Source organism: Vulpes vulpes, chromosome 3 (genome assembly GCF_048418805.1).
Source record: "Vulpes vulpes isolate BD-2025 chromosome 3, VulVul3, whole genome shotgun sequence".
Lineage (NCBI taxonomy): Eukaryota > Metazoa > Chordata > Mammalia > Carnivora > Canidae > Vulpes > Vulpes vulpes.
In genome coordinates, this window is record NC_132782.1 from 132,543,079 (window position 1) to 132,687,257 (window position 144,179).

General features: G+C 35.7%; 1 protein-coding gene, 1 long non-coding RNA gene and 3 pseudogenes across 20 annotated transcripts; 2 read left to right on the top strand and 3 right to left on the bottom strand.

Moving 5' to 3' along the window:
- The first annotated feature begins 13,135 nt into the window (after positions 1 to 13,135).
- On the top strand, positions 13,136 to 118,791 carry ZNF644 (zinc finger protein 644). Of its 19 annotated transcripts, XM_025996480.2 has the most exons (9): positions 13,199 to 13,330; positions 14,125 to 14,779; positions 17,402 to 17,446; positions 50,016 to 50,076; positions 97,855 to 100,892; positions 101,072 to 101,677; positions 103,567 to 103,689; positions 116,172 to 116,274; positions 117,097 to 118,791. In XM_025996480.2, exons 4-9 carry the CDS (start codon positions 50,033 to 50,035, stop codon positions 117,287 to 117,289), a joined length of 4,107 nt encoding a protein of 1,368 aa, XP_025852265.1. In that variant the 5' UTR covers positions 13,199 to 13,330; positions 14,125 to 14,779; positions 17,402 to 17,446; positions 50,016 to 50,032; the 3' UTR covers positions 117,290 to 118,791. The 19 variants fall into 19 exon arrangements, with proteins under 19 accessions (XP_072610746.1, XP_072610751.1, XP_072610745.1 ...); XM_025996479.2 differs by lacking the exon at positions 17,402 to 17,446 and having other exon boundaries at positions 13,166 to 13,330; XM_072754646.1 differs by lacking the exon at positions 103,567 to 103,689.
- LOC140598377 (eukaryotic translation initiation factor 2 subunit 3, X-linked pseudogene) lies at positions 44,796 to 48,995 on the bottom strand (annotated as a pseudogene).
- LOC112918316 (large ribosomal subunit protein eL43-like) lies at positions 54,398 to 55,149 on the bottom strand (annotated as a pseudogene).
- LOC112918412 (large ribosomal subunit protein eL43-like) lies at positions 59,935 to 60,248 on the bottom strand (annotated as a pseudogene).
- Positions 118,792 to 137,452: 18,661 nt separating the features above from the next.
- Positions 137,453 to 142,069, top strand: LOC140598378 (uncharacterized). Its single transcript, XR_012000778.1, has 2 exons — positions 137,453 to 141,291; positions 141,390 to 142,069. It is a non-coding gene; the product is annotated as an uncharacterized lncRNA (long non-coding RNA).
- The last annotated feature ends 2,110 nt before the right edge of the window (positions 142,070 to 144,179 follow it).

The following is a 144,179-nucleotide window of genomic DNA, read 5'->3' on the forward strand; positions in this document are numbered from 1 at the left end:
TGAAGAGATGATCTAAAACATTGTTTATTTATTGAGGCTTTTATATTCCATCTCCCTGAAATGTCCTCCCTCCCCTCCCTGCTTTGGAAAGATAAAAAAAAGTTTCAATGTATTACTGTTTCTTAGGACACTTTTCACATTATACTATAGTCTGTTGCTTCCATGACTATCTTTCCAATTGATCATGACCAGCACAATATCTGCTACATAGTGGGAGTTTGACAAGTGTTGAATGAATGAGTGAATTAATTGATATAAATAATAAGAAGAATATCTATCATTTATTCAATATTTCCTGTTCCTGGGCATCTATGCTAGTGCTTGATTTATAATTACTCTTTTAAGTCTTATAAAAATTCTATGATGGGGCATGATTATTCCCATCTTATAGATGAAGAAACTGAGGTTAAGAGAGAAAAGTAAGTTCTCCAGAGTTATATAGTAAGTTGCACAGCTGCAATTCACAAATAAATCTGATTCCAAAGTCCATGCTTTTAACCACCACCTCTCCCAAGAGAAGTAAACATTCAAATTTTCCAGACATCTGTGGAAGAGACATTTTTGAACTGGCAGCTTTCCCAATTCATCTCAAATCATTGCATATAAGAAACAGCCTGCTCTCACTTTAAGAATGCTTTATTCTGGGTCTGAATGAGCCTCCACTGAGTTGCCCACCATACCTGCCAAACAATAGGTTCTTCCTTCATTCTCTCCCCTGAGCCTGCCTGCCTGAACAAATCTTGGCTTCCCAGGCTGGGAGGTCTGTCTTGGGATCAACACCCTAATTTCATTTTTTCCCCTTTCCTAGCAGTTCTTAACCTGCTTTTTCATAGGATTACCTATGAATTCTTTGCTTGAAATGCCCAGAGTGATATCTTACAGATCAATTCCTAGTGTTGAGCTATAGTTAACACACTAGAATGAAAGCTTCATGAGGGCAGGGACCTTGCTGATCTTGTTTATAGAATTATGCCCAGAATCAGGAACAGGGTGATTCCCAACATCCAGTAGCACCTGATGGGTAATAGGTGACTGAATCAGCCTGATGGTGATGCAGTCTGATGGCTATCACAGCAACATAGACATGCTGTGCTCTGGCACATCACAGAGAATAAAATAATAAATACATGGGTGCCAAGAAGCTATCACATGAGTAAAACCATTTTCATGAAGGTTGCCTAAAAGCTCTGTATGCCAATCCTTTTAGACACAGATCAATAAATGAGGACAGACAGAGCAAGTTGTCTTTGGGAAAAGAGGAAATTCTTCACAAGTCACCGTAAATACTTCACAAAGTAATCTGTCTTAAGAATGATTTAGAGTTGTTTATGTAAGGATTCTCTAATTATTTATCTAAATAAAAATACTGAGAACATACTTATAACAATAAACTTCTAAGAATTCCCTATCTCAATAGTTAAGTTTCTAAAAAGCTGAAGGAAATTATGAATCCAGCACCAGTCTTGTCTTCTTCATTTGGTGTGGCGATGTGTGTGGAGGGATGATCAAATTACAGTAAACTCATCTTCTATTTTCTGTTACCATTCCAGTAATTTCTTCTGCCAAGTATATTTGCAGGCAAAATATCAATAATTTACAAGATGTGACTTTTACACTTAATTATGAACAGTGATCATCCTGGAATCTACTCAACATTCCTTATCATGGATGGTTACACGGAGAAATCTGTGGGTTGACCTGATTTAGAGAAATAAATATCTGGCACATGATGACTTTTCCTATAAAAAAAGTTCATTGATACCCATTGGGATAGAGAGATTAACTTGATCTCTTTAGGGATATTGTAGGCAAAGTCCTCTTTTTCCATTTTACTCCTTTGGAAAATTTCATTGTCACAAGAAAGCTTCCCTGAGGGGTAATTACAAGACCATTTTGTTTTCCTGTACAATTTTTTTAAGTGTTGCTTTTTGGTCTTAGTGCTTCTTTGCAACATTTTTTTCTTATTAGTCAGGTTGGCCACCACTGTTCTTTTCCAAAGCCTACTGCCAAATTCATCAATTTCTATTCCCAACCCTTAGGGATTCATTTTTCCCCTTTTCACTAAAAGAAGCATCCCTTATGCATCTGTGCATATTTTTAATTTTAAGCTTTTTTTATCACAGCAGAAGAGGAAGTAACATGCATATATCTTTTTATACCTTTTTTTCTTTTATTACTGTTTAGCTTTCTTTTCTTGATGCCTCCCAAACAAAGCACTGACAGCCAGCTAGGTGGCCACTGTACACTGGATTCTGTCCCTGAATCATAATCTCATATAAGATTTCTTGCTTTACTCAAAACAGATTTATAAACGTAGAAAGAAACTTTTACTTTCCTATTTCCCCTCAAAGCAATGTAAAAGGATTCCTAACTCAATGTTCAATATGTATAAATACACATTGAATAAAAACACACTTGCATGTATTTGACTATTATGCATCTAATGTTTCTTTTTTAAGAAGATAAAGAACTAATTTAATGTGTCGCTTTCCTGTTAGGCAGTAGAGCCACATTATATTTATGTAAAGATTTCATAATAACTTGTTATCCATAGTGAATGAAATCTTGGGTTAGCATTCATCTTTTTTTTTTAATATTTTATTTATTCATGACAGGTACAGAGAGAAAGAAGCAGAGACATAGGCAGAGGGAGAAGCAGGCTCCCTGTGGGGAGCCTGGTGTGGGACTTGATCCCAGGACCCCAAGATCATGCCCTGAGCTGAAGGCAGATGCTCAACCACTGAGCCACCCAGGCATCCCTAGCATTCATCTTTAATGGAAGGTCATTGTGAAGGTTTATTGCATTTCAAGTGAAGAAAATACCTAAAGCCTTCACTAGATAGCTGTGTATATTTCCTTCAACCCTTAGATCTCTAGTTATAGATCCTAGGAATTCAATATTGGCCACATACTTCTCCCAGCTCACAATACTCACCCTAGAAAGAAGGAACATGATTGGGTCCAGTTTGAACATGGGGACATGCAATGGAGCCACTCTGATTATAGATGGTCAAATGATCTGTAGCTGGTATGAGTCCCATGGTGACCTACACTTGGGTAGTGTCTGGTCCCCTGCAGTCTACAAGGGACTGGAGTAGAGACTGGGGAGCAACTTGCTCATTTGGACATGGAAGCCGGAATGCAGGGACCATATGTATTTAACTATGGTATCTTTAGTGCTATTAGACACCTCATACCTGAGTCAAAAGGCTCAGTATATGTTTACTGCATGAGTTAATTAATTAATAAAAGAATGCATGAATGAAAAATGTCTTGATATCCCTGGCAAAATGGTGGATCAGCTGCCATAGAAATCTGAGTGCTCAAAAGATCGAAGAAGTTTCTAAAAGATGTGCTCAGAGAAGTGAGAGAACTGTTCCTTCACTTGTACTGCTGACTTGTGCTAGAGAAAATTACATAATGATACAGAAGTGGTGTCACTACAGATTCTTGTTCTCTAATATCAATGGAAAACTCAGGGCTGTCCAAATGCTAAGGTCTGGGCTCGCCTGCTCTCCACAGCAGCTGTTTCAGCCTTGCTCCACTATCCTTAAGCTTTCTGCCTCCCTTCATCAGGTCACTTAGTACAGAAAGGCCTGCTGCCAATTTTACAGAGAAATTGGACAACATCTAGCAAAAGAAATAATCTCATCTGCCTGACACTTCATGTAGAAATGTGTCAAATGGGAGTGTTATCTCTCCCTGTCCAAGTCTAATCTTAATACCCTTCTATTCCATTCCTTCAAGGAACTCTCTCCTTCCATTATCTCTGTCTTAGAAAATTTTTAGAGTTTTATTGAAGCTCTTTATTGGAGCTCTTTTATTGAAGCAATAAACTGTACATATTTAAAATGTACGATTTGGTAAACCTTGACATAGAGCTACACCTCTGAAGCCATGGTTACAATCAATATAATGAACATATCCATCACCTCCAAATATATCCTTGTGTCCCTCTATAATCCCTTATTCCCATTCTTGTCTCTTTTTCCTCTGCTGTGACAGGCAACCACAGATCTACTTTCTGTCACTGTAGATTAGTTCACATTTTCTAGAGTTTTATAAAAAGGATCATACATCAAGTATTCTTTTTGGGGACTGGCTTTATGCATTACGTACTGATGGATATTTGGGTTGTTTCTGGTTTTGGGCTATTACAAATAAAGCTAATATGAACATTCTTGTACAAGACTTTGTGTAGATGTATATTCCTTCTATCTTGGGTAAATACCTATAGTCAAAAGGATGAATCATATTCACTAGATGGTATGCATGTTTCATTTCCCTTTTCTTTTTAAATATTTATTTATTTGTTTGAGAGAAAGAGAGAGAGCACAAGTAGGGGGAGGGAGAAAGGGAGAGAATCCTCAAGCTGACTCCCCACTCAACGCGGAGCCCTACGATGCAGGGCTCTATCTCATGATGCATGAGATCATGACCTGAGCTGAAACCAAGAGTCAGATGCTTAACTGACTGAGCCACCTAGACATCCCATATGTTTCATTTCTTAAAGAAACCACCAAGTTTTTTCCAAGGTTGCTGTACTATTTTACATTTCCACAAGCAGTACAGTGGAATTCTAGTTGCTATACATTCTGAACAACCCTTGACATGGTCAGTCTTACTAATTTTAGCCATCTCATAGGAGTATAGTGATATCTCAGTTTTGGTTTTAATTTGCATTTCCCTAATGATTAATGAACATTTTTCCTTTGCTGCTTTGGCATCAGTATATCTTTTTTGGTGAAGTAATTGTTAACTCTTTTGTATAGGTTATTTTTTTTTTATCAGGTTATTTACATACTTACTGAGTTTTGAGAATTCTTTATATATTATGAATATAAGTCCCTTATCAATTATGCAATTTACAAAAAAATTTCTCCCCATTGGTGGGCTGTTTCTTCATTTTCTTAACAGTCTTGTGAAGAGCAAAAATTCTTAATTTTTGATGAAGTTCATTTTATCATTTTTTTCTCTTATGAATAGTGCTTTTGGTGTCATATATCAAAAATCTTTGCCTAATTAGAGCTCAGAAATAATTTTTCCTAGAAGTTTTTTGGTTTAGGTTTTATATGAGGTCCATGATTTGTTTTGAATTAATTTTTATGTATGGATCAAATTTCAATTTTTTGCATATGGATATTTATGTTTTCCAGTACCATTTATTGAAAAGATTATCCTTTCTCCACTGAATTGACTTTTCTCCTTTGCTGAAAATTAATTGACCATGTATTTGCAAATCCAAATCGGACCTTCTATTCTCTTCCATTGATCTATCTGTCTATCATAATGCCACACTATCTTGATTACTATTTTTCATGCCAGTTATGTCATAGACCACTTGCCAGCCTATGACTTGGTTTTCTTTGGGTTCGGTTCCCATCCATGGTCCAGTCACTGCAGCCAAGTGTCAGAGGCTTACAAAGTATAAAGGCGAATTACTGAGGACTATCCACGTGGGCTGAGGGCAGGGCAGTTTCCTTTCACACGTGCTAAGGTAATATGTAGGCACCCGGTTCTATCCTGAAAATATCCCACTCTTTCCCTATTTCAAGTTTTATGCTCTCTTCAATAATTTTTTTACATTGTGGACCTTTCTAAAATGCAGATATGATCATATAATTTCCTTTCAAACCTTCATCAGTGGTTTTTAATTGCCTTTAGGGTAAAGTCCAAGTTTCTTGACCATTCAGACCCAGCTTCTGCTTTCCCTTCCACTTTCCATTCTCCACTTATGTGGCTATATTCTAGCCATGTGAATTACTTGCCATTGCCCAACATACCACACTCTTGCTCTTCTTAGGGTTTTTTCATGTGTTTCTTCTGCATAGAATCTTTTGCCTCTAACCCTTTTCCCCAAGCTAGCTTTTACAAGTCTTATAGGTCTCAGATTAGATATAACATCAGTTCAGTTCAGCAAATATTTTTTAAGCAACTACTGTGAGTTAAAAATATGTTCCCTGAGAATGAAAAACCATGTATAACACATCTGGCCATTAATCCTGTTCTCTGCTCAGTTCCCATTTGCAAATGAGATGGGCTAATGTTCTTAAATTAGGATGGAGAGAGGTAAGGTGAAATGGAGGAAATGGGATTCTGTATTCCCAATAGTCTCTCAACCTGACCTTCCTGGATTAGGCAAATGAAATGGGTAACTGAGAGGTTCATGGAATCAGCGTTGTGATTCTGGAATTCCCAGCTAGTCATAGGATCTAGAATCATTTCTAGTATATTTAAGTTGGAGAAGTCAAGTACCAGCAGATCCCTCCCAACTCTAGCTGAGATTAGGATGGATTTCAATCACACAGCCAGGCCTCTGGAACTCTAGCCAGCAAACTCTGTAGGCTCACTCCAGTAATTTCATTGATCTCAAAATAATATGACCTTGTAATTAATGAAATTGAATTTGGGGGCCCTATTCAATCATGGTGGAGTTTACTGTATGTGGAAGACAAATGTAACAAAGGGCAGACAAAGAGTGGTATGTAGGTGCAAGGAAAGGCAATGGAGCAAAGCCTCTCTGGGACAGGAATATTCAATTAAAACTTAAAGGATGAGTGGGAGTTAGAGCAGGTAAGGGAGTAGAAAGATGGGTCTGGGCATCAGAGCCCTCTCTGATACCTCAGATCAGCATAGGTCCTCCTCCTGTTTCAAGCCCCTGCTGGGGTCTTACTTCTATCTGACATTTGTTGCACACACCACAACAGTCTTTTTCTTATTTATCTCCCTCCTTAGACTGGAAGCTCCTTGAGGACTGAGACTAAATATTTAGGACTGAATAGCCTATCAATTCCCTTTGTGTGAAGTAGGAACGAGGACTCTCTGGGCACAGGAATGAAAAAGGTGATGGAATGTGATTTACAATTAAAAATAAGTAATGCAGGCCCACAGGTGCAAGGCACTTTTATGGGAAGAAAAATGGCATCCTTTCCTGAAGAAAGATTCAGCCCTGCACTGGCTGCACTGAACATGATTTGGTGAGTGGAGAATGGGCTGGATTTTAGCTTCCGTTCACTGCTTGTCTGAGTTCTCTGTGCAGCACACCAACTCCACAGCTATCCATAGTGGGCCTGTTGATTTTTCACTACAGTCCCTGCAGTGGCTAGTAAAGGGCCGAACACATAGTAAGTAAATATTTAAAAAACAGTCCATAGAAGTGAAATTTACATTAAGGATAACAGTGTTGCCTGAGTACCATGTATATTCCGGATTGTCAGGTATGACCATGGAGGTGCCTGGTGAAAAATGGTGGTGCCATATGGGAGGCAGTCATTTCCAGCAGAAGGCTCACTGTAGCCTCTGGAGATACCTTGTCATATCAGGGGAGTAAGGGGGTAGTGGTGGGACCTGTTCTTGACTACACATGAGAATGCTATAAGGAACTTTGCAGTGGTTTTAAGGTCTTACAGTAGAAAGTAGAAACAAAACCCTTGAAGGTTATTTCTGGTTTGCCTTAGCAGCAAAGAAAGCACTTGTATATGAACTAGCCTCCAATATTCTAAATCTCTTGGGAGCAGAGCTCATTTATAACTGCCTGGTCAAATTTGAATTGAGAAGACGAAAGCTTGACATAGTTTTTGAACTTAGGCAATAAGTAATGACATATTAGGGTAATTAAGTTTATGAAAGTCAACTTACTAAAACAAAATTGGAAGAGTTTCTAAAAATGTCAGTTATTCTAAGGCATCACTGATTGAAAGATTATACCATTATTTTATGGACCTTCAAGAAAGAAAAGAAATGGCAATTACAAACTAGAATTTGTAAAACACATCTTGATTTCAGAGATGTTACAATGTTTAAAAGAAAGCCTTACAGAACTGATGAAATTTGGGTTACAGAATACCTCATCTTTTTCTTTTTTGAAGATTTTACTTTTAAGTAATCTCTACACCCAACATGGGGCTTGACCTTACAACCCCGAGATCAAGAGTTGCATGTTCCACTGACTGAGCCAGCAAGGCACTCCTCCATCTTCCTGTTTAGTTTAGTTTTAATATATTGCTATATATCTTTAAGGAAAATAAGAGTTATTTTCCTGGTGAGAACAGACTAACAGTTTAAGTTCCCTTGACAGGTACATCTTCATGGCAGAGTGCGGTTTGCTATCAAAGTTTCATGACACCATCTGTTAAGATCATTTTCATATCATTCCATGCTCATTGAGCAAGTAATTTGGTGTTCCTGGCATCCTTCTCTACAGGGGAGGGAATGTGTTGATCAATCTGTCTGAGTATTCTATTATGGTTGGCAGTCAGAACTTTTCCTGTAAATTAATATATTAACATGTGATTTATACACTTGTCTCTTATACATTTCATGCTTCTGAGCTTGATCAATTCTGGTCTAATTGATTCTCAACCTGCAAAGCTAAGAGCCAAACCCTAGAGGAAAATGACTCCTTGGCATTATCTTTCCCACATGAGGCACTAGTTGAACAGAAAGCGGACCTCTTTCTTTGTCAACTTTAAAATGCAAACAGCACTTTGAGCATGTGGTGTTTGATCTATTTGACCATAAGACATTTGAGGGTTGAGAGTGTTCTCTTTACCTTCACATTTTCCAAGGGGCCCAGTACAATGCCTGGAACATTCTAGGCACCACATGAATATTAAAGAAGAGAGCGGCTCTATATTTTCAGTGCACCGTTCAGGTCCAGGTAGAAAAGGATTAAATTCATCAGCTATGTGGAAGCCAAAACCATTCTATGTTGAGGGTGAAGTATGACAATCAGGAATGAATCTGACAGTTGGTAAAAAAAAAAAAAAAATTTAATGTTCCGGAACAAGAAGAGAAATGGATAAGAAAAATAAAGATGATATTATTGTGTCATATATTTAGAACTGTATTTTTATTTCAGACTAAATGTTTCCTAAATCTATTTTTTTAAAGTTGTAACTACTCTTCCTTTCCTTCTTCAACATCTTTAGAAAATTTAAGTAATCTATGATAGAGATTTTCAGTTTCATTTAGAAGATGCTTAATGTCATTTACAATTAAACTAGAGATATCAAAATATAATTTCTAATTATTAGAATATAGTCAAAGGAACACATTTGTACAGTAATAGCTCCTAATTATTGATTACAAAGGAAATCAATACATTTAATGTAACCTATTGGCTTATTTTACGTTCATTTTGTATAGTAAAGCACATGGCTGGCTGAAATTGCAGATGCCCTTTTTCCTTGGATGGATCTCAACCAAATATCCCAGAACATCTGGAATCTTTCACTGCGGAAAAAATAAACAATAAAGGCATTTCTCAAATTTAATGTGTGTGGAAATTTGATGAAGGCCTAGTGAGGGCTTTCTTCTAACCAAGAGAAGGCTGGCTGGTTAGTTGCCAAGAATCCTTGAGTAGTGGCATTTACCTAGAGCCTGAGATTAGTCTCTCAGCCTTGTGAGTAGAGTGGCTCAGTTGCTATTTCCCCTTCTTCCCTTTTCATTTACTCCTGAACCCACTACAGTGGGCTGAGTCACTCCACTGACCTTGCTCTTACCAAGGTCACCAATGATCTTGTATACCCAGTGGACATCACTTATCTTTCATAACCTCTTTGCTACATTTACTCAGGATGTGCAGAGCCCCTGCTTTGTGTTCACCAGTCCCATTTCCTTTTCCTCCAGGGCACACTGCCTAACTACATTTCCTAGGCTCCGCCTGCAGTTAAGTGGGACCATGTGACTAAATTGCTGACTAGCGGAAAGTGAGAAGTGATTTGTGCCACTTCTGGGCTTGGCCACTTCAATTTACAGCATTCATTTCTCCATGTGTACTCTGTCTCTTTGCAGGATCCAGTAGAAGACTCTAAGACCTTCAGGGATGGTAAAGTCAAATAAATGGTGGAAGGACCTTTGGTACTTTAGGGTCTCCCTCTCCTTCCCATTGACTACAGTGGAGTGTGACCTGAATAAGAATGAAACTTTACTGTGTGAAGCCATCGAGATTATTTGTTATGGTAGTCAGCTGTTACCAATACTTCTTTGGTTTCTGTGGTGTTACTCTCATGCCTGAATCTCTTTTTTCTCTCTGTCCCTCCATTTCTTGTTTTCTTGGACTTCTCTACTTATTTCACAAATATTTTTTATTTAAGTTTCCATGGCCCACTATTTTCTTTTTCTACATGTGTTCTGTGAACAAACATATATTTTCATGGTCTACTTCTGATAGGCTGATAAGTTAGAGTAGTGAATATGTTCCTAAATATTAGATATAATTCTTCCCAAATATTAAAAGATATATCTTTACTAAACCTATTTTGCTACCATGTTTTACAAGGTTTTGTATTAAAAAGCTTAAAAAAATTTTTTTTTTTTTAAAGTAGGCTCCATACTCAGCATGGAGCTCAAAGCAGGGCTTGAGCTCAGGACACTTGAGATCAAAAGCCAGACACTTAACTGACTGAGCCACCCTCACCCCTTATGAAGTTTTAACTATGATTTTGAAATATTTATTATCTATTTCCTCATCTTCCCCATTCCCTGGTAAATTGAGGGTTGATTATATTTTTTGTCTAGTTCTTTTATTGGACTGTAAAAGCTCCTCGTGCATTCAACTGGTATTTATTAAATACGTCCAACAAACTTATTCTTCTTTCTGTCGTGGTACCTAGTACAGGACTTCGTATAGAGTGAGCAATTGGTGAACATTGGTTGAATTAAACTAAATTGTTTATTGGATACCTGCTATGTATAGGGCTCTGTGCTTGAGTTAATATGAGACAAGAATAAATATAAGATGGGATTTCTATTTACTTTATCTTTAGGTATGCTGAATATCCTCCTACCCCCACTACAAATGTCAAATATTACAATAGTTGCAGTTCCACAAATGAGCCTGCCTCGCAGCCTTGGTACTCAGAGGTGAGTCTAGAACTAGGGAGGCCCTAAGATAAATCCAAAACTTGTCTTTATTAGAATAGTAGATTAATCAATTTTCATTTTCTTCTTTTTGCTTGGATTTCAGAAGTATTAGAATGTGCAGAATTACCTGCTTTTTAATCCAACATCAAACTGCTTTTTCTTTTCCATTGGGTCATTTGAGACCACAGCTTACTTTGTATCTTTTATTGGGTAATTCTATTCACTAGAATAACTTTTCTTCCCTCTGTCTCTTTCTTTTAAAAGATTCTTAATCAGGGATTCCTGGGTGGTTCAGTGATTTAGCGCCTGCCTTCGGCCCAGGGCGTGGTCCTGGACATGGAGCCTGCTTCTCCCTCTGCCTGTGTCTATGCCTCTCTCTCTCTCTCTCTCTCTGTGACTATCATAAATAAATAAAAATTAAAAAAATATTTAAATACTTTTGCATTGTGCCACATAACTGGTCCTTGGATTTTTCCACTTACCTACATTTTTTTTCTTTTTGCATGACCTTATTCAAGCTTTCTACTCTTATCAGTTTTTTTGACACCTATTTTGTTTGTAGTTTCATCAACTACTACTGCTTTTACTAATCACAACTATTGCTGATACTACTGTATCTATAGTATTATATATCTTAGTTTCTGGATTCTAGTATAAACAAACAGCTTCATTAGTGAGACAAGTTCTGGATCATAGGTGAGTTCTAAGTGGTTCTATTTGCTTGTGGTAGGATACGTCTGTACATTAGTCAGTCAGTAATATAGATTCACAACAGAGGTTGGGAGATTTTTGTTTATTTTTGGTTTTTTTTGGTAACCTCTTTTTGTAGTGATAAAATATCTGGAGAATTTTCGTAGTACAAAGTATTTTTATTAATTGTAAATCCAGTAGTAAATGGAGAACGTCCAATTTTAATGATTCTGCAGGTGAAATGACCCAAAGGGATCCCCCGTCAATTGGCTGAAAAAATATACACATTTACATTTTATTATTTACTCTTTTGTGTAAATAAGGAAGGAAAAGTCACATTTTAAGGAGTTTAAGAGCTGTGTGACTTTGAGAAAATCACCTAACCTCCCGTTGCCGCATTAGGTTGTAATGAAATTCAATGAGTTAGGACAATATTTGGTACCTTGTAAGCACTCAGAAGTGTTAGTTGTGTGGTGTTTTTTTTTTTTTTTTAAGTGCTAGCTGTTATATTAATACAGCAAGTGTAAATATCTGTTGTTGGAGATCTATGTTTGCTGATGTTGAGAGTCACTATAGCACAGGATAGAGAATGTTCCTCATTTTCGTCCAATAAGCACAATTACAGTGTATTTCTCTGCATATCAACAACATCTTGAGGGCTTGGAGGATCACAGTTTATGATAGTTGCTAAACTAATGAAACTCTTTTTCCCCTTTAAACTGAAAACTGAGATTCAGAAGAGCTGAAGAATTTAAGACAGGACTTGTAGATAGATCCCTTGGGGACTTTTGGTTCATGTCAAACATATTAGCAACCTCTTGTTTGCTCAGTTCAAAGGCAAACAGAATACCCCGAAGTCAGTGTATCTCAAAGGATATATAGTATGTGAAACTCTGACCTCAGACTCTTGGGGGGGGGGGGGGGTGGACGCTTGTTAAAAAGGGAGCTTTCCAGAACTCTGTTGGGACCTCCTGATTCATCGAAGGGTTAACTGGTATCTCAAGTGCTTCTTACATCACCTTAATTTGGAGACTCGTGGCATATTGAGTGATGCAGGGAGCAAGCATCCTCCGTGCCCTTGAAATCTGCAAGAATCAAATGGGGCCAAACCCTGGGCACCTCTTAGGGTAGGCTGCTGTGCTAATGGACTCGCCACATTTGACGCTTTGCCTGGCCATGGAGCATCTCCCAACAACTGGCTCCCTTAAGATCCAAACCTTCCCCTGCCGTTAAGGTTGCGCTGGCAATCTTGAGTCCCTTAGCTGTTTTCATCAACAGTAGGAAAAGAAAAGGGGATTTCGGCACGCTAGTGGTTCTGGCATTCAAATATGGGCCTGTTCCACCTTAAAGGGCCTAGGCTCGCCGAAGTGCTCGGGTCTTTGAGAGTTTGGGCACCACCATATTTGGAGCGTGCCTACTTTGGGGCGGGAACCTCCTTGAGAGTGATTAGGTCAGCGCTGGGGGAGGTGACCTTGTTTGGTTTCTGGCACCCGAGAACAGTGCTGCACTGTTCCGGCGGCCCCCGCTGGCCTAATTGGCCCCCGCGCTCCCTCCGGGCCGGGCCGCCGCGCCGCTCCTCGCCGGCCGCCCCCGCGGCCCGCAGCGCGGCAGAGGCGGGAAAGCAGCGCGCCTGCGCCGTGGGAACCGGGGCCGGAGGCGAAAAGCGGGGAGCGGAGGGGGCCGTTGGAGCCGAGTAGCGTACAGAGCGGCGTGTGACGCGGGGACGCCGCGCGCTCCCAACGTCGCCCCGGTTTGACGCACACGGCACCAAACTGTGAGTTTCAGGGGTTATTTGGTCGGAATCTCCGGGGCTCGAGTGGGTTTCGGGCCTCTGGGCTGTGGCGGCGGCGGGATTGAGGGTGGCGGCCGGACTCGGGGGACGCGACCTCCGGCGCTCGGGCCCGGGGAGCTACGCCCTAGGCTGGGTCCCAACCATCCAAAAGGACGCGTTTTGCCGCACAGGCTAAGATGGCGGCGGCGGCCGAGGAGGCGGAGTTGGTGCTACACAAGGAGCCCGGGCCCCGGGTTCGGGGAGGCGGCGGCCGCGGCGGCCGCGGGGGGCGGCGGAGCCTGAGGTGAGCGGCGGCCGCCGCCGCGGGGCGGGACTCGGCGGAGAGTGGGGGGCGGGGGGGGGCGCTTTCCTCGGCGGCGTCGGAGGATCCGGGAGCGGACACAAAGGGGCTGAGCCGGGCACTAGACTTGGGGGTTTTGTTTAGTCACATGAAGCCGAGCAGCCAGTGAGCAGTAGGGGGAAGGGGCCGAGATGAGGCGGCTTGGGGAGCCCGGCGGTCGCCATTGCAACGCTCCGAGTAACGGGGCGGTCCGAGAGCAGCCCCCAAGCCCTCCTCGGGGCTGCTCGGCTGTGGCCAGAAGCTCCAGCTCTGGCGTGAGGGGTACACACCCCTCCCCTAACTGGGCCCGGGGCCGCAGAGCCCTCCCCTCCCCCCTTTTCCGCCAGATCCTATGCCGCTAGGTGCCTGGGAAGTAACAGCCAGAGGTAAATCGCCCCGAGTGTTTGGGTTGCCCGGGGCTTGGTGGGTGTCCAGCTAAAGCTTTTTGCTTCTCCAGGTCTGTCTGATTCCCTGGCCTTTGTGTCCCTGGGAGCTTTATCTCTGCCAGAGGAAAAGCAGGTGTGCTCCACTTCTCCCGGGAACCTGAAGATGAGTTGTCCCAGACCCTTCTCAGTGATTGGAGACTTAGGTGGTGGAGCTAAAGGTTTCTCGTTACGAGACTTCCACAGACGACTTTCGTGTTGGGATCCATCCATGGTTTAGCGACATTAGTGGAAAACTTTCCTTGAACTGCCTGAGTAATTAATACTGACATAAACTTAGTCGTCATAAAACTTTTATGTTTAGACTTTCAGATGTTTTTGTTTTTGTTTTTTTTTGTTGTTGTTGTTGTTGGGTCATTGAGAAGTATTCCACAAGGGGGTAAACGCAATGGGGGCCTAAATGATGGTCCTGTTTTGTATACAAGTCAATAATTACAACAGAAAAATACCAAAACACCATCATCATCTCTTCTGGCCGGTTCTGACTAATGCCAGGCTTGTTGCATCTGGATGATAGATTAGATTTGCCTTAATAGTATATTGCTTCTCTGCAGTAGTTTAGTCACATTTCTTTGGTCCAAGAAGAAGGAAAGCGTTTTCAAAAAAATAAGACAACTCCAGTAACTCACTCAAAGCAAGGAAACCTGCTGTTTGTCTTCAGTGTCATGTGTAAGTATCCAGGAAATGTGATGGGCAGTAGTCACGCCTTGGTAGCTTTGGTGAGGAAAAAAATTAGTTTTTATGAGGTAGTTATAATTTACTTTAGACACCCTAATAGACGAAACATGAAGGCTCGATCACTGTTGGTGCAGCGGTAGGCATATTCCTGTTAAAATCAAGGCAGCGGAAACTTTAGAATTCTAACATAACTTGAAGGGACCCTGCACTTAGGGCTGCACCATACTTTGTATATGGTATGAACTAATATTTGAAGTACAGCAACTGGAAACAACTACTGTTTTGACCAGGTCACATGAACAGAGTAAATAATGTGATTGAAGGGATAAACACATTTAGATCGTTGACTTTAGATGTCTGTCCAAATTAAAATTTGGGTTTTTTAAGATGACTTAAAGCTTTCATTTTCCTTGCTTCTTTCAGACGTATGTTTTCCCCCGCTTAGCTTTCCTTCTTCTAATAGAAGAATAGAACAGTCTTAACTGTATTAAAAGAATAGGAGATGCATTGACATGGGCAAAATGTATTACTGAGTCGTGCAGTTTTAGAGTGGAAGGAATCTCAGGGAGCAGCTAGTTATATCCACTGTTTAAGATCTATTTAGGGCCAGATATGATTTAGTTCATGGATAATGGAAAATTGTCTTTTCAATTTCTACCCCCTTGCTCCTTTCATTGGTCACATTGCTGGGATGAGAAGATGATTCTCTGTAACTAATAATGGTAAAAAAATAAAATGTGAGAGTGTTTGAAAGTATCTGTAAGAAACTATTAATGAGAAATTCTGTGACAATAAGTTAAGAACTTTCATTTAACATAATATGCTAATACAGTTTTTAAAATGACTTCCAGTGGAATAATTCCAGATCCAAAATACAGCCACTTCAGGAGCAGTGTTGCTTTTGAATTTTGAGGTTTTCAAAAAGCATTCTTGACCCAGAAATTTTAAAAAACAGGTTTGAAATAACTGTCATTACTACCAGTTATTACAAAAGAAACAAGATGCTGAAAACGATGATGGTAGTTTCGGCTTCAGTTTGGAACAACTTTTTGTTGGATAGATGGACCTGTCACTTAGATTGACCCTTGTTAAAAACAACTTGTTAATATTACTACTACCACAGTTCTTTAACTTCTTTGGATATCAAATAGAGTAAAAACTGTTAAATTGTATTGAGGTCTTAAAGCTTTTATGGGTCCCTTAAAGTGCGATTAAATTACTGATTTTTTAAGAAAGTTGATAAGCTATTTCTTAATTTTCAACACCGTGTGAGTGGATTTAATTACATTTTAGTCTTGTGATAATTAGGATTACTCTCGGGTTATTTGTAATTACAAAGTGAGTCTGTTATCTGCAAACCTTAAACATTTTGCAGTTTTAATTTGTTATTCAAGTTACAAGAGAGAGTTTTGGTGTGGTTGAATTGAGACGGTATTGGGTAGCATGAGGAGAAAAGAGACTCAAGGACCGTCATTAGAAGTGGTGGGGATACTTGCAATTTAGAGAAATTGGTTGTCAGAGGAGATCAGGTTTGTCCTAGATAACACTGTTAGTGTTAGGGTTACTTATTTAGACTCTTCTCAGGGTGTGATTCCGAAGGAAAAGAGTAGATCTTATTCTTGTAGGAATACTTTTCTCATGATTGCTTTTTAGGCAATCTTAGGGCAGCAGTTTGCCCTGAATTCAGAAATAGGTGTGTTGAGTTACCCAGTCCTAATTTTTAAAACACTAATTTTAGCAGTCCTTTTAAAAAAGTGTTTTTAATTTTTCAATCAATAATCCTGTACAATAAAACATGAGAATAAAGGATGACTACCATGATATTTTGGATAGGTATTCAAATGAGCTCTAATTTTTTACATTTATCATCATTAATCCTTATAGAGACTATTTCGTAGATAGAATCTGTAAATATTTACAGTTATGAGATGTAGCAATGACTAAAGGAGATCTAGAAGTATTGTCTTTTAATTCAGGTTTATTAGTAGGAAATTTTGCTTTTAATATTACAAACCATTTACATCTTTGAATTTTCAGAAAGTTGACAATAATCAATCTGATTCTAGCACTAGCTCACCCTGCTGGTTGGCTGAAGTATTTCTGTTCTTCTCTTAAAAACAAATACAAAGATCACCGGAGATCTAGAAGGTAGAACAACAAATTTGATTCATAGTCTTTCTTCAGGAAGGTGGAGGTCTCCATGAAAAAGGTATTTTCTCATCTTAGGGTCTTCGTTGCTCTACTGTTAAGTTTTTTTCTAAAATTTTTGACTTTACTAGGAACTCTTATGTTAATTATGAGGAGTTACAATATTAAGTTCAAGGTAGGACATTCCTTAACAGTTTAGAGATGTTAGCAAGGAAAACAAAAAAGTTCTGTGAGATAACTTTCCAGGAGGAGAAAAGCAGAGGATTTTAGGGGGAAGAAAAGAAGCATGCCAGTACAGAAGCAACAGTGCACACTTCTCCTGCATGGAGGAAACTGAAGCTGGATTAAGATTGGTGTTTCTAAAATATTTCCTTTATATCTTTATATATATATACACACACACACACACACACACACACACAGTCTCCCTCTACTAATCTTTGCTTTACCTCTTCTGTTTGCAAGCTGTAGCCTTCCCATTTCATTTGGGATTCTTGGAACTGTGATCTTGTAAGTAACTTTGTGAAAAGTATAGATGAGTAATTTGTTCCTTGCAATTCTGTTAGTCTAGACTGGTATAGTTGAAGTTGGTTAGAGTGATAAATACGATTTTTAGGTATTAAGCCTTTTAGTATGTATATCATTCATTGAATCAAATATATAGATTTTAAAAGCTTTTAAAAGACTTTTTGTACAAAGTTCAGAAATTCGAATATGTTAGGAGCCAAATGGATAATTTCAAATAAACTCCTAATAGAGTTAGGATTAAAGTATTTTACAGTTTACAAAGCATATATATCTGTATTATATCAGTTATTTATCTAACTTTTATAAAAGATTAACGTTTTTATCCTTTCTTCCATGTCATTTATCCTTTTTACTTGAAAGCTTATGCATATCTTTTTTCATCAGTTTCTTGAGGAAGATTGTAAATATAACTATTATTTTCAGAACACCATTTATTGGGGAGGGAGTGATTGCCAATTGTTGAATGGCTTGGGAAGGTGGATAAAACCTTGCCAAAGTGGGAATTAATTGCCTGTTGCTTACTATTGATTTATTGACTATTCCACACACACACACACACGCACACACACACAGGAAATCATAGTTACATTTGTAATTATATATGAATAAAGAGGCAGGATGAGATAAGATTTAAGAATGTAAGCCTTGAAGTAAAACTGATGGGGTTAAAATCTAGCTCTGTGGGGCTAACAGGCTGGCTCAGTCTGTGGAACATGTGACTCTTGATCTCAGAGGTGTGAGTTGAGACCCCGCTCTTTGTTGGGCATAGAGAGTACTTAAAACTAGCTGTGTGAGCACTAAGCAAGACGATTTAACAATAATACCATCTTCATAGAGGCTTAAAGTTTACATTGCAGAATTCACATCCTTAGCTTTCTGGTACACAGTGGGTATGCAAACGTTACCTTTTATAGTAATACTATTACCATTTGATTTTTTTTTTTAAATATATAGTAACTTGAAATTTTCACCTGCAAGTGATTTGGAATTGTATACTTTTGCTCATGTTCCTTTGTTAGACCCATGTCTACAAAGGCAAGGTTGTTACAAAGGAAGTCAGAGGCAGGCATCAAAGTCTGCCTTCTCCAGTTCTAGCAGCAAAAGCTATTAACTAGGTTCAGTATTTAGTAACACATTCCCTCTTACTACTGTCAGCTGATGAATAAACACACTTGGGAATGAGTATGTTTTAATGAAGTTATTTCCCAACCGATGTGTTGGTTTATCTTTGTTATAACATCCTGAGTTTCTTCACTCTTCTCTAAATTTTTGACCGTGAGGATGGTGGTGATCATTAGTAGAGAGAAGAATGTGAGTGGCTGTGTGTATTTGTATATAATATACATATAAACCTCAGATAGGAGAGAAGATTAGTTTCAACAGCAGCTAGATTGAGAAGAGGCACGTTATCTTTTCATTGCTTAGTCTTAAGGGGAATTTCCTCAAACAGCATTTCCTTTGCTGTTTTCCTCTTCATACTTTGTTTTGTATTTGTCTGTGCTGATACAGTCTTAAACTTGTTTATTTTTTCTTCTACCACCTACTTCTCCCACTACCAACACAAATCTTTAGGCTTTAAAAAAAAAATTGTAAAAGAAAGCTAGTAAAGGTAATTTTAAGTTCACATGCAAAGGGGTGTATGAAAAATTAGAAGTTTCATATACCATTAAAAATGTTTTCAGTGATTTAGAAAATGAAAGGAGAAAAAGTCACTCATCTTGTCACCATTGTGCAGTCATTAGTATTAAAGGAAACGGAGATGAGACTGACATTAATTAAGCATCTCCTATGTATTTCTTATAATAATGCTTGATATATATATTCCCATTTTATATTCAAGGAAACAAACTCAGACTCGGGTTACATAGATAGTAAATAGTACAGCAGCCAAGTTTGAATATAGGCATGTCTTGATTCTACAGATGAGTTTTTTATTTTCTGCGTTCCTCTCCTTTCTATCTGTCTCTGCTTTAACTTAATTATACAATTTGTAAGTTTTATTTCCTACTTATAAAACAACATTGTAAAAGCATTTTTCTGGCTACCCAGAAAAGCAATGTTCAAGCAATGTCTTATTGCCCACATTGTTTATTCATACCACCATAAAAGCTCTTTGTCTTGGCTGCTGGATGTTGGTACAATTATATTGGTCAAAGTGGAAGCTGCCTTTTTCCTTACGGAGTGACCAAGAAGAAAAATAATGTAGGTTAATCAGAACTAATACTCTCTGGTATTAGAAAAGCTACAGGTTTAATAATACTATTTGATGAGATACTTAACTCAAAATTGGATATATGTAAAATGTTGAAATTTTCAGTAGCCATCAGAAAACAACTTTTCTTATATTTTTATGCTTTGAAATGCTATAAGCTTCCTTGTTAGAAGTATTTTAAAAGGGATATTAAAATTAAATGGGCACTTAATTCTGTTTAGTTACTCTCTGTGATTCCTAATGTAATAATCTTTATAAAAGGGAAAATATACCAAATTCCTATAGTCTCATTGGGTGGATGACCTGTAGTAAAAGATAATTTATGGGGCTTCAATAAATAGATTATACAGAGCAGCACTTGCCCAATAGAAATTTGTTGAGCCATAAATGTGATCTAAAATTTTCTATAGCCATGTTACAAAATAAAAAGGCAATAATGATTTTTTTAATGTTTATTTAACTCAGTATATTCAAAACATTCTTTCAATATGTAAATACAATTGAGATACTTTACATTCTTTTTTTTTAATGCCAAGTCTTCAAAATCAAAAGTGTGTTCCACACTTAAAGCACATCTCAATTCAGATTAGCCGTATTTTAAGTGCTTATAGCGCCATAGCTTTCGTATTGGACAGTGCAGTTATAGATAATAAGACCTCTACAAGTATGTGGAAAGTTTAGATAGTAAGTTCTGTACAAGTATGAATAAAGGATAAAGTAGAAATCGAATGGAGCCTTAAAGAAAAGCTAAGAAAAGAGTATGCTAGAGAACAAATCTGTAAAGTGATGGGAATTAAAATAGGAGATAGAACTTGAAATCAGATAATAGTGTGACTTGAATCTAGGGAATTTGTTTTGCATGGGGGATGTGTATGTGTGAAATATGTTGGAGGGTGCCTGAGCCACCCACATATTGTACATGAGCATTTAATATTAATATTGAAGTGAATTAATCTGAGGCAGAACAAGAAAAATGCTGGGAGAATACTAATCTAACAAAGCCTCATAAGGTCTTCTAAGGGGAAAGAGTTGTGCTTAGGGTGTATTGGTGTTCTGTAATTTAGCAGTGTGATGGAGAATGATCAAAATGGATGAGATTTGAGAAAAGGTTTTTAGGTTTGACTATTGGTGAGTTATTTTTAGATATTTTATTTTTTTTTAGATGTATTTATTTATTTGAGAGAGAGCATGAGTGGAGGGGAGGGGCAAACAGAGAGGCTGAGAGTGTCCCTGCTGAGCGCGGAGCCAGACATAGTGCTCAGTCTCACCACCTGGAGATCATGACCTGAGCTGAAATCAAAGGTCAGATGCTTAACTGACTGAGCCACCTAGGTGCCCTTAAATGTTTTATTTAGGTATAACTTAAATTCAGTGAAGTACACAAATCTTACAAATACAGCTCAGTGAAATTTTACAATAAGAACTGATGGCTTGAATCTCTGTTTGGCATTAAGTGAATCTGGAGGTAATCAGACGATAAATAGTTGGTACCATGGCTCCTCTGTTTTGTTTTGTTTTCAGTGTGGTTTACGCCAAGATCAGAGAGGTGTTTTTTAGTTTTCATTAATATTGACCCTTTAGAAGTTTTATGACTAGAAAATTTCTTTAGAATCCAGAGATTTTGAATTGTTTCTACAGATAACATAGTTATCTGGCTTGCTTTCATTACAGTATTCTCTAGGCACATAGCCAAGAAGTAGGTAGAGGAGGTCTTGGATTGCCTCCTTATATAGCGGCCTTTTGGAATCTCTTTAATAGTAGCTTCTAAGCATTATGTGAGTTAGCTTTCAGGCATTGCAGGTTACTTAATAAGGTATTTAGTATTTCTGATTGTGATTGTAGGGATAAGAATAAAGTGGTATACTTCTGTTTACAGCTCAGTATGGATTCTCAACTTGAAAGATTTTGACATTTATGTATAAAGAACTAGAATGTCATCTTAAGGATAATTACACAAAAATTTGAATGGTTAAAATCCATTGAGGTACACTTTACAAAATGAGAACTGGAATGGAATTATTTATTCATTTATTTATTTTTTTAAGATTTATTTATTCATGAGAGACATACAGAGAGAGAGAGAGAGGCAGAGACACAGGCAGAGGGAGAAGCAGGCTTCAAGCAGGGAGCCTGACATGGGACTCGATCCGGGGTCTCCAGGATCATGCCCTGGGCCGAAGGCAGGCGCCAAACCGCTGAGCTACCCAGGGATCCCTGGAATGGAATTATTGATCATGATTTTTACTTCTAGTGCTTGAATCAGTTTTTTTTTTTCAAAATGGAATTAATGGTTATAATACTGTGTTTCATAAATATTGAGCTATGAAAGGTTTGTTTACTAGTGTAACAATTGGTGCTTTGGGGAGAAGGATTTTTGTTTCTGAAATCTGTATTTTAATAAAGTTGTGAAAAGTACATAACAGTGAAAATGTATCTTTACATTCTAGTATGCCTAGTTTTGAGAAATAGATATGTTTTGTAAATTGCAGAAGTGGACAGGAAAATACTTTCTCATTAACGTTTGGTTTACAAATGCTTTTAAACTTATAAGTGAAAATATTTATATAAAGTTTTGGTTTTTAAAGATATATAATAACTTAATATATCCTTGCTCTAAGAATTTTAATAGTTGTCTTAAAGAAATAAAACCTCAACAACTTATGTAGGTTTTGTATTTGTGAAGTATAGAAGGCTAAAGCAAAACTGGTTTAGACCTTGAAAACATATGGTTATTTTCTAAAAAATATATATATACTTCATATAATACCTTTTGGGTGAGATTTAGAAAACCGCAGACAAAATAATTAGATTGTTATTAAATAACAGCCTAAAGAGCTGACTTCTATGGGTAGGGAAAAAAACATATTTAACCGTATGTTCTATGTTTGTGTTGTTTTGACAAAAGTGAATGTTACATTTGAATTTAGTTTTGGGAGATTGGATTATTTTGTATGCAAAAAACTTTATTTGCAGGGTTGTATTTTCTCCAACCTTTGCTTGTTTTCATTGGTTTAGTTATTATATAGAATTCACTTAGTATCTCAGGAGGGATAAGAATGCTGATATTTGGGCAAAGAATATGGTTCCTCTAAAGAGCTCATGAACTCAGACACAACTTGAGGAGCACTTAATAGTGAAACATTTGAATTACTGAGTTGACACAAAATAAAATGAGTCACATCTTAATAAAGCTTCTCGGCAAAAATAATTTTCCAATGTAGGACTTGAAGAAGTGATATGAATTAGATTAGTGGGGAGGGAAGAGAATGTCAACTAGGGAAAAAAAGCATGTTAAGCACAGAGATGAGAATTGTGGAATGCAAGTATTTTCCTTACTCTGAGTAGAGTCAATTTTAAGTGAATGTAACAAAAAATGAATTTGATATGATTGTGGCCTTTGCTGGATTAATCTAAAGGAATTTGAGTTAGAAATAAGGGATTCTACGGAAGGCCACTGAACAGAAATAAATGAAGAAAAATAAAAAAAAGATTAGTAGCTAGATGTAACATGATTGGAGAAGTAATTGAAAGTGGGAAAGGCCAGTAAGAGGTGGTTATCTTGGTGGGTGGGAAGGAGGATACATTAAGAGTAAGGATGAGTACTTTTAAAATCAAGCAGGTGAAATATGTAGCTCCTAAGTTTGTTGTGCAAAGTTAAACTAAGAATGGAACAGTTTTATTATCTCCTATTGAAAATAAATTTACTTGGACGCACAATGTGCAAATAAATAACACTAATTGGGATACATCTGCCTTGTTCTATTAAAAAAAATGATGAGCTTTTAAGCTTGATTTGAAAACTGAAACCCAAGAAAGTTATACTGTAGCGGCATTTTCTGAATTGCTAGTGCTTTGAACTAAAAAAAAAAAAAAAAAAAAAAAAATGAATATTAAGATGAGCTTGTAATTGTAATGTTATATTTTGAGTCATAATAGTACATTTTAGCCCTGGTTTAAGAGACATTTTAATTGGTATAGAAGTTGGTGGAAAAACAGATAAAAAATAGTCTGGATACCAGGGTTTAAATTTGTTTTAAAATAAATACTTTAAAATTTAGGAATAGTTGAAAACATACTGCTTTTATAGGGGGGAAAATCCCTATAGTTCCCCCTGAGCAATAGTAATTTTTGATATTTAAGATGTAAGTTATTTATCTTTACTTGAGTTTGAAAGAGTTTTATTTATTTATTTATTTATTTATTTATTTATTTATTTATTTATTTATGATAGTCATACAGAGAGAGAGAGAGAGAGAGGCAGAGACACAGGCAGAGGGAGAAGCAGGCTCCATGCACCGGGAGCCTGACGTGGGATTCGATCCCGGGTCTCCAGGATCACGCCCTGGGCCAAAGGCAGGCGCTAAACCGCTGTGCCACCCAGGGATCCCCTGAAAGAGTTCTTAAATTGAATGTATACCATATCTTATAGTAAGATTAAAAGATTTATTTATTTATTTGAGAGAGAAAGAGCATGGGAGGTGGGAAGGGGCAAAGGGATAAAGTGGAGCCTAATGCAGGGCTCAATCCCATGACCCTGATATCACAACCTGTCCAAACCAAGAGTTGGATACTTAACTGACTGTACTACCGAGGCACCCCTTAAACCAGAAGAATTAGAAAAATATGAAAAAAAATATAGAAGTAATTAAAATTGATTTTTGCTCTTTCTAGAGTTTATAAATAGAGCAGAATTTGGGAGTTTACAGAGTCTAGGAGTTTAAGATAATGTGTTAGTCTTTAACAAGTTTACATTTTAACCATTCTCACAGTTAATATAGGGTTAATTTCAGTAAAGAAGTTAGTGAGGTTTCTGGCAACATCGTTAAAATGGGGAGGTACATTTGACTGTGTCCAAGTTATCTGTTGAGATATCAGTTAAAGCAAAAGAGAATAGGCTGTTCCCTGTTGTCACTGGAAATAGAGATTTCATCCATTATCTCTGAAGTTTGGCATTTGGGTTATTATAAATAGTATGGGTGAGAAGGGATAACAGCAGAACTATCTACTCTGATTATTCTGATGAACTATAGGTATGGGAATAGGAAGCTTCCCTGAAAGCCCTCCCCTGGGTTTCTTTCAGCTCTTTCCTGTTTGCCTGTAAACTTCTTGGAAATCGACCCATCCTCACCTTTGTGCGCTGCTTGGGTGCAAGGTGAAAAGCAACGAAAAATCACCATGTGTGTGAGCAGAGGCCACAGTTTGAGAGGGATGGGGACTAGGGAACAAAGTCGACTATTCCATATACATTGATCCTACTTTTGAAAAGTTCATTCAGAAAAGAAATGGAGGAGATAGAGATAATTTCCAGTGGCTGTGATGGAAGCAAAATCTTGTGCTGTGTCAGTGAATGCCTTAGTGGTGGCATTGCCATTAAGAGAGACACAAATGGCATCCTAAGTAGATGGCCTTTTAGTGTGATACTGCTTGTCTAACTTCCTCCTGGTGGTTGTTATTTTCCAAGACTTATTCACCAACTTCATGTCAAGTTCAATTACCTGATACCCTTCCAACAGCTTTTTCTTAATGTAACAGGAATTGGTTCTCCTCACTCTTTACCTTTACAGTTTGGATTAAAAATTTATGGTGTGTGGTTTTATGAGTTTTATCTGAGACATAATAATAGAAACCTTAAACATAAAGGAATGACAAAAATACGAAAACTTTCAAGTTAGTGTCAAGTAAAGGCTAAAATTTTTCTAGGGTAAGGTGGATGAAAAAAATTTTTTAAATTAATAAAAAGAACTAAACACTATCAGGCTTGAACTTTTGTGTGATAAACATCATTGAAATGTGAATTGTAGAGTTAAATAGCCTTTCTTTAGAGAAATTAACACCAACCTTTTAAATTAAGAGACTTAGATTTATCTCAGAATTTAATAGATCAAATAAAAATTAAGACTATAAAGATTTGAGTGGCAGTATGTTTTTATTTATTGTATGTCAAACTATTTCAATAGAGCATAAGCATTCTTTTCAAATTCCTGTGAATTTTTTAAAAATTGTGTCTCGGGCTTCAAAGAGAATTTGAAGTTTATTTAAAATTCAAGAATTGAATTGTATCGGCCAATATTTTTTGACTAAAGTATAATAAAACTAAATGTTAAAGCCAAATGGTTATAACTACTTGATGATGAAAACTGTGTCCTACTGGGATTTAAGCCTAAATTTCATACAAATTGGAGAATAATAACAGCAATGAGTACCTGACATGAAAAAGCAGATGAGATTAGTATTCATTTAAACATGATGGGTTTAAAAACTTTCATTTACTTTGCTATCAAATCCCTAATCGAATTAAGATAGTGGTTTCCTAAAAAAGGCATGGAGTGTCAAGGACAAGAAATGGAAAGTTGATCACAGAAGTAAAACTTTGGAAGCTGGAAAGCAGCAAATAGTAATGAATTTTGTAGATCTGAGAAAACTGAATTTTCTACTACTAGGGAGGCCTAGAATTGGACTGTGGACCCTGAGATGCTTCAGAAATTGGTGGCTTCAGGTGCTTTGAAAGAATTGTCCAAAAGTGTAAAAATAACAAGCAACACTCCTGGTACTAGGAAGGGGTTTCTTCAACTTTCTTCTCTGAAATTCAAATGGAGGATTTCTGTACTTGAGAACTCTACACACAGCTTGGGTTAAGGGTGTCATACTAAAACAAACAAAACAATTGAATAGAAATCTACATGTTGAACCAGCAATTATCCCCAACCTCTTTTTCTCTACTAGTTCTGAGAACCCTTGGTGTCAGGCTCACATACCCCAGATGTGAGACTGGAAGATTAATTCTGTTATATAGCAAACTAATGATCAGGAAAAAAAGACCAACAGATAGTAATAGATGTGAATCCACCCATGGAAATGGCTTAGATTGATCATCCTGCAATGACACTAACCCATTAACACATGATATCCAGACAGCTTTTATATGTTTCATTTTAAGATATGACATTAAGGATCATTAAATATTTGAAGATAACCCCAGTATAAAAGAGGAAGAGAAACAGTTCAAAAAGAAAAAAAAAACTTCAAAGGTTACTGAAATATGTTTGGAAGTAAGATAATTGTATCTTTTTCTTTGATAATTGTATCTTTTAAACAGGAAAAGATGCTTGCCACATAAAGGCAATCCTCAGAAAACAAAGCAAAGTTCTTAGACATTTAGAATATGAAATAACAGAGGATAGGAAATATGGAATATGAGATACTAATAGAAAAGTTATTAATTAATATTCTTGTAGAAGGTTAGAAGATGAAGTTAAGGGACTCATCCAGAAGGCAGGACAAAAAGAGATGTAAAGTAGAAAATAGAGAATGGGGCAGCTGGGTGGCCTAAGTGGGTTAAGCATCTGCCTTCAGCTGAGGTCATGATCCTGAGGTCCTGGAATTGAGTCCCATATTGGGCTCCCCACTTAGTGGGGAGCCTGCTTCTCCCTCTCCATACTCTCCTTGCTTGTGTGCGTGCGCGCTCTCTCTCAAATCTTAAAAAAAAAAAAATTAGAGGATCATACTTGGCAAGTTCAACACGTGAAAGAAAGGATGGGAGAAAATGTGTGGAGGAAAATTAATACTTGAACAAAAAACTTGTGTTTTCACATTAAAGGGCTTACAGAATAGAATGCTCAGCATAGTAATTGAAGGAAAAAATACATACCGGAGTACCTCATGGTGAGATTTCAGACACGAGAAATCTAAGGAAGACCCAACAGCTTTCCCATATGGAGCGTATAAGAGAGATTAGGAATCAGTAACAATGGAAAGTGATGGTTATTGGAATAGTGCCTTCAAAACTCTTGAAGGGAAGATACTTCCAAATTACTAATTCTGTTGCCTTGCCAAGCTGTCAAGTGTGGGAGTAGGCTAAAATTATGAAACATATGAGGTTGTTAAAATATTACCTACAACTGTACTGTATCTCAGGAAGTGACGAGAGGACATAGACTTTATCAAAATGATGAGTTAAATCAAAAAGAGGGATTGTCCAGGAAATAGGATTTAGTGCCTGATATAGCAGGTCTGAAGAATGATCAGATCGGGACAAGAGGAAAGAGGATCTAAATGGTATGTCTTTAGAAACATGTGGTGCGTGCACACATGAAATAGGATTTTTGTGATTTTGCTCAAAAGATACTTAGGGTTTTCTTTTCCTGTGTTGTCATAGCTTTGGTCATGAAGGTAATAATGACTTCATAAAGTGAATTAGGAAATGTTCCTTCCTGTTCTATTTTGGGGAAGATTTGAGAAGGATTTGTGTCAATTCTTTAAACATTTGGTTTAAAGGTAGGTTGCTTTAGAGAATCCATCTAATCCTGGTTTATTTTTGGTAAGTTTTTTAATTAATCTTTTTACTATAGGTCTATCTAGGTTTTCTATCTCTTCTTGAATCAGTTTCAGTAGTTTTTTTCCTAGAAATTTGTTCGTTTTACCTAGGCTATTTGTTGCTATACAACTGTTCCTAGTATTCCCATATAATCCTTTTTATTTCTTACTATAATGCCAGTAGTAGTGACCCTTTTGTCATTCTTGACTGTAATAATTTGTCTTTTTTTTCTTGGTCAGCCTCGCTGAAAGTTTTTAAATTTCATTGATACTTTCAAGGAACTTTTGATTTCACGTATTATTCTGTATTTTCTATTATTAGTCTTACTCATTTAAGCTGTAATCTTTATTACTTTCTTTATTTGGTTGTTTTTGCTTTAGTTTTCTCTTTTTCTGTTTTTCTTAAGGCCAAAGGTTAGGTTATTGAATTGAGATTTTTTTTTTTTTTTTTTTTTTTTATTCACGAGTGACACAGAAAGGCAGAGGGAGACGCAGGCTCCCTGTGGGGAGCCTGATGTGGGACTCAATCCCAGGACCCTGGGATCACACCCTGAGCCAAAGGCAGATGCTCAATGACTGAGCCACCCAGGTGTCCTGAGATTTTTTTTTTTAATATAGATGTATTGAGCTATAAATTTCCCTTTAAACATTGCTTTGACTTCATTTAAATTTTGGCATGTTGTGCTTTTGTTTTAATCTTAACATTTTATGATCTCCCTGTGTGATTTTTTTGATCTATTATTTAGAGGTTTGTTGCTTAATTTCCACTTATTTCCCATATTTCTTTCTGTAATTTCTGTTTTCATGTCTTGTATTTGGAGAATATACTTTGTATGATTTTATTCCTTTAAAAGTTTTGAGACTTGTATTATAGTCTAACCTACGGTCTGTATTGGAGAATTTTCCATGTACACTTGAGAAGAAAATGTTCTGTTTTGAATAGTGTATTCTGTAGATGTCTGTCAAGTCTAATTTATAGTGTTCTAGTCTTCCATTTCCTTATGGGTTTTTTTTTTTTTTTTTTTTTTTTGTCTAGTTCTATCCAGTATTGAAAGTGAGGTATATAAGTCTTCAGCTATTTTTATTTGTTTTTGTCTGTTGTCTATTTGGCCTTTCAATTTTGTATGTTTCTATTTCATATATTTTAAGTCTTTATTGTTGGGTTATATATGTTTATAGGTGATCTATAATTTTTGATGAATTGACCCTTTTATTATTATAAAATGGCCTTCTTTGTCTCTAATTTTTTCTTTCTTAATATCTGTTGTGTCTGCTAATTGTATAGCCTCTCCAGCCTTCTTTTTTTCGTTATAGATTGCTTGGTATATTTTTTCCATACTTTTACTTTCAGCTTATTTGAATCTAAAGTGTCTTTGAACCTGTGGTGTATCTCTTTTAGACAACATATAATTGGATTGTGGGTTTTTAACCCTTCTGTCAGTCACAGGTTTTTGATTGGAATGCCTGATTAATTTGCGTTTGATGTAGTTACTGATAAGAGAGAGTTTATGTCTGCTATTTTGTTGTTTTCTGTGTCTTAAGATTTTTTTTCTGTTCCTTTATTCCTCTACTGTTGCCTTCCTTTGTACCAAATGGATTGTTTTCTAGTAACATTTAAGAAGTCCCTTATTGTTTTTTTTTTTTTTTTCATTGCGGTAGTTCTGGGAATTGCAGTTAACTTATTTCAGTCTAGTTCAGGTTAATATCAACTTAATTTCAATAATATACAAAAATCTTGCTCCTGTGTAGCTCCATTCCCCCTCCTCCTTTTGTGCTATTACTGTCCTACAAATTATGCTTCTGTATGTCTTTTAAATCAGATAGAAGAAAAAAGTTATAAAATTAAAAATTATATTTACCTATCTGGCTACCTTTACTGTGCTCTTCTTCAAGTGGATTCAGATTACTGTCTGTCTATTGTCCTTTCGCTTCAGCCATTAGTATTTCTTGTATGGCAGATCTGGCAACTAGCTATGCCAGTTTTTGTTTATTTTTTGTTTAATGTCTTAACTTCACCTTCATTTTTGAAAAGTAAAGAATTCTTGGTTGACAGTATTACTTTTTCATTACTTTGAATGTCTTCCTATTGCCTTTTGGCTTTTATGGTTTCTGATAAGAAATTAACTATTAATTTTATAGAGGATCTCTGTATGTGACAAATAACTTATCTAATGGCCTTTCAGGCTTCTGGTTTTTTTTTTTTTTTTTTTAGGCTTCTCTGTTTTCTGAGTTTATTGTAGTTTTTGAGCTTCTCGAGTAATGAAAAAGTTAGTATTTTTCATTAGAGGAATTTTTAGTCATTGTTTATCCAGATACTGTTTTTGCCCTTTTCCCTCCTCTCTCTCTTTGGGGCTCCCATTATGTGTATATTGGCATGCTTAATGGTGTCCCTCAGGCATCTTAGACTCCTGTTTTTTTTCCCTTCTTCATTTGTTTTTCTGTTTTCAGAGTAGATAATCTCAATCTTCAGATCCACTGATTTCTTTCTTCTGCTTACTCAAATCTGCTGCTGAAGACTTCTGGTGAATTTTTTATTTTAGGTAAATTTTTTTACTTTTCAATTCATTTCTGTTTCACTCTTTTTTATGATTTGTCTCTTTATCTGTATTTTGTATTTGTGAGACATCCATTTCATACTTTCCTTTAGTTCATTAGACATAGATTTCCTTTAGTTCTTTGAACACGTTTAAGGTGATTTGTAAACATTGCCTATTAAGTCTGATGTCTGTTTCGTTGGATAGTTTCTACTAACTGCTTTTTGTTTGTTTTCCCATGTGTATGAGTCATTCTTTCTTATATATGTGTTTTTAAGGCTTTTTGTTGTTGAAAACTACATTTTAAATAATGTGGCAGTTCTGATAATCAGATATTCTCCCCATCCCAGTGCTTGTTGTTGTTAACCATTTGTTGTTCATTGAACTAATAAACAGTTTTTTTAAACAAATTCTGTATAATCTGTATTCTTTATCATGGGTGGCCACTGAAGTCTACTCAGTTAGCTTAGTGGTCTGATAGTTCGACAGAGATGTCCTTAAATGCCTGGAATCAGTTAAGTCTCCCAGTCTCAACATTCAGAATGGAATTTTGTAATTTTGCCTCACTCTTCACTTCCTGCTTATGCAGAGCTTCTGGTTAGCCAGAGGTGAGTGGTTAGGGCCTTCTCAGGCCTTTCTTGAGCATATGCACATCTCTGTGCTTACAACTGACCATCTATATTCTCAGGGATATATTACAGCTTTTCTTAGCATCCAGCTTTTATTTTTAAGCTCTGTGGTTAGCTTATTATTTGTCTCAGCTGTTAGCCACTCCCTTGGTCAGCTGCAATATGAAACAATTGCCTCTGATAGTTTTTTGACAAATAACCTTGGGGAAAAGTTTTGTTTTGTTTTTGCATTGGGTGAACTCTTAGGATAGCTTTGCAGGAAGGTGCCTGGGTGGCTTAGTCAGTTAAGTGTCTCACGTTGGCTCAGGTCATGATCCTCTGGTCCTGGGAGCAAGCCCCACATCAGGTTTCCTGCTCATTGGGGAGCCTACTTCTCCCTCTGCCTGACATTCCTCCTGCTTGCATGCTTTCTTGCCCTCTGTGTCAAATAAATAAATAAAATATTTTTAAAAAATAGTTTTAGGAGTAGAATCTTCGAAGAAACCACCAACATGTCAAATAATGACAGTCCTTTGGGAATGGTAATGTAGTAGAGGTGATCCCACCCTCTTGGGCACCCCACCCCCTCCAACCTGGCCTCCACCCCCATATAGCTGCTGGCTATGGTTTTCAATAGGCTTGTGGACTGTTGACTTTTTTTTTCTTTTTAATTTTATGTAGTTATTCATGAGAGACACATAGGCAGAGAGAGAAACAGACTCCCTGTGGGGACCTTGATGTGGGATTCACGACCTGAGCCAAAGGCAAATGGTCAACTGACTGAACCACCCAGGCGCCCAGACTATTGACTTCGAAAGCTACTGTAAAACTGTAGTGGGAGAATGGGAATAGGACAAAATAAAATGTCACAAAGTTTGCTAGTCTTAATCAGGATTTAGCCATCTTTCTTGAATAAATTTTCCCCAGATTGAGGCAAGACTTTGGTTAATTTCTCGTTTAGAAAATGTTGACTTTATTTTTGCCATTGTTCTTGTTAGTTTAATGGAGATGATGTTTTTCAAACGTCCTTATTTTGATATTTCTTGCTATGTCCTACTGTTTAGTTTTGAGAGTTCTATTTTAGATTAGAGACTGTTTAGGTAGTTTGCAAATATTTTCTCCAACTCACTTGTTTTTTAATCCTCTTAACAGGATCTTTCACAGTAAATAAAAGATTTTTGTTTTGATGAAGTCCACCTTATCACATTTTTTCTTTTATGGATCTTGCTTTTGGTGTTATTTCTAAGAATTCTTTCTCTAGGTCTAGATCCTGATGATTTCGTTTCTAGCTTGTATAGGATTAATATTTTTACATTTTACATTTAAATCTATAGCATTTTAGATTAACATTGCTATAGAGTGTGAGATTTGTTGATATTCTTTTTTTTTCTTTCTTTATTTTCAGTTATTCCAGCACGAGTTGTTGAGAAGACCTTTTTTTTTCCCCATTGAATTACATTTTTTACCTTTGTGAAAAGTCAGCTAGCCATTCCCATATAGGGCCTTGTGAGGAGGTTATAGAAAATATAGAAGGAACACAGGAGAGTTAATTTTCCTATGTAGGAGGCAATTAGATGCAAAATGTAAAGCCGGTATAACCAAGTTATTTAAAAATCAGATGGGGGAAGGCTGGCTAGAGGAGAGGTAGTGGGTAGTGCTGTTGTTTTCTCAACAAGCTTTATTTGATTCTTGAAATACACATTTGTATAATTTTAATTAAAAACAATACTATAGCATAATGTCAGTGCTTTGCTTCGGGGAAAAATGCAAAGCCTTAAATGTCTATATTATTAATTTTGAGATGTTTTTAGTGTGGAAAATTAAAATTAGAATAATGCATGGTAAAAAAAAATGTACAACTTCAGAATTCAAAAAGACATACCTCCTTAATGAACTCCTAGTCAATGAAAACATTGCTATAGTTCCTCTGCTCTGTTCCTTTCCAGTCAAACCTCCCCCTTTGTCCTTGGGAGACTACCATGTTGCCTTTTATGGTAGTCACCTTTTTGTTTTATATTTTTACTACTTTTTGAACTATATATTGTTTTCTTACTAATGAAATTTATATAAATGAGTCTTGGCATTCCCAGCATTGTTTGTGAGATTCATTTTTATTTTTTCATGTGACTATAGTTCATTCCATTTCATTGCCGTGCAGGCATACCTCATTTAATTGCACTTCGTTGAGCTTTGCAAATAGTGTGGGTTTTTTGTTTTTTGTTTTTGCTTTTGTGTGTGTGTGTGTGTGTGTGTGTGGTTTTTTGTTTTGTTTTGTTTTGTTTTTTACAAATTTAAGGTGTGTGGCAACCCTGTATCCAGTAAGTCTGTTGGCACCATTTTTCCAACAGCTCTTGCAGCATTGCTCACTTCATGTCTTTTTGGTAATTCTTGCAACATTTCACACTTACTAATTATATTTCTTATGGTGATCTGTGATCAGTAATTTTATAATTTTTGATGTTACTATTAAAATTATTTTGGGGTGCCACAAACCACAGCCGTATAAGATGACAAACTTAAATATTGTGCGTGTTCTGATTGCTCCACTGACTGGCTGTTCCCCCATCTCTCTCCTTTGACTTGGGCCTCCCTGTTTCGTGAGACACAACAATATTGAAAGTAGGCCTATTAATAACCCTACAGTGGCTTCTAAGTTTTTAAGTGAGAGGAAAAGTTGTATGTGTCTCTTTTTTTTTTAAGATTTTTTTTATTCATGAGAGACACATAGAGAGAGGCAGAGACATAGAGGGAGAAGCAGGCTCCCTGTGGGGAGCCCAGTGCAGGTTTCAATCCCCAGACCCCAGGATCTTGACTTGGGCCAAAGGCAGATGCTCAACCACTGAGCCACCCAGGTGCCCCGCACATCTCTCACTTTAAATCAGAAGCTTAAAAATTATTAAGCTTAGTAAGGAAAGCACATCAAAGGCTGAGATAAGGCCAAGGCTAGGCCTCTTATAACAGTCAAGGTGGTGAATGCAAAGGGAAAGTTCTTGAAGGAAATTAAAAGTGCTACACGTGAACCTATGAATTATGAGAAAGTGAAACAGCCTTATTGCTGATTTAGGGAAAGTTTCAGTGGTCTGGATAGAAGATCAAACCAGCCACAATATTCCCATAAACCATAGCTTAATCCAGAGCAAGGCCCTAACTCTTCAATTCCGTAAAGACTAACAGAGGTGAGAAGACTGCTGAAGAACTGTTTGAAGCTGGCAGAGTTTGGTTTATGAGGTTTAATGAAAGAACCTTCTTTAGAACATAAACGGGCAAGGTGAAGCAGCAAGTTATTCAGAAGGTATTTAGCTAAGATAATTAACAAAGGTGGCTACACTAAACATTTTTAATATAGACAAAGCAGCTTTCTATTGGAAGAAGATGCCATGTAGGACTTTCATAGTTAGGAAAAGCCAGTGCTTGGCTTCAAACCTTCAAAGAGCTGGCTGATGCAGCTGGTGACTTTAGGTTGAAGCCAGTGCTCATTTACCATTCCAAAAGTCTTAGGGCCCTTAAGAATTGCACTGAATCTACTCTGCCTATGCTGTATAAATGGAATAACAAAGCCTGATTGACAGCATATTTTTTAATAATATGTTTCACTGATTATTTTAAGCCTACTGTTCAGACCTACTGCTTAGAAAAAGATTCCCTTGTAAATATTACTGCTCACTGACAGTGTTCACTGACAAAGATGTACAGTGAGGTAAAAGTTGTTTTCATGCCTCTAACCCAATATCCATTCTGCAGCCCGTGGTTTCAAGGAGTAAATTCAAGTTTCACGACTTCTTATTAAGATGTACGTTTTGTAAGACTGTAGCTGCCATACATAGGGATTCCTCTGATAGATGTGGACCAAAGTAAGTTGAAAACCTGGATTCACCATTCTAGATGCCATTAACATAATTTATGAAAAGTGGTCAAGATAAAAACATGTACAGGAATTTGGAAAAAGTTGAATTCAACCCTCATAGATGACTTGGAGGGGCTCAGGACTTCAGTGGAGGCAGTAACTGCAGATGTGGTGGAAATAGCAAGAAAACCAACGGAAGATGTGACTGGATGGCTGCAGTCTCTTCATAAAGTTTGAATAGTTTGAATGGATGAAGAATTCAAGGATGAGCAAAGAAAAAAAGTGCTTTTTTCAGATGGAATCTACTCCTGGTGATGCTGTGAAGACAGCTGAAATGACAACAAAGGATATACATAATACAAACACTTAGTTGATAAAGCAACAACAGGGTTTGAGAGGATTTGGCTCCAATTTTGAAAAAAGTTCTATGGGTAAAATGTTATCAAACAACACCAGATACTACAGAGAAATAGTTCATGAAAGGAAGAGTCCATAGATGTGACAAAGTTCATTGTTGTCTTATTTTAAGAAATTGCCACAACCCCCTAATCTTTATGATTCACCACCCTGATTAGTTAGCAATCATAAGCATTGAGGCAAGGGTGCCTGGGTGGCTCAGTTGGTTAAGTGTCTGCTTTTAGCTCAGGTCACGATCCCAGGATCTTGGGATCAAGCCCCACATCGGGCTCCCTGCCAAGCAGGGAGCTTCTCTCTCTCTCTCTCTCTCTCTCTCTCTCTCTCTCTCTCTCCTACCCCCCCTGCTTGTTCTCTCTGACAAAATCTTTAAAACAAAAACATTGAGGCAAGAGCAGCAAAAAGATTATGACTTGCTGATAACCCAGAAAATGGTTAGCCGTTTTTTAGCAATAAAATCTTTTAAAATTAAGGTATGTAATTTTTAAAAGACATGATGGTATTGCATACTTAATAAACTGCAATATAGTGTAAACACAACTTTTATACGCACTGGGAAACCAGAAATTCATCTGATTGCTTTATTACAATTTTCCATTATTGTAGCAGTCTGGAACCATACCCATATCTCTCAGGTATGCCTGTACAGTATAGTACATTATATGAATAGCCCACAATTTACCCATTCTGTTACTGATAGAAATTTGGATTGTCTCTACTTGGTAGGCTTTTCTGAAAAATGCTGCTTTGTATTTCCTTGTACATGTCTCCTAGTACACACAGGCACAGATTTATATTTGGTAAATATCTGGGAGTTTAATAGCTTGGTTTTAGAGTGTATTTGTGTTTAATTTCAGAAGATTAAAAAAAATTTTTTCCCGAAAGTGTTTTGTGACAATTTACAGTCTCATCAACACTTTTGTACTGCATCTTTAACATCTTCACCAACATTTTGTACTGTTAATCTTTAATTTTAGTCATTTTAGTGGATGTGTAGTGGTTTTATTTCCCATTTCCCTGATTCCAAATGTAATGGAACCTTTTAATACATTTGCTAGGTTTTATAAATATTTGAAAAGAATGTGTTCTGTAGGTTTTTGGGTACAGTATTTATATGAGTCAAGTCAGTTTTATTAAGCATGTTTAAAACTTCTATATCCTCACCAATTTAGATGCAGCATGTTGATTCAATTAGAGATGTATTAAAATCTGTTACTATGGATTTGTCTTTCTTGTATTGCTGCCCATTTTTGCAAATTTAGAATTGTTTAATGTTTCTGATGAGTTGAACGTTTTATCATCATTATTTCTCCTTGTGTTTGGTAATGCTCTTTGCAGTCTACCTTAACTGATAGTAATATGGCTACATGGGCTTTGTAGTTAGCATTTGGGTGGTCTCCCCTCAACTGTTTTTTTTTTTTATGGTTTTTTTTTTTTTAAGATTTTATTTATTTATTCATGAGAGACAGAGAGAGAGGCAGAGACATAGGCAGAGGGAGGAGCAAGCTCCATGCAGGGAGCCTGATGACGTGGGACTCGATCCTGGGTCTCCAGGACCACACCCCGGGCCAAAGGCAGTGCTATCGCTGAGCCACCCAGGCTGCCCCTTTTTAAAGATATTATTTATTTATTTGACATAGAGAAAGAGCACAAGCAGGGGGAACGGCAGGCAGAGGGAGAGGGAGAAGCACGCTTCCGCTGAAGGGGGAGCCTGATGTGGGGCTCTATCCCAAGATCCTGGGATCATGACCTGAGCTGAAAGGTAGACACTTAACCCACTGAGCCACCCATGTGCCCCCACCCCCCAACCTTTATTTTAAAATTTTCTAAAAAAATAAAATAAAATAAAATTTTCTGTGCTTTTTTGTTCCATAACTGCTTCATGTATCCACCATATCATTGTTTTTCTTTCAATCTGATCGAACACTTCATATTTTAATTATAAAGTTTATTTAGATTTCATATAATTGTTGATGTATCGGGGCCTAAATATACAATCTAATATGCTTTCTATATATTCTTTTGTGTTCTTTTTCTCACCTTTCTTGTTGTCTTTTTGGATTAAGTAGTTTTATTCTCTCCTTCCCCTGTCATTTTTTTTAAATTTTTATTTATTTATGATAGTCACAGAGAGAGAGAGAGAGAGAGAGGCAGAGACATAGGCAGAGGGAGAAGCAGGCTCCATGCACCGGGAGCCCGATGTGGGATTCGATCCCGGGTCTCCAGGATCGCGCCCTGGGCCAAAGGCAGGTGCCAAACCGCTGCGCCACCCAGGGATCCCCCCCGTCATTTTTTAAAACTCTGTTTTGTCTGCTACCCCCAAGTCTCATTTTTATCTGAAAATACCTTTTTTTATTCACCTTCATTTTGAATGATAGTATCGCTGTATATAGAAGATGTTGCTCTAGTATGTCCCATTTTTTCTGATGATGTCAGCCATTACTTGTATTGTCATTTCCTAAATGTAGCCATTTTTCTCTGGCTGATCTCAAGGTTTTGTCTTCGGCCTTTCAAGGCTTGACAGTGATATGTAGAAATGGTTCTTTATGTTTATCCTACTTGGGTTTGTTGAGATTCTTGGATCTGTAAATTAATGTTTCCTATCATCTGAGTTATTTTGGCTATTATTTCTTCAACAAACATTATTTTTAACCTTTTTTATTCTTTCCTGTTGCTTCTTGTATGTCCATGTTCAGTTGGGTTATATTTATGTTGAATTGCCTGATGCTGGTGTGAGACTGTTAATTTTTTTCATCTATTTTACTTTCTGTTCTCTGGACAGCTTTATTGCCGTATTTCAAGCTTACTGATTGTTCTGCTACCTCTCATCACCCCCTTCTGTTGATTTTTTAAAATGATTGATTGATTGATTGATTGATTGATTCATGAGAGACACAGGCAGAGGGAGAAGCAGGCTCCACACAAGGCGCTGTGCCCAATGTGGGACTCAATCCAGGACCCTGGGATCACATCTTGAGCTGAAGACAGACGCTCAACCGCTGAGCCACCCAGGTGTCCCTGAATTTATTTCAGTTATTTTACCTTTCAGCTTTCTTTTTCATAGTCTCTATCAATTCTTTGACTTTATTTTCTTTTAATATTATAGTATAGTTAAAATAGCTGCTTTGAATCTATATGCTAACCCTTTAAAATTCAGGGTACGCAGGGTCAATATCAATTGGCCTCCCCCTTTTTCCTCAGTATGGTATAATTTTTGCTTGAAAACTGGACATTATGAATATGTTTTAGTGATGCTAGTTTCTATTAATGTTCTTCTGGGAATTGTTGGGTGAAATTTATAGTCTGATTTTGATGCTTGCCCTGTGATTTTCTAGCTTTTAGGGATTCCACTAATTTCCTGGACTTGGGTTCTGTCCTCTGGCACTTCAGCCTTCTAAGGCTTCAGCTTCCTGTTGCCCAAACTATGCACACTTGAGTAATTCACCCTTTTGAAAAAGCATCAGTAGTACAGTTCTGTTTTTCAAGTGTAAAATTACTAGCTCCTGCTAACTTTTCCCCCTTCATCCCTTCAGTTCTCTGGGCATACATAGTTTATCAGCCATCTACTGATAGGGGCAAAGTTTATTTTTATTTTCATTTTTTAAAGATTTTATTTATTCATTCGCAACAGACACAGAAAGAGGCAGAGACACAGGCAGAGGGAGAAGCAGGCTCCATGCAGGGAGCCTGACGTGGGACTTGATCTGGGGTCTCCAGGATCGCACCCCGGGCTAAAGGCAGTGCTAAACCGCTGGGCCACCGGGGCTGCCCTGGGACAAAGTTTATACTGAGAATTTTCATTTGACTGCTTCTCTGGTTCTCTCACTGCCATGTTCTCTCATTTAAATTTTCAGCTGCCTTTCCAGGCCTAAATTCTGAGTCCTATGGTGATACCTTTTTCCAGAGATGATTTTTGTTTGCTTGTACCACACCTGGGGTCTCCAGCAGCCTGGGATTACTTTAATTAAATTTTAGGGATTAAAGTTTTTTTGTTTGTTCACCTAAATAATCTTTAGGTACATGCAATGACTTGTTTACTTCTGGCTCATTAGAGTTTAGTCCTTTGGGGTCTCAGCTCAAATAATGGGCAACATTTAGTATGGTTCCCACCATTTCTGAACCTTGCATTCCACCGTTAACTCTGTAAAATGTCAGAAATCCATTTCTCACCTGCCCCATCTAGATTGGCAAAAATCCCCAAGGCAAAAGCATCCTTGGATGCTGGTTAGTTTTTGTTTTTGTTTTTTTAAGATTTTATTTGAGAAAGAGAAGAGTGAGCACAAGTTGGGGGTGGGAGAGGAATGGTGGAGAGAGAGGAAGAAGCAGACTCTCCATTGAGCAGGAAGCCTGATGAGGGGCTCAGGCTCAGTCCCAGGACCCTGGGATCATGACCTGAGCCAAAGGCAGCCACTTAACCAACCAAGGTGCCCCATGGTGCTGGGTTTGTATCTGGTAGGTTTCCATCCTTTCTTAGACCTTGACCTGGTCCTTCTTTACTGCTGTGTCAACTTTTTGGTGCCTTCAAGTGATTGTTTTTAATATTTTGTTCAGTTTCTCTAGTAGGTATCAAAGGGGATTGATAAGCATTTACTGTTCTGCTACTACTACAGTTATTTCAGGAATGTTTGGATTCATAAGTGCATATGATTCATTGTGATAATATTTATATCTCTTGGCTTGGGTTTTTTCTGTGGTGGATTCATTCCTAAATAAGTTAGGAAGTGGCAGAGATGGCCACTGGCTGCTCCAACATACATAATTCTCACAGCTGTTACTTCTAATGAAGAGTGTACCTTTCCTAATACTTGGAATATCCTGAGAAGGATTTTTATTTTGCCACTCTGGCCTACGTTCTCATCCGTGAACAAATTACTGTGGCTACCTGAGGAATTCTCGTCAGCCTGGGTATCACTTGTTCATCCCTCATTCCAGGGCCCTGTGATTGCCACCACTGTAACAGTTGAGTTAGAGTGTTTTTATTAATGGGCAATCAGAATATCATATTCTGTATATTGGCAAATTGTACACCAATAAAAAAATAAATTTATTATTAAAAACATAAATAGGAAAAAGAATATTAGAAGATAGCAGATTTTTCTGTAATAGTGTTCATAGATTTTTGGAATATCCTGAAAAATTTCATTATATAGTTGAATCTAGTAAAGCTGTCTAGCAACAGAATTTCACAAAAAATAATAGTTGGCTCGTAACATGATTTGTAAAAATGATTTTGCTCAGTTTGTATGTGTATTGAGATTGACAAACTGACAGGATGTTTTGTAGAGTCACTGCTAATAAAACAGTAAAAGAGACTTTTTTTATGTCTCTTTTTCCCTTGCCTTCATAATTGAGATCTAGACCAATTATTAATCTAAAATAACTTGTTAGCTATTACTGTGTAACAGATTACAGCTTGGTGGTTTAAAACACATTATTAAAACAAGTCTGTGAGTCAGCTCAGCATTATTTCTGGTCTTGGTTAGGCTCATTTATGAGTCTCTATTTAGCAGTGTAGGAGGATGGCTTTGCTGCTCTTGGCTGGGTTCTCTAGGATGGCCTGTGGACTATTTGGGCTCTCATTATCCTCCAGCAGATTAGACTGGACTTGTTCTTATGGTGGTGGCAGGATTCTAAGGGCAGAAGTATGCAGGGTCTCTTGAGGTGTAGCTCGGAATTTGCAAACTGACATGCGTTGCATTCTGTTGGTCTTTCTTAAAAGGAAACCTGGAGTTAAAGGGTAGGGGAAAACATTACCTCTTGATGGGAGAAACTGCAAAGCCTCATTGCCAAATGCATGGATAATGGGGTAGTTTGAAATTGGAGTTATTTTTGCAGACGTATTTTTTATTCATGCTGTAAAATTAATTTTCTATGTTCTAGATTGAGCACTATTATATATTTCAGTAGGAACTGTGTTTGAGTATAGAAGTTTAGGCAAGTATAAATTAAATACATCAATCTGTTTGGAGGCCCAGATGACTCTAGTTACACGTGTTTTGTAAGATACATCTGATGATATATTGGAAGCATTGTTCATGCATTGAATTACCAATTGTAATTGTAGTACCATTGGTAGGTGTTGAAAGATGATTCATTTCTACATCTGTTCTTTTTTGGTTATAAACGACAATGTTCTTTTTCATTATTACTGTATCTTCTTTAATTTGAGATTTCATTGTTTTCCTAAGTTTATTAATATTTGCATATTGAGATCTTAAGCAGATTTGTCAAAATATAATTGACATACAATAAATCTTGTTTTATGTGTACAATTTGAATAGTTTGATATCTATATATACCCATGAAACCATCACAATCAAGATAATAAACATATCCTTTACCCTCAAAATTTCATTGTACCCCTTTTTAATTCTTTCATATTTATTACTCCTCCCCTTATACAATATATAATCTTTTTGCCTATATTTTTTTCACTCATCATAGTTATTTTCAGATTCATCTACATTGCATATATCCTTACTTCACTCTTATTTATTCTATTATAAAGCTATAATGTAAGGGTTCACATGTTGGTGGATGTTTTCTCCTTCACCTTTTGGCTATTACAAATAAAGGTGAACATTTGTTAAGTTTTTATGCAAACATATGCTTTCATTTCTTTGGGTAAATGCCTAGGAGTGGAATGATTGGATCATACATGGAGTAGGTGTATATTTGACCCGTTAAGAAATGGGGAAACTTGGGATGCCTGGGTGGCTCAGCAGTTGAGTGTCTGCCTTTGGCTTAGGGCGTGATTCTGGGGTCCAGGATCGAGTCCCACATCAGGCTCCCTGTGAGGAGCCTTCTTCTTCTGCCTGTGTCTCTGCCTCTCTCTCTCTCTCTCTCTCTCTGCATCTCATGAATAAATAAATAAAATCTTAAAAAAAAAAAAAAGAAATGGTGAAACTTTACAAAGTAATTGTACCATTTATTTTCCTGTATGAGTCTATGAGCATTTCAGTTCCTTCACACATTTACCAACATGTGGTATGATTGGTTTTATTAATTTTAGCCATTCTTGTATAGTGATAGCTCATCATGGCTTAAGTTTGAGTCTTCTACTGACAATCGATAGTGAGTGTATTTTCATATACTTCTCATTCATATATCTTTGGTTAAAGAATTCACCAGAAGATTGTTGCTTCAGGTCTTCTGCCCATTTTGTAATTGGGTTGTTTTGTTTTAATTGAGGTTTTAAAAATGAATTTATTGAGAAATAATTGACATGAAGTACACAATTTAAGTATACAGTGTAATGTTTGAGGTATGTATACACTTAGGAAGCTATCACCATACAAACGAGATACTAAATACATTTATCACACCTGAAAGTTTCCTCATGCCACTTTGTGATTTCTTCCCTTCTGAGCCACATTCCCCTTTTGGGTCTGTCTTTCAAAAGCATTTAGGCTAGGGTTACTCTAGGCAGTGCTATCTGGATTTAGGTGTCTGAAAGAAACAGGTCTTATTTTTAGCTTTGTATGAGTATAGGGCAATAAATCTTGTCATCCTTTTTTTTAAAAAATTTTTTTTTATTATTATCATTTATTTATGATAGTCACAGAGAGAGAGAGAGGCAGAGACATAGGCAGAGGGAGAAGCAGGCTCCATGCGCCGGGAGCCCGATGTGGGATTCGATCCCAGGTCTCCAGGATCGCGCCCTGGGCCAAAGGCAGGCGCCCAACCGCTGCGCCACCCAGGGATCCCCTCTTGTCATCCTTTTGAGTGGCTCTTTCATTGGCCTTGGCTTGTTTTAATACTTAGGGATGTTCTCGCTCTGTGCAGTTGTCTTCTCTCTGGTACTCTGCAATCCCTAGCTGTCTTAGTTTTGGACTTCCAATTCAGTCTCCTCAACTCGGGGAAACCACCAGATTCTCTCCCTGGGTACTCTCCCCAGGTGAGGGTCTGTAGTAAGTTCGGAGTATTGGAGGTTTTACCTCATCTGTTTCCCTTCCCTTAGGGTTCATCCTCGGTGTTTGCCTGTCTGATATGAAAACTGTTGTTTCTTATATAGTTCTGGTTTCTTAGGCTTAACAGATGGAGGGCAGACTCAATCCCTGTTAATCTATCTTGATCTTTGTATGTACTTTTTTTCTGGGTGTTTATTTTTTAAATGGTGCTAAAAAAACGTTAAATTTACTATCTTAACCATTTTTAGTGTACAGTTCAGTAGTGTTAAAGATATTCACATTGTTATGCAGCAGATCTCTGGAACTTTTTACTTTGCAAAACTGAAACTCTGTACCCATTAAATTCTAATTTTATCACCCCTCACTTCCAAGCTTTGGTAACAACCTTTTCACTTTTTCCCCCCTCTGATTTTGACTATAAATACTTCATATGAATGGACTCATACAGTGTTTATCCTTTTGTGATTGGCTTATTTTACTTAACATAACGTTCTCAAGGTTCACCCTTAATGTAGCTTGTGGTTGGATTTCCTTATTTTTAAAGGCTGCATAGTATTCCATTCCAATGTTCCATGTATATACCACATTTTCTTTATTCCTCTGTTGATGAACTTCAGCTTGTTTCTGCCATTTGGCTATTGTGAATAATGCTGCAATGAGCATGGGTATATAAATCTGTCTTTGAGATACCACTTAGAATTCTTTTGGATATATGCCAGGACTGGGATTGCTAGATCATAGGGCAATTCTATTTATCATTTGTTTATATATTTATTTATTCATTTGAGAGAGTGCACATGAGCAAGCAGGGGGAAGGGCAGAAGAAGGGGGGAAGCAGAGTCCCCACTGAGCTTGGAGCCTCACATGGGGCTTAATCTCAGCACTCTGAAATCATGACCTAAGAGTCAGGATGTTTAATCAACTGAGTCACCCAGACATTCCTGAAAGTTAGATTTTCATAATCTTGTTTTCCATATTGGTCATTATTAGTATATAGAAATGCAACTGATCTTCACATGCTGATATCCTGAAATTTTGCTGAAATCATTTAGTTAATTTTTTTAACAGTCTTTAAGATTTTCTACATAAAAAATCATGTTATTTGCACAGATAATTTTACTTCTTCCTTTCCAATTTGGAGATCATTCATTTCCTTTTTCCTTTCTGTTTGCTCTATTACTTCAGTACCATATTGAGTAGAAATAGCAAGAGTAGGTATACTTGAGGTGCCGGGCTGGCACAGTTGGTGGAGTGTACAACTCTTTTTTTTTTTTTTTTTAAGTAATAAGGAAAACTTTATTTGAAACAGGTTGAGTGTGGTACATATTTGCCTTAGCAAAGGCTGGTTTTAACAGGTGTGTCATTTCAAACATGAAGTGATGTATAAATTTGACACCATTTAGCAATAATCAGTTTCTGCTAAAATGTTGGATTGAACCCATTAATATGCCAATTTGACAACTATTGTAGATTCTATTATTTTGAAGTTAAATCTTCATAACAAGGAGATGAGAATAACCTTACAGCTTCTACTAAGGTAATGAACTGTGAAATATATTCCCCAGTATTGCTTTGAAATTATACCCCCAGGTTGTTAACAGAAACTGTAACTTCATCCAGACATATTATGTAAATAATATTCTTCAGTCATCTTCAACTGTTGGCTTAATAGTTACTCCCTTCTTATTTGACCCCAACCAATTAAACGCCAGTGTTTCTCAACTCTTCGGCTAAGGGCAATTTTTTCTCCCACTTCTGTGCACACAGGATTAGTGAGAACTATTTTACCCAAATCAGCCTTGACTGCACTAATTCTTCCTCCTGTTGACAGGGAACCAATGTTCACCATAAGCACTTCATTTTTAGAGAGCTTTTGCACCTTTGCTGCTGTTTTGTCGCCTTCTGTGCGTACACCTAGAAGCCGTCTAAGTAGGAAATAGGATATTTCCAATTCTGTGAAGATCTCTGGTAAAGCTCCAACTGCACCAAGCACCTGTCCTACCATTCTGTCAGCCCGGCACAAGGTGGGGTCAATTTTTGTTCCAACTCCAATAAGACCCCCTGGAGCAACATACTGAAGATCATTGTGTTCTGCAAAAAGTGATACAATTTTGGAAAAGATTGGGTTACACATGAGCTTTCCATCACTATCTTTGGAAACAATACCAGGTCTGACTTCTATTTCTTGGCCCACCTTTAATACTCCCTTTAAAATACTGCCACCAGCTACACCACCTTTAAGGTCATCAACCTCACACCCAGGTTTGTTGACATCAAGTTACCTAATAACAATAAGGCGGGGTTCTGAAGTAAAGTCTCTTACAAGTACTGGAATTTTCTTTACAATATACTCACAGACAACTTCAATATTATATTTCAGCTGAGCAGAAATCGGAATAATAGGTGCTCCTTCTGCTACTGTACCTTGTACAAATGCAAGTATCTGTTCATACTGTTCTTTAGCCTGATTCTCTTTTACCAAATCAATTTTATTTTGCAGAATCAAAATATGTTTCAGTTTCATTATTTCAATGGCAGCTAGATGTTCAGAAGTCTGAGGTTGAGGACAGGATTCATTGCCAGCTATCAGTAGAAGAGCTGCATCCATTACTGCTGCACCATTCAGCATAGTAGCCATCAAAATATCATGGCCAGGACAGTCAACAAAGGAAACATGTCTGACTAGTTTGAAGTTCCCTTTAGTCCCTGGAATATCTGTAGGAAACTCATCAGGTGTACTACTTCCACAGGATCTATAGCATTCTGGCTGAGGACAACTTGCATCATCAAGTTTATAAATCTTAGCATTAGTATATCCAAGCTTAATTGTAATATTTCTTTCCAGTTCATTTTTGAATCTGACAGTGTGAACCCCAGATAGAGCTTTTACAACTGTAGATTTTCCATGAGCAACATGACCAATTGTACCTATGTTAATTGTGACTTGTCTGCTGATAACTTCCTGAGACAGTGGGGTCAAGTTGGTAACATCCAAGGTGGCGAGATCCTGGCAGGAAAGATGTGGTTGTCTGAGAGTCACTCCAACCTCACCCCCCACCATCTTGCTGCTGGAGTGTACAACTCTTAATCTTGTCGTTGTGAGTTAGAGCCCCACATTAGGTGTAGAAATTACTTAAAAATAAAAATTTTTTTTTAAAAAAAGAGCCATCCTTACTTTCTTAATCTTTGAGGAAAAGCTTTCCATCTTTCACTATTGAGTATGTTAGCTGTAAGTATTTCCCAGGCGGTTTTTCTTACATTGAGGTAGTTTTCTTCTATTCTTAGTTTGTTGAGTGTTTCTGTCATTAAAAGATATTGGATGTTGATAAATGCATTTTTTGCACCAATTGAGATGATCATGTGGTTTCTATCCCTCATTCTGTTAATATGGTATATTACATTGATTTTCATTATAAATCCACCTTGCTCAGTGTGTAGAATTCTTTTAATGTGCTATTAAGTTTGATTTTTAGTATTTTATTGAGGATTTTTGCTAAGTATTCATCAGGTATATTGATCAGTAGTTTTCTCATTGTGTCCCAGTACTCACCTAAACAGTACCCCAGTTTTTTATACTTTTCAGGTATGGATTTAAAAAGTACTTCCTATCAAACTTCATTATAAATTCTCCTTTAAAAAATATGTTTACAGTGACCTAGTTTAACTCTCTGGGGGAACAAATGCAATTAAAAGGCCTTTTATTTTGGACTTTGAAATCTAACTGAACAGAGCAAGATAAAAAAAGAATGAAAGTCAGAGTTAGTTACTGTCTTTGTGTGGTGTTAGTGTATTGTGGTAAAGTATACATATAATATTTAACATTTTAAGCATTTTAAAGTATAGGTAAGTGGCATTAAGTGCATTCACATTGTTGTGCAAACATGTATATCCTTTGTATTAGTCTGCTAGGGCTGCAATAACTTGGTGGTTTAAACAACAGAAATTTATTTTCTCACAGTTCTGGAAGCTAGAAGTTCAAGATTATGGTATGGTGTTAGGTTTTTTTGAGGCTTTTCTCCTCAAGATTTTCTTTTATTTCCTCATGCGTTTCCTCTGTGCCTGCATCCTTGGTGCCTTTTTCTTATAAGGACACTACTCATATTAAATTAGGGCCCCATCCTTATGTCCTCATTTGACCTCAGGTAACCTTTATGAAGGCCCTTTCTCCAAATAAACACCTTTTATGTAGTACTTCTAATTTATTTCTTGGAGAACCTGATGTCATCAGTATATTCATTTATTATTCCTCTGAAAATTACCACAAACTAGGTGGCTTAAAACAACAAACTTACTCCAACAGTTATAAAAACCAGAAGTCTGAAATCAGTATCACTGGACAGAAATCAAGGTGTCAGCAGGGTTATTCTCTCCAGAAATTAAGGGAGAATCCATCCCTTGCCTCTTGCAATTCTGGTGGCTACTGACATTCCTGACTATAGCTGCAATCTTCAAGGCCAGTGTTTTCAAATCTCTCTCTACTCTGTCTTCGCCTTTTCTGTGTATAGTCAAATTTCTCCATCCCCTCTGTATAAGAATACATGTGGTTGTACTTAGGGCCCACCCAGATAATCCAGGATAATCTCTCCATCTCAAAATTTTTAATGAAAACATATCTGTAAAGACTTTTCTTTTGGGGGGAGGGGTCATATAAGGTAATATTCACAGGTTCTAGGAATTAGGATGTAGATTCTCTTGCAGGGCCGCTTTTTTCATCCTTTCACACTCAGCAATTCATGGTAGATATTTGGTGCTCTCATTTTGATTTGTAGTTTAGCTTGCAGTAGGTCACAATATCCAGTTCTGGGTCTGTAAATACTCGTGGCAGTGGGTGGCCGAAGAGAATATTCTCATCTCTTCTAGACGTTATACAGAGAATTCTAGGTCTGTGGTTCTTTGTGTGTGGTCCTAGAAATAGCATCACCTTAGGAACTTAATAGAAGTGGAAATCATTGGACTCCCAATTTAGAACTACCTAATCAGGAACTCTGAGGGTGGGGACTAACAGTCTGTATATAACAAGGTGTCCAGGCGATGCTAATGTGTGCTCAAGTTTGAGAAACACTTTTCTAGGTTATTGACATTATTAGTATTAATACCATATTCACCTTTTTCTCCAACTCTTTTCTGCTTAAGTTTAATACTTCAATGAGTCTAGGATTTATAGTCCACAAACTTTATTTTCTGTAGGGATGCAAATGTGTAGTACCAAAATCTTGGTATTGGTGATCAGTGAAATTAATTCAGCTCGATAAAAGTTTGCACTGGGCTGATTTTTGTCATTTGTATTTTTACTTAGATGTAGTAATTTCATAAAGTAATGTTACTAGATTCAGAAGTGATAGGAATTTTATTTTTTAGTCCTGGAAATGTGAATTAAACTCATTAGCCTGAATTTTACTTATTTATTTTCTAAGTCTCTGTAAATTTTGGGATACAGCACAAAATTTCTAATGTTTCATTCAGCCTATATTGTTGTACTTTTACTCTGTGCCACCTACTGACAATGCTGAAATGAATTGAATGAATTCTTTTCCTCGGTGTGTCCACACTGATTGTAGTTTAGAAAACACATAAGTAAACAGTTGATAATAGAGCCATCACCAGTTGCTATAGCAATTGAGAAACACCATAGCTGAACAAATTGAAGAAGGATCTTTCAGGGTGACTAAGCTAAATATTGCAAAACTAGTAAAAAAGAAAAAGGGGGTGTTAGCAAAGTTAGAGAGAAGGTAGGTATAGTTCACCACGTGAAGCAGTGTGAAAACTGAGAGGACATAGGGGCTGTTCTGGGAGTTGAAGGGGTTTAGTATTAGAAATCTGGAGTGAATGGAAGAGTAAAGATTGGGGATAATAAGAATGAGATCATTGATTAGTACTATTGAAGGACTTGAGGCATAGATGTAACATCCTCAGGATAGCTATTGCAAAGTGATTACTTACACAATTCTGGGAAGAATAAATATAAGATGATAGTCTGGAAATAGAATAGTTATAGCAATCTAGGTGACAATGGCAAGTAGGTATGATGGTACCATTTTTTGGAAATAATTCAAAAGAGTAACAAGCCCAATTAAGGTTGGGGAAGGGGAGATGTGTAGAGTACAGGATAAGACATACTGAGAATTTGTGCAATGTAATAAAATTAAGGGTAGGTAATTTTTCAAGTAAATTTTCAATGAAATGTTGGGGTAGCTGTTATGTTATACTAGGTTGTGGATTAAATTGAGGAAGCAGGAGAGTACCAGTATGTACTATCCTCTAGATAAGGTCTCTGGCATTTAGTAAATATTTAATCATTGTTAACCATTATTATACTTAGTATATACTTTTATGCCATCTTATACTGTGTTTTTTCCTTGTACTTTTGGTATATATGTAGTAGTATTAGATAAATATCTAGATAGAAGTGTGTGTTTTATTAACATACTGGTTTTAATTATTGCTATGCTATTAAAATTAATAAAAATAAGTTATAAATTTTTTTAAAGACCTAGAAAATTTGTTTCTCATTTGATTAGGTTATTGTTCATAAAAAAATTAGATTTCCTAAAAATTTTAAATGGTCATGTTTTAGTTAAAACACTTTTTCAAGTAGCTCTTCTGTTAAAATAATTTGATTTGCAGTTTTTAATTTAAAAGAGTAAGTGTATCATAGATGTATTCGTTCACACCAGACACACAAAACTAAATGATGGTCTTTACATGTATTCTTTCAGGTTTGAGTTAATTTCGAATGAGATTGTTTTTGCAACGAGATGTTAATAAGACAAAATCTAGGTAAGTAGAAGACTACTTTGTTAAATGTTACCTATTGAAGTAGGGAATAATACAAAAGACTTAAGTTTTAAAAATGTGCCTTCAAGCTCAGAATTAATGAGTTTTTCAGTAAAATTTTGAAATATGAAGAATTGACTTTTTTATATACTTGCTCCAGTTGATTTGGTGGGAGTAACAATAGAACTATCAAACTGTGGAACTAGATTCCTAGTTTTCCTTCTTTTACGTTGAGTTTAACTTAAGTATATGGTTTCCAGTGACTATTAAACATTTTAGAAAATTAGGTTGGTGTTTGGTTTAGCTATTCAGAAACCAGTTCAGTAAGAGATTTGCTCTATCCTTCAATGTTCTCTTAGGGGATTATAGTGCTTGAGTAGTTTTTGCCTTTGTGAATTTTACTTTCTTATTTCTATTAATGAAGCCCTTTTATAAATTAAATTGGCCAAATTATAACTTCTTTATGTTAATACAAGGTTCAGAATTGTAAATAATTGTTTTACCATTTTTCTTATGAGTATCTCTGCTGAGTGACTTTCTAATTTAGCATTCTGATTTGCTTTAAATTTTTTAAGACTATTTATTGTCTTTCAGGAAATTGAATTGTGATCATGCACTTTTTTGGTCTGATATGTGAAGGACGAGTTTTTAATAATATAAACTGTTGAGTTGTTAGAAAGTTAGATTTGCTATCTTTTGGTAAGTGAACATGGTTTCAGGATATAAACAGATTAAAAGGAATACTTAGATAAATTGTAGTTAACTTGGTCCTTCTCTAATCTAACCAGACGTTTCAGCTGTCAGAAACTTGCTGCTCTCAAAGGTTTAAAAAAAAAAAAAAGGCTAGAATGAAAAGTAGTTGAGTAATATGCAGTTAGTGTATTCTCAAGAAGTGGTTTAGGCATAATTTGATGAAGGAGAGTTGTGCTTTTATTGCTATTATATAATAATATTTGTAGTGGTAGTGTGAAGAATATTTATTGTGCTCTATGTTTTGTTAACTGCTTCTCATGCCTTGATAATCTTTATAGTACTTTCTGTAAGGTAGATTCTTCTGTGTAGAAAATTGTTACTTTTTGGCTTTATAGTGAGCTATTTTCTTTAGGAAGAGTACATTATCTTCACAGAATTTAGTGTAAGGAACAGTTGTCTATATATCTTTTTGTAAGGAAGAAAGAGCTAGACTTCTGTACTTAACATCTTATGAAGATTTTGTTTGCTAGTTGAATATACAGTGTTAGAACCTTTATTTTGATTTCTTGTAAGTCAGATGTTGCTTAAGGGATGACACTGGTTTAACTTATTCTGACCTTATACCACAATTATGCAATTTTTTCTTTTTTAATAAGATAATTTACATTTTTACATAAATTAAGTTGTAATTTATGTATGGTAAAATTTAAAGTATAGAACTGAATGAGGTTTTTACATATATGTTCACACATGTAACAACCATAAAGATCAAAATGTAGGACATTTTCATTGCTCAGAAAGTTTCTTATATTCTTCCCTTTCCAGTCGAATAGCCTTTTCCCCAAGGTAAGCATCTTTCTGAATTTTATCAGCAGAGCTTAGTTTTGTCTGTTCTTGAATTTTATCTTTATAGGATGATATCATATGCACCTTTTATATGTGGCATTTTTTTTATATGTGGCATTTTTTTAGTCAACATAGTATTTTTGAGTTTCCTTCATGTTATTGTATCAGTAGTTTTTATTGCTGAGTACTATTTCATTGTACAACTGTGCTACAAATTTTTTTAATGTATTTTCTTTAATTTCCTTTATTGGATCCTCCAACTCTCTGACCTCACTTGCCAGCATTCTGCCCTGCTTTCCTTCCTCTAGTTGTCCCCTTTTTTGTTCTACCAGTACCTGCACAATAACATGTAAGCCCCATAACATGGCATACAGTGGTCTCACTGCAGATATTCCAGAATGCCTAGAATTATCTGAATAAACTATATTTGATGTTTCATATATTTAGTTTTTGCCTGAATTATATGTTGTCACTCTTCCCCAGTCCCTTACCTCCCCAACTGTCATTGTTCTTCCTCCTGGTCATCGGCTTATCTCCTGAAATAGTCCATCTCCAGCATTATCTTTTCCTTTGAGCCAGACTGGCCATACGGCAATAGAATGTTTTCTTTACTGGACAGTGAGCTCTTTGAAAAAGGTAGATATCATCAATGTCTTACTTATCTTAGTAGCACAGTGCCAGAGTACTGTGTGTACTTAGTGAATGTTTGCAAAACAGAACAATAAACAGAATTCTCTCTCAGTCAACTAGGGATTCAGAATACAGGCTAGAATGGGATGAGGACATTGGTGCTTCAGTTGCTTTTGGGCTGTGGGAAAAGCCAATGAGGACAATACAGAAGCAGCATTATAGAATTTTGAAAAGAGCAACAAAATATCCCCTAAGTCGTCTTTGAATCCATTTGAAAGAAATGGCTAGTAATGTTCCTAGTTAAGACCTTAAGGAAAACTGTGTTGATTTTGATTACTCTTTCCAAATGAAGGCATTAATCCATGTTATGGAAATTAGAATGTTTGCTACTAATGATACCCTTTTTTGTGAGTTTGTACTAGTTATTTCTTTAAAGATTTTAAAAGATGTATTAGATTAATACAAGTAGAAGATTAAGAAGATTGGTCACATCTATAAAGAAATTTTTTCTCATTTTCCTGAGGGTAAAAAAATATTGGAGTAGAGAAGGAAATTGAATCGTAGTCTGGAATTGTGATAACATTTTTGAGTTTTATAACTTAGGAAGCTTGCTGTTTGATGAAAAATATTTTAAAAATCTTGTTTTATCACTGTACATCTGTGGTATATGAATAATGTACTTAAGAAATTTTTAAAATATTTTAAAGTATTTTATACTAGTTTTTTTCTTCCATATTTAAAATTCGGCTGGTTGGATTGGCCATTGTAGTCACCTAGGGGATTTTTATGCCTTCTAGCAAGTCCAAAGCAAGAAGAAATTCTTCCCCACTGGGATCAATTTGTTGCTTTTCCTCTCTGCAGCTTCTGCCATAAAGGTTGAATACAGAGTTGGACATTGACCCCATCTCATGCTGTTTCTTCTGATCCCTACAAGAATTTTCTTAGACATAGATTCTTATCAAATGTAGAACTTCAGTTATTTGTTTTATTTCATCACGGATGTGAAGTATGTTTAGTTTTATTGTTGATAAAATTTGAGTATTCAGAGAAATATAACCTTGAGGTTGCTTGATTTAACGTGTATTTGAAGTATTTTAGGCTAGTTTCTCTTCTCAGAGGCTGGTAGGTATACCTCAGTTTCAGACTCTTCGTCTTCATTCTTCAATATTTTATAAAGTCAGAAGCTGCTTTTTTCATTTTGCAGAGTCCTTGAATCCAAGGATTTGAAGTTCTTTATGAATATTTATATTAGCTAATTTCCTTAATTTTCAAATTAAGCTCTCAGTGCTTCACTCTCTTTATGAGGAATGTAGATGTGCTGCCCTTTGTTGTAATGTGAAAAATACTTTTAAATTAATAAAAATATTTGTTCTTCATCCTAGATGAGATTGCACAATGTACATTTGACCTTTTTCAAATATATTGTCAAGTAGTATTTAGTATTTTTGAAATTATATTTTTATAAAGTCACATATGCTTATTTATGTATAAGCAAATAGTACAAAGATATTAAGAATAAGTAAAACTTTCCTCTCTCAGCACTATACTACCCATAAATTATCAGAAATAACTGATATATTTTGCATCTTTCTCTTTCCATTTGGTGGCATATCTTGGATGTTTTTCATATATGGATTACATTTAATATAATTGTTTCCTTGTTGATTAAGATATTTGGGTAAATCTCAGGGTTTTTTGTTTGTATATGCAGTGCTGCAATAAATATTCTTTACTACGTTATTGGAATTGTGTGAGAATGTCGGTAAGATAATTTGTAGCATTAGATTGCTGGGTCAGTTTATATGTGGACTTTAATTTCTGATAATGCAAAATTGCAATGAGATTATATCACTTAGTATTTTATTAGCAATGTTTTTTAGAGTATTAAATATTATATATATTTGCTATGTATATGTAATACTAAATATTAACTTGTGTTTTAATCCATGGCAGTCTAATCAATGAAAAGTGGTATTTATTGGTGAATTTTTTTTAATTAGAAGGATTTTAAATTTCCAAGTCTTTTGAGAAAGCAAAATCAATGCAGTGCAAATTGGAACATCCAGTTAATGAATTTAATAACAAACCAAAATAGTTTTGTTACAGAATTGACCCATTTTTTAATAGGCTAGCAATGTTTCAAATGGTGAAGCTTCTACTGGTCTTTGGTCTCCTCCAGTCATCTGATGGCAGACTTCAATGTGAGGGCAGAAATGGTGTTGTAGTTGTAGGCCCAGGCAGCACTGGCTGCCGTTTTCATATAGGAACCACAATGCCAGATCCTCACAGCTTGTCTTTTCATCTTGGTTTTGCCACAGAAGGAGCAAGTGTACTTGTCATCTGGCTTATTTCACTCTTTCTCACCATTTTCCTGAGGGAAGCACCATAACAGGTCCTGTATTTACCTGGGATTCTGACTTTCTTGGTGTGTTTAACTGTATTGCTGCAACTTAGGTCTGAGCCTAGAGAGCTGGTGTGTTTTTTTAATTGTGAGAGTCCTCTTAGATTTGCAGTGTCACCTTCATCATAACCTAATTCTTTTGAAGACTATATAATTGGGACAAATTTTTCTCCTTTATGGTTAAATCCACCAATTAACATACCATTGTGTGTTATGTACTGCATTTAGTTATTTAATATTGGATAATCAGATTGTTTGTCTTTGCTCTCTTTATTCCTTCATGCTGCTTATTTAGAAAGCATATTTCTTTGTGGTGGATTTCTTTGTAATTTACTACAAACTCTAATGTTAGTGTAGTCTGTAAATAAAAATAAAAGCTATTACTAAGTATTAGGTTAATTAAGTCTAGATTAATAACATGCTGCTCACAGGTTGTCTCTTACAACTCAGGCTTTAGAAAACTTTCCTTCTTTGTATGTTTTTTTCTTCTTTACCTCCCTTAGCATGTGTGATAAGCTGTAATTACTCTGTAATTACTAGTCTCAGTTCTAGCTTTTCTATAATTCTAGAAATTACTAAATTTAAGACCTGAAAAAAGAGCTGGGAAAATCCTTAATATTATTATGGTGGCTTTCTTTGAGTTATCTTTAAGGATTTAGATACTGCCTTCCTTTGGGCTTATTTTTTGGGTAGTATTTTCCGGTGTGATGTCTTTTCATTTCTATCTCCCTTTTTCTACATCTCTTAAAACTCATCGTTAGTTTCACTTTGTTGTTTCATTTGTCTAAAAGGCTAAATAGGCTACATTGATTTGTTTTGAAGCTGTGCTATTTTTCCAAAGAAAGCTTCATCTAGACGTGTATTTATTATAACAATTTCTACTCAAATCTGATGTGGTTTTCAACTTAACAGTTAAAGGTAAGTGGCAAATGTCATTCTAATAAATGAACAGGGAACCATAAACTGCCCTGTCAAGTGAAAGAATTTTATTTTTGCTATACAGTTAACCCTCTGTAGTAGGTCTAAACTATAAAAAAAGGTCCTAAATAAAACAAGGTATTCAGTAAGCCTTTATTGAAACATCATGTTCTGGGCAGCCCGGGTGGCTCAGCGGTTTAGGCTGCCTTCAGCCCGGAGTGTGATCCTGGAGACCCGGGATTGAGTCCCATGTCAGGGTCCTTGCATGGAGCCTGCTTCTCCCTCTTCCTGTGTCTCTGCCTCTCTCTCTCTGTGTGTCTCTCATGAATAAATAAATAAATAAAATATTTTTTAAAAAGAAAAAAGGAAAAAAAGAAACATCATGTTCTAGGCACTATGCTATATGTTAAATATGCACTCATTGGTAATTAGAATTCTCAGTGTCATATAGCTAATTATGTTATAACTCGTGGACAGAATACTGTCAGGTATATATAGGGAAGGGAATTTTGAAGGGAGAGATCAGGAAAGGCTTTGTTGAAGGAAGGTGATGTTTGAGTTGGGCTCTGAAGAAAAGAATTAGAATTTTGAATATAGGATGACCTTGGGAAAATGTGGACAAAGGGAGTGTGAACTAAGTCTTACTTTAATTTCTAGAAATTATTTTGTAAAATAGTTTCATTTAATTGGATGTCTGTGTTGTCAAAATTACTGGCTTTTTTTTTTTTTTTTTTTTTTTAAGTAGGCTCCAGCCCTAGCATCGAGCCCAGCATGGGGCTTGAACTCACAACCCTGAGATCAAGACCTGAGCTGAGATCAAGTGTCGGGTGCCTAACCGACTGATCCACCCAGGTGCCCCATTACTGGCATTTTCTTAAGTGTACTAAAGTTTATAATTTACTGTAGTTTAGGAAGTCATTGAATGGTTTCCTTGTTCTGTTTTTGAAACTTTTTAACAACTAATTTTGAACCCATCAAGAAATAAATTATACTGTGAAAGACTCCATAATGATCATTGATTTACATATTATACTATTGTACTTAAGAGTGTGAGGCTTATAAATAATTAAAGACAACTTGAAGTCAGGTAGATAATTGCAGACGAAATTAGAACCTGAATCTTTGAACCTCTGATCTTTTGTTCTTTTGAGATGACTGACCATAAAAGCAGATATTTGCAATGGTTTAGGGTCTCCCAGCCAGACTGGGGACTATGGGTGTATATGTCATATGATCAGTGGTCAGTAAATACTTGTTTAAGATTTTGATTTATTCAGTGTTTTCTGAACTGGTTATTGTAGCTACATTGGTTTTGGCTCATATCTGATACTAGTTATTAGTATGAAGAGGAAGGATGACTAAATATGTAAGTATAGTAAGATGGGATTAATGTGATAGTTTGTGTTCTTGGATGGCAATGACCATGTCTGTTTTATTTATTAAGATGTAAGAACTGAACGTATGGGCACCTGGGTAGCTAAGTCAGTTAAGTGTCTGCCTTCAGCTCGGGTCATGATTTCAGGATCCTGGGATCAATCCCTGAGTGTCTGGCTCCCTGCTTGGCAGAGAGTCTGCTTCTCCCTCTGCCCCTCCCTTCACTTGCTCTCAGTCTCTCTTTCTTTTACTCTCTCAAATAAAAAAAAAGCAAACAAACACTGAGTATGGACTTGACTGTCAATGAGCATTTAATAAAGATTTATTGAATGAAAATATCCCAAGGACTCCCAGAAGTGACGTTTAAACTAAAACTTAGAAGAACTGTTAATGATTTATCTAGATAAAATTTAGGGAAGGACTATTGTTAACAGAAGAAATAGCATGTGGAAGAATGAGAGGAAAGAGAAGGAGAAGATTGGTAGAACTGAAAGAAATGTGGTATGTCTTGAGTGTGGAGTTCTACAAGGAGTGAGGAGAGGGGAGTGGCTAGTGTCAAGAGAGAAGAGGGAGGGACACCTGGGTGGCTTAGTGGTTGAGCACCTGCCTTCTGCTCAGGGAGTAAACCTGGGGTCCTGGGATCAAGGCCCACATCAGGCTCCCCACAGGGAGCCTGCTTCTCCCTCTGCCTGCTTCTCTGCCTCTCTCTTTCTGTGTCTCTCATGAATAAATAAATAAAATATTAAAAAAGAGAAGAGGGAGAGTAAGTATTGAGGTATTTTATTGTGGGTTTTAGAAACCATTTTATTTGTTTGTTTATTTAAGAGTTTATTTATTTGTTTCTTCATGAGAGACACAGAGAGAGGCAGAAACACAGGCAGAGGGAGAAGCAGGCTCCATGCAGGGAACCCGACGTGGGACTCGATCCCGAGGCTCCAGGATCACACCCTGGGCTGAAGGCAGGTGCTAAACCGCTGAGCCACCCAGAGATCCCCTAGAAACCTTTTTAAAGTGTTTGGATTAACAATAATAGGAGATCATTAAAGGAGTTAAAATGTGAGGGAATGATGTGATCAGATCTGTGTTTTAGAAAAACATTTAATTAAAATGTGGAGAACAGATTGGAGGAGAAGCTAGATTGGATTCAGGATGACCTGACTTTAGAGTGGTAGTGGTGGGGATAAAAAAGACAAAGATTATTGAAAAATGGCTTGTTCCATATGGATTTATGAGTTGCTGTTTTTATTACAGTTTCTGGCCTCTCTTTACTCTTAATTAAACAAGATTTAATACTATTGATGGATAAATAATTGTACTACTAATAACAAAAGTCTTAACAAAGATATTTGAGTACCTGAGAGAATTTTAAATGTGTTAAGTCTTGGATTTCCATGAATATTGTCTAATAATACATACTCGCTGAATATGAATTCTGATAGTATTTGATGAGACATTTTCTAGACATTCTAGACATTTCATGATTCAGAAAATCATTTGGGAGGGTTTGCGTGGGGGAAAAAATACCATTTGTAGGAAAAGTATATATGAGTAGGACCTTGCCCACCTTGTTCCCCCATTGTATACTCACCATCTAGAACAGTTCTTGTTACAGAGATAATATATTTGTTGAATAACCAGTCAGGGTTTACATAAAATATTTAATATCTAACCAATTTTATTTTTAGTCAAATGACAGAGTGGCAGACAAGTTGGTTTTTCCAATTTAAATGATTATACTTTTAGGTAATATTCCCCCTTTTAAATTACCCTGTAACCATTCATATTTATGCTGATTTCCTTCTACGTTCTTCCCTCTCAACACTGCTTAATAATGCCTTTTTATAACTTGTTTCCCTTCTCCAATCCCTAATCCCTTGTAACCAATAATGTTTGCCATTTCTATAATTTTTTCATTTCATGTGATGGAATTATACAGTATACAACATTTTGGTATTGACTTTTTTCAGTCACCACAATTCCCTCAAGATTCATCCAAGTTGTATACATTGATTAGTTTATTCTTTTTTATTGCTGAGTAGTATTTCATGTTGTCAGGGTATCATAATTAAACTGTTCATCTACGGGAGAACAAATATCTGGGTCATTTCCATTTTGGGTCTATTAGGAATATAGCTAATATGAACATTTGAGTACAAGTTTATGTGTAAACATCAGTTTTCATTTCCCTAGAATAAATGCCCCAGAGTGCAATTGCTGAGTGCATATGCTAGTTACATGTTTAGGTTTAATAGAATGGCCAAATTGTTTTTCAGCATTTTTTAAGTGATCTGGTTTCGCCACATTCTTGCAAGCATTAGGTGCTGAAAGTAATTTTTAATTTTTTTTTTTATTGTAGCATTTTGAAAGGTGTGTGGTGTTATCTCATTGTGTGTTTCCTCTATGGAACTTCATTTTTATTAGTGTGACTGACTATATCAATTTGAGTAATTTAATCCTGTCAGTCCTTCTGTGCAAACTAAAAAATGGAGAATGTTATAGACATCTGCAAATTTTGTTCTAAAATTCTAATTGTTTCATTCTGTTTTCTGAAGATGCTGATGAAATGTGTGGTCAGTCAAAACACCCAAAAGTTAGGAGGCAGTATATGTCATTCTACCTTTAGAAAGATTAAAAAAAAATTGATCTAAAAACAAAAGTCTGCACAGCTTAAACTAATGTATGTCAAAGAAGTGGAACTGGCAAAGATAACACCTATCTATGGAAAGCAAAGACACATACCTAACCTCTAAGGCTTATATTATTATGTCATATATCATTTGACTATAGAAAAAAAGTACTGCATTAGGATAGCCCACCTCAGTAAGCTTTTCCATTAAAAATTAGAAGGGTTTTAAATTTCCAAGTCTTTTGAGAAAGCAAAATCAATGCAGTGCAAGTTGGAACATCCAGTTAATGAATTTAATAACAAACCAAAATAGTTTTGTTACAGAATTGACCCATTTTTTTATAGGCTAGCAATGTTTCAAATGGTGAAGCTTCTACTGGTCTTTGGTCTCCTCCAGTCATCTGATGGCAGACTTCAATGTGAGGGCAGAAATGGTGTTGTAGTTGTAGGCCCAGGCAGCACTGGCTGCCGTTTTCATATAGGAACCACAATGCCAGATCCTCACAGCTTGTCTTTTCATCTTGGTTTTGCCACAGAAGGAGCAAGTGTACTTGTCATCTGGCTTATTTCACTCTTTCTCACCATTTTCCTGAGGGAAGCACCATAACAGGTCCTGTATTTACCCGGGATTCTGACTTTCTTGGTGTGTTTAACTGTATTGCCACAACCTTGGTTTGAACCCAACATGGGGCTCAAACTCTTGACCCTGAGATCAAGAGCTGTACACTCTACCAAATGAGCTAGCCAGTTGCAGCATAACGTGTTTGAGGTTCATCCATGTTGTAGCATATGGATATTTCATTCCCCCCCCCCCTTTTTTTTAAAGATTTAGTTGTTTTAGACAGTGCATGCCAGGGGGAGGGACAGAGGGTGCGAACCTTCAGTCAGACTCCTTGCTGAGCTGGGAGCCCTACCTGGGGCTCCATCTCAGGACCCATGAGATCATGACCTTAGCTGAAACCAAGAGTTGGATACTTAACTGACTAAGCCACCCAAGCGCCCCAGCACTTCATTTCTTTTTATGCCTGAGTAATATTCTATTGTATGGCTATGCTGTATATTCTTTACCTGTTCATCTGTGGATGGACATTTGGGTTGCTTACACCTTTAGGCTATTTTGAATAGTGTTACTATGCACATTTAATTATTTTTTTTAAGTGTATGGTTTAATAGTATTAAGTATATTAACATTTTTATGAAACAGATATCCACAACTTTTTTATCTTGCAAATCTGAGACTCTCTACCTATTATTAAACAATCATTTCCCCTTTTGCTCCTCCTCCCAGCCCTTGGTGACCACATTCTACTTTCTGTTTTCATAAATTTGACTATTTTATATAACTCATGTAGGTGGAATCATACACTCTTTGTCTTTTTTGCGACTGGCTTATCTCAGTGTAATGTTCTTTTTTTTTTTTTTAGTGTAATGTTCTTATGGTTCATCCATTTGGTGCATGTGACAGGATTTTTCTTGTTTAAGGTTATATAATATTTCATTGTATTCATATACCACGTTTCCTTTATTGATTCATCCATCAGTAGATGTTTGGGTTGCTCCCACCTCTTGGCTATTGTGAATAGTGCCGATATGAACATGGGTGTGCAAACATTCTTCAAGACTCTTTAATAAAATTAAGGTTTTATTTATTTTTTCATGAGAGCGGCAGAGACACAGGCAGAGGGAGCGGCAGGCTCCATGCAGGGAGCCTTATGTGGAACTCAGTCCCAGGACTCCAGGATCACTCCCTGAGCCAAAGGCAGATGTTCAACTGCTGAGCCACCCAGGCATCCCTGGAGTTTTCCTACTTGGAGTTTGTGGAGTTTGTTAGCTGTTTAGCTTCATGCCTTTTATCAAAATTTGGATATTTATCGCCATTATTTTTTTGAAATACTCTTTCTACCTCTTTTTCTCCTCCTTTGTCTCATTATAAATAGGCTGGTATACTTGATGGTGTCCACAGGTCTCTTAGGTTCTGCATTTTTCTTCATTTTTTTTTCTACTTCTCAAATTGTTAATTTCAGTTTACCTGAAAATACTTTCATATCCACTGATGGTCTTTTCTGCTTGCTCAAATCTTTTGAAGGTCACTAGTGAATTTTTCATTTTAATTATTGTTCATCTCCAGAATTTGTTTGTTTTATAAATTACTGTTTCTTTTTTATTTCTTTATTGATGTTCTCTATATTGAGTCATTATTCTTCTGGTTTTGAAGTGGCTCTTCTAACATAGTCATACCTGTCACAGGTAAGTAGGCACATTTAATCTGAAGATTGGAAATTACTTTAAATGTACATAGTAGGGCAGCCCGGGTGGCTCCATGGTTTAGTGCCAACTTCAGCCCAGGGCTGGAGTGATCCTGGAGACCCGGGATTGAGTTCCACATCAGGCTCCCTGCATGGAGACTGCTTCTCCCTCTGCCTCTGTCTCTGCCTCTGTCTCTCTCTGTCTCTCATGAATAAATAAATAAAGCCTTTAAAAAAATGTAAATGGTATCAGTCAAAAGAAAGAAAATGACACAGTGGATAAAAGACATACAACTCTACTAATGTAGGCTTATAAGAAATTTACTTCAAATTCAGTGACATAAGTTGGCTAAAAATGAAAAGATAGAAAGATTATACCATACAAACAACCTATCTAAGAAGCAAGAATAGTTACATTAAATTCTGGTAAAGTAGACTTCAGAACAAAGAAAAGCACTAGGGTCCAAGAGGAACCCTTGTGTGTGTACCAAACAATAGAGCTGTAATCTACACTAAAAAACAAGTAAACAAAACAAAACCAAACAAAAAACTGATAAAGCTGAAAAAGGAAGAGATGATTCCACAGTTATAATTGAAGACTTTAATACTCTCTTCCACAACTGATACCACTACTAGACATAAGATCAGCAAGAATATAAAAAAATCTGAACACAGTAAACCATAGGATCTAAATGATGTATATAAAACATGCCATCTAGCAAATATAATAGGAATATACATTTTATTCAAGTATTCCTTAAACACTCCTGAAGATAGACAACATCTTCAACAATACAAATTTGAAGAATGGGGAAAAAGAAAAACAAATTTGAAGAATGGTAATCATATAAAATATATTCTCTTACCATATTGGAATCAAATTAGAGATCAGTAACAGGAGAATCTGTCGATTGAAAATTAACACACTTCTGAATAATCCATGGCTTAAAAATTCTCAAAATTAAAAAAAAAAAAACCTTACTGAAAATGAAAATAGAGCATATGAAAATATGCTAAAGCATTGCTGAGAAATTTACAGCATTAAATGTTACATTTGAAAAGAAAATTTTCATATAATAGAAAATGAGAAGGAAAATAAACCAAAGGAAACAGAAAAAGAAAATAATAAATTTAAGAGTAGAAATAAATGAGATTAAAAAGCGAAAAATCACTGAAAGAAAAAGCTACTTATATGAAAAATCAACAAAATTGATAAGCTTCCGGCAGGACTGACAAAGATAAAAAGAAAGTGGATAAAAATTACCAATTTAGTCATGTAACGGGATATCACTGTAGATCCTTTTAGACATTGTAAGGATAATTAGAGCTTGCTATGAACAATTTACAGAAATTTAACAATTTGGATGAAATAGCCCAGTATCTTGAAAAACAAACCAAGCACAACTCATTCAATATGAAATTTATGTTTAATGGCCCAGTAATTGTTAAGGGCATTGAATTTAGAATTGTGACACAGCTCCCAAGAAAGAAATCTCTAGGCCAAGATGGAGAGTTTCACTGGAAAATTCCAAACTGGAGAATTATTTTAAACAATTTTAAGAAGAATTAACACCAGTTTTATATAATCCTTTCCAGAAAATGGAAGAGGAAATGCTTTCCATTTCATTTTATGAAGCTAACATTACATTGATAAAAAAAAAAACTAGATGGATGCGGTACAAAAACAAAACTCTACAGATTAACATCTGTGATAAACTTAGATGCAAAAAGTTCTCAATATTAACAAGTTGAGCCAAACAATGTATAAAAACAATTACACACTACAAACAGGTGGGGTTTATTTCCAGGTATGTGAAATGGATTCAGCATTTGAAAGAGTCCAATTTCATTCTTGTGCATGTTTATTTGAATTTCTCAGCATCATTTGTTGAGAAGACTGTCTATCCCTTTTGAATGTTCTTGACATCCTTGTCAAAAATCATTTGACCTTTTTTGTGAGAATGTATTATAGTCCATTAGTCTGTATGTTTGTCTTTCTGCCACTACCAAATTGTTTTGATTACTGTAGTTTTGTGGTAAGTTTTAAAATCAGGAAGTGTGAGATCTGTAACTTTGTTCTTCAATTTCAAGATTGACTATTTAGGGTCCCTTGAAATTCCATGTAAGTATTAGAATGAAATTTTCTGTCTGTAGAAATGCCCCTGGGATATTCATAAGGATTGCATTAAATCTACTTTGAGTAGTATTAATATTTTAATGTTACTAAGTCTCCTAATCCATGAACACTAGATGTCTTTTCACTTATTTTTGTCATCTTTACTTTCTTTTGACAATGTTTTCAGTATATGAGACTTTAGCGTCTTTGGTTAAGTTTATTCCTAAATACTCTTTTCTAAAGAAAATTATTAATTAATTAACTAATTTTTTAAGTAGGCTCCCCACCCAGTGTGGAGCCCAACATGGGGCTTGAACTCATGACCCCAAGATGGATACTTGAGCTGAAATCAAGAGTTGGACACTTAACTGCACCACTGAAGAGCCCCAGTATTGTATTCTTTTTGATGCTTTTGTAAATGGTATTGCTTTCTTAATGTTTTTTCAGAATGGTCATTGTCTATTTATGGAAATGCAGTTGACCTTTAAATGTTGATTTTTTTCTGTATTATTTTTAATTTTTTTTTCTTAGTTTTCTTGAGATATAATTCACATACATCACTATATAAGTTTAAGTTCTACATCATAATGGTTTGAATGATGTGGGGGCTAAGGGTGCTGGCTCCCTACAATAGAAAATCCATGTATGACTTTTGACTTCATGGCAACTTAACTGCTAATAGCCAGCTGTTGATCAGAAGACTTACCAATAACATGAAGAGTGGATTACCACATACTTCATGTGATATATGTTAGATACTGTTCTTAAAATAAAATAAGCTAGAGAAGAGAAAATGTTATTAGGAAATTCATAAGGAAAAGAAAATACATTTACAATAGTATACTATGAAATATCTGCTTGTAACTAGACCCATACAGTTCAAACCTGTGTGTTCAAGGGTCAGCAGCATTGTGAAATGATTATTGTCATTAGTCTAGTGTCATTTAGTGTCATTAGTTTTCATGTGATGAGAACTCTTAGGATTTACACTTTCAACTTTCCAATATATCCTATAGCAATGTCAACTGTAGTCATCATGTTATACAGTACATCTCTAGTACTTAATTATTTTATATCTGGAAATTGTACTTTTTGGCCATCTTTCTCCCATTTCCCTCTCCCACTACCACCCTGCCTCTTGTAACCATAAATCTGATCTCTTTGTGAATTTTTTGTTTCTTTTTTTTCCTTTTAGATTCCACGTGTAGATGAATTAGGTCATGCATTGTTTGCCTTTCTCTGACTTATTTTACTTAGCATGGTGCCTTCACGGTCCATCTAGGTTGTTGTAAGTGGCAAGATTTTCTCCTTTCTTATAGCTGAATAATATTCTATTGTATATATTTACCACAACTTCTTTGTTTGTCCACTGATGGACACTTAGGTTGTTTCCATATCTTAGCTGTTGTAAATAATCTGCTATGAACATAGAGTGGTGGCAGATATCTTTTCAAGTTAGTGTTTTTGTTTTCTTTGGATATATACCCAGAAGTGGAATTGCTAGATCATAGGGTAGTTTATTTTTTGAGGAACCTTCATACTGTTTTTCATAGTGTCTAAACCAATTTACATTCCTGCCAGTACTACACAAGGGTTCCTTTTCTCTTTGTTTTTATCAGCATTTGTTATTTCTTGTCTTTTTGATCATGGTCATTCTAACAGGCATGAGGTGATACCTCGTTGTAGTTTTGATTTGCATTTCCTTAATCACTAGTGGTATTGAGCATCTTTTCATGTACCTGTTGGCCATTTATAGATCTTCTTTGGAAAAATGTCTATTCAGATCCTATGACCATTTTTAATTGGGTTATTTGGTTTTTAGCTACAGAGTTGTATGGGGTCTTTTATATATATTTGGGATATTAACATCTTATTAAATATATGGCCTGGAAATATTTCCCCCCATTCTGTAGGTTGTCTTTTCACTTTGTTGATTGTTTTTTGCCTTGCAGCTTTTTCAGTTTAGTTGAATGTAGTCCTCCATGTTTGTTTTTTATTTTGTTGCTTGTTTTTTAGATGTCATATCCGAAAAGTCATTGCCAATACCCGTGTCATACTGTGTTTTACTTCTAGAGGTTTCATGGTTTCAAGTCTTACATTTAAGTTTTAATCCATTTTGTGTTAATTTTTGTAAGTGATGTAAGATAAAGTGTGTGTTGATTTTTATATGCTGCAACTTTGCTGAATTCATGTATTAGTGTTTTTGTAGAATCTTTAGAATTTTCTACATATAAGATCATGGCATCTACAAACAGATAACTTTATTTCTTCTTTTCCAGATTGAATGCCTTTTGTTTCTGTTTCTTTGCCTACTTATGCTCTTGGTAGGAATTCCAGCACTATGTTAAGTAGAAACAGTAAAAATGGACATCCTTGTCTTGTTCTGATCTTCGAGGAAAGGTTTCTGTCTTATGCCCTTGAATGCAATGTAAATTGTGGGGTTTCCACATATTGCCTTTATTATGTTGTGGTAGTTTACTTCTATTCCTAGTTTGTTGAGTGTTTTTATCATGAAATAAGGTTGAGTTTTGTCAGTTGTTTTTTCCTGCACCAGCAGAGATAATCATGTTGTTTTCATCCTTTATTTTGTTAATGTATATTACATTGATTGTCTTAGGTTGGACTATCCTTGCATTCCAGTAATAAACCCTCCTGTAGTCATAGTGTATACACTTAACGTACTGTTGAATTTTTTGCTGTATTTTGTTGATATTCTCATTCCCTTTTCTACTTAGGTAATTGAAGGCTCACCGATACCTTTCATAATGAAGCCATACTACAGTGTATAGTATTCTTTATTCTGTATTCAGTACTGTTCAGTGACTTTGATAATATATTTTTCAGTAATCATTCATATATTACCAATATTTGGTTGTGCATACCTCATATTAATCACAGCGTGTTATAGTCGTATGATACCTGGATTCTGCACTATGATTTTCAGTCATGGTTGCACATTTAGCTCCCTAGGAATTTTTCTTTCTTTCTTTTTTTTAAATTTCTATATTTTTTAATTGATGTTCGATTTGTCAACATATAGTATAATTCCCAATGCTCATCCTATCAAGTGCCCCTCTCAGTGAGGAGTTTCTTTTTAATATATAAGTATATTGCTTGGAAAGCCTGTTTTAGATGATTCTGACTGCATATTAGAGTTGTCTTGAGGTACTTACAAAAACTATGGAAACTGAGAAACTATAACAAATTTGAATCAGAAACTCTAGGGAAGAAGTTGTGGCAATCTGTGTTTTTGAAAAGACTTGATTTAGCATGGTTAGTTTTGACCACTAGTTCACAGTTTCCTCAGCCACAGAAAAGGACAGTGAGCAAACTATTTTAATTAAGGTCATTTGCAGGGACCTTGAATGTAAAGCATTTTATATTATGGTCTCAAAGGAGATCCACATGTTTATTACTTCAGGTATATGATAGCTAAGTTGTTTTCTTCTGCCCATTAAGGAAATGGATGGGCATACCTATCCAGATAGAGATCCACCTCATTGCCGCACAGGATGCAGTACTACAAGTAGGTAGGACCAGATTTTTTTCTTAGGTAAATCTGCCTACATATTCTTTTTTGAGTCCCAACATTTAGCATAAAGAAAGCATGGTGGAGGTAACCTTAGTTTGTTGTTTTCATAGGCCAAAAATTATTAGTCATTCACATAGATTACAGTAGACTAGAACCTTCATATGCAATGTGAGATGAGTGTGTTGGTCTCCTAGGGGAGCCATGGACTGGGTGGCTAGAACAACATAAATTTATTTTCTTATAGTTCTGAAGGCTAGAAGTCCAAGGCAGGTTTGGTTTCTCATGAGACCTCTCTCCTTGGCTTTAGATGTCAATTTTCTTGTTATGTCCTTAATTGGCTTTTTCTTTGTGTATAGGTATCCTTGGTGTTTCGTCGTATGTCATAATCTCTCCTTTTAAGGACACCAGTCAAATTGGATTTGGGCTTACCCTAATAGCCTCATTTTAGTTACCTATTTAAAGGTCTTGTCCCTAGATATAGCCGTAATCTCAGTTAGGACTAGGGGTTAGGACTTCAATATATGATTGGAGGGGGACAGCAAATTCAGCCTGTAACATTGCATTCAAAATGTTCTATATAACTGAATGAGTTGAGTTAAAGGAAATTATATAGAATTTTTTTTTTTTGTAATAAACATTTAACATACTTTTAGAGTACAAAGATGTAAAACGTCAAGTCCAGTCTGTAACTTTTTGGTTTACTGTGGCAAGTAATTATGCACCTTTGCCATCTGAAAGTATTTTAAAGATTTTATAAAAAATATCATAGATCTGGGAGGGTATTACAGCCTTACTTTTATATCATTTATGATATGAATTTGTTCTAAAAATTCATTATGACCTGTTTTAATTTTTATGATATTGTCAAAAAAAAAGGTATAAAAGTTTGTTCTATTGTTATTAAGGCAACCTGAAAGTTAATGATACAATAATAAGTGTTACAAGAATTTATATTATTCATATTTTCCAATTTGTGGAAATATTAAGTTAGTTTTTCTCTCTTGTGCATACACTGATGGCTAGGAGGGAGAGGCAGATAGCCAGAAATGGGCAGTGTGTCTAGATAAAACAAAGTCAATAAAAAAGTTTGCTTTGTTGATTCCCATAATCGATTGATTTCAGGCTTTAATTATTCACTTACTAATAGTTAGCCTGCTGCTTTGTCTCTGTCCCTTCATTTAGGTATTCAAACACCTTCCAGTTGCTCAAAACACAGTATGTACAACAAAAATGTAGTTCCTGTTCTGTTGGAACTTGGGTTCATTGGGAGAAATACATTAATCAAAAATGATATCAATTAAATATTTGAAAGGCATTAGAGCTCTGAAAGAAATTGTCCTTCAAAAGCATATGACAAAAGAACTTGACATGGAGTGCTTGAGGAAGACTTCCAGAGTAAGTGACATTTTGAGCTATGATCTGAAGGAAGCTCAGGAGTTAAGGTTAACTAAATTTATGTGATGAAGGGCTGGGGAAAGGAGAGCAGAGAATTCCAGATCAGAGGAACTACATGTGCAGGGGCCCTGTGATGAGGAGGAACACACTGAGGAATTTGAGAGAGGGCCAGAGTGATTGAATCCCTGAGAACTGTGAGGGGTAAAGTGTAAGAGCAGATGGAAAGGTAGGCAGAGCCCAGCAAAGCCTTTTCAGCTATGATAAAGATTTGAGACTATGTCCTGTGAGAGAGGAAAATGGGTTCCATAGAGGAATGGTGAGCTTGAAAAGGTCACATTGCCTCTAGATGAGAAGAACTGATTAGAAAGGAACTGATAGATCCAATTAGAAAACAGATGCATTCATTTTTAAATATTCTTTCTGCTTGTGATAGTATACAAATACAGTAGTCACTAGGTTTTGTTTTTAGATGTCAGGGGTACATCAGTGAATAAAACATCAGTCTTTGCCCTCAAGTTTACTTTGCAGTGGGGGAAAGAAAACAGATAATCAAATAACAATATAATCTGTCGAGTATAGTAAGTGCTAAGAAGAAAAATAAAATGAGAAAGGGAGATGAAGGGTGACTAAGGGTGCTGTTTTATTTAAGATGATCTGAGAATTGAGATCATGGGAATGGAAGGAACCAACCTACACATATACTTGAAGGAAGAACTCCAGGCCAAGAGCATTTGATACAAAGTACATGGGGCCTGGTCAAGAAACAGCAAGGAGGCCAGCATGGCTGGGGTACAGTGATAAGAAGTGTCAGGGGATGAGGTCTAGGACTGAGTGTATTATAATTGGATTGGACATGAACTATATGGCACTTATTACTTTGATACTCTATGTATATAGCTTTATACTAAAATTTAGTCATTTATTTTGCTGGTGATATTGTTCATGAAAGTAAACTAGTATTATTAGGTTCTAGACAAATTCCAATGTATGGAGGCATGGTTTCCCCCACACCACCAAGCAGTTCTCCAGAAAGCGGCCTTGTTTCCTACAATCCGGCTCAATTCTGATATTATTTCACAGGTTAATTAATGTTACAGTCTTCCAAGAGACTTCTCACCCTCAACTTCAGATGCCATTTGCAAGCTCAGGTTGTCATTTGTGTTTCTGACTAACTGGCTACCAATTAGAGGTTCCCATAACCCTGTCCTTAGACTTACGATGCCAGTTGCAAGTCCACACTGTTACCTTTTACCTGTACTTCAGACCCACTGGCTGTAGATCAGAGGGTCCCATCAATTCTGTTGGGTTTGATTAATTTGCTAGAGCAGCTTACAGAACTCAGAAAGCCAGTTTATAATAAAGGTATATAACTAAGAAACAGCCAGACAGAAGGGTCATAGGGCAAGATATGTGGGAAGAAGTGTGGAGCTTCCATTGTCTTCTCTAGGTGCACCACTCTCTCAGCACATCCCTGTGTTCACCAACCCAGAAACTCTCCGAACCTCATCCTTTCAGGGTTTTATGGCAACTTCATTATATTTGGAGGATTGATTAAATCATTAGCTGATGACAGTTGATCCAGCCTCTAGCTCCTATCCCTTCCAGAGCTCAGGTGGGTCGGACACATGGTTAGCGTGGCAACCTCTGGCTATAAGTCCCCAACCTTAGGTGATTTCCAAAACACACCTCAATATAACAAAAGACATCTTTATAACTCTCTAGCCCTAGGAATTCCTAAGGGTTTTATGATCACTATGCCAGAAACAGGGGGGAAGACCAAATATGTTTCCTATAAATCACAATATCGCAACTATTCATCCTTTTATAATTCCTCTTTTTTAAAAAATATTTATTTTAGAGAGAGAGAGCATGGGGCATGGGGGTAAAGGCAGAGAGAGGGAGAGGAAGAGAGAGTCTCAAGCAGACTCTGCACTGATCTTGGAGCCCAATGTGGGGCTTGAGCTCATGACCTGCGATTATGACCTGAGCTGAAACCAAGAGTTGGATGTTCAACCAACTGTGCCACCCATGTGCCCCTCATTTAATAATTTCTAAGATCTATTTTGTCTTTTTAAAGAAAAAAAATAGTCCTCAAAAATACAAATAGTGTTTTTTACCACTTTCCCCAGCCGTGAATCCACTTGTTGAAGTCATAATCCGCATTGCCTCAGAGTAAAATTTTATTTGCAAATAAGGTATTTACAGAGGTAATCAAGTTAAAGGTAGGTCATTAGGGAGGATGGGGCAAATCCACTTATAACTAACTGATGTCCTTATGAAAAAAGGGGTATTGGACACAGAGACATGCAAATGGAGGGAAGACAGTTTGAAGAGGCATAGGAAGATGATTAATAAGCCAAGGAGAAGCCTGGAACAGATCCTTGACTGCTCTCCATACACTTAATGAGGATAATACTGTTACAGAACTTTCAGGTTGAGGGGTGTCTGGGTGGCTCAGCTGATTAAGCCTTTGAGTCTTGATTTCGGCTCAGGTCATGGTTTGGGGGTCATGGGATCAAGCCCCAGGTCAGGCTCTGCCCTCTGCTTGAAATTCTCTTCTCCCTCTGCTCTCTCCCTCCTCAAATAAAGTTTTTTAAGAAAACCTTAAGGTATCTTACTGTGTGTGTGTGTGTGTGTGTGTGTGTGTGTGTGTGTGTTTCACTAATTTCTAAAGCATTTAAGAAAATTGAGAATTAAAAGACAAGTAACAAAAAGTAAACACCGCAGCATCATATTCATAGTTGTTTACTTTCCAAGAAAAATTTAACTTTGAAACTTAAAGGTTCTTCAGGGTAATACATACAAATGTTTTCCAAAAAGATTGACCTTTTTTTTTTGTTTTGTTTTTAAACTTTTGTACCAAAATATTTCACAAACCTATTTACTTAAAATTTATTGTCAGATTGATATTTTTTTCATTCCAATATTACATTTCAGTGTAACTTTTTCTGTTGCTTCAGAGTGGTTATGTTCAGAAAAAAATTTACCACCACTTGGTGGCACCACTTGGCTTAAAAATGAATCAGTCTGCTGTTAATGGCTGTTCTACATAAATGATTAAATTCAGAGGGGATCAATTTGATATTAAGCAACTTAATATTATAAATATTTGATTCTTATTTGTAAACAAAATAATAATTGGTGTTGTAAAATTGAGTTGTATTAAATGCCAAGGGTTAGTTTGATAGGGAGTGAAGCCTACACATTTTTGATAGAAATATCTTTTTAGTTCAGGCATCATTTATATTCTGCCTTAATCTTCTTTGTCTCTAAGTATCAGAAGAAAATACTTTTAATATTGGAAACAAGCATCTTCAGCTTTTTTTAATGTTAACATTTTCCAAGGTATGTAGTTTATTTTGTGTTATATAAAGCTAAAAGATTGGATATTTTTCCAGGTGATCAAGGTAAATTAAACAAATAGGAAAATAGGATATATAAATGTGTTTCATTTTTCTTTCTGCAGCATACTGAAAACTCAGGCAGTCCTTTTTAAGATATTTTATTTGTTTTATTTAAATAGAGAAAAGATCCAGAAATGTAAGATGTAGAAAGTTATTATGCCTCAGGCATGACTTTTACTCCTAAATAGTTGGTGTCTAATATCATAATAGCTAAAGCATTTGTGTAATTATTGTATTGTAGGTTGCATATACAGCTTATAAAAGATAGTGATCCATGTCTTTAAAATTCAAATGTAATACATACAGGAAAGTGCACAGTGTATAAGTATACAGCTCAGTGAATCACCACAAAGTAAACACCCCATGGCCACCACAGATCAAGATAGAGAATACTGCCAGCAACCCAGAAACTCCCTATGTTTCCTTTCCTTGTCACTCATTCTTTCTTATTTCCTTGGAGCAACCACTGGCCTGGCTTCAAAGAATATCTTTTTTTTTAAAGACCTGTTTTTATACTTTTATATAAATAGAATTATATAGTAAGATTATTTTGTCTCTGCTTATTTTGCTTAACATTATGTTTGGGAGGTTCATGGATGTTTTCAGATGTAGTTGTAGCTCACTTGTATTTTCTATCTTTTTACTTTTGAACATTGGGATTGAATAATACTGGTAATAATTTTGTGTGTTTCTCAGGGCACATGTACAATATTTATTTGAAGATATACCAGGAGTCAAATAGCTGGGTCGTTGGTGTATATGTGTTCAAATTTAGAAGATAATACAAAAATTGTTTCCAATACAACAATATGGTTGTATCTGTCCTGTTAATGGGATGTGAGGATTCATGTTACTCTGTATTTTCACCAGCACTTGGTATAAATAGCCTCTTCAATTGTAGCCCTTCTGGAGAATATATTTCCCTGATTCCAGATAAGATCGAGTACTTTTTCATAAATATTTGACTGTATATTCTCTTTTGTGAAGTTTCTTCTATCTACCTTTTATTTATTTATTTGTTATTATTTCTATTATTATTGAGTTTTCTATATTCTTAATTTTTAGGAGTTACATACTTTGTGGATATGAGCCCCTTTTTTCCTATTGGAGTTTCTGTCTTTTTGTTTTTAGGAGTTTTTATAGGTGCTAGATAGAAGGCCTTTGTTGAGTTATATTTGTTAGAAAAATATATCCCACTTTGACTTGATTTTTGCCCTACTCTTATTATTTTTGATGAAAGGAAAGTCATAATTTTAATATAGTTCAGTTTATCATTGTTTTCCATTACAGTCAGTGCTTCTTGTATCCTGTTTAAGAAGTCTTTCCCTGCTCCAAGGAGATGAATGTATTTCTTATGTTATCTTCTAGAACAGTAGTTCTTAACTAGAGGCAGTTCTTCCTTCTCTCACCCCACACCTTCTACTTCTGTGCAGAAAACTTGGTAACTTTCAGAGACCTTTTTAGTTTTCACAACTAGGTGAATGGAGTACCCCTGGCATCTAGTGGTTGGCTAGGGATACTTGCTAAACATCCTACAGTACACAGTATGCTAAATGTGCACAAAACAGTTACCTAGCCTGGAGTGTCACTAGTGCTGAGGTTGTAAGACAGTGTCCTAGAGACTTTCTTATTCTGCTTTTTGCTTTCTACTTTGTACCTAGAACTTATTATTGTATATTATTTTGTTTATTGTTCATTTGTTTAGATTTACTTTCTACCTAGAACTGGTTGTGTATATTCTTGACCCTTTGAACAACGTGGGGATTAGGGACACTGACCCCTGCATAGTCAAAAATCAGTATATAACTTGAGTCCCAAGAAACTTAGCTACTAATAGCCTGCTATTTTTTTTTTTAATTAATTTTTATTGGTGTTCAATTTACCAACATACAGAAAAACACCCAGTGCTCATCCCGTCAAGTGTCCACCTCAGTGCCCGTCACCCATTCCCCTCCAACACCCGCCCTCCTCCCCCCTTCCACCACCCCTAGTTCGTTTCCCCGAGTTAGGAGTCTTTATGTTCTGTCTCCCTTCCTTATATTTCCCAACATTTCTTCTCCCTTCCTTTATATTCCCTTTCACTATTATTCATATTCCCCAAATGAATGAGAACATACACTGCTTGTCCTTCTCCGATTGACTTATTTCACTCAGCATAATACCCTCCAGTTCCATCCACGTTGAAGCAAATGGTGGGTATTTGTCGTTTCTAATCGCTGAGTAATATTCCATTGTATACATAAACCACATCTTCTTTATCCATTCATCTTTCGATGGACACCGAGGCTCCTTCCACAGTTTGGCTCTAATAGCCTGCTATTGATTGGAAGACTTCCTGATAACAATTAACACATATTTTGTATATGTGTTCTGTACTGTATTTTTACAGTAAAGTAAACTGGAGTAAAAATGTTATTAAGAAAATTATAAGAAAAATGCATTCAAAGGACTGTACTATTTTACTGAAAAAAAAAAAAATCCATGTCTAAGTGGACCTACGTAGTTCAAACCCATGTTGTTCAAAAGTCAACTGTATTAATGTAGAGTATAGAGGTCACTTTTTCTTTGCTTTTTTTCTTTTCTTTAAGGATATATATTTTATGAAGCACCATTTATTGAAAAGATTGTCTCCCCACTGCTCAACAGGATCACCTTTGCATAAATCAAATGACCATATATATACATGGGTCTGCTTTTGGGCTCAGTTTTTTTTTTTTTTTCCATTGGTTTACTGTATCTACCCTTAAACCAAAAGCATGCTATTTGTAACTTATATGGCATTATAGCAAGTCTTTAGATTCAATAAGGCAAATCTTTCCATCTTGTTCTTGATTCTTTGCACTTCCATATAAATTTTTATAATCACATTATCAGTTTTTTTTGTCAAAAATTGAATTTATTCATTAATTTGAGATAGAGTTGCCATCTTTGTGGTATTGTCTTTCAGTCCATGAATGTCATATTGTCCTTTTATTTATTTAGGTCAGGAATTTCAAATTCTATGATCTCAAGACTCATTTAAATTCTTAAAAAGAACTTGTTTATTTGGTTAATCAATGTTTCTTATCCTTGGCACAGTTGACATTTTGAGTCAGATAATTTATTGTTTGTGGGAAGAGTTTTCCATTAAATGTTAACATAAATAATATAATTTTGTGAAAAACATACTTCCCAAAACAAAACTTAGTGGGAAGAGTAGCATTGTTTTACATTTTTGTAAATCTCTTTATTATCTAGCTTAGTAGAAAACAGCTGGATTCTTATACCTGCTTCTGCTTTAATCTTTTGGAATATCATGAGTCGTATAGACTGTGAACAACCCCATTGTACAGTTTTGAGAGACTGGGAGTGAAAAGGCAGATAAGGTCTTCATGTTATTATTAAAATAGTTCTGATTATAAAGATCCCCTAATAGTCTCAGGGACCCCTAGAGGTCTGCCGATCACACTTTTGGGAACTGCTGCCCCAGAGATTGCAACATTCATCTTTGACATGTAAGAGTCTAATTAAACTATTTTATATTTTACAGAGAACTAAAACACTTTAATTATATTCCTTCCTTTTACCCAATTTATTTTCTATAATACCCATATTTTTTTAACTGTATGTGTATTTTAAGTCCCGTAAGACAGCATCATTGTTTTATGTCATTATTTTAGGTTTTCCCACATAGTTACCGTTTTTTAAAAAATGTTTATTTTAGAGAGAGAGTGTGAGTGTGGGGAGGAGCAGAGAGAGAGAGGGAGACAATGAGACTCCCCACTGAGCAGGGAGCCCAGCATGGCTCCATCCCAGATTAGATCATGACCTGAGCCAAAACCAAGAGTTGGATGCTTAACTGACTGAACCACCCACATAGTTACCATTTTTATCACTTTTTATTCTTTCCTGCATTTTTAGTACTCCATCTGTAATCACTTCCTTTTTTGTGAAGAATACCTGTGCTGAGAAATTATCAGTATTTTTTGTCTCACCGTGTTCTGTATTTCACCTTCACTTTTGAATGATAGCTTTTTACTGGTTAGAATTCTGAGTAGGCATTTGTTTTGTTCTTTTTTAAAAGCTTTTATTTATTCATGAAAGACACAGAGAAAGAGGCAGAGACATAGGCAGAGGGAGAACCAGGCTCCATGCGGGGAGCCTGATGTAGGACTCGATCCCAGGACCCCAGGATCACAACCTGAGCCAAAGGTAGAGATGCTCAACCACTGAGCCACCCAGGTGCCCTGGCATTTGTTTTCTCCTAACTACAATATTATCCCTTTGTGTTTTGGCTTCTGTTATTTCTGTTGAGAAATTAATTGTTAATCTTGTAAATGCCTTCTAGCCAAAAAGACCAGCAAGAACACTAATAGTTTTTATACTTGTTGCAGTGAGCAATTCTGCATGTATTTATAGGGAACCTTTGGGTACTTTTTAAGAGAGCATTAGAAAAAACCTATTATAGGATTTGAACTTTGTGTAACTTTAGAGACAGTCTAAGGAAGTAGAAGTTTGCTATAAATTGGAGGTTGTCAGAAAATGGGAACATTTTAATATTGCCATCTCTTGTTTAATTGAGGTGAAATTCATGTATCATATAATTAATCATTTTAAATATACAACTTGTTGTTTAGTATATTCATAATATTATGCAACCACCAGCTCTCTTGTTTCAGAATTGTCTCAACACCTTTATAGCTATTATGTAATCATTTCCTACTTCCTCCTTCTATCACCTGATACCCTTTACTTTATCTATTCTGGATATTTCTTATGAAAGGAATTATGCAATATGTGACCTTTATGTCTCACTTCTTGGATTTAGCATAGTGTTTTCAATGTTCATCCAAGTTGTAGCATGTATTTCATTTCTTTTTGTTGTTGTTGTTATTATGAATAATGATCCTGTAAACTTTCATATACCAGTTTTCTTGTGTACATAAATTTTCATTTCTCCTGTATATGAATCTAGGAGTTGAGTAGCTGGGTTGAATGATAATTTTCTGTTACCTATTTTTAGAAAACACTAAACTAGCTTTCCATAGTGGAAGCACCATTTTACATTCTCACCAGCAATGGACAAGAGTCTGTATTTCTTTATATTCTCATCAACACTCATTATTTTTCATGCTTTTCTTTTTTTAAAATTAAAACTATCCTAATGAGGGCAGCCTGAGTGGCTTAGTGGTTTAGCGCCACCTTCGGCCCAGGTTGTGATCCTGGAGAACCGGAATCGAGTCCCATGTCGGGCTCCCTGCATGGAGCCTGCTTTTCCCTCTGCCCTCTGCTTGTATCTCTGTCTCTCTCTGTCTCTTTCTCTCTGTCTCTCTCATGAATAAATAAAATCTTTAAAAAGAACAAAACAAAAAATTATCCTAATGAGTATGAAGTGGTATCTCATTGTGGTTTTCATTTGCATTTTTTAAATAGCCAAGGTGTTGAACATCTTTTCATGGATTTGTTGGCCATTTGTATGTTTTCTTTTGAGAAATGTCCAATTATTTCTTTTATCCATTTTTTAATGCTTCCTCCTAGTCCTACTCCTATTTATATTCTTTCCTTTCCACTCAAAGAGTTTCCTTTAACATTTAACATTTCTTGTAAGAGTGGTGTAGTAGGAATGAATTCCTTTAGCTTTTGCTTGTCTGGGAAACTATCTTCTGTTCTGAATGATAGCCTTGCTGGATAGAGTATTCTTGGTTGTATGTTTTTGTCTTTTTAGCGCTTTGAATATAACATACCACTCCTTTATGGCCTATAATGTTTCTCCTGAAAAATCCACCGATAGCCTTATGGGGTTTCCCTCATATGTAACTGTTTTCCTTTTTCTTATTTTTAAAAAATCCTCTCTATCACTTTTTGCCATTTTAACACTATGTGCTTTAGTGTGGTCCTCCTTGGGTTGATTTTTTGGGGGGGCTCTCTCTGCCTCCTGGATTTGGATCTTTGTTTTCCTTCCCCAGATTTGGGGAAGTTTTGTTATTTCTTCAAATACATTTTCTGTCCCCCTTTCTGTCTCCTTCTGTGGTCCCTATAATGTGACTGGTATTACACTTGGATTTGCCAATTTCCTTTAATCCGTGTTTGTTATTTGTTTTAATTTTTAAATTATTTCTTCTCTCTCCTTTTCAGCTTGATTACTTTCCATTACTCTGTCCTTTGGATTGCTCATTCATTCTTCTGCTTCTTTTAATCTATTTATTCCCTCTAGTGTGTTTTTAATTTTAGTTATTGAGTTCTTCATCTCTGATTGGTTTTATGTTTTCTACCTCTTTGTTGAGGGCTTCACTGAGGCCCTCCACTCTTTTCTCAAGTCCAGTGAGTATCTTTATGACCATTACTTTAAATTCTCTATTAGGCATATTGCCTATCTCCATTTCATTTAGCCCTCTTGCTGTGATTTTTGCCTTGTTCTTTCATTTGGGTCATAGTCCTCTTTCTCCTCATTTTGGCTAACTCTGTGTCTGTTTCTATGTATTAGGAAAATCATCTGCATCTCCGGCTCTTAAAAGTAGTGGCCTTTATAAAGAAGAGGTCTTGTAGTGCCCTGCAGTGCAGTGTCCCCAGTTCACCAGAACCTGGCATTTCAGGGGTATCTCATATGTGTGTTGCTTTTGTCCTACTGTTGTGGCTGAGCCACATTTGCCTTCATTCCAGTCATCTGCAGTGGCTCTCTTTGCCTGTTATGGGCAGGATTTGGTCCCTGTGGTGTTAGTGGGCTAGTCTGGCCCACCTTGGGCTTGAGTTGAGTCAGACCAGGTGTTTGCCAGAGCTCTGGTAGCCCTGATCTGCAGGACACTTTGCCTGTGTTGCCTCTGAGAAGCTTTTATTGGTGGGCAAGGCCTGCAGTCAGACCAGATGTCTACCACCCATCCCACTGCTGGGGCCACAGCTGAATTAGTGTGTGTGTGTGTGTGTGTGTGTGTGTGTGGTTATTTTTTCCTCTCTCTGGAGAATGAGTCATTTTGGAGTTGTACTTGTCCCTGGCAGGGCTGATTGCACACTGCCACCCTTGTGGCATTGCTTTGGATAGACTCCTGTGGGTCTGCAGGAGACCATGGGGGCAGGATACAGGGTGCCAGCAAGGTCTATGCCAGCCTATTGCAGGAGGGGACCTGCAGATCCCTGGGAGAACTTTTGTCTAGGCTGAGATGGAGGGACTGAGTCTGCAGAAGAGCGTGGGGGCAGGGTACCCTGTTAGCATACTGGGTAGGTAGAGAGTGTTGGTGCTGCACTGGTTCCCACAAGTATCCTTACATCTAGGTTGGAGAGCACAGGAGGGAAGTGGCACTTGCTAGCTCTTTTGTTGCTGGAGAAATCTTCCAAAGATCCTGACCCCTCCAACACATGCTCTGAGATTAGTAAACAAATCTCCCTCCTGTATATACCCCAGGTGTTTTTCAAACTGCTGCTTCTGTGTTGTATCAGCAGGGCTGTTTGTAGGGCTGTCTCTTGAAGAACAGGGATTCAGTTTGCTCTTGCACCAAGTCTTCTGATTTTTAAAGTTCCAGTCCCTCTGATTTTCAAAGCCAAATGTTATGGGGATTCATATTCCAGGGTAGGTCCCCTGTGCCTGGGGTGCCTGGCATGGGGTCTCTTGTTCTACCTTCTTCGTGCCTGTACATCCCTCCCTCCTACAGACAGTCTTATTGGTCAGTTTGGCCCCCAACGATGTCTCCATCCTTCTTACCTTCTTCTCTACATTTAGCTGTGGACAGTCTGCTCTAACAGTCTTCAAATCATTTCTGAGTTTTTTACACTGATGTGGGTGTTAACCTGATTGTATCCATGGGAGGAGGTGAGCTTAGGGTCCTCCTTTGCTATCTTCCACATTAGTTCTCTGCTGAGCTTTTGTCCATTTTTAAATTGGGTTATCTTTTTGTTGTTTAGTTGTTAATATATTCTGGATACTAAATCCTTATCAAATACATCTCAGTAATGCTCTTTGATAGAGAAACTTTTATTTTGATAAATCCAAATTATCTGTTTTTTTCTCTTGTTCATCAAGCTTTTGGTGTCAAGCTTAAGAATTTATTGCCAAATCCTGTATCGTAAAGATTCATCCCTATGCCTTCTTCAAAGAGCTTTACTGTTTCAGTTTTAGTGTTGATCCATTTTGGTTTAGTTTCTATATGTGATATGAGATAGGACTTCATTATTTTGCGTGTGATTGTCCATTTGTCCGATGACTTTTTTTGAAAGGACTATTCTTTCCCCACTGAATGATTTTGGCACCTTTGTTAAAAATCATGTGGCCATGGGTGTTTGGGTTTATTTCTGGATTCTCAGACCTATGCCAGTAGGTTCTGTGTCTGCCCTTATGCTAGTACCACACTTGATTACTACAGCTTTCTAGTAAGTTTTTAATGAGAGTGAGTACTCCTACTTTATTTCTTTTCAATATTGCTTATGCTCTTCAGAGCCCTTTGCAGTTCCACATTAATTTGAGGATCAGCTTATTCATTTCTGCAAACAAAGGCTCTTAGAATTTTCATAGGAATTACACTGAATCTGTAGATCACTTTGGGAAGTTCAGTCATCTTAATATTTCATTTTCAAATCCATGAACATAAGATGTTTTTCCATTTATTTACACTTTCTTTAATTTCTTTCATCAATGTTTTGTTGTTTGTGTATAAACCTTTTACCTCCTTGACTATATTTATTCTTAGGTATTTTATTTTGAATGATTTTGTAGATGGAACTGTTTTCTTAATTTCCTTTTGGCTCATTCATTGCTGGCATAGAGAAACAACTGATTTGTGTTTTGATCTTATACCTGCCAGTTTGCTGAATTCGTTTATTGGGTTTGTGTGTGCTTAGAGTCTGTGGTATTCTCAAAATAAATAAAATCATGTCATCTGCAAATAGAGAGTTTTATTTCTTCCTTTATATTTGGATGCTTTTTATTTATTTTTCTTGTATAATTGCTATGGCTAGGACTTCCAGTACAATGTTGAATAGCAGTGGTGAAAGCAGATAGTCTTGTTACTGACTGTGGAGGGAAAGCTTGGTTTTTCACTATTGATGAGTATGTTAGCTCTGGGTTTTTCATGGATGCCTTTTATTATTTAGGGAAATTCCCTTCTTTTCCTAGTTTGCTGATTGTTTTCATCACTAAGTAATTTTGGATTTTATCAAGTATTCCCTCTGTGTTTATTGAAATGACCATGTGTTTCTTTTTCCTTTGTTCTGTTAATATGGTATATTAATTGATTTTCTTGTTTTGAAACATCTTTGTATTGCTGGAATGAATCCCACTTGGCTATAACATATAATCCCTTTAATATGCTGTTGGATTCAGTTTGCTAGTATTTTGTTGAGATTTTTACATTTGTATTCATAAGGGGCTATAATTTTCTTTCGTATCTTTGTCAGCTTTGTTTTTAGGGTAATGCAGGTTTTAGGGTAATAATGCTAGCTTTATAAAATCTGTTAAGAAATGTTTCCTCTTCCATTTTTGGAAGTTTCTTAAGGATTGGTGTTAATTCTCTAAATGGTAGAATTTATTGGTGAAACAATCTGCTCGTGAACTATTCCTTTTGGGGAGGTTTTTGATTACTGATTCAGTATCTGCCTGTTGTAGATCTATTTAGATTTTCTGTTTATTCTTGAGTCAGGTTTGTGTTTCTTAGAAATTGTCCTTTTCATCCTGATTATCTGATTTACTGGTTTCTAATTGTTCATGATATTCTATTACAATCCTTTTAATTTCTTTAAGGTCTGTAGTAGTAATGTCCCTGCCTTTATTTCTGATTTTAGTTATTTGCATCTTCTTCCCCCCCCCCCCCCAGTTGATTTCTTTGTTAGTTTTGTTGATTTTTTTTTTTTTTTTTTTAAAGAACTAACTTTTGGACACCTGGGTGGCTCAGTGGTTGAGCCTCTGCCTTCAGCTCAGGGCGTGATCCCGCGGTCCCAGAATCAAGTCCCACATCAGGCTCCCTGCATGGAACCTGCTTCTTCTCCCTCTGCCTCTCTCTCTGTGTCTCTTATGAATAAATAAATAAAATCCTAAAACAAAACAAAAAATTCCTAACTTTTGTTTTATCTACTTTTATATTTTCTTATCTTTCTTATTCCTTCCTTCAGTTGATTTTGGGTTTGGTTTGTTCTTTTTCTTGTTCCTTAAGGTATAAAATTAGGCAATTGATTTGATACCTTTTTTTTTTTTTTTAAGGAGCTTGCAAGCATGGGGGGAAGGGGCAGAGGGAGAAGGAGAATCTTAAGCAGACTCCATGCCCGGGGGTAGCCTAACTCGGGGCTTCATCTCACAACCCTGAGATCATGACCTGAGCTGAAATCAGGAGTCGGATGCTTAAGTGACTGAGCCATCCAGGTACTCCTTGATACCTTTTTTAATGTAGGTGTTTATAGCTATAAATTTCCTTCTGAGTACTGCTTTTGCTGCATTCCACATCTTGCTATGTTGTGTTTTCATATCATGTTTACTATTTTAATAAATTAATATTAACTAATTAATAGGGAAGGTAGACTAAAGCTAGTATCCCAGCTTATAATTAGTAAAGAAGGTAGCAATCAGCTCAGTTAGAGAAGGGCATATATGGTAATGTGTGTTACACATTGACCTTGTCTGAAGTGATTATTCTGTGAGGTATTTTTATGTTCAACAGGAGAACAATTTGATTTAGCTGAAAGCATCAGATTAGTGTTTGGACTTCAGAAGAAGCTGCTTTTTTCCCCTCAGGCTCCTCATTATTGTCTCGTTATGTGTATTTTTTTCCTGCTACTTTTAAGATTTTCTCATTGTTTTGCATTGTCATCACTTTTATATGTATCTAGATATATTTTTCTTTTTGTGTATCCATCTTAGAGTACCTGATGCTCCAGAAACCATGGCTTGATGTCTTTGGTCAGTTTTAGAAAATTCTCAGTCATTAACTTTCCAAGGATTGCTTCTGTCCTATTTTCTTCCTTCTATACTTCTGGGATTCCCATGAAGTATATGCTACATCTTTTTTACTATGTCCTCTTTTGGCTCTATTCATTTTTCTGTTTTTTGTTTTTTTGTGTCTCCTGTCTTCATTCTTAGATACTTTAACCTTTTTCTAGTTCACTCTTGTTTGTTTTGTTTTGGTAGATACTCTTTTCCTCCCAGTTTTATTGAGATGCAAATAACATATTAATTAACTCTTTAATTGGATCTAATTTTTAGTTTTATTGCAAGGTGACCAGAGAATATGGTCTACATAGTTTCTATCTCTATTGGAAATTTCTCTGTGGTTATTATAATATATAGTCAGATTTTATAAATGTTCCACTTATATTTTAAAATAATAATATCTGTTTCTTTATGTTTAAAATAAGAATGTCAATTTCTTGTTGTATAGTGCTCCCTATATACTTAATCATGGACTTTTTTCTTTATGTATTTCCCAAGAGAATTTTGAAACCTGGCATCTTTAAGTGGGCATTTGGGTTTTTGTCATGAGTGAAAATAGTTATCAATGTTTATATATTGTATACATGCTATAAATCTAATTTCTTCAAAACCTTTGCACTGTAGATTTAATTCATTCAGCTTATAGAAAATGTTGGCCATGTAGTAACATGTTTAAACAAAGCCAGTCTTCCCACTAAATCAAAGTAACCCTTTTCATTAAAAATATGGCTTTATTCTTTAAATTCAGGTGTCATACTGTCATTGTTGACAACTTTTTCATTTCTAAATTTTAATTCTAAAACTGGGAAGTGGAATGAGGAAGGTATGAGAGAAGGAAAAGTAAATATGGAGGGATAAAAGGCAAAGTGAGAGAGACAAGACACTGGAATCTTGTCTTGGGTTGTTTTTTCAGAGAATTAAGACTGTATAGCTTTTCTATATTGTTTGTTTTGCAGCTATGGGAAAGAAATATGTATTTCCCAAACCTCTCTTTATTTGGTATCCAGAAGTTTTTATATATGGCATTATCAAAGCAATGCAGTACCAAGGTTCTGAATGGTGGCACTCTTCTAGACCCTTGAGAGATTCCATTAACAAATACAAACATCTATGCCCTTGAAACTTAGTTCTGTAGGAGGGATACACAAACAATAACCAAAATAAATAAGTACAGTATGTTAGAAAGTGTTTTGGGGTAAAAAAGGATAAACTAATATGAGTTTATTTGAGAATGCCTGCAGAGTAGAGAAGGTAAGAGGGAGCTTGGGATATAATTTTAATCAACATGGTCTAGGTAGGCATTATTCAAAAGAAAATGATTGATCAAAAGCTAGAATTAGATGAGGGAATTTGCCATGAGTATCTGGAAGCCAGAGTGTTCTAAGTGGGGAATAGTCAATGATACTAAGATCTTAACATGAGAGAGAATGTGTTCAAGGAATAGTAGGTAGAGCTAGTGTGACTTGAACTGAATAAGTGAGCTGGGGAGAGGAGTAAAGAGTGGGGTCAAAATGTTGCTGGAAAGGACTTTTGTAGGGGGTTACAGGCTATTAATAAAGATGTTGGGTTTTTTTCCTCTAAGAGGATAAGACCAAGAGCCATTGAAGGATTTTGAAGAACACTATCTGTCTTAGGTTTTAAAACAATTCCTGTGGTTGTGATGTTAGGAATAGACAGTAGGTTGTAAAGAGTAGATGCACTAAGACCAAATTGGGAAGCTATTGAAATAGTATAGGGAGAGGTAATAGGAGACCTGAAGGTAGCAGTAGTGAGAAGTGATTGGATTATAGATGTAATTTAAAGATGGTGGCAATAGGATTTCTGGATAATTTTGATATGAAGTCTGAATAAATGAATAAGGAAGATTGCTCCAAGGTTAGTGAGCTAAAAAACTGATGGAGACAGCAGATCTGTGTTGGGGAACCTTTCTTTTTAAAGTGAGAGAAGGGTGATCTTAGGAGATAAAGAAAACTGGAATATTGTCTTTGATCTCTTGACTTTTGGGGAGAAAAGTTTAAAGCCTCCCTCTGTGACTTGTCAGTTTCTCTTAACACTTGGAGATATTTACAAGTTAGGTATTTTGTAGCCATTTTGTTGTGTGCAAAGAAGTTCATGAATATTATATCTTCTTGGTGAATTGTATATTTTATTATATGTAACATTCATCCTAAGTAGGTGTAGTGCTTTTTGCCTTAAATTCCTTTTGATTTTTCTGATAGTATGTAGTTATGGACATTTGTCTAGTTTATCTTTTTATCATCTTATTTTTAACCTCAGCATTTCCTTTATAAACAGTGTATAGCGTATTTCAAAACAAAACAAATGTGAATGCCATTTTCTTAATTTATAAACTTCTAATATTTAAATTTAAGTTTCGGGAACCCTGGGTGGTGCAGCAGTTTAGCGCCTGCCTTTGGCCCAGGGTGCGATCCTGGAGACCTGGGATCGAAGCCCACGTCAGGCTCCCGGTGCATGGAGCCTGCTTCTCCCTCTGCCTATGTCTCTGCCTCTCTCTCTCTCTCTGTGTGACTATCATAAATAAATAAAAATTAAAAAAAAATTTAATCTAAGTTTCTTTGCTTTTTAATTCTCTACATTTGAAATTTATGTATCTTATTTCACTATTTTATTTGGTTACCCTTAACATTTTAATATGTTTTTAAAAAGGTTTTCTTTGAATCAGTGTCCATTAGTCTAACCTTCCATGTTGAAGTCTTTTGGGCTTGTTAGTTCCCATATTATTAAGTAACATATAACTTTTCGTAATAATCCCTTTTAAACAATTACCAACAGTTACTACATTTAGTTGCCTTTTTCAGTGTTTTAATTGCTGACTAATGTTTATCAATTCTTTTTTTATATGTATTCTGTTTATTCATTTGACAGAGAGAGAGTGAGAGAGCACAAGCATGGGGGAGCATGAGCAGGGAGAGTGGCAGAGGTAGAGAGAGAAGCAGGCTCTCTGCTCAGTAGGAGCTAAGTGTTGGATCTCAGGACCCTGGTTGGGATCATGATCTGGGCTCATGGCAGACACTTAACTGGCTGAGCCACCCAGGCATACCTTTTTATTGATTCTTATGTCTGTCTTTTTGTATATTGTTGTCCCTATATGGTCAAAGAGTAATTCTCTAATCTGTGGATAGTGAACTTTTAGAATTCTTGCTTGTCCAAATGTCTGTATTTTGTTATGTTTAAGTGGTACTTTAGCTAGTTACAGAATTCTGGGTTGAAAAGTATTTTCACATCTTTCACCATTGATGCTGACAAAAAAAAACCATAAGACTGGGAAAATAGGCATACTTACACATTGGAGGTAGATGTGCATATTGATAGAAATTTGGGGAAATGATTTGCAAATGTGTATTAAAAATACACATGCAACTTTGAAAAATCTGTATCACTGAAATTAAAACAGTACTATAAGGCAATCTATACAAGGCTATTTATTGTAGCATATATGTTATATAATCCCATTTCTATAAAGATAATCACAAAACAAATACAATATATATTTGTCATATGTTTGTATGAATAAGAAAAAGGAGTTGAAGGATACACCAGACTATTACTATTACGTTTGTAACTGAATTGGGAGAGAGTGGATAATGTGAACGAGATAATTTATTCAGACAGATTTAATTTTAAAATATCATTTTCCCTCAAAAATCTAATGACATTGCTGGTGAAGAATTAATTATGTGTTCTTGTCTTTGTAGGCAGTCTAGTTTTTGTTTTTATCTTATTTTCTAGAAATGAGTAGAATTCTACCTTTAAGTCTGAAATTACCCCAGGACTTGTCAAGAGGCAGGTCTTTTTTTTTTTTTTTTTTTTTTAAGATTTTATTTATTTATTCATGAGAGACACGGAAAGAGGCAGAGACATAGGCAGAGGGAGAGGCAGGCTCCCCAAAGGGAGCCTGCTGTGGGACTAGATCCCCTGACCGCAGGATCACTCCCTGACCCAGACCCTGGGATCAAATCTTGAACTGAAGGCAGATGTTCAAGATGTTCAGATTTTTTTTTTTTGTTTTTTTTTTTTTTTTTTAGGAGTTCTTTGATTTTTATTTTGAATCTGAATCAATTGAAAAAATCAAATCTGCTTCTCACCCCTTGGCTCTTCATGCCCAAAATGGCTGGCTGCTGTGGGGACCATTCATCCTCCCCAGGTCCATTTTTCCCATCACTGCTATGCAGCAGCTATGCCATCAGCAATATCAGGAGGTAGAGAGGCAATAGGAGATTGTCTATCTGTGTCGTGTATGCTTCTAGGAGGGACACGATGCTGATAGAGCCCAAAATCCAAACATAACTGTAGTTTAGGTCCACTCCACTATCAAAGATTAAGATCAGAGCTACAGAAATGATCTGGGCAAATATAGAGGTCATGGTCCCCTCAAAGGTCTTTTTGGTTCCAGGCCAGTGGATTTCCCCCATTGTGCTGCCAAAAATGGAGGCCACAGTGTCCCCCACACCCACAGACAGGACTCCTGCATAAGGGACTAGGGCTCTTGCTCCCCCTAAGTTGCCCTTCTGTGTGCAGGGTCTGGGGACCAGCCAGATTGGAAGAGACATGCCCAGGAGCAGGTAGATATGTGTCAGGATGAGTGGTCCACTGTCTCGTTCATCTAAGAAAAGGGACAGGAGGCTCCTCAGAGTGTGGCCCAGGGGCTTGAGGCTCCTCAGAGGTGGCCCACTGAGCCACCTAGGCGTTCCTCAAGAGGTATGTCTTTATTCATCCATTGAGCACTGATTGGGCCCTATTAGTCTGAAGATTGTTGCATTTGTTGAGCTCTGAAATTTTTTCAGTTGTGTCCTCCTCTATTCCCCTGAGTTTTGAGCTTTTTTCCTGTAATTTCTACTTGGTATAATTTGTGTATCTAAATTTCATGGGGTTGTTTTACTCCCTTTTTAAAAGTCTTTCTTCTATAAGAATACCTCATTTCATTAGCCATATCCACTTTGCTTTTCACCTCACCTACTGAGAGTTGTTTTGTTATTGTTGTGTAGTAATTTTTATTTCAAAGGTCTTTGTCATCCTCTTTCTTGCTCAGAGCATATTATACTTCTTTACGTAAAGCACAATAGTTTATAGATTTTGAAGATCTTAAAGTATATTTACTTTTTTTATTTTAGTGATTAACCTTATAATTTGGTAAACATCTAAATTTATATGTTTCAGTCACCTGTAAAATAATAAAAATACACTTAACACACTAGTTTTAGTCATTTTCATGATATACCTCTCCCCACATTTTAGCCTTTCAGAAAAACTTTTCTGATACGGTAAGTGAGTAGTAAACTTAGAGACCCTGTGCCTTACACTTGAATATTATGTAATGTGTGTCTGTATATATAGGGTTCTATAGTCAAAATAACTTTAACTCTAAATTTTGATGTTATTACACCTCTGACTTAACACTTCTTTTTGACAGAGAAAAGTCTGTTGATTGTGTTAGGGCACTTGGGTGGCTCATTTGATTAAGCATCTGCATTGGGCTCAGGTCCTGATCCTGGATTAGAGCCCTGTGTCAGGCTCCCTGCTTAGCAAGGAGTCTGCTTCTCCCACCTCCTCTGCTCCTCCCCCTCCTTGTGTACTCTAATGCACATGCTCTCTCTCTCCCCCAAATGAATGAATGAATGAATGAAGTCTTTTTAAGTCTGTGGCTTTTCTGAGTGATGTTTTTGGTTAAAAACCTGTTTTTAGTTTTTTTTGTTTGTTTTGAGATTGCCATCTCTGTTCTTTCCAGCAGCCCTTGTCTATGACTGTTCTAGTTTTTGGTTTTATCCACCTTGGTATGTCTCTGTTCTAGTTCACCTATTTTCGTTTCATTGGCATTTTATGAGAGCTGAGAATTAAATTCATATCCTGATAGACCCTAAGGAATCAGAAACTCTTAAATCCCAAGTGGCTACTTCATGTCCCTTTTCTTTGGAGCACTCGATCAAACACTGTAATTTCCTTCTTTATTGCTTATTGAATAGTGTTTTACTGAAGCCCTGCTTTATTGCTGCAAGAGTGTTATTCTTACAGCCCCACCAACTCTTAAGACATGTTTCTTCTTCTAATTCTTTAGCTTCTGCCCACTTACTGCCCATTTATTCTGTCAATTATACCTTAGGAATGGTATTAAGGTACCAGATATCTCTTCCCAGAATAAATTTCTCTTTATAAGGGCCACTTTTACCATTAGGGGCAGTGTACAAATTCATTGTCATCATTCCATAAATGAAACAAGCTAATGGGAAGGGTCATAGGGAATTAACATTTAATGAGTAATTACTAAATGCCAGGCCCTATATAGATGCATGTTTTATGGGATCTTATTTAATCCTCACAATACTTTTAGTAGATTTCATACTTACTTTGATGAAGCAACTAAAATTTATTTTTCAAACTCAGGTGTGTCTGCCACCAGAGTGATTCTCTTGCATTAATGCACTACAAAAGTCAGCTAAAACTCTAATTTTGCTGAGGCTTTTCTTATCCGTGGTATGTTATAGGACCTTCTACTTCCACTGAACTACAGAATGCATAATCCATATTACTCACTGGGGACATAATTTATTGCTGTTTACTGATAGTAGTTTTTTATACATATGTGTCCTATTTATAGTCTTTTTTAGTTAGATGGCAATACAGTAAGAAAAAAAAACTGCCAGCAATACTATTTGATTAATCTTAAGAATAATTAAAATGTTCCCTGAAATCTCAATTTTAAATATGCTTTAGTCACCTTTTATAAAAATAATATACTATTCATAACATTTTGTTGTTATAGATATTGGGTAAATTGGAAATCATGGGTTCTGTAAGTTTCTTATTGTTCAGTATTGCTACTCTTGACCTTGCCATCTTTTTCTCTTCATATGAGTAAACATAGAAGGAAATTCTTTTAAGTCACACTTGTTTGAATAGAACTATGTACATTTGATTATTAATAAGCACTTGCATTTTCTAAACATTAAGTGCTGTTTTAACATTTTAGAAAAATTTTATAATTGTTTATATTCACAATAAATATCTTTGGTTTTATAAATGAAACTCCAGAATTGAACATGTAATAAGGAAAACTTGTTAAGTCAGAAAAACGTCATGGATGGTTTGTGATTTGCCATCACAAAAATACGTTCTTTTTAATTTTTTTTTAAAGACACTGGCATAGGAGAGGTTCATCTTCCTGCATATTTTGTATTAAGGAAAGCAGATTTCTTGTATTTGAATTTTTACCATCCCAAATGAAGATAATTGTAATGATTACTTCGGAATTTTTTTTTAGAAGATAATTATATTTGGGGGCTGATTTTAGAGAAAGAAAAAAGGTAAGTGGAGTAAATGGTATCACCAAGAGTTCACATTTATTTATTTATTTCGATTTTTTTTAAAGAATTCATTTATTCATGAGAGACCCACAGAGAGAGAGAGGGGGGCAGAGACACAGGCAGAGGGAGGAGCAGGCTCCATGCAGGGAGCCTGACGTGGGAGTCTGTCCCCAGTCTCCAGGATCATGCCCTGGGCTGAAGGTGGTACGAAACTGCTGAGCCACCCGGGCTGCCCAAGAGTTCACATTTAATGAAAATATTTTATTGAAAGTAAAACTTCTCCTTCTGTTTCATTTTTCTGGTTCTCAATGAGCATGTCAAACTTTCCCATCTATATATAAGCTTGAATTTACATAACAGAGTTTAAATGTACATAATACACAAAAGGCTAAGTACTCATTACAGGTTACTACAGAATTGCAAGGTTTTTTTTTTAGTCGGAGCTGCTTTGAGTAAAATTAAATTCAGTGAAATTATTCTCATTGTCAAGTTGACTTCTCAGACATGAACAATTTTGTTTTTTGTAAAATAATATGTGATTACTAAATGAATTAATGGAACTTTTATTTTAAGAGTTTAACTATAAAATCTACAAAAGTTTTTTTTAATGTACATACAGTCAAGTTTTGAATTTGAAATAACAAAATTATTAAGTATTAGAAGAAAACATTTGTTATGTTTCAGGCAGTCTTTTGAAGCCAAATTATCTCTTTAACTATTGTAAGGAATTTCTTCAAAGCCCAATTGTTTGCATTTGCAGAAATGTCACTAACTTTGATGTGCATACTCTAATGGACCTTGGTCCTGTGGAATCATATGTGGTTGGGGCAGAAGTTTCATTCGCAGCGCTTTGAACATTATTAGCTTTTAAATTCTTGAACAAATTCCTAGCTTTTCCTGAAAACCATTAGGCAAATAGACATCGGACATTGATGCTGATTTTGTGCTTAAAAACTTCCTTTGTCATATTTCCTTATTCCTTATCTCTTGCTGGTTGTCAAATGTATGGGCACAGTAATTTCTTAATGGTGAAATCTCTTTGTTCTTCACAGTTACTTCAACTCTCAAGCAGTTTATTGCATATGTGTATATAATATTTATGTTACCACTTTAGGTGTCTTATTATTTCTGTTTTTACTTCTAATATAATTATATTTGGTCTTCCTAGGACTTTTAACACTTGCACTTCTTTTGCATTTATTGGACACAATGGCTTAATGTTTATAAGATATCTCAAAACTAAGCCTAAAGAGCAAACTCATATACTGAAGAACAGTAGGAGACTCAAAATAAAATAACAATTAATGGCGGCTCATACTCTGTTGGTGAAAAGCAGAGTTGACACAGTACCTCTGGAGTGTGAAACCGACAGTTCTAGGATTCATGTTAATTATACAATTATGGTCAAAAGTTTGGTCTGTTTGAAAAATCTGTAGAGGTTATCACTCATTTGAATGTTAAAAAACAAACCCACATGAATTGTTCTTGTTGAAGTCATGTGCGTATGTGTATCATTTATCCTACCAACGCTGTGATGATCACTTACCTTTTTTTTGTTTAAGATTTTTTTTATTTATTTGAGAGAGCGAGCATGAGAATGGGGCAGGGGGTGCACAGAGGGCCAAGCAGACTCACTGCTGAGTTGGGGAGCCTGATGCATGTGGCTTGCGGGTCTCCGCACTCGTGGGTCATCTGGTCTCCCCTCCCGCCAGGCAGAGTATTCTCCAGAGTGTCTTTCTTCATTTCTGTCCAGCACAGTTATATGAGTCTCGTGTAACAGAGTTTCGGCCACTTTCCTTGAGGGAGTAATTCCACACACATACACAGTTGGTTTCACAAACTCTGCAGCATTACATGATGGATGCCGTGTGGGGCAGAGAGCATTCCCTGGTTGGGCACTTGGCTCTTCAAACAACACAGCACAAGGCTCCTTAACTCCTTTACTCTCTCTTTTAATTCCTTCCTTTCTTTTTAATAATTAAATAAATTGAATTGCCCTAAAAAAAAAATCCCAGAACCCAGAGATTGTGACCTGAGCTGAAGTCAGTTGCTTAACCGGTTGAGCCATCTAGGTGCCCCGATGATCATTTATCTTGTTCTATTTGAAAGCATAAACAACAAAACAAGCAGTTATTCCATGCTGAATGTGACTTAGCATTCTCCTTTGGTTGCAGCTATAATTTATTGCCTTGCCTCTTTCAATTACAAAGCTCTTCATTAGGAAATTATTTGATTACTGAACATCCATTTGTTTTTCTACGACTGTTGCTTCTTACTATCGCATGATTTTTGTCAGATTGCTAGCGTTAGGCTTTTGTAGCTTCCTCACCACCTTTTGTCCATGTAGTTACCTGCTTCTTGAGCTGTGTCAGATTATGTTAAGTATTTAGTATACTTGGCAGTAAGAATCACTTTGTATTATTACGTGTTTACCTTACTATTTGTAACATCTTCCTTTTAAGTAGTGAGGATGATTCATGGCATCAGGAACAAAAGTATTGGACAAGTTCAGTGTAATTTGATGGTAGGTGGTAAAATTACATAAAGATCATTAATTTGTAATGGCAGTGCTGCATGCTGCTGGCAAGAAAGCATATGTGCCCAATGTATTCTTTATTTTTCTGTTCATTATTTATCTATTTTCTACTTATTTGAACTCATTGAACTTTTTTTTTTTTTGTATTACCAATAGGAAAAAAACCTCTTTGTATGTGGTTTTCATAATGCAGATACATAGTTCTATGGCCTGAGTGTGTTAGTCATTTAGTGCCATACTTTCATTGTTCAAGAATCAGGTTATCAACATACCTAACTGAAAACTAACTGAAAGATTATTTCAAGCAATTATGAATTTAGAGAATCTTTTTAAAGTCCAATAGTGTAATTTTCACTTCTATTTTTAGTTCATTATTTCAAATAATGTTAAATGTTAATAATAGAATAACCAAACATTTAACATACATAGTAACATGTAAGAGAGGATGTTAGAAATCATCTTTCCAGTCTCCAGTGCCATATTACCTTCTGCAGTGTTCCTGACAATATTCCAACCTCCTGAGCCATTCAGTTCACTGTTGTATAAGACAATCCTTTGCAATATTCGGTGATTATTTTTTTTAATCTTGAGATGAAATCCATCTTTATGATTTAAACACATTGATCCTGTCTTTTTTTGTATGCCACGCCATCAAACATTTGAAGATTATTCATTGTATTGGCTAATTATTAGGCTAAGCATACCAAGTTTTCTCTTCATTTTATCATGTGGCATGCTGGATAGTTAACCTTATGAATTTATGTATTTTTTACTACTTCCACTTGATGACATCCAGAGTAGAATACTACCTGGATGGCATAGTTATATGCTCTTCACATGCATTACATACTAACTGAGGTTGGGGTATATATATTTGTACATTGTGTATAGTATGTATAGACTTAAATATCATAGTAATTGTAGATGTAGCATTTCAGTTAATTAAGATTTGTTTTGCAATTAGAATGACAGTTGTGAGTGTTTTTCTTTTCTTGACCCAATCTCATATATGACTAACTGAAGTTGTCATGTGTTCTGAAGGATAATTTAAATGAACATGGGGTTTGTGAAAATCTGGCAGATCTTAACTGTAACTCAGCTAGTGGGCAACTTTATAATTTATTTATAGCCATGTAATATAGCTAGTAATGAACTAATGTAGAATGAGGGCAAATTGTATTACATTTTTGTATGAAATTATACTACATGACAAAGGTTGGTATTATGTAATAAGTGCCCACAAAATATTAACCTACTTGCAATAAATACAATTAATAATGTACATAAAAGAATGAAATTAAGCTAATTTTCTATAAAAAATTATTCATGAACAGAAAGTGGACAGCATAGATTTGATGACAGGAAGGTTGTATCTAATCTGAATTACTGAGTGACCTAGGAAGCTTGCTCAGAGGGATTACAGAATAATTATGTTAATATGCAATTATCACCTCATTTCTTCTGTAGTAACCTCAAGATGTAGTGTAGTGAGGGTGTTATAGCAAGTGCTGATAGTTTGCAAAAATACTGATGTTTGAAATTTCTAAGACAATAAGTCTAGCTTGAGGCATAAAAGTGATGATCTGTCATCTTGAAGACAGATCTGACCTTTGTACTATTTTTTTTAATGCTCACAGTATATAACTACAGGCAGTTATAGCTGTAGAACTCATTATGATTTTCAAGAAACTGAAGTATGTTTTATGTAGATTTAAGGTTCCATTTGCAGCTTTTTATAAAGTGTGTGAATATTTTTAAAGAATATTTTAAAGTGCATTTAAAACAAAAATTCTGTGGTTATATGATTACATGGAGGAGGACATAGTAATAATATCTAAGCATTTTATTAAAATATCCTAATTGGTATAGCAAATTCACTGAAATTTAAGAAGTCAAAGCATATGATATAAGTTTGATTATTTTAATTTTTAATTTCCCTTTTTGAATTCCCTTAATAAATAATGTCTACCTTCAAATATATCCCCTACTTATTTAAATTGACATAAACTAGCATTGATGGCTCTGTTACATATATTTGACAACATAAAGATAGTTGGAAAAACTATTTGAAACAGTGTGAAATTAGCTAATAGGTCAAATGCTTTCTTGCCTAGATGCTACATAACCATCCATGAATGTAGGGAAATAATTCTTGATGTCAAAAATTCTAGATCCATTATTCACTGCAACAGATTTTGATGGTTCGGTGTTTGCATTATATCTTAATGCAGCAGCCATGAGTTTTGAATACTGTTAAGAAAAAATATATTTTGAACAGTTATTAGTTAAGATATACTCTGAAAATTAAACTGGAAAATTTTTTATATTGTTGCTAAAATACTAGCTTACTGAGTCATTTCTCATACCATACTTTTAAACTGATGAGGTAGATTTTTAATATTAATGTACTACTAATAAATATTCTGAAAAAGAATAATAACTTCTGTTTTTGAGTAGAGATAATCATAAATTTGGGGGGCAGGAAAGGTATATTTCATTAGGTGTGAAGGAAAACTTTATTAAAGACTTAATTTTATATTTTAACAATATTTGATCTTTTGTTTTTCCTTCTGCCAGATGTGTTTTATAGATAAGATACGTCATGTACGTATATTTTTCATATGTTTTTGAGCAGAACATTTTGGTATCTTTAGAATGTGAACTTTTGGAAGGCTCATAGAAAGCAATTCTGGTAATGAGAATGCAATCCAAGCAGACATGATATTCTCATAGTTTGTCACCCTGCTGTTCAGGGGGTACCAGTGAAGTTGCTTTAAATGGGAAGCGTCTGTTCCATCTCTGAACCTCTCACACCAGAACAGATGGGTGGAACATGGAACATAGAAGGTTTTACCTCTGAGGTGGTAACAGTGAAGCCACTCATTAACACTGAATTTACCACTTCGTTAGCAACATTGCTTCCTGTTGAGAAAAGCTAATACAGGCTTTCAAATTGAGCATATATTTGTCTGCCTCTGTGATTATAATAAGTAGGAACACGAAGTAAGTGTCTTTCAGGCTAGCTTTTTAAAAATTCTGTTGTCCATTTCAGATTTATGAGATTCTTCCTATTTGGACACTTTACTTTTTTTGTATATGAGAAATGTCAGGAATGGATAATGGTATAGCATCAAGGTTTGCTTTTCTTTTCATTGACATTTGCACATTCTTCCCTAACACATGTTTATGTGCTGCCCATTTTTAACTTCTGTGTATGTGATGTAGAGACTCCCGCTGGGTGCTGCATTAGCACCATTTTGGGGTGATATCATTGAATATGATCTTATTGGATGTCTATTTTTATTACTGTGGAGGCTTGCCAATCTCAAAACAGAATTCTGAGGCCTATGAGGGGCAGAATAATTGTTAGTATAAATAATAATGCCAAAGACAGATATTTGTAGTATATATTTATAATATTTGTTGTATTAAAGGGCACATCTTGTGGGAAGAGTAAGCTCATACATACAAGCGCTTGTTCTAAGCTGTGAAATAACAAAGTAATTAGAAACAATTCCTTTATTCTTTAACTAGAATAAAGAGCTAACTTTTATTCTTTAACTACCGTAAAATATTAGAAATAATTACCTATATTGAAAATATTTTCATTTCTAAATACCAGATTATGTTCCTGCTATCTTAAAATACTACTTGTTATACAGATTAAAAATACTATGAAATGAAGGAACAATGGAAGACTTAATTCTCTTTTTTTAAAGATTTTTTATTTATTTATTCATAGAGAAAGAGAGAGAGGGAGAGAGGCAGAGACACAGGCAGAGGGAGAAGCAGGCTCCATGCAGGGAGCCTAACGTGGGACTCGATCCCAGGTCCCCAGGATCACACCCAAGGCTGCAGGCGGCGCTAAACCACTGCTCCACTGGGGCGGCCCGGAAGACTTCATTCTTTATCAGAGAGCAAGAACCTAGTCTGTCTTGCTTACTGCTGGTATTCGTAATAATAAAGCAGTGCCTGGCACGTGGTAAGGGCTCAGTAAATATTTGGAGAATAAAAAACTGTACTTGCTACCATGTACAAAAAAGAAGAGAAATAAGGAATTTTATGCCAGCACTTTGGATAGTCTATACCTAGGGTTGCCAAATAACAGATTCTTTAAATTGTACTTGAGGGGGCAGCCCCAGTGGCCCAGCAGTTTAGTGCCGCCTTCAGCCCAGGGTGTGATCCTGGAGACCCGGGATCAAGTCCCACATTGGGCTCCCTGCATGGGGAGCCTGCTTCTCCCTCTGCCTCTCTGTCTCTCATAAATAAATAAATAAAATCATTTTTAAAAATAAAATAAATAAACTGTACTTGAGGATTATTGGATATTTTGAAGGTCTTGCTGTAATTGCTGAGTCAAAAAGTCAGAACCATGATGGAATTTACATTATTTGAATGGGGTGTCTACATTTCATAGTAAGAAAACTTTTTCCTCTTACACATTTTGCTTTGATTTTGCAGTTGTGTTTTTACTCATTTAACATGTTAGTCCTTTATTCACCAAATACTGCTGAAGCACCTATGCCAAACACTGTGCTAGGTTCTAGAGACAAGAGCTTACATTCTTCCATAGAGACTGGCAATTCAGTATAATGTGGCCATTTCTAATGTTGCTGTTCCCTAGATGATTTGTATATATGCAATATGGAGTTGTTGCCTAGCACAAAGAAGAAAATTAACCTTTGAGATACTTTTAATGTCTTTTACATTTTTTAAAGTGTTTCCTCATTCTTGGAAAATTATTAGATCTTGATATAAAGAGTCGAATCACACTAATAAAAGTGTGTACTTTGAACTCTCCATACATTCTAATAGAATTTTTTCTTTCATGCAAATCTAAATTTTTTTTCTTCCATTTTCTAGACTAAATGTGTTAAATGGGCTTGCCAACAATATGGATGATTTGAAGATAAACACCGATATTACTGGTGCTAAAGAAGAACTCCTAGATAACAACAGTTTTATCTCAGACAAAGAGAGTGGAGTTCATAAACCAAAAGATTGTCAAACATCATTTCAGAAAAATAATACTCTCACTCTGCCTGAAGAACTGTCAAAGGACAAATCTGAAAAAGCCTTAAGTGGAGGCCAGTCTACTTTATTTATACATGCTGGTGCTCCTACTGTTTCTAGTGAAAACTTTATCTTGCCTAAAGGAGCTGCTGTTAATGGACCAGTTTCACACTCCTCCTTAGCTAAGACTTCCAGTATGAATAAAGGCAGTGTTTCATTAACCACTGGACAACCTGTGGATCAGCCAACAACAGAGTCTTGTTCAGCGTTGAAGGTGGCACCTGATCTTCAACTATCTACACCACAGAAAGCAAGTCAACATCAAGTTTTATTTTTGTTATCAGATGTAGCGCATGCTAAAAATCCAACCCATTCCATTAAAAAACTACCTACCTCTGCTTCCGTTGGTTGTGACATTCAGAATTCAGTAGGGAGTAGTATAAAGTCAGATAGCACTTTAATAAATCAAGTAGAGGTGGGTGAGGATAGTGATGATTTATTGGTAAAAGATGATTGTGTTGATACATTGACAGGAATTTCCTCAGGTACAGATGAATTTAGGTCAGAAAATGATACGAACTGGGATCCCCAAAAAGAGTTCATTCAGTTTCTTATGACTAATGAAGACACAGTGGATAAAGCTCCAGTTCACTCTAAAGTAGGTCTAGAAAAAAAGAGAAAGCGAAAAATGGATGTAAGCAAGATAACTCGTTATACTGAGGATTGCTTTAGTGATTCTAATTGTATACCCAATAAGTCAAAAATGCTAGAAGTAGACTTTCTGGAGCAGAATGAAGAACTACAAGCAATAGACTCACAGAAATATGCATTATCAAAAGTGAAGCCTGAATCAACTGATGAAGACTTGGAATCTGTGGATGCTTTTCAGCATCTAATTTATAACCCAGATAAGTGTGGAGAAGACAGTTCACCCGTTCATACTAGCACTTTTCTTTCAAATACCTTAAAAAAGAAATGTGAAGAAAGTGATTCCGAGTCACCTGCTACTTTCAGCACCGAAGAGCCATCATTCTACCCCTGTACAAAGTGCAATGTGAATTTTAGGGAGAAAAAACACCTCCACAGGCATATGATGTATCATTTAGATGGGAATAGCCACTTTCGTCATCTTAATGTCCCAAGGCCATATGCTTGTAGAGAATGTGGACGGACATTTCGAGATCGTAACTCACTTCTAAAGCATATGATCATTCACCAAGAAAGAAGACAGAAGTTGATGGAGGAAATTCGTGAGTTGAAAGAACTTCAGGATGAAGGAAGAAGTGCACGATTACAGTGCCCTCAGTGTGTGTTTGGTACCAATTGCCCTAAAACATTTGTGCAACATGCTAAAACCCATGAAAAAGATAAAAGGTACTACTGCTGTGAAGAGTGTAACTTCATGGCTGTGACAGAAAATGAATTAGAATGCCATCGAGGCATTGCCCACGGAGCAGTGGTAAAATGCCCTATCGTCAATTCTGATGTAGCCCAGAGAAAAACGCAAAAAAAGACTTTCATGAAAGACTCTGTTGTAGGATCATCCAAAAAATCAGCCACCTACATATGTAAGATGTGTCCTTTTACTACTTCAGCCAGAAGTATTTTAAAAAAACACATGGAATACTTGCATTCATCATCATGTGTTGATTCATTTGGTAGTCCTCTTGGACTTGATAAACGAAAAAGTGACATTCTCGAAGAACCTATAGATATTGATGGCACTAAACCGTTAATTAAACAACAGTCAGCCACATTTCCAAAGAATTCCGCTTTAAAACAAGATGTAAAGCGAACTTTTGGATCATCCTCACAATCAAGTAATTTTTCCAAATTCCACAAGCGGCCACACAGAATACAAAAAGCTCGGAAAAGCATTGCCCAGTCAGGTGTAAATGTGTGCAATCAAAACAATTCTCACAAGACTGTTATGATTAAAAGCAGCACTGACCAAAAACCTAAGTATTTCCATCAAGCAACAAAAGAAAAATCTAATGCCAAGGCAAATAGCAACTATTTATATAGACACAAATATGAAAACTATAGGATGATCAAAAAATCAGGTGAATCGTATCCTCTACATTTCAAAAAAGAAGAAGCCAGCTCATTGAATTCTTTACATTTGTTCTCGTCATCAAGTAATTCTCACAACAATAGTTTCATTTCAGACTCTCAAAACTCTGACACCAAAAGGCCAGAAAGCTTCAAAGAACATAGGCGTGTAGCTGTAAAGAGAGTAGTTAAGGAATCTAAGAAGGAAAGCTCTGTTGGAGGAGAAGACTTGGATAGCTATCCAGATTTCCTGCATAAAATGACAGTTGTTGTTTTGCAAAAACTTAATTCTGCTGAAAAGAAAGACAGCTATGAAACAGAAGATGAAAGTTCTTGGGATAATGTTGAGCTAAGTGACTACACTACACAGGCTATGGAAGATGAAACCTATAATGATATTAATCAAGAACATGTAAACTTATTCCCACTGTTTAAAAGCAAGGTGGAAAGTCAAGAGCCTGGAGAAAATGCTACTCTTAGTTATGATCAAAACGATGGCTTTTATTTTGAATATTATGAAGATGCTGGAACTAATAACTTTTTGCATGACATACATGATTCTCAGCATTTAGAAAATGCAGAAACTTCATTGTCAAAGCATAGTTCTGTTTTTCACTGGACTGATTTGTCTCTTGAGAAGAAATCATGTCCTTACTGCCCAGCAACATTTGAAACAGGTGTTGGGTTGTCAAATCATGTCCGAGGACATCTTCACAGAGCTGGATTAAGCTATGAAGCCCGCCATGTTGTATCACCAGAACAAATAGCCACAAGTGACAAAATGCAACATTTCAAAAGAACTGGTACAGGGACACCTGTTAAGCGAGTTAGAAAAGGTAAGTTTTCATGTAGATAATTTGGGTTAATATGTCTGTATTCAAATTCAAAGGATTTGAAGGTTTTGCTCAGATTTGGTCTTTATTAGAATCACATAACTTTATATTTCAGAGTTATTGGCTTTAAGATGATCACTTTATGAAAAATTCTGATGTTACTCTTAAAAAATTTTTTTTAGCTATAGAGAAGTCTGAAACCACTTCTGAACACACTTGTCAGCTCTGTGGTGGTTGGTTTGATACTAAAATTGGATTATCGAATCATGTTAGAGGCCATCTGAAAAGACTTGGAAAGACCAAATGGGATGCTCACAAATCTCCAATCTGTGTTTTGAATGAGATGATGCAAAATGAAGAAAAATATGAAAAAATCTTGAAAGCATTGAACAGTCGTCGTATTATTCCCAGACCATTTGTAGCTCAAAAACTTGCATCAAGTGATGACTTTCTATCTCAAAATGTTATACCTCTTGAAGCATACCGTAATGGCCTAAAGACTGAAGCTTTATCAGTGTCTGCATCAGAAGAAGAAGGGCTGAGTTTCTTAAATGAATATGATGAAACAAAACCAGAACTACCCAGTGGAAAAAAGAATCAGTCTCTTACACTGATAGAACTACTTAAAAATAAAAGGATGGGAGAAGAAAGGAATTCTACTATTTCTCCTCAAAAAATTCATAATCAAACTGCAAGGAAGAGATTTGTTCAGAAGTGTGTTCTTCCATTAAGTGAAGACAGTCCCTTGATGTATCAACCACAAAGAATGGATTTGACTATGCACTCAGGTAAGAGGATGTCTATGACTGTCATCTAGAATTTAAATACAGTTTTGCTTGTTGTTACAGAATATTTGTAGAAAATACTTTCTTAGAATCTTTTTACTTAAGCTGCTTTTTTTGCAGAGCAGAGATTGGTTATACTGTCATTTCTATATAAATCATCAGTTGATGCTCATCACTGAATTCTCTGTGCCTCATTTCTTGGTCAGAATGTAAGGTGAGAACAAAAAAAGTGGATCTGTAAAATAAAATTTGCTATGGCTGGGGGATGGTCCTATGGATGGGAGGTTGACGTTGTTCAAAAGCATAGCATTACTGAAATGGCAAACCTGTCCTATATTTGCCAGTGCTCCAAGGTGATAATGTTTTCAAGATATAGCTGTTGGTTTTCCTTCTGCTTAAGTCAAATGAATAAACAAATAGACTCTTTAAACTGAATGGATTGGTGTCTGTTGTGTGTTGTGATTAACCCAAAGAAACTTCTCCTTCTCCAATTCGTCACTGTATTGTGGGATAGTTTGGTTTTGGAGAACTGTTGTGAGTGTAAAACATTTGTTTGGGGTTTTATATTTTACAGTGGTGGTCTAAAGGAACAGAACGGATGGTTTAGGTTAGTGCTTGTGCACCAATAGTTTTTCGTTTTCAAAAGAATTGTTTGTGTATGTTGGCAAATGAGGTAGCAAATAAAATAGCCAAACTGTATTTGTTATTGCTAAGTCTGATTTATACTTTTAGACTCGAAGAATTTTAAGTGGCTTTGTAGGTTCCTTTTGGAGGTTAAGAATGTTGAGGATGAACTTAGATGGTCTCATAATTTTAGCCCCAAGTCAAATGTGTCTAAGGTAAAACTAACTGGTCAGGGAATTCATAATGAATAAAATTACTGCAGTGTTGACTTGTTTATTTTGGCAGACATTGGGATAGCCCAGATATTTATATGCAGTTTTGATTTAAGGAAGGATTACATTGTGTTGTGAGTGATCTGAAAAGCTTTCTTGTATGGGTTTCTGGTAAATAGGTTCTTTTGTATGAAAAGAGTCTTTGAAAGTCAAATCTTCAACATTTTTTCAAAAGGATAAAATGTAAGAAAGGTGTGTTAGCTATGTTGACTAAAGTTTAGTACACTTGAGAGATGGAAAGTGTGTTTGTGGCTGATTGTCATTGTTGGAGAAACCAACTGAAAGGAGTTTGAGGAGTGAAGATTGTCTTAGAAGTTTCAACATGTTTTCTTTCCTGTGATGACTAAGATGTTAGCTTGTTGATCATTTATTTAGCACAAAGATTTTAGCAAAAAACTTCAAATCATTAACTTTCATTATTGATTGCGCATTCAGAGTAATGAACATAAAATGCCCTGAATAAAATGTTGTGTCTAACAGCTGCTCAATGGTGTGTTTTACCACCTTTTCTCCCAGCCTTCATCAGAAAACCTAATTTAGTATTGAGCCTTTTACGGTTTTGTGGGTAAAACACTTTAATTACCACTTTGTCAACTAGACTTTTTAATTCTTTTTATTGGTAATGTTGTAAGCTTTGAAACTTCTCAACTGAACTGTGCTCTTCATATCACAGGATTGTGTTTTAGGTTTAGGAAATGATCTGCGTAACACAGAAATCTGCAAGAAAGTGATAATAGGTGTTAAATCCAGAGGAGCTCAGAGGTTCAAGGCACTCCTCTTCCACATTTCCAAAGAGCATGGGTTGGCTCTAAATACTAACAGCAAACTAATATTAGTTAACTTAATTCCCCCTCATTTTAAGTTAAGCTAATTCAATGAACGTTTTTTTTTTTTTTTTAAACCATCTTTATTGTGGTACTTTTCTTCACGCTTTTAGCTAAGAAAATTTCACTTTTTGAAGTGAGAACTGGATTATAGTTTTCTTTTGAATGATAGGTATGCCTGTGAAGCTTAGAACATGTGTGCATTGCAATACGACGTTTACAAGTGCTGTTAGCCTGTCCAACCACTTACGCGCTTATGCACGAAAGAAGAGTGCTGGACTTTTGACTGGTACAGGTATGTTTGAACAGATAACACAGCAAGTCTGCTTGATACAGTACACTTTTTTTCTCACCAGACTGGTGCTATTGCAGATGATATTTATAGCTTCCTTTGGTAAGCACAGTTGAGTCTGAATATACATTAAATTTCAGCAACTTGTAAACTGTTAGATACAATTTTAAGCAAGTTATTCTTTTTCATTTGGCTCTTACTGACTTGATTTGGGAAAAAAAAAAGCCAATAGAGGTGTAGAACTTTTGAATCTACATAATTCCCATTGATTTTTAAATTATACTATTTTTGATTTTTAAATTTATTTTTGTTAGTAGATTCCAGTAAGGCACCTCTCTTTGGTTAAAAAAAAAAAAAAAAAAAAGATTGTAGTTCTAGCTTGAGGAAATGCTTTATTAGGAAAGGAAATTATTGTGAAATTTCAAATATGTAGCTTGATTAGAAAACTAAGCAAAACTAAGGAATTTTCATTGGTTTGTAGATCAAATCTTTAAAGGGATAAGCCTTAATAATGGCCCATGTTGATAACTGAATAAATTTTTCTTTTAATGCTCCTAAACTATGTTTAGGATTAATAAATATAGCCAAGCACATAAATGTTAGCATGCACATTTCTGTGTTATTTTTGGTTGGTTAGCCCAACCTTGCAGATACCTCTTCATATTGCTAGCCTGCGAAAAATTTTATTAGTTTACTCACATGTAATACTGCTCCTTACCCTACAAATGCCTTGCTCTTTTCATTTGTAGCCTTTCAAGCTGCCCTGCTTTAGCAAATCCCATTTCTCTCACATCTTGAAATATACTCTTTTCTAAATATATCTACATAAATTCTTTTGCCTAAAATTCTCCTTCCAGTCTTTTTATTTCCCTTACTCTTTTAGATCACTGTCTTCTGCTTTCTTCTGGTTGCTGTTTTCCCAACTTTTTTGTTCTTCCTCATGTCTTCCTATGGCTTACATCCAATATGTTCTTGCTACCAAAGAAATACTTGTATTCATACTAATGTCTTTCTTTCTTCTGCTTCTTTGCTTTATCCTTTGACTTGGTATACAAATGACCAGGGATGACTGTTGACTATATTAAAGGGAGAAAAATAGAGCAGGTTTTATTTTACTGAATTAGTAACCTCTTACCTGTGGGGTTTTAGTTTTTATGATATTACTCCTACCTACATCAGACTTGGAAAGTGATTGCAGACATTAGAAGCAGGGAGGCACCAAGAAGAAAAAACTATAGGAACAGAAATTTATCATTGTTATCATAATCACTAACTTATATTGAATAATGACTATGTGTCAAGCACTGTGCTGTGCAATTTGCATGCATAACATCTAACCTTCACAACCACCGAATGAGTTGTAGGTATAATAATTCTTTCAATTTTACAGGACACTGGGGCCTAGAGAATTTAAGCAAGTTACCCAAATTTATGTAGTTATTAAAGTTGAGAAATCACTATTTTATGCTAGATATTTGTAATCACTATTGTCTGCCACGTACAGAAAAAAACAGTTGGAAATCCTAAAATGAAGTTAAGTTTAAGGTGGGGAGCATTCTGGTAAAGACTGAATAAATAAATATTGAGTCTTACAAAGAACAGGGACCCAAGAAGCAGACCTGGATTAGATTTTGGAGGATTTTAAAAAAATATTTCAATCTGACAATTCAGACAAATAATTACAAATACTCAAAAAGGCACATCTCCCAGTACAGATTTTGTAGGCCATTAAAAAATGATTTTACTTTATCTGAAAATCTTTCAAAATGTAGGATTAATTATAAATAACTGATTGTAACCCTCCACTGACCAAGGGTGCATCCTAATGAACACTTTATTATCTTAAAATTTTCACCGTTAAGGAGAAAAAGTAATACAGGATCAGTGGGGATACATTTCTTTGGGCATCAAGAATAAAAGCGGCTATTACTTTTTAAATACCTTAAATACCAACCAAAATGCCAGAAGTGTTAGAAAACATAAAGTGTGTGTTTGGCAAAGAGAAGGGAAATGAAAAGCTGAAGAAAGTCTAGGATGGTATTTTCCACAGCCCATACCCACTTTTTTTTCCCCTATACCCACTTTTAAGAAAAATTGAAAACTCATGTACCTTTTCTTAGAAATTCTGAAACTTTTTCCCTGATTTTTGAAAGCTTCTTGACCAGTAGAGCTACATGGAAGATGTCTTTGGTGCTTACTTATGCTAACTAAGAAGTTTTTAAAATCAGATTTATTAATATTTTTTGTTTTCCAAATGGAACATTCTATATTATCTTTATAAGCTCCACATGCCTATTTTCTTCCCCCATTTGAGTTTCAGTGGTGTAAGTCAATGGTCCCAACCTATAGTTTCTGGAAGGGGATTCATCAGTTCATATGAATAACAAGCATTATATTTCAAGAATATGTAGATGTTGTTTTGATAAAAAAATAATAGAAAAAATCCTTTTTAAAAAACTTTACCTTAATCCAAATAGATCACAAAACTGGAACAATGTAAAGGGAAAGTAGGTAGGACTAAAGCCTTCGTAAGAATGTCTGATACCTGTTTCCTAATTCAGGTAGTCTTCATTCATGTAGATTTTATTTATTTTGAAGAAAAAGCTTAGATATACCTAGAGTAAATGCTAAACGTGGGCTTGGTTACCTGTGATAGAATAAACCCCCATGCCTTTTTAGAAGTTACTAGTTCCTGGCCTGTTTTGTGAGAACTAGCAGTCTTCTGAGGGAGAGAAATATTCTAGCTGCCCTGAATCAACCAAAAAGGATGCTCCTCTGCCTCCACAAATAGCTATTTACTGGTGACTCATATAATTCTAATGTGATAGTTCTCAATCTTTTTTGGGTCATTGACCCAGGTGCCTCCCAAAATATTTTTACATGCAAATACATGTGGGAGAAGGCTTCATTTCATTCCAGAACAAAGCAGGATTATTGTTATTCTACACTAATAGACGCACCACCATCATAATTAATAAATAGCTTCCAATGAGAAAAAGAGAAGTTAAAAATTGTTACTAGAGTCTTTCAGTCAATACCGCCAATGCAATATCTACATTCTTTTTTTTAGTAAAGTCAGTGTTTTATTTTTTTACCATCCACTTTTAAATGGAATAGTAGATTGTGTGTTACTTTTAATAGGGTCCTTTGCCTGTTTTCAGCTTTAATGATATAATTGGCCAGAGAGGCTTGCAACAACAAGTGCTAATGAATGTGTAACACAGTGCCAGGTGCTGAGTGGGTATATAAGCCACCAGGAAAGTAATTCTTATATTGTGGAAAGTGCTATAGGAACACTTTTCTCCTGTGGTGGAAAGAAAAAAATAGTATTGTGAAAGCTTCTCAAGATGCATTAAATTATCTGTCTTTTCATGAGTGTCTCTGCAGTGTCTTTTAAAACATTATTATAATATTGCATTTTGAGGAAATTGCCTGCTTTTATAGCGATTCATTCAACTTGAAAGAGTACAAACAAAATATTTTTATCTTCTTATTGTGATTAAAGGAGTTAACTAGCATCTAGTTAAAGCAAATACCTGGATAATTACTCTAGACTAGGCTATATGGAGGATACATGAAAAGTATGAAACATTTCTCTGTCATCAAAGAACTTGGGAAAGCATTTTTGGCAACACATACAAAACTGTCCAAATTAGAGAACTATGCAAGATAGTACACAAGTAAATGGAAGTAATGCATAAGTGCTGTAGGAGATAAAGGTATTTATTTTAGTCTAGGCCTTTTGAGGGGAGCTGGGAAATAAGTTGTGTTCTTTTTTCCTGCTGCTCTTACAGCTTGTCTCATTATTAAATAGAGCCTCAAAAAGAATGAAAAAGGAAAAGTAAGAGTAGTTCATGCTCCTGTGTTTCTTGTCATTATGTTTAAAATGAGAAAGAAAAAACTGGTAGTCAAAATTTTCATTCATTAAACAAAATTTTTAGTTATTATATCCATATACCAGGACAGTGCTAACTAGCTGAGGCTGTAAAGAGCCTGCACATCAGCTGCACACACACATTCACGATCTTGTGGGATGAGTACAAGTGTACCACTATGGAAAACTTCATAAGGTTCCAGCTAGACCCTGAACTTGCAGAATGAGTAGTTTTAGGAAGAAGAGACAATGTAGAACATTCTAGGCAGAAAGAAGGACATAGTTTAGGCACAAAGGGATGAAACTTCTAGTTCAAGAGGTACTGGGAGATTGAATGGCAGGTCTTTGGGAAAATAGTAATGCCAGAAAGGTGGGGTTGATGCTTTGAATGCTTGCAAAACAATTTAGGAAATCATTGAAGAAATTTTTTTAGAAAAGGGAATAATGTGGCCAAACCTGTATTTTAAAAAGATGGGCTTACCCATCTTTTTATTTTCAAATAAAATGAAAGATGGGTTTCTGTGCTTTTTTTTGCCATTACTTATCTCTGTAGTACTATTCTTCATTAAAAGTATATATCTGTATATATTCATCTGCACAGATGTATCATTATTCTGCATTAGCACAGCAATAAATTGTTCAAGCTGAATAAATTTTCCAGGTAATTGAAGACTAGTGTCACACGTGATTTTATCCTAACCATTTTGATAGTAATGTTTCTAAGATATTGTTCTAATTTCTACCTTGTGAAACTACACTGGATATAATTTAATCATTTGATAAGTAAGAGTCACCCTTATGGATACTAAGTGTTTTATTATGCCAGCAAAAATGGACTATTTGCCATAATACTAAAAATTGATTGGCTGATTTATTCACTAATTCAACCAGCAATTTTTTTCAGCTCCTGCTTTGGTTTATGCATTGTGCTAAATACTGCAGAGATAAATTGGACCTTACGGTAGAAGTACATAATACATAACTGTAATACAAGACAAATTGTTAAGTGCTGTTGGAGAGGTACACCTCTCATGAAATTCTGTGAAAGTCTGGAGGAGGGGGAATGTACTTGCAGCTGGACCAGGACCCAGCAAGGCTTTTAGAAGTAATATTTGATTTGGACCCTGAGAATAGCTAATTAAAATGGAAATAGGAATCAGGGATAGGAAGAAGCATACCTATAAGAAGGAGCAACTTGGGACAGTGGGCAGTTTATAAAAACATGAGTTAAGTAGGAGATGGAGGAGTAGAGAGGATATGGAATGCTAATGTGTGGTGATGGGATTAACTTTGTAGTGAGGAACAAGTGAAGATTTTCTTTTAAAGAATTTGAGAAAAGTTAAAGAATTTACTGTAGAGGTGGAGAAATTGTAGGTAAGGTCATTTTAGGAGTCCTGAACCAGGGCAATGACAATGTGAATGTAAAGAAAAGGTAATAAGTGTACAGATAATACTATGGGAGTAAAATAAGCAGAATTTGGCAGATTAAAGGTAGAAGAGTAAGAGGACAGAGACAGAGATAGCTCAGGTTTTAAATCTTGTTATTAGGAGGATGGTTGTACAGTCAGTATAGTTTATGAATCTGCTACCATGGTGTTTCCTAAGAAAACGGTAGGGCTTTATTACTTACAGCAGCACATCATCATCTAGCTATTCACTGTAGCAAAGCAAAAAACCACACTTATTCAATCAGTAAGTCTGTATTTAGAAGAATGGAACCCTGAAGAGTTTTGTACCATTGTAGCACAAAATATTTATATTTTATGATGCCTGCTTTTGATGTCACTAGTTTTAAAATTTAGGAATTCTATTTGGTTGGTAATCTTTTCTGATCAACCACCTGTTTTTCATAAAAATCTTAACTAGTCCCCTACCATTGCTGTTGGTTCTGTTACTAATTGTCTGAGTTTTTCTTTTTATATCTTTTTTTTTTTTTTAACAATTGAATTAACCCAGATATTTATATGCTTGGAGTTTCTAACATGTCTAATATCTTTATATCCTTTGTTCTGATGTTTTCTTTTTGCTCTGGTTCCTATTCTAACATGAATTTTTTAATGCTATTTATGATCTGGATTAAGATATAGTTAGGCCTTACAGTAACAAGGCATGTTCTGGCTGGGGCTAACTTGTAGGTAATCTGCACTAAATGACTTTATGGAAATAATAAAACAATACACAGACTTTGTTTTTTGGAAGTTAGGGCGAGAGGATTGGCTTTTGGAGACTGCTGGTTCCTCATGTATGTAAGAAGTAGAAAAATAGTAGTCACTGTTTTTTGTTGTGTCTGGAATTTGAGGAATAAGGTTAATTTTTGCTGTGCAGCGGTTAGAACATATTTAATTGTGGCCTTAGCTGGAAGTTAGTTCAAAGCAGAAGATGCCTGTCAGTGCCATGTTTGATTATAGTTTGGATTTTGGCTGGAATGTGTAAACACTTCAAAATTATAAAAAACCAAATCAGATTTATTGGGATTTGTGCATTTGTGACCTTTAGGTGTACCGTTACAATTCTTGTGCGCCCTATGTAAGTTGAACATGACTATATTAAAGGTAATTTAATGACAATATTAAAGTAAGGTGGTTTCCTTACCTAATTTTATAATCAGAAACATTTATTTAATTACTCCTACTAAATATGAAATGGTATTTTGGAAATATTGAGACTTTTAGGTGTCAGGGAGTGTGATTATATGCAAGTAATTCTAAACAAAAGTGATTCATAGCAGATTAGTTACGTATTTTAATGTTTATTACAATTTTAGATGTGTATTAGTTTTGGAAAAGTGATATTGGTAAGTGCATATTTTGCTTTAGTAAAACAGCATGCAAGTTCAACCCACCTTAAGGAGAAATTTTAAGTATTTTTTCTTAACCTGTTACCACAGAGAAATAATATATTTGCTATCCTTATTAACTCTTAACTGACCAGTCAACAACTTGTAGCCAGGGTATTGTTAGCTTTTGACAAGCTGGAAAAACTAATCTGCCTCCAATTTTTTGGTTGATAAAAATCTTTGATAAAGTGTCATAGTTATGTTTAACTTCTCCTTTGACACCTTAGTGGAATATTACTCAGAATATTCTTTTACTGATATCCCCTCTACTTTAAAATAGCAGAGACTTAGACTTCTACAAATTGAATATACCTTTTTTCCTCCTAGGTAGAACTAAGTTTAAATAAAGTTCATTTGCTTGAACTCAATTCTCTGTACAAAGGATAGAAGGCTCTTCCTACCCTTAATATAACCCTTTATTTGTAGGACAGACTCAAGCTACCTGTCTCTTCTAGACTAATACTTTAAGCAATAAGCCTCATACTTACTGCAAAGGAAATCTGCTTTTCAAATATTTTGCATTCCATCCTCCTCTAGGTAAAATGTTAAATCATACAGGATCTAATTAACTTTGCCACGATTGTTCTGTGATTCTGGGTTAGTTATTACTTTTAGTCATTGAGAATGGAAACTAAAAATTGATGAAAGTACCTTAGGCTACTGAAAAAATATCCAATTTTGGAGTGAAAATATCAAGAGAAAATAATGGTGAAAGTATACTTCTGAGGTTGCTAATTGTATATCTATCTGCTTAATTCTGTTTGGAAGGGGAACATTGCTTTTCATGACAATAAACCACTTAAACTGCTTTATGTAGATCTTTGGAATAATGACTGGTTTAATTATGGCACTATACCTACAAACAAAAAAATTGGTATTGGGAGTAGGAAAGTCCTTTCCATTTTAATGGGCTATGGAAAGTGGGCTTTAACAATTTTTCTCTTAATAGCTTTTTTTTTTTTTTTTATGAGCCAGGAGATTAAGAGGCCAAGCGAGGCCTGCCTTTCTCATTTAGAGTGGTAGGTACTCAGGAAACCAGAACCAGCTACATAATTTGCAGGATCCAGTGCAAAATGAAGATGTAACACCTTGTGTTAAAAAACTATTAAGAATTTCAAGACTGTGTACAATAACAGTGTTTAACCAAGTATGGGATTCTATGTAATTGCACAAGTCATATACCTATGAAGTCTGTCTTGTAGGCACTTTATGCAAAGAGAAGAGTGTACTCTGAAGAAATAAGAATTTGGCTTCCTCTATCCCCCATCCCTATTTTATACAAGGTAACATGTTTCTCCTCCCTTTCTTCCCCCCCAAAAAAGCCATGTTCCTTTTTTAGTTGGGGTAAGGGAAAGAAAATGGTCTTTGCACAGTCTTTTATATGCTTGGAACTTACAAACTTTGAAGGATTAATGACAGCAAGTAGAATTGAGTTTATGATCTCATATTTGTGTACCCCTTGGGACATATGCATTCTTCTCCAACCTCTCCGCTGTCACTACTTAACCTCCACCACCAGTGTGTTAATGGTGGTGTAATGATGAACTTGCCTGTTTCCATCTTTTTTATCCCTACTGTCTTCTAAATGAGTTAATAGCTGCTGTTGCCGCCTACCCATCTTACACAGGCCAACTAGATGGAGAAGAAATTTTCTTCCCTTCTAGTAGAGCTATACCATACCTCTTATCTTGAATGTGTATAACCTGGCCATTAAGTTTCACTTTACTCCAGAGATGCCAAAAGCCAGTTAGGAACAAAACAGATGAGATGGGACTTTGAGTTAAATGGGTAGGGGAGGATGATGGCACATAAAAATATTTTGGAGGTGAATGTTAATTAGTTATGTGCTTCTTTACCACAGTGAAGGTTCATATGTTTCTAAGAAATAAATACTCATTTTTGGAGATCATTTGTGTAGTGTAGCAAATGAAATTCATTGAAACAGTTGTATGTAATGGGCAGAAAGGTGGAAAGGGCATAAGGACTTACTTAATAATGTTGGAGCCCAAAGTAAATTCTTTTTCTTCTAGGTGTAAAACTAAATAATGCTCAGAAGAAAACAAACTCGAATTTGTATCTCTTATGTTTCTTATTGATTTGCTTTTTCACTGATCTGGTTTAGCGCTTTAGACACATTTGTTGTTGTTGTTGTCTTCGTCGTTGTCACTGTTGTTTGTATTTTGTAGCATAGCAGTATGGTGTTCTTTTCAAGGGTTCATAAGTCTACTGTATTTTTCTTTCATTCCTATTTGAACAAATAGCTGTTTTACTGAAGAAAAGATATATTCTAAAACTTTGTATATAACCTTAGAGCATAATTTATTCACCTTACAAGTAAAATACTCCCAGTAACATATTAGATCCTTTATAAATCAGATAACTGCAAAGATGTTTTTAACAGTCTTTTGGTTAATATTGATTAAACATTTTCTGCCACCCTGAATAGGCACCTTAGGAAAGTTTGAATGACTGAGTTTGTTCCTTTCTAAAGATACAGTCATGCTCAAGGAGAAGAAAATTAAGAATTTCTGAAACCAATCTAGTATTTTATGCAAATTTTAAGTATAGAAAGTGTTAGATTTAAAATACTTTGGAAGCAATAAAAAGTGTGCGTTTTTATTTTTTAACACTAAGTGCAAATAAAATCTCATTTCAAAGAAAGGCTTTGTATGAAGTTATGTGTTTGACAGATTATTAATGTAAACAACTTTGTTTAACTTAACTTTGGCTTTTTATCACAAATATTGATAAAGGCCCCATTATACTAAAATTGAATGTGTTAGTGTTCTGCTTTTAATGTTCTAATGACTCCTGGTACAATCCAGAATAAAACTGCTTTTCCCTTTATATATAATAAACTGTTGAATGAGAACATTTACGTAATAGATGTTTGTATATCATCTTTTTCATTTGGTGGAACATTTTGTGTAAATCATCTTTTTCATGAAGACAATACCATATGGATGTCCCCTTTGTGCATGTTAACAATATATTAAATACTCATTTTTTTGCAGATTTTTCTAAAATGTTTGTGTTAATAATTCAGGAGTAAAGTTTGGATGTTGGTATTAGAAAAAACTATTCCTGTAAAATGTATTGTTTTACCATCTAAAATAAGTGACATTTCAAGGGATAAGAAATTTAAAAGTGATCATGGAGATATTAGGACACCAAGGTATTTAGGTATAATTACCCGAAGTCCCAAGTTTTTAATATCCTTACTTTATGGACAAACTTCCAAGGATGGACAAACTGCCCAATGCAGTGGTTCTCTAAACTTATTTGGATTCCTGGGTAATGGCAATTCTCAATCATATGCTGGCAGAGTTGTCCTACTTTGCAAAGTCAGGATACCTTCAAATATTAATCACTACAAATACTATGGCACTTTCATTTAAAATTTAGATCTGATCATTCATAAAACAGCCTAAACCTCAGTTTCTAGAGTCCATACAACATTAGAAGTCATAAAAATTATTTTTCCTGTATTAAAATAAAAAATTTCTATATCTCAAAGTAAACATGTCCAGTTCCATTTTTAAAGAATTATAGCATTTAAATAATACTGATACTACATTCTATTACATACTTGCCCATTACCTCCTGCCCCTCTCCTTCAATTTGCTTTACACACTTAACATTAGCATTCTGTGAACAAATTTTTAAAGGATTGTTATAATGCATTCTGTTTGTATCCTACAGTAATTTATTTACATTTTAAAAGGAATTTGAATACAGTGTGGCAATTTTGACAACCAACGAGCTCATCAAAGTAAGATTCTCCCTGTAATCTCTCCATAAACCAAATGCTTACTCTGTTCCACATAACAAAGACAGGGATTGTGTGTGGTTTACCTTTTAGATAGGAGAATAGCTGACATCTAGTAGCACTTAGCCCTTTGAGTTCCCTAAACTCTTCTAGTGTGTTAATTGCTTTATGTTTTAAAATCCACTTGAATTCAGATTGCTCACCAGTGCAACTAGCAAAAAGAAGGTGCTAATTACAAAGCACTTGATACCTTACTCTTCCTACTGGTTGTGAAGAACTTTGTTTCTACATCTAAGCTATAGACTGATGAATGAAGAATTTCAGTGTGACTGTTAGCAACATATTCATTTTAAACGAATGAATATATGTTCTATAGAAATGCTACCTGTATTGCATAGTGGTAGAACAAATTTCCACTCATATGCTGTCTAAATGTCGAAGGTTATTGAGATTTCCATTGTTTTTACACCAGAAGTATTTGTTGAGTTTCTACCACGTGCCAGGCTCTTGACTGAGAAACTAATAACTTACAAGATTTTTCTATTGCAGATTTTGGTTGTTTAGCTTTGAATTAGCCATTCTTTAATACTTAACTTGATTTCCTACAGTTCTTTATTTATTAGATTCTTCTTCTGAGCATAAGCAAAGGAAGACTCTGGGCCCAAGCAAGATTTTACTTTTAAAGAGGCAGGTGACAAGAAGCAGAAACCAGTGGCTTGAATGAGATTTATCTAGGCTTTTCATGGTTTTTAATTTTCTATATGACATTTCTGTTAGCATTGCCACTTGACTACTGTGAGAAACTGTTTACTGGTTTTGTAATAGTAGCATCTGTTCTTTTGGAATCTGGACTTTGAACAACTCATTTCACAGAATCCTTGAATAGCCAGTTCCTATTCTCTCTTACCTAGAATTTTTCCAGGGGATTTCACATGACAGGTTAACAGAAGAAAACCAGTTTGTGTAACTCTTCAGTTACATTTGTTCCCCTCCCCCTTGGATCCCTAGATCCTTCTCTTCCTGCTAATTGACCAGCAGCACCCTGGAATATTGTCATCCCTTTGTCCAAAGGAATGGTGTAGTTGTATTCAAAGACCAACAAAATGTTTTATATCCTGTCATTCCTACCTGTTAAAAAAAAAAAAAAAACCTTTTTTCCCTTAATTAGATTTTTTAGAATAAGTAACTGAAGGAAAAGTCAAGTATCTGAAAAATTTCAAGAACAGCACTAAAATTTTGATCCACTTTAGTATAAAAAATTTTCCCCTTTTTAATCAGATTTAAAAAATAAGTTCTAAGAGATCATGTAAAATTTAAAAATGTGAAGAATAATTAGAATTATGTTTCTGGCCCATTTGTAAACTTACGTGAGATGATCTGGATTTCTATTAATTTCTTAGTAAAATAAAATGTATTATTGTATATGCAATATAGGTTGAGTTAAAAAATGAAAGTTGAGGTTTTTTTGCCCTTCCAAATGTAGGGCCTACATATAATTTTAAGAGCTATTTATTAGTATTTGCTGTAAAATTGATTTTCCATTGAGCTTTTTATTATTATGATTCTTTACTAAGTTTTCAAAGCATGTGAGACCTACTTAATGGAATAGTAATCAAATGGAAACTTAATGATCTTAAATAAAAGGTTTTAGTTTTCCTGGAAATAAGGAAGATTGATTAGATATGAAAATAATGTACTTATGATCATAAAAGGAAAGATTGCCATTGTAATAATTGGCCAATTTAGTAAATTTGAGATTAGTTAATTTTCTCAGTTCTAGTTTGCTATATATGATAAAGCATTATTTGAAAAGTAGTACAGGAAGAATGTATACAGATGATATTACTGTTGTTAAAGACCCAGCTGCAAGTTAGTGCATGCTTCAGGGAATTCAAATGAATATAGACTTTTTAAAATTTAATTTATATGGTCTGACCTCTCTAGAAGTATATATTTATATTTTGGAATATATATGAAATGTTAAGTCTTTCTCTTCCCTTTTTTAGCCTTAGATTGTAAGCAAAAGAAATCAAGGTCAAGATCTGGAAGCAAGAAGAAAATGTTAACATTACCTCATGGTGCTGACGAGGTTTACATTCTCCGATGCAGGTATATGCTTTTATTGCCAAATCTCCAGTTTCTTCAAATTTTGCTTTGAGATATATTAACTAATTTGGGATTTTTAATTTGTGGCAGAAGGTGCATTCTCAACAATCAAGTTATAAATGAACTTTTGGAAACCATCTTAAAATCTTACCTCATAATACACTGTATTTCAACAACTGATGAATAAATTTTTTATATTACCTCAAAATTTCAATGATACTGTGATTTATGAAAGTAATTTTTTGTTATGGTGCTCGTGTTTTATTTATTTGCTTTGTTTGATTTAATTTGATTGTTTTTTTTTTTTTTTTCTTTTTTAATTTGTCTTGAGTTTCTGTTGCTTGGGAACTTATCTCCACTCATACTTCTAAGTATAGCTATACAAACTCATTCCCACCCCCTTCTATACTCATCCTCATGCAGTTTAAGGAATTCTGAATTGGGGAAGGGTCTGTAGAAAAGAATGCTACATTTTGGAATTATACTTGTTTTAAACGTATTGACATATATAGGTATTAAGATCTTTTAATTTAATTTTAATTTAATAATAATGTTCCCACCTCTACAAATATTACTATAGATAATATAGCTGTTAAACATATGAATTGGCAGTTTTATATTACATGAAATCATTTTGACTCTGTATGTGTTTTAAAACTGTTGTCAGGTACTCCTGTACATGATAGTATCTCCAAGATAGATAAAGTTCTACTTCTTAGTTTATGGATTTTATGTGAATTGGTTTTATTTATTTATTTTTTTGAATTGGTTTTAAATAAAGGGAATTGGTCATGTTAAGAGAACTGTTATCAACTTCTTCTGTAGGTTTTGTGGCCTAGTCTTTCGTGGACCGTTGTCTGTTCAGGAAGACTGGATTAAGCACTTACAACGACACATTGTAAACGCTAATCTTCCACGGACTGGAGCTGGCATGGTGGAAGTCACGTCACTACTTAAAAAGCCTGCCTCCATTACAGAAACTTCATTTTCTCTACTAATGGCAGAAGCAGCTTCATAGAACAAGGAAACCTTTTAAATAGCAAATTTAAATTGGATGTAAATTTGAAATTCTTTGTCTTTTTTTTTTTAAAGCCACGTTAAATTATCCGTTTATAAATACTAAAGCAGGAAAATGGGGAAAAATGAATTACAGTGACATCAGAGCAAACTGAGTACTTCAAACAGTAAGTAGTCTATATATTTTATATAGGATGGAAGATGTGTTTTTAAGGTTTACTAAGCTTTGTCAGTTAACTGTGTTCACTCAATGAAAGATCAGTACATGTAAGCAGTCATTAATAAACTGTTGCACATGGATAACTTAAAGACAGACTTACTGGAAAATTACATTTTCTGCAGTGTTACCGGAATCAAGGTTCTGTTTATTCCCCACAAGACTTGCATTGAAAAATAAGATATTATATTTTGTTTGTATGTATTTAGTGTTTTGTATAATACCAGGAACCGCTAAACTAAATTTACTCAACTTAGGGCATTAAATATCATGTACTTCATAGTTTGAGACTGTTCACTCAAATAGGGCAGAGTACTATTCTATCTAGATGTGTAAGTGTTTTTTTAAAATCACATGGAACGGTTTTTTTTATACTAAAAAGTGGAGGGAGATTTGTTTAAACAAGTATTTCTAAAAGAAATATGTACATAGTCCTGGAAATTATTTGTGGTAAGGAAATATTCTTTACTCCAGTTGCATTTCTCAGACAATAAAGTGGTGCATCCATGCTACCTCCTACTTTGTCAACAAAGATGCTATTTACCCTTTACATTTTTGTATCATAATAGATTTAAAAAATCTAATGTTCTTTATTGCAAGACATCCTTTTGTTAACAGATTTGTTTCTTTTTAATGTTTTACCTAAATTTTGACATGCTTACAGGACAGGTTTGCCTCTTACTTTATTTAACATTGTAGAAATGTAATTAATAAACAATGCTCACTACACAACTTAGAATAGGCTTTCTCATTTATATTCCAAATTTGATCAGTTAGCAAAACTTAATACACCAATTGAAATATTTCTACATATGATGAGAATGTTTACAATTTAAATTTTAGAACTTGTTTTGGATGTGATTATATGTACGAAAATCGTGTAACACTATGCTCATGCTAAGAACCGACATAACGGAATTACTGAAATAAATGTGCTGTGAGGAATGGAAAATATGGTGCAGATGTCTTGGTCATGATAAATTGTGATTCTTTTAAACTCTTTCCAAAAACAAATTATTTCTTTTAACTGCAATCAGATTCCTTTACAAATAACAGTTTTTGTATGCAAGCACCATTTCATTTTATTTCATGTAGTATGGCTAATACTATAGTTGAAACAAGGATATGCATTGATAATTTTCTTCGTATGTAAATAAAGTTAAAAACAGTTAAAATAAGGAGTATTTTGGTAGAGTATATACATACCTCACTGCCAGTGAAATTGCTTTCCTATGGTATATCTCCTTACCAGAAAAATCTCTAAATAAAAAAAGACTTAAAGAAAATTATCATGTCTATATTGTGAAGCATTTCTTATTTTCAGTGGTGGAAATAGTCCACTTGAGGTTGTGTTTTATTTTATTCAGAAAGTTTGTACTTAGCAAGTTCCTTTATTCACGTACCTTATATGTGAAATTAGGATGTTGGATTAGATGGATCATTCTCAACCAAGGGCCTCCTGATCTCTGGGGTACTAAATAGGGGGAAAGTACTTCTAAGTTATTTTTATTTTTTGAAATGCTTAATAGAAACTGTGTATTTCTCTATGAAGATGACACTAAAATTTCAAATTCTGTACTTCTGACTCAAATTATACCAAGTCTCTATATACTAGTTGTCTCTTACTGAACATTTCATCAATAGTTATAAATGAATATATTTTTTAAATTGGAAGATATATAGCAAGTAGAATTCAGAAATTTTAAAAAAAATTAGGGTTTTGGGGGGAAAGACTAGCAATTACTAGAGCCCCTTTCAGCTCTAATTTTTATAATTCTGTGATTTTTATTAAGCAAACTATCAAATTGTAAGAATGCAAGTAGACTAGGTAGTTTGATTTTATAAGCAAACCTAGATTAAATTTTTTATGTTAAGCTATTTAAAACCATTTCTTTTTCTACATATGAAAATTAAATAGGGTAATTTGAATTAAAAACATTAAGCTAGAGGGATTCCTGGGAAGTTAAAACAAAAAACATTTTTCGTGGAAAAGATATTTGGGTTTCCAAATTAAAAATTCTTTTGGAAGCAGAGTTTGTCTTTTGACAACTAGCAAGTTAAAACATTTTCATTTGGCTTCCACAAGAAAAGAAATTATATTGTCTCAAGTTACGTGGTAGCAAAATATGGTCTAATTCAATATTGAATACAGCCTAATTTTCTTTTAATTCCTTTTTTTTATAATTACTAAAATATTTGAGCTTTTTTAGTATTAGAGTTTTCTTTCTTTTTTTAAAAATCTGGTTAAAAGTGTTATATATTTAACAGCATGAAGACAAAAAAGTGAATATTTTCTACTATGCTTCTTTAGAATATATTCGAACCGGGGTGGCTCAGGTCACAATGCCAGGCTTCTAGGATTGAGCTTTACATTGAACTCTTTTCTCAGCAGGGAACCTGCTTCTCTGCCACTCTGTCTACTTGTGTGTGCACACATGCTCTTTCTTTGTCAAATAAATTAATTAATAAAATATTTTTTAAAAAAAGGAGAGAATGTATTAGAACATTGGTGTAGCTAATATCTCTATTTCGGATTTCACATTTAATTATGGGTTAAGGAGATGATAGTTTTTCAGTAGTCGTGTAATAGACTTTTTTTTAGGGACATGTATATGACCTCTCAGGAACTGTACAGTTAGAACATTAGTCTAAAGGATGGCTTTGATTTTTTTTCTCACTAAAAAAGTTTAATATATGCTCATTTTGGAAGTACTATGATGAAAAAATAGAGGACATTATCTTGGTATAATCACTCAAAGATATTTACTTTTAACAGCTTGTTATATTTCTTTTATTGTTTCAAAGTACTTGTGATTGTGTGTATTACAATATATACTACTTTCCCAGTTTTAAATTTGAGCGGTGCATTGTGTAGCCTAACCTTTGAATACTAGATCTGGAGCATTTTCCAATACCAACAACCAATTCTCCGATTCTCCAGACATCATCTGGGTATCTAGGAATTGGATTCAATTTTGACATTAACTGCCTAGACTTAGCAGCAGGCTCCTTGGGCTAAAGAACTCAGTCTCATAAGACTGCCTACACCTCAGGATGCCAGTCTCAAGTATCAGGTCATTTGTACTTCTGACCAGCTGGCTGTAAATTGGGGGTTCCCACAACACCCTCTTCAAACTCAATAATTTGCTAGAAGAGCCTACAGAACTCAGGAAGATACTTGACTTTGCAAGTTTGTTATAAAGGACATAACTAAGAGGGTGCTGGGGTGGCTCAGTTGGTTGAGCATCCAACTCTTGAGTTTGGCTCAGATCATAATCTCAGGGTCATGTGATCGAGCCCCACATCAGGCTCTGCACTTAGCATGCTTGTCCCTGTCTCCCTCTGCTTCTCTCTCCCACCCCTTGCATTCTCTCTCAAATGAATAAATAAAATCTTTAAAAATGAATGAATGAATGACATCATTCAGGAACAGACCAATGGAAAGAGATGCAAGGTATGCAGGAGAGAGGGTGGCATGGAGCTTCCCTGTCCTCTCGAGTGTATCATCTTCCCAGCATCTTCATATGTTTACCAACCTGGAAGTTCTTTGAACCCCATTGCTTATAAGTTATTATGGAAATTTTGTTACATAACATGATTGATTAAATCATTGGACGTTGGTGATTAAACTCAATCTCAAGTCCCTGAAGGTCTTGGTAGGGCCAAGGTAGGGGGTGGTGGAGAGAGGTGCTAAAAGTTGCAGTCTTCTAATCATGCCTTGGTTGTTCCGGTGACCAGCTCCCATCCTGAAGCTATTTTGGGGCCCCCAGCCATAAGTCATCTCATTATTCCTGCAAGTGCAGCTGATGCCCATTTTAAAACAAGCTGTTCTGTATTTTCTGATACTTTTAATATATTTATTTGATTTTATGTAGTTTTCTAAAGTTTTACTATATGGATGGGAATTCCTTTTTTATTATTGTCAATTGGGATCTCTGCTGGGTATTAGAAATTTCCTAGCTGTTGTCTCGCAGTTATTAATTTCTTCTGCCTCATTCTCTCTTTTGGAACTAAATGTATATTAAATCCTTCTCATTGTGTTCTCTAGGTTTTTTACTATTTATTCTCAGTTTTCTATCTTGGTGCTACATTTCAGGTAATTTCTTCTGACCCATCTTCCAATTTAGTCATTTTCTCAGCTACTACTAAACCCTATTTACTGAAGTCTTAATTTTGATTGTAATATTTTTCAGATCTAGAATTTCTGTTGGTTCTTTTTCAGATATGCTTTTTATTGTTTCTATTAGCCTATGTGGCTGTCATTTCCTTGAATGTGGCCTACATAGTTATTTACATATTCTCCTTCTGATAATTCCAAATAACTCTGGGTTTGAGCTTATTGATAGTTGCTTTTCCTGTTTCTTGCTCATAGTATCTGGTTTTCTTATGTGCCTAGGTGTTTAACAGTATGCTAGACATTATATTTGGAAACAATTCTAGAACTATTCTGAAGCCTAGGATAGTATCTTTCCCAAAGAATTCTCATTTACTTCTGCCAGTTGAGTAGGAGTTCTACCAGTTTAGAACACCTTAAACCCAAATTCAAGATTTGTATTTTCCTGGTCTACCAGATGACCCAAAGTCAGGTTCTCTATAAGAGCTAGATCATGGGAAAGTTCATATACCTCTGCTTCACCTTTTATGTTGTGAATATAATTTTGTTCTATGAGCTCCGTGCAGCCATCAAAATTGCAACTTACTTTCATAGCTATTTCTTCCAGATAGGACATATCCTCTGGGCAAAAATAAAAGGATTTGTTACTGGGTGGCCCCACAGGGTTTCTTATCTTCACTTAATTTGACTAGATAATTCTTTACTATCTTGCTATTTCTTTGTTGCTTATATGATGCTTTTGTTTTTTTAATCCAACGTTTTTAGTTGACCTCAGGGAGGGAAATTGAGATTTTGTAGCCTACCATTATCAGAATCAGAAGTCCTTATATAGGGCAGCCCAGGTGGCTCAGCAGTTTAGCACTGCCTTCAGCCCAGGTCCTGGTCCTGGAGACTCAGGATCGAGTCCCACATTGGGCTCCCTGCATGGAGCCAGCTTCTCCCTCTACCTGTCTGCCCTCCCCCCCCCGCCCCCCCCCCTCCCGTGTCTCTCATTAATAAATAAAATAAAATAAAATAAAGCCCTTATATAAATTTCTGGGAAAGAGGATTTTTGTGTGTGTTTTTTTTTTCAATTCTATTTTCCTAAGAGTTCTAGGGGCACCTAAATGGCTCAAGTGAGTTAATGTGTCCAACTCTGGGTTTTGGCTCAGGTCATGATCTCAGGATTGTGGAATCAAGCCCTGTGAGCTCAGCATGGAGTCAGCTTGTCCCTCTCCCTCTACTGCTCCTCCCTCTCATGTACATTCTCTCTCTCTCTCAAAATCTTTAAAAAAAATAATTCTGATATACAGTGTGCATCCAGTCAATATTCACTGAATGATTAAATGAATAAGCCATTATTTTAAAGCAAATGTAAATACTGTATAGGTATTTTCTTAAAAATAAATTTTGTAAAAAAAAAATAATAAATTTTGTTTTTTTGTTTTTTGTTTTTTTTAGTTCTTATTTCAATTCCAGTTAGTTAACATACAGTGTTATATTAGTTTCAGGTGTACAATATTGTGGTTAAACACTTACATCCAGCATTCGGTGCTTTTCACAAGTGTGTTTCTTAATCCCCACCATCTATTTAATCCATCCTCTCACTCCCCTCCCCTCTGGTAACTATCATTTTGTTCTCTATAGTTTTGAGTATGTTTCTTGGTTTGCTTCTCTCTCCTTTTTTTTTTTCCCTTTCCCTCAGTTGTTTTGTTTCTTAAATTCCACATATGAGTGAAATAATATATTAAATGTTTTGCTCTTCCAAATGTATTTTAGAATTAGTTTGTAAAAAAAATTAGTTTGTCAAATTCCATTTGAACTCAGAGCTATATCGAATTTATAAAGTAATCTGTGGAAAATGGGAAAATATGAGTCTTTTTTAGGAAATTGGTATTTTTAGAAATATGGCATATTTTTCCACTTATCTTCATGTCTTACAGGAAAGTCCTATTGTTTTCTTTATAAAGAATTGCACACTTAAAATTTGTTTCTAGGAGCACCTGGGTGGCTCAGGCAGTTAAGCGTCTGCCTGCTCAGATCATGATCCCAGGGCCCTGGGATGGAGCCCCACATCAGTCCCCATGCTCTCTATGGGGAGCTTGCTTCTCCCTCTCCCTCTGCTTGCCGCTCCTTCTGTGCTCGCTCTCTCTCTCTTTTTCTCTCTCTCCCAAATAAATGAATAAAATCTTTAAAAAAGAAAATTTGTTTCTGTATGTTTTTGTTGCTATTGTGATTTTCCCCCAAAATTTTTAGTTGAATATTGCTGATATAAAGGGAAACTACTGATTTTCTGGGTGGCAGTCATATATATCCTCCCATAGCTGAACCCTTATTATAGTATTTTTTCAGTTAATTTTTTTTGAAATTTCTGTAGCCATTTCGTACCATCTGCAAATTGTGATATTTATCTCTTGCTTTCCAATGTTTATACTTAGTCTTTTTCTTGTGTTCTTATATTATCAAGGTTCTCCAGTACAGTATTGATGATTAGTGGTGATAGCTTGTATTCCTGTCTTACTCCTGATTGTCATGGAGATACTTTTGTTTCATCATTAATATAGTTTGTTGGGAGTTGCTTGTAGACAGTTTATTTAGTTAAAGAGATTTTATGTGTTATTGGATAAGAGTTTTTTATTTTCTTTTAAATAAAAAATGGACTCTCAGTGCTAACATTTCTTTAGCTTCTGTTGAGATTTGCATGTGATTTTTCTTGTTTAATCTGTTGATGTTAGTAAAAAACATTAATAGGCTTTTTAAATATCGAACCATCCTTAAATGTCTCCTTGGTCTTGATGCTTTTTGATTCATATGGTGAACTTAATTTGCTTCTATTTCATTAAAGAAATTTTTGATGTCTGTTAGTGATACTGGACTTTACTTTTCTTCAGCTGTATTTGTCTGAATTTGGTACCCAAGTTATGCTAACCTTATAAAATGAGTTGGGAAGTTTAAATTTGCCTAGTCTCTGAAAGAATTTTCTTAACATGGATAATTTTGCTTTCTTAAAGATTTGATAGTACTCGTCCATAAACCCTTGAGTCTGTTACCTTTAAGAGAGATATCTTTTGATTGCTTTTACTATTTCTTTTATACATAGATTGTAGGATTTTTTTTTTCCCTCTCTGAGCCAGGTTTGGTTACATTTTCCTAGAAGAGTACCTATTTATTCTAGATTTTCTAAAATTTTGGAATAATTTACACGTAGTATTCTCTTACACGTTGTTTAATCTCTGTATCTGTCATTGTTTCATCACATTATTAATGTTTATTTCAAGCTTAGCTTTTTTCCTTAATTAAACTTACTAAAGGTTTTATTTGTTTTTGTTAGTCTTTTCAAGAACTTGCACTTGGTATTATTTTCATCAGTTCTATTTTTCTACATTCCACAATTAAAGGATTATTTAAGTGATGCCATTTAAATTATATCTTACTCATATGTCGTTTACTCCACCTGCCAGATTCTGTGATTCTGTGAAAGGTATGTTAGGATCCCAGTATGACTGCTACTGTGTCTGTTTCTCTTCATCCTCAGTTTTTGTTTCTATACTTCCAGTCAGTGTTCTTGAGTATATCAAGGTTCATGATGACTATTAAATCTACTTGGATTCAATAAAAGCAACCCCAAAAAAGCCCTATTTTTTATTTTTATTATTTACCTGATACGCTTTTTCCCTCTCCTTTCTAGTGTCATCTTAGGTTTTCCTTTTGTCAGTGACTTCTAGCTTGATTTTCTTATTTCACCTAGTTTGAGATGAATAAGTGAATATAACCATTCATATTTCTGTGCTTCTGTATATGTTTATACTTACTCTGTCCATATTATCTTGTGCTTTATATGTATTGTATTTTCTTAATATTTCTTCTCCTTTCCAATCTTAATTGAATTGAGTATTCTTTGTTAATTTTATATATATAAAGTTTTTATATATACACTAATATTAATAAAGTATTTATATAGTTTTTATATATATAAAGTTTTCAGAATATATATATATTTATAGGACTAAGAAAAATGTTTATTACAGTTTCTAGATTTTCTTGGAATATATATATTTTTTCTTTTTTTAAAAATATTTATTTATTCTGAGAGAGAGGGGGGGGGGAGAGAGAGAGGCAGCGACACAGGCAGAGAGAGAAGCAGGCTCCATGCAGGGAGCTGGATGTGGGACTCAATCCCAGGTCTCCAGGATCACGCCCTAGACCAAAGGAGGCGCTAAACCACTGAGCCACCCAGGCTGCCCCGAATATATATTTTTTTTTCAAATTAAGTCATTGCTGTGGTCTCTATTTTGTGTTGTTTCCTTCATCCCACCCACCCACCCGTACTGCCAAATTCTTATATTGAAATCCTAACCACCAAAGGTGATGGTATGAATAGGCGGACTTTGAGGCTGGTTAGGTCATGAGGGTAGGGCCCTCATGAATAAGATTAGCACTTTTACAAAAAGATTTCTAACTGCTTTCACCACTTGAAAGATAATCTGTGACCTGTAAGAGGGTCTTCACTAAAATCTGGCCATGCTAACATCCTGATCTTGGACTTCTAGCCTCCAGACTTGTGAGCAATAAATGTTTCTTGTTTGTTTATAAACTACCCAGTATATGGTGTGTGTTTTTTCACAGCAACTGAAACGGAGTAAGACTTTAATCTAATTTAAACTGTCTTTGATCCTCTTAAAGTTTGTTTTTGCTTATGGTACTGTGTAGGAGTCTGTTTCTCTCTTCTTCCAAAATGGATATATAGCTATCCCAACACCAATTTATCATACTGTTCTTTGTCCAAAGAATTGAACCTATTACTTTTGTCACATATCAAATCTCAACTTGGGATCTGCATATGGAATCTCTGTTCTGTTCACCTGTTTTGTTTTTAGTCTTTTTTCTAAGTCTGTACTAAATAAATACCATACTTACTTGATTACAGGGGCTTTTTAGGCTATGTTCTGATAACTGACAGAGCAAAATTCCCTGTCCCTCTTTAGAATATGCTTGCCTTCTTTACTGCTCTCATAGTGAGATCTTTCAAGTGAATTTACTGCCTTTCTCTTCCGTTTCAAAAGTTTTAACAACACTGAGAAGTCTGTCCTTATCCACTTATATTTAATTTCACATGGCTAACCAGTGTTTCTGTTTCTCTTATTCTATCTTGAGGCCTCTTCTTAGTTTTTTTTTACTTTTGCTCTGAAAGGTGAATAGTAAATTGACTGAGTAAAGGCTCCTCAGAGGCAGTCCTCTTCTCTCAGGATGAATAAATGCAGATGATGTTTGTCTCAGGAAGCAGAGATGGGCTAGTTCATTGTCAGTCTGTTTTTTCCTTTAAGTAATTCTTTCTGCCTGGATGTTTATACCATTGTCTGCTTATCCTTAGAGTTCTAGAACTTTGCCAAGCATGCCTAAATGTGTGGTTTTCTCATCAGAACAGCCTAGAACTTAGCAGAATCCAGGCCTTCTCTAAATCAGGTAAAATTTTCTACTATTATCTGTTGGATAGTTTGATCTTTCCCATTTTTTTCTCCTTCCAGAATTCCTATTCCCTGCATTTTGTGTTTCTTGACCTATTTTTTTTTTATTTTATTTACTTATTCATGAGAGACACACACAGAGAGAGAGAGAGAGAGAGAGAGAGAGAGAGGCACAGACACAGGCAGAGGGAGAAGCAGGCTCCATTCCATGGAGGGAGCTTGACGTGGGACTCTATCCCGGGTCTCCAGGACCACACCCGGGACTGAAGGTGGCGCTAAGCCACTGAGCCACCCGGGCTGCCCTGTTTCTTGACCTATTTTTCAAATCTTCAAGCTCATGATTTCCATTTATGTATGTTTGTCTAATACTTTGAACTGTTTCTTGCACTTACAGTGAATGACCTCTTAAATTCATCATTTATAATTTTGTTTCAAAATAACATTTTGGGATGCCTGGGTGGCTCAGCGGTTAAGTGTCTGCCTTTGACTCAGGGCGTGATACTGGAGTCCTGAGATTGAGTCCCACATCGGGCTCCCTGCATGGAGCCTGCTTCTCCCTCTGCCTGTGTCTCTGCCTCTCTCTCTCTCTGTCTCTCATGAATAAATAAATTTTAAAAAATAAATAAAATTTTGTTTCAAAAATAATGTTACTAAGCTTTCGGAAATTTATGTGTGTGCACCCTTAAATCTCCTTAAATGCTGTGATTTATTTTCATTTATATTTTCATCTTCTCTAGTATTTCTGTTTTACTGAGTACATGTTTTTATTATTTTGCTGATTTCCTCTCTGGTTGCTGGGCTGCCTTTAATGGGTTATTTTTCTTTTTCAGTTCACTGGGTTCAGATCTGTTTGTTTTGGGATATGGGGATATCCTATTATGTTAATAGTCCTCCACTTAGTGAAAAGTGAAGTGGCAGTTCCTTGCTGAGATACATGAAGGATATCCCTGATGTCTCTCAGCTCTCTGTAATCTCCAGGGCAGAGAGGATTCAGTCTACCCATTCATTTCCTTTGGGGCTTGAAAAAGATGTAATATGCTTACCTATGGGGTAGATATCTCTGATTGTCAAGTTCTTCCTAGGATCTACCACCTTCTAGTCCTTAACTCCTGAGCTTCAACCCATGGAGAAGAAAGTTCCATATCAGTTCCCTTTTCTCTCAGGACCCCAAGAGAGCCCCATGTCTCACATTTACACCAGTCACCTCTAAGTTTCAGCAGTCATCTGGCTTGGAAAAAGCTAAAAGTTTAGTAGTGTTGAGAATGGAGGAAAAGGAAAAATCACACCTATTTGTAAATTTCTTCACCCTTAAAATTAAAACTTTAACCGTTATTAACTTAATCCTTAATTAGCATCTGCTATAATCAATATATGTCTCTTCCCTCCACCACCACAAGAAACTTAGCATGCTTTTCTTCCTCCTATTCAGCAATCTATTGTTTTGATCCTCTGAAATTTGACTTCCATGTTTATTAAATTTTATTATATTAAATCTCCTTTAGTTTTTTTTTTATATTTTTAAATTTTATTTATTTATCTATCTAGTTATTGATAGCGCCTGCAAGCAGTTGTGGATGGGTAAAGGGAGAGAGAATTTCAGGCTGATTTCATGCTGAGTGCAGAGCCCATCATAGGGCTCAATCTCATGGCCTTGAGATCATGACCTGAGCCAAAACCAAGAGTCAGACACTCCATTAACTGAGCCACCCAGGTGCCTCCGTCTTTCAGTACACATCTTTTTATAATCTATGTGTGAAGGATACATAAAGCACTGTGTACTGAAGAACAGTGGTTGGGTTAAGAATTCCTCTTTCAGTCAGATTCCATGTATCATCTATTTTTTTTTTTTCAGGGATTACTCATAATTTCCGATAAATCAGAATACGCTCTCTTTTTTCCCAGCACTGTTAAAGACTTCTAAATTTTTTTTTTAATATCAGTTTTTAGGGATTAGAGGATCCTGAAGTATATATTCAATTCAGATCTTGATCCAAACTTCAGAAACTAATCCAGAAATTTTTGTGAACATATAACGTTCCTAATTCACCCAGATCACTTCTCCAATGATTTCTTAGTCCCTTAGTCCCCCAAACTTCGGTATGTTGCACAGTCAATAAGACATAATGAAAGCCCCTTTTTGAGTAATAGGAGAAAAGTTCATATAATTGGAGTGGTATATTATTTTCTTAAGCCATTATGAAATCATGTTATAGTACTTGGTAGTTATATTCAAAACAGTGTTCTTTTTAGCTGCCTCAAATCCCTTTTTTTTCTGCATATAACTTATAATTACGTCAGTCCTTTTAGAATATCAGAACAGAGTTTCCTACTCACTGGGGTTACTAGATATTACATATTTTATTAAAAATGCATAGAAATAAATAAAAGAAAGAAAGTTTTATTTTTTTAAGAAATTAGTCTAAAACATAGATTTTTTTAAGAAAACCTTACTTTTTAAAATAATCTCTACACCCAGCATTGGGCAAGAACCACAACCCCAAGACCAAGAGTCATATGCTCTACCAACTGAACCAACCAGGCACCCCAGTAGATGATTAAAATGAGTAAATTTTTTACCTTGTGACTTAAATGCTATATTCTGCATTTTAAATTTTTACTTGTTCTTAGAAGGTGACATTTATTGGTCACTCGTTTCTCTTTCCTCAAAGTGAACATGCTGCTAATTTGAAATGTATGTTTTGGTGCCATTTCAGAACCAAAACATTTACAAAGGTGAAAAATATTATGTGATTGTGATTTCTCAAGACTCTTGCTATTATTTTATATAATATGTTCAAGCCCTTTGAGAGGTCCAAATATTATAGATCATAGCTTATGAGAACTTCTCACCCAGAGGCCAATATAGTAAAGACTTAAAGCCATTCACTGAGAAGATGGAAGAAACTCATGTTCTCTTACGTTTAGCTTTAAAGATCCATTTTCTCTATTAGACATCTGCTACTGCTGTATTTCCTCTTTTGATCCAGGAGGCAAATATCCTTAAAACTAAAGCTAATGTGGCTGTTTTTAATTGATGATTGAGAACTCTAGTAAAGTACATAGTCTGCTGTGTGGTTTTGGGCCCATGCAGTAAAAGGAGGTTAATTCCTCACATAATTACTTCTAAAATCAAAGGGCTCTAAATAGTAATGCTGTCACAACAGTAAATTTTATTTTATTTTCATGACCCATGTTTTGGATGATCCTCTGAATTGCCTAAAAACACATGCAAAATGAAGTGTGTGGAGTTAGTGTTAAATAGATTCAGTTAGGGCTCACTTTGTGTAGGATCTACCAGCATCCTTAATAAATTTCATATTTAACTTTTCAAAGCAAAGAAAGGTCTGATCCCATTTGTTCTTCATTGGTACTTCTAGACTCTTCCCTTTCTCCTTTCTAAAATCCTCAGCTTTGAAGCCTGTACTGTCAAGACTGCTCACTTCTCATCCTTATTGCAGCTAACTGTTCCCTTAGATGCCACAGCCTTGAGGATTTTTAGCTCCTGATCTGTCTCTGCAACACTACCCATGTTCTAAATCTTGCAGATTTCAGTGTCCATGAGAAAGTGACAATAGAGAAAATTGCCAAAGAAGATTAGGGAGCTAGTTCTGTAATTATCTTGGGGGAAAGTGTAACGGGTTGAGGGAGCAAGTACAGAGCCTGAAGCAGAGCATGCTTGGGTGCTGAAGGAACAGCAAGGGGACCATTATAGCTGGAGAAAAGCCAAGGACAAAGGAGGAGAGAGAGAGAAATAACAGAGCTGGGTCGTGCCTCTATGTCACTGTGAGGGATACAAGATCATAAGATTTTTCTAGCAAATTTATCCTTCACTCTATTTCAGTTCTCTATATAGTGAAGCTTGTCTGTATCCATAATTACAGCCCCATCTTGTTTTCTCAGTTCTAGTATTCCTACTCTGAATCACCGTTTCTGGGACACCTGACACCTGGGGGGCTTAGCAGTTAGGTGCCTGCCTTCTGCCCAGGGCATGATCCTAGAGTCCCAGGATCGAGTCCCACATCAGGCTGCCTGCATGGAGCCTGCTTCTCTCTGCTTGTGTCTCTGCCTCTCTCTGTATGTGTCTTTCATGAATAAATAAATAAAATCTTTTTAAAAAATCACCATTTCGGGGCAGCCCCGGTGGCGCAGTGGTTTAGCGGCCCGGGGTGTGATCCTGGAGACCCAGGATCGAGTCCCGCGTCGGGCTCCTTGCATGGAACCTGCTTCTCCCTCTGCCTGTGTCTCTGCCTCTCTCTCTCTCTCTCTCATGAATAAATAAAATCTTAAAAAAAAAAAAATCACCATTTCTGACTCTTCCAAGTTTTACTCTTTTGTACCCTGAGTTTAGTAATTCTTTAACCCCACAAGAGCTTACAATCCACAATCCAGTGACCTTATATCATTTTTTATTGACTCAACCTCCCAACCCTCCTTGGTTTCCCTTACTTCCCTATTGAAATTATATCCATCAGTCTTTCATCAAGATCACACTGTTGTAATCACTCATCCCTTGTCCTTCTCCCACTTTGCATACTCTCTTGACAAAATCTCAATCCCAATTAGCTCTCCATGTTTGTTTTTTTCTCCCATATTATAAAAATTGTTTTTAATAAAAACTTTTAGTTCTCACTATCCTCTCCAGCTACCACCCATTTCTATTTTTCCTTTTTAAAGCAAAACTCCTGCCAAAGCTATATGTAATAATCATAGTTACACTAAATACCATTTATTAAGCACTTGGCTATGTGCCAGGCACTGTTCCAGATATTTTATGTATATTAATCTTATTTTGTTCTCGTAGCAATTTAATGAAGTTAAAAAAATACCAATTTTTACAATAAAAAAAGACATGAAGAACTTATTCTCCCCACTACTCACTGGCAAATAATGAAGCTGGAGTTAAAATCCAGGCAGTCTGTCATCAGAGCCTGTGCTCTTAATTAGACCAAAGCAAAGTATGTTCTAAATTTCAGTTCTCAGACACATTGGCAGCACACTCCCATTTTCCAAGACGGAGTATAACCCTACCCCAAGCCCCTCATTCCTCATGAGCAGTAATGTAATAGGTTCTCTTTGCAAAACCATTTTATTGTAAGGTGGAGCTTTCCATGTAACCAGAAAGTTAAAAGTGCTTTCTTCTAGTCAGAGGACTCTCTCTCATGTGAACTTTAGATTTTAGCCTTTTTGATTTCTTTGTGCTTCGCTTTTTCTCTCCTACCTCTCCTGTTAAGTTCATTGATAAAGGGGCTCAAGGCTGCCTCTCTCTTCAGTAGAAGCTCATAGTGTGCCAAACAAGAACCAGATTGGGGTCCAGAGAAAAGGAGTTACAGGAGACTTTTCCGATCCTGATCTCTAGTTCAGGAGAAGAAAAAAAGAATCCCTGAGCTGAATCAGATTAGTAATAAACACAATTTCTTTGTGTTGTCCCCTCTGCAGTTGCTACTTTCAAATCTGTGGTGGCAATAGAAGGTAAATTTAAAAAAAAAAATCAAGGATCTTGCACTATTTATCAAAGAAGAGAAAAAAACCCCAATGACATGATTTTAAACTCATCAATTGGAGTTTTCTTTATATCCTAATCTAACATTCCTAGAAAATTTACTCAAAGAATTAATCCATTATTAATTTGTGACTTATGTCATCTTTAGGATGAGAGGAATTCAATTAAACACTATATTTTTGAAATAACTACTGATTTAGAAAATTTAAAATAGTAAATCCTCAAAATCAGTTTTAAGTTTTAAGAACAAGAAAACATCATATGAATGACTAATGTCAATCTAGCTGACAAACATTATTCTCATTGGCAGGGCTCAAATGCCCTTTCCTAAATAATTGCTGGCAAGGAAAAGGGATTTCTATGATTGGCTTTTGCGTTTTCTGGTTGAAAGAGGTTGTGGAGTCAACCACCATTCCGAAAAGGAGTGATGTTTCTTATTTAATTTTTTGGTTGATTATTTGGGGTTTTTTTTTTTTTTTGGAAGTTATCCTTATGTCAGAAATAGTTTAATCTCCGTGTAAAGAACAGGCAAGCTTTTCACAGCTATGTTGTTGCCCCTCACTCACCCTGCTGCCCCGTTCCCCACTGTAATGTATATAGTATGTAGTTCTACTTTCCTGTAGCCCATGCTTTAATTATATTCAGTTTGCAAAAATGTTAAAATTTTATTCAAAGTGAATGGTCTAATCTATTCAAAGGAACTGATGTTAATATGAAATCACTAAAAGAGAATAAAAAAGAATTGACCTTATAAGTAACTATGGCAAAATGAAGTTCTAAACATTTCCCAAGTGATTACTTTTCATTGTGGAAGTTTTATTCCTCAGAAAACATAAAGCTGAATAATTTTGCCAAACCAGTCTAAACTTGACAAACTCTATTGGTCCGTAAAGGGGCCAGTTATCTGAACCAGTAATCTCTTCAGTTCTAAAAAATGTATATATCTTGATAGAGATTTGGCTTAAGGGTTTTAAATCCTATGTGCTTTGGGGACGCCTGGGTGGCTCAGTGGTTGAGCATCTGCCTTCGGGCCAGGGTGTGTTTCCGGATTCCCGCAATTGAGTCCCATATCGGGCTCCTTGCTGGAGGCTGCTTCTCCTCCCTCTGCCTATGTCTCTGCCTCTCTTTCTGTGTCTCTCATGAATAAATAAATAAAATCTTTAAAAATAAATAAATTATATATGCTTTTGAGTGAGTTGATCCCATTTACTAGACATCATTCTTGCCTCAGGGCTTTGGCCTAATTACTTTTTAGGATAAACTATTTTCATATAAATGTTTTTTTTTTTTTAATTTTTACTTATTTTTGATAGTCACACAGGGAGAGAGAGAGAGAGAGAGAGGCAGAGACACAGGCAGAGGGAGAAGCAGGCTCCATGCACCGGGAGCCCGACGTGGGATTTGATCCCAGGTCTCCAGGATCGTGCCCTGGGCCAAAGGCAGGTGCCAAACCACTGCGCCACCCAGGGATCCCATATAAATGGTTTAAAGAAAAGTATTATCAAGGATTGTGAAGATCAAGAATATAACTTAAGAGATGCCTGAGATGCTCAGGGGTTGAGCTTCTGCCCTTGGCTCAGGTTGTGATCCTGGGGTCATGGGATCAAGTGCCACATCAGGCTTCTCACAGGGAGCCTGCTTCTCCCTTTGCCTATGTCTCTTCCTCTCTCTCTCTCTCTCATGAATAAATAAATAAAATCTTTAAAAAAAAAAAAAAAATATATATATATATATATATAACTTAATCTAAAAACCCAAGGTTTTACTGTGATGTATCCAATTGTACCTGTGTTGGATGTTACCACTTCTTACTGCTGGAAAGGGCCTTTTATGTTTGTTCAGTGTAAACACTAATCCTTATAACAAATCCTTCAGGTTAATAATGCCAAGTGTACACGAGGACAAAGTTATATTTATACCATGTAATACTCCAGAGGGATTATGTATTGAGCAGGAGTTATAGAGAAAATGAGAGATTTGACAAGGCTGAAAAGACCAGAGAGTCTAATTTCTGAAAGTGGAGGTCAGAAAGTAGAACTAGCACCAGAGAGTATTAGGAAGGAGATTTCAGTTTAGAGCAGTTTCAGACTCAACTCAGTGTGGTATGCTTAAAGAGCCAATCAGGAGAAAAACAAAACAAAACAAAAATCTTTGCTTCTTTATATGGACTTAGGGAGGTGTTCCAGGAAAAAAAAAATTGTTAAAAGTCATACAGGATGGAGGAGGACTTCTGATTCAAGAGTACTTCTGTTTCTCTGTTTCTGCCACCAATTTTTGGACAACTACTTTCTCTGTTACTACACTGTCAAAAATACCCAAATGACAAGTACAACTTCAGTTGACTTTATTTTTTACTGAATAAGTGTAACTTTTTTCCCCGGAGTGTAAGAAAGAAGAAAATTATGCAGATAGAAGACCTTTTACCATGGTTTTAAAAGAAAATGGGCAATATTTCTCATTGTGGTCAGTTGATGATGGTGAAATGAGGAAGAGGAGGTGGGCAAGGACGAGAATGATGATGATAAAGACATTTTGAAGTTTAATGGCAAGTAGGGGAAGGAAGTTGGTGGGAGTAGTGGAAAGACTACTAAGCCAAGTATTGTAATGTGATTTTTAGGTCTGGGTTGTTCCCTATTTCATTAGCCAAACATATGACTCTGAATTCATACTGATTTTAGTTTCCTTATCAGAAGGAAAGAAGTAAACTATATGATCTCTTGTCCTAATGCCTCCAAATCTCTGTCATTAAAATAGCAAATATCTATGCTAACACTAATAAAATAGCCAGAACAGTATCAAGCATATGAAAAACAGTATATAGAATAAGGTGTCATTTTATAATTAAATTTATGCTTAATTAGAATTGGTTTATGTAACACATTTTTTTCCAGAGCCTCTGTACCTCAGAAAGGGTTGCAAAGAAAAGGCAGAATGCATAGCACATCATATTGCCACATAAAGGCTAACAATTAGACATAAACTCAGACAAAATCACAAGGAGAGCCATAAATAAAAGAGAGTCTTAATGTGATTTAAATACCGTGACTGAGTTGCATTCAGTGTCAGCCTGGTCACCAAGTCCAATGTGACATCATCCTCTATAGAGATGTATTCTAGCAAAAGACTTCTGCATCCGCCATCTGGCCCCTGACTCAGGGAGCACATCTCACTGAATGACACATAACCCAGTGGGATGCACCAAATTTGCTTAAACATGAGCACATCCTCTTCTCATAACAAAGGCTGAATATGACCCTAATTTTATATTCTATAAACTGTGTTGTGGAAATTATTAAAACAAGTCTTCTGGGGAGGCCTGTAAACATTTACTGGTCTTGTTTTCTTTCTCACAGTCACAATTTCAAGAAATACTGTAAATTCCAGTTAAATTGAGAAGTGAATTAGATGGCTTTAATAAAAATCCATTCTTTCTGTGGTAAAATATAGATGTAAAAAAGAACTAAACTGTGACTAGACAGTCTGACCCTACTAACACAAGAGTGTGAGCATAGTTCCAAAAATTAGAGTTTCTTTTCTCTGTCATAACCTTCAGGGAAGTATGTCAATGAGCTGTACTCAAGAGGAATTTCTCTGAGGTTCTGATTTTTAGTTTTTACCTTAAACTGTGATTTCAGGCATGTTCCAGCATAAAGGCAACCATATCCAGTATATCTTGTCTCTAAGAGTCTGCTGGGCTTCTTTTACTCTTATTTAGAATTATTTTACACTTTAGAAGGAAGAGTATAATTTATCTAAATGGAAAGTATTTTTCCTTTTAGTACATCTTTGGCATGCCTAAGAGTGTTAAATATTTTATTGGCTTTTGGGAGGGAAGGATACTGTTTTATATAGTCTTTTCTCTATTATTTGAAAAGCACGCCAAATCTACAGATCCCAAGTTAATACTGGAGACTTTTTTATGGTCTGTTGTACTCTTTCTGATAAAGATAAATGCTAACAAAGAGACAGTTTGTGGAAATAGAGAAAAAATTCAAATTTAAAATAACCATTTTTCTTTACCAGGTTGTATAAAACTATAATGCTTTGTTGAAATAATATGAGAGGGCAGCCTGGGTGGCTCAGCGGTTTAGCGCCGCCTTCAGCCCAGGGTGTGATCCTGGAGACCCCAGATCGAGTCCCATGTCAGGCTCCTTGCAGGGAGCCTGCTTCTCCCTCTGCCTATGTCTCTGCCTCTCTCTGTGTCTTTGAAGAAAAAGTTGTGCAGAAGTGTTGAATCACTTTGTTGTACACCTGAAACTAATATTACTCTATATGTGAATTAACTGGAATTTTTTTGAAGATTTTAATTATTAGAGAGTAAAAGCACAAATGGGAAGAGGGGCAGACAGAGAAGTAGAAGCAGCCTCCAACTTGGGGCTCAATCCCAGGACCCTGAGATCATGACCCAAGCCAAAGTAGACACTTAACTAACTGAACCACCCAGGCACCCCAATTAACTAGGATTTAAATAAAAACTTTTTTAAAAGTTCAAAATGATATGAGATGAAGAAATATTAATAAATACTAATGCTAATTTCATGTAAGCTGTTAATTAGAAAGTAAAGGGGTGCCTGGGTGGTGCAGTTGGTTAATTAAACAGCTAATGCTTGGTTTCAGCTCAAGTCATGATCTCAGGGTTATGGGATCAAGCCCACATCAGACTCCCATGTTCATCATGGAGTCTGCTTAGGATTCTCTCTCACTCCCCCTTGCTCCCTAAAACACACACACACACACACACACACACACACACACACACACACATGTTTTTTTTTTTAAGTAGAGAAAAAATGGAGCATGTGAATAATAAGGTAAGAAATAATATGAAATTCTGGGGAAAGCCTAGTTATGCTGGACTTCTTTAGGGCTACAGCATTATGAAGCCAAATGATCGTGAATGAAGCCTGCAAGAGAGCATCATAATGCTGAGATTGTTAGATGTCCAGTCACATGGACTTGCTAACCAGGAAAACCACTGAAATTAGTATGGGGGAAGAAATCTTAATTTATAAACTCATTTAAAAATAAAAGCAGTGGACTGGATAATAGCAGTTTTCACTTTTTAAGAATAGGGCCTATTCAGCCGGTCTAATACCAGGCTTCTGTCTGGTATGCTTCTGTCTTGAATATACACTCCACCTGAATATTAAGGGCCATTATATAAAAGATGTGGACCAGCTGTTCTCTTTCTCCCCTGAGTTCCAAACAATAAAAAATAGGCATAAGCTTTAGTGTGAGGATTTGGGCAAAGAATGAGAAAGAATATTGTGAATTTAAGTACATTGAGTGAATTTTATTCTATGGAAGCCTTTTAAAAAGTCATTACAATCACTCAAAACCCTTGTAGTTTGTGACATAAATAGGTACCCCTGCAATAAGAGTTGTGAATAATTACATAAGAATTAGACTGTTTTTGAGTTGGGGAGTAATTAGCCCAAACACCAAATAATGCAAGAGAGAAGCATGGAAATACATAACCACATAAGAATTAGAATGTTTTTGAGTTGGGGAGTAATTAGCCCAAACACCATATAATGCAAGAGAGAAGCATGGAAATACATAACCACAAAAATGAGAGAGACATGTATAGATCAACATAATGACAGCATCTAGCTAATTAAACTCTCTGGAATGTTCTCCTTTTGGAAAGCAAGAAATCTTCATTTTTAGAATTGTGAGTTGACATAGTTTTGAATTGAGTCGGATTCTCATTGGCATCTATGATCTATGTATACAGTTTCTGGAACAGCCTTTCCTGTAGAAAATTTTCAAACAAACATTTGGCATCAGTGGAGTATTTTTTATCACACTGTCAGTGTTTTTCATAGTACAGCCTTTGACTTCCAGAAGGTTCAAGCTGTCTTAGAAGCTCTGAGAACCCTAGGGTATTAGATGAATGCCAGATATATTACACTGAGGGCTTGGATCCTGGGGAACTAGAATTCTGAGAACTAGGATGACTGATTGAGATTGAACTGTCTGTTTATGCTTGCATAGACACAGGAAGATGCTGATAGCATTTTAGACTGGAATTATTTTACTTCATTCAAACAACCCTTTAAGAGCCACCTTCTTTTGTACCTGTAAAATCGTATATTCACCAGAAGGATAATATGTTCAAGATTTAGTTCTGTGCAGTGGTGTGCTAGTAAGTGTTTTAATATCTGGGTTTCCAGCCAAGGAGTGTATGTTTTGGGGGGTGGAGTAGAAATAGGGAGTGGTAAGCAGGTGTCTGATTTGTAGCATTTGCCAATTTCTGTGATGTAAATGCTCCCACCATGGGCAGTTGCAAGCTACCAAAATGACATCACTGAACCACAGTTGGGAAGAGGTGTACAATTGCTTCTGACACATGAGTGGTCCTATGTCAGGTTTACATAAAACAACAAAATCCAGAAACCTCACTCTGTGTCATTCAGTGACAGCTACCACCTAATGATTATGAAATAGAACTTCTCACTCCCACCTGTGGCAGATGCTCTAAAGTGTGCCTAACAAACACATGGCTTTCTCCATCTGAGAGCTGTGATTTTTAAATCCTACTAAAAACTTTTATTATTTAACAGAAGATTCCCCCATGATACTGATCTTTGTACTAATGTCACCCAGTCCTTTATATGTTCTGATTGCTATAAACAGCAAATAAAATGTTTATAGGTCAACAGAACTGGTTCTTGGAAATAGTAAGTACAACTTTCAGAATGGAAAAATTATTTGGAGGCATGTTTTCAGTATTTTTGGTGGATTTTAGTGTTTTTGGTGTTAAAAAGACTGATAATACCCTGAGAAACAGTATTTACCCTTAGTAAAAGCTTGCCTGGAAACACATTTCATAGCTCAGGAATTTGTCTATTTGCTTATTTTTAGAAACAGAACTATTAACATGTCAGTTTATGGCCACCACCTCCTTTCTTCATTCCCAGACCTGCACATATTTTTGTAACCTCAGGATACATTTATCTCGTATCTTTAGTCTCTCTGTAAAAGACTGTGTAAAACAAAATGGCAGTAACTTCCCCAGTGCCAGAGTTCCCAGATGCCTCAGGTTCCTGACCATAAAATAAATAAATCTTGGGTACAGGCTGGAAAATCTAGTTGCTTTAACATTTACTCAGTTTCTGCTCTTTGTATTTAAAAGACAAAAACCATTTTGCAAAAACCTTCCTGGACCTTCAGAGAGAAAGCAAATGGATTCTTAGGGACACATCCATTCTGATCATGGTATGGTTAATAAGTTCATTCTAAACTACGGATAATGTTCAGAATAACACTTATATTGTTATTTACAATGAACTTTCTCATGGATGTCCTTCCTATTACACAGAACTGAATAACATTGGTAACGTGAAGTGTCACTGTCCGGCCTCAGAGCCCCTGCCAGTAATTAATATGTATTTATTCAATAAGTGGGTGATAGGTGCTTTCTGTGGTGAACCATTATGGAGTGTGTCCAAATGAATTAAGACCAGTCCATTAGTATTTGATTTAAGCTGGCCAGGGGTTAAAAATGCTTACACATTTTTAGACTATATGAAATTCTTATTTTCTCTCATCACAGAGAATTTAAACTCAAATAGGTCATTACCATGGTCCTAATAAAATTTTTACTGTTAGATTGGTTTGTTTGTTTCTCTTTTTAGCTAATGGTTTAATGTAAATAATAATCATAGTTGATGAATACATCAATAAGTCAATGAATTTCATTTACCACACATTTAAGGTCATTCTCAAGATTTACTTCTTCACTGAATTTTCCCTGACAGTAATACTTAATGACAGTGTGACCCTAATCTTAATTACTGTGAGTTAGCATAGCTATTCTGCATTGCTGTTGGCTAATGAACCAGATTCATTGGCTGGTTCTGACAAGGCTGACATAACATGTCACTGACAAAGTGACAGAGTAGAAGAAGACAGGAAGAAGGAAGAAGCATGCAGAGGAAAGCAAACTTGAATCAATATACTAAGACACACTAACATCACAACCTGTGCTCAAAGAGAAATGAAAAAACAGAGGTCCTCCTGGTCATTTGCCTTAACATCACATTTTTGTTCTCCTCGGATATTAAAAAAATTAGTAGCAGAATGACATTTCTGAAACTCGTTTTTAAATTGCATTTTGGGAGAGAATGAAATAAGTTACATGGAGTGAAGAAGAGATGATGGAGCTCTTAATAAAAATAAATACTAAGTTGGGATGGACCAGGAGGAAAGCATCAGAAGGTGAGTAGAAATACAGAAGTAGAGTATTTCCACCAAGTAGCAATCCATTTATCTAAGAAGAAAACACCACCTCTTATTAAAATATTATTAGATAGAATGATGTGAAATTGCTGATATTCACCCATTTTTGACCTACAAAAATGGTCATGGGGTGATTTAACTGAATAGAACTATAAACTATTGGAACCAAGCTAAATTCATAAAATACATAACACACTAAACCATCCCATGGGAACTAGAGGAACAATAATCTAGAAATCTTTTTTTTTAATGCAATAATAAACTACTTAGCCTCAAATATCTATGGACTTTAATCCAAAATACTCTCCATATGCTTGAAGATCATTTGAGAAAACTGTATGTTTGGAAGGTTTTTTTGGAAAGAGAGTAAACTAGTCAACCAGTTATTTTCTATTAGCTCCAAAGGAATGTAACACCAGTGTTTTTTATTTTAAGAATCTGGAGCATGCTAACTATAGAAAAGATCAAGAACAGTCACATGCTGGTGAGTATTAGCTAGTCTTTCTGCACTGATGGTTCAAAACCTCTTCAGCTGTGGAGTCTCTCACCCACAGTATAACTGACCTGTGTTGCTATTCACAGGTCCTCCACCACCCTATAGCAGGAGAGTCAATGGGTATCTGCAAGCAAGCATTTGGGCCTGGCTGTGCCTGCCCTGGCCCACCTCCTGAGCATAAGTGGGATGTGGACTCTGAGGAGAATTACCAGCATGTTATTCCTGCCACTTCTCATCCATGGTTTCTGGGTTGAGACCAGCTTGCTGTGTTTGCTAACAGATCTTAAAATATATATAACATGGAATATTATCTAACCTTAAAAAGGAGATCCTGCCTGCAACAACATGGATGAACCTGGAAGATACTGTGCCAAGTGAAATAAGCCAGACAAAGAAAAATACCGCATGGTCTTATTACATGCAGAACCTAAAAAAGGTTGGATACATAGATGTAAAAAGTATAATGATGGTTGCAAGTGGGGAAAATGGGGAGAGGGTGGTCAAAGGGCACAAAATTGGAGTCCTATAGGACAAATAAGTCTGGAAAGCTAATGTACAACATGATGACCTTAGCTAGTAATACTGTATTGAATACTGGAAATTTGCTCAGAAAATAGATTTCAGGCGCTCTGACCACAGAGATAACAATATGAGGAGATGGTTACATTAATTCACTTGACTACTAATCATGTCACTGTATATCAAAACACCAAGTTGTACACTTTAAATATATACAGTTTTTATTAAATAAATGACAAAACCGTAACATTGGTTTTAGCCTTGAAACTGATTTGAGCAGGACTCAGTAGGAGAATATTTGGCCCTCCTGGTTAACTAGGACTGCTCAATGGCGAATCTGCTGAAAACTCATTCACTAAGATGTCTGGTGGTTAATACCTGCTGTTGGCTTGGACTTTAGCTGGGCTGTTGTCTTAAACATCATCATGTAGCCTCTCCATATGTTTTGGGCATTCTTCCAAAATGATGGTTGTCACCATTTATCACTCATTCCAAGAATAAGTGTCTCAACAAAGAGCTGGGTGGAAACCTTTTCTTACTCTGCAGCTTAGTAGTAGCCTGAAAATAATAGCCCACATTATAGGTACCTCAGGCAGCAGAGTGGACTCCATTCACATAGAATTGTCATTTGAACTATGTGGTGGCTTTATAGATAAACAAGCTTTACCTATATAACCTGACTCAGAACTCATTCAGTGCTACAACTGCCACACAGATGGTGTTTGTTGAAGTATTTACAGGGAGATCTTTTATTTGCTGCTGCAAGGGGTGATAACAGCTGGAGCAAACAATACTTTGATGAAAAAGCTTGGGAGAAAAGACTGGGGAATGCAGTGGCGATACAGGCTTTGGAAAACTCTTGATATGGAAATCTAGAAGCCCACACACATGCATAGGGCTGTATGCATGCTCAGGAAGACCCAAAAAGACCCTAAGCTATCACCTCCAGCAGAACTTGAGGCTCTGCACAAGCAGAAAATGAAAGCTAATGTAAAGCTATAAACTGCCTGATTGTGTGCCATAGGTATGCTTCAACACACAAAACCCCTTGGGAAAAGCCAGTATTCTGTAGGTTCCAGGCATTTTAAGGAAATCTCTATGCAATTATTAGCTGACCAGTAAGCCAAGCAAGCAGAAACTGCAGTGGCCTCACATAGAAAAGGATATATAGTTTTACAGGATTAGTTCAGAAGAGTCACTAAGCAGACCCTAAGGAGAGAAACCAATTTCCAGACTTGACACATTATAATAGTCAATATTTTCTATTGACTAGTAATATTTTCTATTTTCTATTGACTATAATATTTTCTATTGACTAGTTTTCTAAAAACAAAAATGAGCCATGCTATGACTCCTCAAAAAAAATTATTTTAACCAATAGAAAGTGTCCAGGAAAAGCCCAGTTATTGGACTTTGTAGACAAAAACCTCAAATCAACTATTTTAAATATGTTGAAAGGAAATATTTAGAGGACTAAAGTATCAGAATGATGCCTCACAAATAGAGACACAGAAATGATAAGTAAACAAATAGAAATTGAAGTTGGAGAGTACAACAAATTAATGCACTTGAATAACTCAACAGATTTGAGCTAGAAGAATCAGATTCAATAGAAATCAGTAATAGAAGGAAAATTGAGAAATTCACAAGTACGTAGAAATAAACACATCTCTAAATAACCAATGGGTCAAACAAAATTGTAAAGGAAATACAGTAGTTTGAGATAACACAGAAATGAAATCACATTAAAAAAACTTACAGAATGCAAAAAAATCAGTAAGTTGTAAGAAGAAAATATAGAGGGGCACCTAGCTGGCACCTAGCTGGCTTGGTTGGAAGGGTGTGTGTGTACACACCCCAAACAGGCATAAGGAGGAGAAAAAATGAAGATAATAGGATAGGTGATAAAAATACAATATAGGAAATGAACATAACCAAAAGTTAGATCTTTGGGACGCCTGGGTAACTCAGTGGTTGAACATCTACCTTTGGCTCAGGTCATGATCCCGGAGTCCTGGGATCAAGTCCTGCATTGGACTCCCCATGGGTAGCCTGCTTCTCCTCTGCCTATGTCTCTGCCTCTCTCTCTCTCTCTCTCTCTCATGAATAAATAAAATCTTTTAAAAAAAATCTTTGATAAAAGCAAACTGACAAAACTCTACATCAAGAAATGAAAGAGGACATTACTACTGACTACAGAAATAAAGGATTATGGGGGAATAACTATGGGCAATTATATGCCAACAAATTAGATAACTAGATGAAATAGATAAATTTCTAGAAACACAAACAACCAAAACTGAGTCAAAAGAAAGAGAACGCTTGAATAAACCTACAGAAGAAAAGAGATTGAGTTA

Excerpts from the sequence above, each read along its gene's own strand:
- ZNF644 (XM_025996479.2), top strand. The coding sequence starts at position 50,033 with ATGAGATTGTTTTTGCAACGAGATGTTAATAAGACAAAATCTAG. Across the intron at positions 101,678-103,566 it reads GGATTTGACTATGCACTCAG|GTATGCCTGTGAAGCTTAGA; the intron begins GTAAGAGGATGT and ends TTTGAATGATAG. Across the intron at positions 116,275-117,096 it reads GTTTACATTCTCCGATGCAG|GTTTTGTGGCCTAGTCTTTC; the intron begins GTATATGCTTTT and ends CTTCTTCTGTAG.